The sequence below is a fragment of the Crassostrea angulata genome, chromosome 1 (assembly GCF_025612915.1).
Source record: "Crassostrea angulata isolate pt1a10 chromosome 1, ASM2561291v2, whole genome shotgun sequence".
In the NCBI taxonomy this organism is placed as follows: Eukaryota; Metazoa; Mollusca; class Bivalvia; order Ostreida; family Ostreidae; genus Magallana; species Magallana angulata.
In genome coordinates, this window is record NC_069111.1 from 21,072,414 (window position 1) to 21,216,592 (window position 144,179).

Sequence of the window (144,179 nt, forward strand, 5' to 3'; positions counted from 1 at the left end):
CGTTGGCATCTCAGGGTTTTGTCCAAACCACAACTTTTAAAGAAAACGGAAGTTAAAAGCGCGGACCAGGACAAAAATATATAAACGGCGTCGAAGAGTCCCTTGTATTTAATGTGGATAGGAGATGGAATACATGTATTTTAAACGTTTCAGACTACATAACTGTTATTCCTTTAATTATTCTTATCGAGATAGACGACCATTTGTTGTTTGAAATTAGATATATTTACAGGAAAAAAGCACAAGTACTTTCATTTACAAAAATATATGATTTACTTCATGTGAGATATACCAGTTGCAATCTTTCCTTAATGCTGGCTTTGTATTTTTCTTCAGATCTAGAGTCTGTTGAATGATGGATTCGACACAACATTAATGGTCAATCATCCAACTATATGATAAGTACAAATGCAGCTGTTTCCTTGTTTTATTGAGCGTGAGGGTAAACACTTTTGACTCATTGTAATTGATGACAATATAAAGATATAAATTTATGTTCTCTACGGCCAATTATCAAAGACCCACTCGACAACCAATATTTTTTATAGTATAGTATACTGTTCATGTAGTTAATTAGCTCAGAACCGCCTGGTGTATGGACATGTCATAATTACATGTAAATGCATAATCAGAGTAAACAAATTTACTAATACATATACACATCTGCCACGATAAGTTATTGCAACAAATGTACAATGTAATAATCGAATAAATATGTATATATGATACATTTATTATCACATCTCGCCCCACCGTCACAGAGTTTTCTCAAGTGAATACTCAGCCTCAAGTCTGAGTTTTGATCTCAAATATATGCAAATTTGTTTTGAGTATTTGAGTTGAGGACTGAGTAAAGGGATTAGAAAAGTTTGTGAGGGTTGCGCTAGGTCGAAGTTCAATCCGATTAAAATAAGATCTTTGATCCGCTCCGACAAATTCGATGTCGCTAGACAAAGTAGCGACATCGAATTTGTCGGAGCGGATCAAAGATGCGACATCGAAATTGTCGGAGCGGATCAAAGATCTTACTTTAATCAGATTGGGTCGAAGGTAAACATATTGATTAAAACAAATTATTTCTAGACTCTCATTGTGGCTTTCTGAAATAAAATGCAGTTTTTTTTTTACTTGTTTGTTATTTCTCGAACTAAGCGACTGAACAAGCTCAAAACAAGAAGGTCCTGACCAGGAATACTTTTTAACATCAATGCACCATAAATGACTGTATTTTGGACATTCTAAGATGAAGTGAAATTCATCTCCAATTCTATTAAGAGCACAAAGTCTACAAATGCGAAATGAACGTATACAATATAGTTCGATAACTTTCGAAAAATGTCAGCGACGTAAATTGACGAAGTGTCTTTTCGTGATTTTCATAAAATATACGCATTCCTATTTTTATCTAAACAGTATTTAATAATGTACAAACAAAATAGGATTGTGCATCAGGAAATATATAAGCCCCTCTCATTCCTATGGAAGACATACATAGTTGTATCTGAAAAGGTATTTTCTGTTGATTACACATATTAACTGATATTACATGTAGTTACTACTACCGTCGAATTTCCTCGCGGCTGTAGTATCAAAGAAGAATGTCCAGAATATGAGTAAAGCAAATTCGTTGTTAATTGTTTTATTTATTCATTTTAAAATACACAATGCTTTATTTAATCCAATGCCTAATCAATATATTAATTTTGATATACATACCATGTTTCATATATGCATACTCACTCAATTATTCTACCAATTTACACTCACTATATATGATATCTGGGGATAATTTAAGATCAGTTGGAGAATATTAGGGCTTAGACGGAAGCAAATAGGGGCTTTATACCTGATGTACATATGTATTATAACATATAGTGTTATACTTTTTATCGTCTTATCAACTAACATGAATTGTTTCTATTATTTAAAAAAAAATCGTATTGCATTGAAGTGAGTTCACGTTAACTTATGTGAATTTACCATGATTTGGGTGTCACGGTCCAACCTCGCCTAACAAGCGAGGGACAACATGGGGTAATATCTTGTAATTACTGGTATGCAACATGCATAACCCTAAATGTTATATACATGGCGATCAGACGTCAAATATAAAACTAGAAGACTAGGCGTTTGCTTTACAAAGTGAACCTGCAAATAACAAACCGGAGAGGAGATGGTATGTATTTCTTTCTTTTTTTATATTTCACACATTCTGCAGACATGTAATGCATAATTATGATGCTTTAAATATGATAATTCAGAAGTGCAAATTTTATTTAAAAGAGTTGGGGAGAGGGAGAGATAGAGAGAAGGAGATAGAGAGAAGGAGAAAGAGAGAGAGAGGGAAGGAAAAAAGTAAAAATTGGATTCCAGATGTTCCAATGAGTATCAAAAATCTCATTTCACCATTTATATAAGAAATAAATTTCAGTGTTTCATAGAAGAGCTTTAAAGACGACATCGCATAAGAAACACTCACTGTTTCTCAGTACACCTTGCTGTGTAAATAAAGTACTTTAACCAACGAAAAATATGATATTAAGGATATCATTGAAGAGCTTTTCTTAGTTTTGATAAGTTTTTTGATATTCATACAGATGTAAAGGTCAACTTTTTAGAATATGCAAGTATAATCCATGCTGTAAAGACATACATTAGAAAATTGGGCGAAAACCAAACATAAAGAAAATGAGCAAACCCGCTAATTAGAAAAACATATATAAAGTTATGAAATGTAAAAATCAAAGTTTTTTTTATGATATTTTAAACAGTAATACCTTTATGACAACAGGTAAAAGAAGATGGAATAATTTATTAGATATAGAGGACATGCATGGAGTGGAAAATAATCCATATACTACCTTTTTATAATAACAAAAAGCTGTAAACTTCATTTGTTCCAATACAGAATAATAAACAAAATTTTAGCAAGAAACACTTTTTTTATTCAAAGAATTGTATTTCTTTTATATGGTAGTTGACGAAGGTCACTTGTATATGAATACATAGCCGTGGAATAGATTTATTCTACTGTTATTTTAACTACAGTTATTGTACTGTTGAATCGATTTCCAATCCACATGTCCCCTTTTCCATCGCAACAAAGAGACAGAGGTCCTTCAACCCCAAAATCCTTTGTTTTAACTAAAGCCAACATTTGACCATTTTTATTAAGAATGTGAATTGCGTCGCCCCATCCATCACAGACAAAAATTCTACCTACGTCATCATTAAGAATGCCGCGAGGATAAAACCTAGATCCGCTCCCCGAATATGAAAACCTGTGGCATCCTTCCCTGTCAGATACAATCAAACTCTCCCGGTTCCAGTCGGACACACAGATATCCCCGTTTATGTTTTCAGATAAATAACAAGGGGTGTGGTACACCTGATTTCCCTTGTTTTGGGGATTTTCAAATAACGGGTTTCCTTTATTGTTATATCGTACAACCTTGACATTGTGCTTAAAGAACATTCCAACCAATATGTCTCCATTACGTTGTGAACAGCAAAGGGCCGTTGCCGTCCATGCCCCTAACTTGATGACTGGAAGAATTTTTTGTTCTTTTGTTAACTTGCAGATCTGGTGTTTGCTAAGGTCTGTGATTAACAAATCTCTTTCTTGTGTTACTGCATGGCATCCGTAGCCACTGGTGAGCATTTCAAACTTTTCTTTTGCTACCTCACCTCGCTTGTTTGCAAATACCAGTTTGGAATTATTGTCACTGAAAAGTGCAATCCCATCATTCACGTACGAAATGTGGCTTGTGTGAGCAATACCAGATATCTCAAAGCTCATTATTTTTTCCACGATTGGCGGGAATTTTATTTGGATTAAAGTTTTCTTGTTTGTGCTTTCTTTGATTAGCTTGAGTTCGTGGACACCTTTGGCTTGGATAGATAGATAACCAAACATTTCGCCAGCCTCCTCCAAAGTTAAAGACTTGGAAAAGTACGTAATGTCAGAGGCTATAGGTGTACTTTTCTGGACAGGATGGCTTTTGGGAAAAGAGTAGCAGTTGATGAGTTCAGCTAATCTATTTGAAGTATTTGAATCATCATATTGCCGAACAATATTTTGCAAATTTGAAAGCGTATCGCGAATGCCCGATTCCTTATGAAAACTATCTGTAATTACCAGGTTTTCAATTTCATCCATCACTTTCAAACCACTCTCTAGATTCTGATCAATCAACTTCTTTGCCAGTTCTGCGTCTGAAACTAGATCAGACCGTGCCTTTCGGATAGCCTCGGTCATATCCAGTCGCCCCTGTATAGCCTGTGTAAGTGTCGTCTGGGTCAGTGGAATCTCACGTGACTTTATGTCGGAAACATATTTTGTCATGTCCTCTTTCAAAATGTTGTAGAGCTCCAAAGTTTCAATAAACACGTGACCGTTGTGTCTTTCTTTGATACACGTTATGCATACAGGTACTTTGCACTCTTTGCAGCACATTCCATAGAACATAGCAGGATGTATGGCGCACCTCTCCGATATTTCATGTGCTTCACTAGAAATGTCATCCTTGTGCTCGTCAAATATGATTTCCTCGATTAGATCTTCTGTTTTCGGTGTAACTTGTTCAATATCCCGGCACTTGTATTTCTCGCTGTATATGGCGACTTGATGAGGGTTCTTCGTCCCCGCCTCTTCAACGTGTTTCAAGGCACAGTCTTCACAAAGGTTTTCATGGCAGTATTTGCAATAGAATTTCACACTTTGCTCGCATAAGGCGCATCCTAGATAATGTTGGGCGGACGCCATTTCATTTCATTGATATCACAACATCTTCAAACAATTCAATATTTACCAGCACATCATCACCAGAACTCCGTTTCCGGCGATTTCCTTCCTGGTTTTTAAGTATCTACATACTATTTACAATGTGTTTTGTTACTCAGCACACGACAAGAGAGAATACAAGTATAAGTGGGGGGAATGTAACTATCGTTGTAGATTGTCCTTTACAAAGATTGTTCTTGGGTTTAACATCTAATTTTAAATAGATTGAAGAAATCCCGTCTTGGAATGACTTAAAGGTGGAATGCTACAACAAAGTTTCATTTTATAGATAGTTAAAGTCCCTGCAGTGAAAATCATTGCGCAATTTAATTATGTCATTTATTTTGCACTGTTTACATACACAATCTTTTTTGTTGCAACTACATGTACACATGCTTTCGTTGTTATCAAAATAAACTGATGTTTATTTATCCATGAGGAGTGGGGGGTCAGAGTAATAACTGTGTTAAACAGGGGTGGAAGAATTGGGGTCCGAGGTTTATTTTTGGTAGTTTTACTCTATAAATCATTTTTTCAAGGGGGGGGGGGTGATTCCTCACACCACCCCTCTCTTAATCTGTGCACGCAATGACGTTGGCAGACTTTCTATGTTAAGGTTATTGATTAAAAAATTCACATGAAACAGTTCAACCCCAAATTGTATATAAAGGGCCGCTATCATTATGGAATGGAATCTCATCCTTTATGAAAAATATGATTTTAAAAAGTACCGGAAATTGCATGTGGGCTTCTTCTTTTTTTTTTTTTTTTTACTAAAAGTGGTACAAAAGACTGTTATTTTAAGGGGCAAACACTTGGTGCGGATATTGCTGTCTAATGACTGCATCTCGTTATTATTTCACTATTTGGTCTATAACAAGTTTATTTTAATCATATTTAAAGTGTGTTGAGTTCGAAAACATATGCTGGCCATCATGAAAATAGCGTTAAGTAGGTCAAAATGGCGATTGAAAATGGCGGACGGCTAAACATTATAACTTTTTTTAAAGTCTCTTCATTAATGACAAACAATAATTATTATGCATTGGTCGAGCATACTATTTTATCATTTGAGACAAACAATTATAATTCAGTCCAGCAAAAGTGTTGGTTGCTGGTCAGGTTGTTACGAAAAAGAGGTAGAGACGAAAATGAAACATATTCCTCCAAGGACATTTTGTACCGTTGTGAGAATCCAGAAAAACGGACCTTAGAAACAATTGAACCGAAAGACACTTTAATCCCGGCAAAGCGGAAAACTAGAAGCCCGTAAAAGTGGTCTACAGGCCGGGACGATGTGTACCGAACAAGCACGACAATTAAGAGAAAAAAGACGAAGAATGTCCATAGGCCGTAAAGGTCGGACCCGGAGCTGGCACGCAAATACTGTTGTTTTATCACTATTCGTTGAATGCAAGTTTTCGTGGATTTCGTTGCTAAGTTTATCCACGAAATTAATGTGCATTGATATGCAATTTCTACTAATTTTAACATTTTGTATTGATATTGTCATAGGCCACGAATTAACACAATGCCATCCTTAAAGGGACTTAGACACGATTTGAGCTTAAAATTCAATTTTTTTTCTTTCCGTTTTCAATATTTAAAATGGTTGATATGGGTATTTTTAATGCTTTGTCAAAATTTAAAAGTCAAATATTGAGTTAAAAGCAAAATAAATAGTTAAATATTCGTTGTTCTGTATATAAAGCTCAAGCCTTGTTATTGTTTACATATGTGTTTTATTGGTGTGAGTTTCATTAAAAAAACCACTTGAGATATCAGTAAGAAAATTGCAAATAAATATGACTGCATTACACCTGACATGAAAGCAATGCCTTTTCATTAATATTGACGAAGAAAGGGCGAAACCGACATCATTGCGCATGTCCGCGGGAATTTCTTTTTAGCAAATTCAATTTAATTTTTTAATTAATTTTAACTTTCTTTTACATTTTTGTACAAAAAATGCAAAATATGAGATGCTCGCCAAGAAAAGAGAGAGAGATAGAGACAGACAGACACACAGCGGGTGTATGTATATCCTAAAATGAACTGCCAAACAATCCATAAGGGTATGTAGGGTGGTGCCATTTCGACCATCGGTTTAAAGGGACTTTGACAGGATTCTAGATCAACATTGGATTTTTTAACTTTTATGTATAAAATTGTTTACTTGCGCATTTTGAATGATCGATTGAAAGAAACATTTGATGGAAACTTTTATAATATAATAACTGTCACATGTAAACAATTACAAGGCTAAAATGTTCTAAGCAAGATAGAGAGTTCCAAATTCTTTGTTTTGTAAACAAAGCTCAGTTGAGCAACAGAGAGTTTGAAATTCTTTGTTTTGTAAACAAAGCTCGACTGAGCTTTGTTTACAAAACAAAGAATTTCGAACTCTCTATCTTGCTTATAACTCAATATTTGACTTTCATTTAAAAAAAATGAGCTCAAATCGTGTCCCTTTAATTCTGACTAAAATCAGTACAATACGGTTTTACCGGTCATAACACTTTGACCCCTTTCAAATACAACACTTTATCCATTCGTAACTTTTCGGAACACGCTGCTCACTTATTCTTAATATAATTATCCAGGTACTTTCATGATGTTTGCAATTTAATTTTTTATAAATTCGTTGTGAAATATATGACATTGAAGGTACATTTAGGAATTTCGAGGTCAAAATTTTTTTTAGCCAAATTTTTGAACTTCCAAAACAAACTACCAAAAATGCATGTTGTACCCAACATTTACAAATGTACTAGTATACAATTTAACTTACTTTTTACTAAAACGGCAATAGTGAATTCAGGAATATATCAACAATATTTAGGTCCCTGCAAAATTCAGAACATTTTTCTGTATATTTTAGAGGCAAGAACGAAACTTAATACGTTTTACAAATTTACAGGTTTTAAAACTGATTTTGTGGACCTATAAGTTAAGAATAGCGGATATGTCATTTTTTGTAAAGAATCATTTAAGACGAACAAAATTTGGTTCTTTTAGGCATTTTAAAATGTAAAACGTATCCTTAATCATAAAATTGCCATTTATGGTATAGCGAAGTTAACGCATATCTCCCTTGAACTCTGTATGACTTAATTTTACTTTAACAAACAAAAGTCCATAGGCGTCGGAACGGGGGGGGGGGGCTTGCTTAGCCCCCCCCCCCCCCCCCCCACACACACACTTTTTTTGGCAAAGGTAGACCTAACCATTAGGCACTTAGCATCAGAGAGGGTTCAGCCCCACACTTTTTCTTGCTGCAAACTAATTGTTCCTAAATTTACCTTGAAAAGATTGATAGTTGGAGTGATAGGTATATATATACCCCCCCCCCCCCCCCCCCACCACCACCACGGATTAGGAATATAATGATAGGGGAAAAAATTTGGTTTGGCAGGTAAGAATTTTTGGAACATTAGGTATAGTCCCCCCCATTAGGATTTTCATGATTTTGGGAATTACAGCTGTAGGTTTCTTTCTTTTTTCTTGTCAAGATTTCTGAGGATTAGTCTAGCCCTCCCCCCCCCCCTCTTTCAATTTGCTTCCGACGCCACTGAAGTGTGAATGATACTCTCAAAGATTCGAGTTCATTATTCACTGGCTTACAACCTCTTTATACATGTTTAATACTGTATACGGGGCTATTTTCGCCCCATGTAATTTTCGCCCTTCTACAATTTCAAACAATTTCGCCTCGCCTTAAATTCGCCTAGACACAGTATGTTTAAAGAGAAATAAATTGAAACATTGAAATTCGCCCAGTCTTACATTCACCCGCAGACAAAAAGGGCGAAAATAAAACAGGGGCGAATATTTCCCTGTATACAGCAGCCTATATCTTCGAGTCTATGAAAAAAAAAGACACAAGTTACAGATTGTGGAAAACAGCTTTAATATATGTGAACATTTTGTCATGGAATACAAAGCAAGGGATGGGAGATTGGGGCCAGGATCCTGATACATGTAGACCAAATACAACAGCAAACTACAGGTGTTAAGGTGTTAAGTATCTGGGGGCAACAACAACTCTCTACTTTCGGTCTTTTTATGTCTACAAGATTTACTGTGCACTTGGCTACTACTGTACAGGATTCTAGCTGAGTTAGCACATCACTCTAAGCAATTAAGAACATCAAGAGCTATAATTGTATTGGTGACTTTTTTTTCCTTTGAAGAATCACATGTCAGTTCATTCAAAATAGTTTCATTTCTCACACAATGATATTAATCCCTACGATTTCTGTGCATTTCTACAACTGTACGTCAAAAAAACACAAAAAAATATTCTACTTTTTGTTTTATAAATAAAAAATATACAATTAAAATATAGTTAATCTCTTCAAACCAGTAATGAAAGACATGAATGGTGGTTGCACATTATCAACAAAATAATTTAAATATATTAAAAATTTAATCTGTATAATAATAAATACATACACAAAAAAACACAGTTTATGAGAATAACAATCCACATTTATCAACTCTTATTCATCTGCCTGTGAACTTCTGATGCAAAGCCATCAGGTATGATTAGTTTGAAAATCTCCAATGCAACACAAAACAAGCCAAGTTTTCGTAAAGGGCTGCTGCAGCCGATATTTGCAAAATCGTGTCGGTGTTGAATTGTCTATAAACTGGTTCCCCAGCATAGGACAGTAAACTAGTTCATACATGGATGGTCACCATGAAATCAAGTGGACAAGACTTAAATTAGTTGTGATGATGGCTATATAGATCTTCATTGCTGTAAAACAACCAAAAATAATCAATGAAAAAAAAGTTTTATGATTCATTGATAATTTTTTTTTTAAATCTTGCACAATTTTTTAAAAGTACATGTATATATATATATAAAATTATATATATCTATCAACATTTCAGGAATTATCAAATACTTTTTCTTCAAAATAAGATTCTCAATCTTTCTCCAAAAACATGAAACAAATGTTACAAGTATACTTACTTACTGCGGTTATATTTCACACTGACAATTTCACAATAAGTTCATGCAAAGACAAGAGGTTAAAGGTCAGACAGACTATATTACGTTGGCACTAATTTATATAAAGCTCTTAATGAATACAATGTAATTTAATACAATAAATAGTGTGTTTTCATTTTTCCCTTATAATTTCAAATATACAATGCAATGTGAAGTATAAATATATAAATACACGGTCTAATCTACTATACATGTTCAACTGTCAACCAAAGGCAGATATAACTAGTAGGAATTGACAAATTAGTTGCAAATAAAATGAATATAATTCAGAAATATCAGCACATAGGATTGCAATATATATTAGCATCATTTTCTTTTTTTAAATTAAAGGATCTACCTAGAGCAATGACTGTAAATAAACTAAGCTATGTTTTCGTTAGACAGTGGTTTTAAGGCTTTCAATATTGAGTATATATAGACAGACCATTCCTCATCACATCAAATTAAAAACTGAGTCAAACTTCTCAAAATTAATGAACCCTCAATACTTATCTAATAAACCTTTTCATAATTTTGGAAGGATGTGATGAAGAAATGGTTTATATCTATACACCAGTGACCTTGAAACCACAGGTTACAAAGCTACCTGTCTGTGACCCTTGACCTCTCACCTGCATGGACTTGATCAGCTGTAGCACGTCAATATCTGCACAGGGAGAGGAACTTACTCGCACATCGAGTGTGAACTGCCACTCTGCCTTCCCCTTGCTGCTTGTAGCCTTGGCGCAGTAGACACCCGAGTCTGTGGCCAGAGCTGCAGGAATCTCAAAAGTGAAAGAGTTGCCATCTTGACTGAAGTTGAATCTGCCAGTGTCTTCAATTTCCCGACCATCCTTGGTCCACATGACTGGAATAAGTTATTAAAATTTTGTTCAGTTTCAATTATGACTGATTCATCAAGATATTATTTCATGAAAAATCCATAATTTCAATTTTTTTGTTGTTATGATAAAAATATTGATTAAAGTGAAATATTCCTGAGCAAAATGTAACAAAGCTAATAGTAAAATTAGAAATGATGCAAATGAAATAAACCAAAAAAGTGTTCTCCTAAAATCCTAATACGGGGAGATAATAAGACAAGCATAGAAGTAAAAGAGTAAAAAGATGTATGACCTACCTGTTTCAACATCATCTAAAGCACAGGTAGCTTTGAAGGGAGATCCTTCATCTACGGTTCTAGATTGGGGAAATTTGTTAAACTGGGGACTCTGGGGTTCTTCAGGCACTGAAATGTAAATCAAAAGTTTAAAAAATGTTAAAGTCAAAGTAAAAAAACATTTGTTAAGATTGCAAATTATAAGAAACAAATGTGTCAATCATTCGGAATGCACATGTACATATAAATCTGTCATGTTCAAATTTATCCCAAGACATTAACAACAATGCTTGTATGGCAGTAAGACAAAACACTGCTCCCAATTTCCAACAATTTTACATAGAACAATTAGCTTTTTGTTTTTGAGTTGCATATCTTTTCATATTATTTTTGCAGAGGTTTTTACCATGCCCCCCTTGAACATACATTTATAATGAATATCTACAACTGCTGATGCCAAATTCATTCTCGTATTCTACATGATGAAAAACAAACAAGACATTTCACAAATAGAGGGGGAGTCACTTCATTCACAGGAGGTGGTGGTGGGGTGTTCAAATATTTCCAATTTACACAGACTATAGGGTTTGTTTGAAAATCAAAATTCTTTTTTACTATAATCATTCATCCTAGCTGAAATTTCTGCTACATGCTTCCTTTAAACAATTTTCAACAAGTAGATGGTCTACTAATTTATGAATTATTTTAGGAGGGTTGGGGGAACAAAATTGTCACAGATATTGTGTTGAAAACCATAGATCATTTTTCTTTTTCTAAGAAGAGAGAAAACTTTGAAAACACTTGCAAATAGCAAAAGAGTAGGTGCATATATAGGTATGAATAGTGTTGATCAAACATCACAGCACCCAGCCATGTATATTACCTGACTTCCCTGTAGGAGAAAGGGAGAGAAAGGCAAATATTACAGAAAGGTCAAAAAGGGTCATTTGAGACCTATTTACTTAGCATTGTCATCAAATAAAAATAAAATGTCGTAATATTAGAAAATATATAACATTTACTGTAGGTATTGATTTGTAACATTTAAATTTAGGCACATTATATATAGCATATACATGTACATGTATATTTAAGAACTTCCCTCAATACATATTAAAAATAGAATACATGTACCATAGGACCAAAAAAAGGGGGGATATTCAAGGTATATTGCATGCACAAGGCCAAAAATAAGGATATAAACAGAAAATATTGTGCGATATTCCCATTTGTCACCTGTAGAAAAATGTTACAAGATATATCTTTTTCTCCCTGTTGATAAATTACACAGCACCTCGACAATCTTTTCCTCCCTCAGACAAATTACATGGCAATACAACTACATCTTCGCTATAGTACCTTCTACGAAAACAGTGAAGCTGCTGGAGGCGGTACCAGCCTCGTTTTCAGCCACACATTTGTACATCCCACTGTCCTCGGGGAAGACCTCGGCGATCACCAGTCTGTACGTGTCTCCGTCATTCTCGTAACGGAAGTCCTCGCTATCGGTGATCTGTTCTCTACCTTTGTACCACTTGACCTCAGGCGAGCCTAAAAACGGTCCACACTTACCACTGAGTAATATAATATTTAGACTGCTACCATTTTCCTCACCATTTTGAGTACCTAATTTCCTTGCCTGAATTCCTGATTGACCCAGATGGGTTGTTTTAAATTTTTAAAAGGGAAACCACTTTGAATTAAAAACACGGAAAATTAGGACTGGAACATAGTTGGGACTCAAAACAGGAAAGGAAAACAGATTTTCAAAGGTGGGGCTTCATAACAATTCAGTTAAAATAATGTTGATTAAAAAAATATCAAAGGATTGGTCAGAATAAAGGTAGGATAACACATGAAACATATTTTTGTAAACTGTTAATTATACATGTACTTTGTAAGAGGACAAATTACAACTTATATATTTGATATTATATTTTTTATAAACAATATTGAATTTTTCACCTAAAATGTTCTGACAGTCTGAATATAGAGTAATTGAATTGTGATCAAAAATTTCTTCAAAGCGGGAATTTGTGTGGGATTTAAAGAATACATCAGCCAATTTTGAAAGATCCGTTATTCTACCTTTCTTCATGAGAACTTTTGTGATCTTAGATTTGTGGTGTACCTGAAATCTGACATTCTAACGTGGCAGCGTCACCATCATTTAACCTAAGACCTAGGGGGTGGGTAATAAAGCGGGGAGGGTCGGCAAGCTTCTGTTGTGGCTTGGCTGGAAGTAAAATTCAAAGGTAATTCACGTACAATAAAACTGGATTATGGTTCAATCAACACCAGGCCTGATTCATGGTGGAATTGGATCAGTCATCAACAAGAGAGGACTCAGAAGGTATAGAAGGGAGAATGCAGTACTCACCAGTGACTTGTACACTAGTTTTAGTAGATGCTACACCAGCGGAGTTAATAGCTTTACATGTGTAGGAACCGTCGTCGTCAACAGTGACTTCGCTGATCTCCAGGGAGCAGCTACCGGCAATGCATCGGATTTTGACATGGCTGTCACTCTTCAACAACTGGATAAAAGTATCAAAAGTATAAAATTACTTTTATGTTTAATCATTTTTGTCCAATATTAAAATTGTTTTTTACTAAACAGAGGAATAGACCCAACATTGGAAACATATTTATAATGACTCTTACAGATGACTTTTATAGCACACATTCGTACCTGTCCGTTGAAGTACCATTCTACATCAGGGTCGGGGGTTCCTTTGACAGAGCAGGTCAGTTTCAGACGATCCCCCTCCCTCAGGATTTCTGGGGACAGGTTCTGTGTGAATTCTGGGGCAACTTCCTGTGGCTCCTCTCTCTCTGTTTAATTGTTAAAAAAAATTAATAAATTTACTGAAACGTCAAACTTACTATGTACTATCTGGGTAACTAATACAATGAGTACATAAAGAATACATTAATACTGCTGTAAACATATAAAAGTTCAATTTTTGCATACGTTTTAAGACAAACACAATTAATTTTCCTAATATAGAAAAACTTTAAATTATTGTTAACTTATGTTTTGATTAAATTACTATTATGAATACACTATCTGTTTTATATAACTTTTGAAATATTTTAAAGTTTCAAAAGTATATGGAATAACAAAATGTGAAAAAGTACCAAAAACTTTATTCTTTTTCTCAAGATCTGGTTGCAAAAATCATTGCTTCCATCATATATATCTCGTTGCAAAATTCATTAAGGCATTAACTTCCAAAAAATGTAAATTTTTCGTTGCTTACTCTTTCTATCTGAGCGCCTGGAGGAGTAGGAGCTCTCCTCGACTGTCTCCTCGGTGTACTTCCTAGAGGAGCGACTGGTTTTGGAGGAGGAGGAGTAGGAAGATTCGTTGTAGCTGGAGTCCTCGTACCGACTGCTGTACCCAGATTTAGTCTGGCGTACACTGCGGGATTTAGCACTCTTTCTCAAGTCAACTCCTTCGTGAGCTCGATCTGAATGCAACAGTTTGCAATTAACCAACACCTCATACATACATGCACTATAAAAATGTATTATTGTATGAATAAACAAATACTTATAAGACAAACAGAAACATATTCATAGTAAATAACATTTGAATATAACATTAAATAACATACAGCACACCACACACACAGTCTTAATTCATGTATTACATGTAACTTTAAATCCACATCTACTCTTCTGTCCTCTACTTCTCTACATAAAACATGGACAATATCTTATATAGAACTTGTTAATGGTTCTGTCACAGCACAAAAACATAAAATATATTTCTAGAGATATAAATACATGTATTAATTGGTTTTTTTTAATCATAGTACAAAGGACTAAGCCTACATATGTATCTCATCTACCTGTGAATAACTATAAGTGTAGTTTGATGTATTACTGTGACTATTGAAGTCATTATAATGGTTGGATTTATATTCAGGTAATATAAATATACAAAGGTACTAAAGTGCTACATTGTATAACTAGTGTTGATGAATTCCACTACAAAGACTACCATCTGTGAATATAATACTGTCAAAATACCTTTTTTGTCCGATCCTGTTGAATGAAAATAACCCTTTAACTATACTAATTCTAAAGTCTGTAATGTATTCTCTTATTATTTTTTTTTTTTACACAAAATGATATGAATGATATAGCATTATGTTTAAAACAGCATCCATGGTACTGAAGATTCCTTATTTTACAAGAGTTCTTAATTCCGCAATCCAGCCGTTTTGTGTGAAATAATGAGAACATAAAATCGCAAGCACTTAAACTTTTGTTATAAATATGCAATATAGTATCCAACTACAAAGATTTTAGAATCTGCAAGGGTAGCTTTTGCAATTTTATGCTGATATGAATTCCTTGCAATTTATCATGAAGGAATCTACAGTTTTTCTGTTTTTCCCAATTATCAAAACACAATAGTAAACAGAGACAACTTTACAGTTTGAGAAATGGAGTCACTTATCTAATTTGTGTATTGTGCCTTATTCATACCTTCTACAACAACGTAGCTGGATGTTTCCTCTGTTCCGAGCTCGTTGACAGCAATACATGTGTAAGTGCCTGTGTCGGACACCTGTGCACTCTGCACCTCCATGGTACACACACCACTGGAATACTGGCACATGTAGTGCTCGTTGTGAGTAATGTCACGGCCATCTTTAGTCCAGGTGACCTAAAAATCATAAAATGTTTATTTACAGCAAAAACTTGGAAATATTTAAAACATTTATATGGCATGGATTTTACTTTTGTTGCAACTGACCCCATTTTAAAGCATGACTTTTGAAGCTTTATACTTAAATTTACAAAATCTTTTCTAGTGAATGAATGAAGAAAATAACTATGAAAGAGAATTATACTGATAAATCATCTCACTCAACATAGAAAGATACTCAAAACCTTAGTATTAACTACACATATATCACCCCTGTCTTTCCCTACCTTGGGTGTTGGGGTACACTGGACACAGCAGATGAGTTTGAATTCCTGTCCGGCTTGGATCAGACGAGGACGCAGACCAAAGTTGAAATCTGGGCGCTCCTCCTTGGGTTTCTCTATTTCTCTCATCACGGAGGGTGGTCTAGATCTGTAACACAAGGTCATGAACTTATCATCCATGAAAGAAGCATGCTTTGACACAAGTTTTAATGTATCATCATAATCAATAAGTAAACTTCTACTGATAGAATTTATTATCAGATAGATACCGGCGCATTGGTGTTGTTTCCCTGCTCAGTGTAATGTCTCTCTTAGGAGCAGCTGCAAAGTAAAATAAAAATGAAATAACAAGAAAATAACACTAAATATTCAAAGTACACATAACACCGGTATCTCAACAAACAATCAACCTCGGTCTACAGAAAAACCCAGCTTTTTGATGCAAAAAATTTCTTACGTTCCACTTTGAGGGAAGCCTTTTCTTCACGCTTTCCAAATGAGTTCTCGGCGATGACGAGATAAGTGCCGGCATCCTCCTTCTTACAGCGACTGACCTTCAGTTCGTACTCACTTCCACTGTATTTCTGCATGTACTTGACACTCTGAGTAAGGACACCTCCATCAAAGTGCCTGAAAATCAAATCAAAACTCCATAGAATTACATATTGTCATATACAACTGGACATAACTGTAACTTTCCAATATGCAATGGGACCCTAAGATTAGTAAAGTTCAGAACTGCAGGCCTTTGGTCAATAAAACTTAATTATGTACTTCATTTTTGTTACTCATATTTTCACAGTACATGTATATTCATATCGCAAAAATGAGACTGAGATATTCTGTAGTTTCTCTTTTACTCAAGAGAAATGATATTAAGGTACCGGTAAACCAAATATAAAATCCAACTTTCATGGTCCTAAAGCGTTATGCTTCTTGGTCCCTGAACATTTTTTTTTTTAAATTAACTAAGAGTATACAAGGAACTAGCCATGGTTTCTTCTTAGGATAACACTTACCATGTGACAATAGGAGCAGAGGCAGCAATGATTCTGCAGTCAAACTTGGCAATGTTGCCTTCTCCGACCAAGACATTTCTCGGACGTCTGATAAACCTTGGAGCAGCCTCCTTACGGTCTGTTAGATAAAAATAATATCATCAGACATATATACCATTTAATATGTAAACTATACATTAAGTATTGAATCCTATAAAAAAAATCATCGATATCCACTCCTTATCCAAGAAATCTATTATCTTGCTATTTAGTATTTGCTTAATAGAATATAATTTCTCTTATACATGTATTTGTAACTAAATAGATTCCCAGTATTGATGTTGGTTCAAATTAATAAATTTCATCTATTTGAAGTCTGAGAACTGTAAAAAAAAAATTCTACGTCATTAACACAGTAAATAAGATTACCAAAGTAAGCGTCGTAGATGGAGTACTCCTTTGGACGGTGTTTCCTGAGAGAGCTGAAGTTGGCCAGGCGACCGATGGCAGGCTGTGGCTGTGGCCAGTCACCCTGTAAAGTATTATAGAGATATGTTGTAAATCAGTACTAGGTGCAGTATGGTAAAAACCCCATGTATAATCATTTCTAACGATGCATTGTAAATCAGGAATCATTTAAATATGAAGAAAACTCTGTTCATAATAATTTCCAAAGGAACGTTTATCATAATTTATCTGATTTCGCCAATATGTATTGTTACTTACATATCGTTCCTTGATTCTGGCTCGGATCTTGTCATAGCGACTGGATGGGATCCTGGTAGTCCTGCTGCTCAGATCACCCTGTAATACAACATGACAGTGAACAATGCATTTTTAAGATGATAAGTACTGGACATGAGTTAAGTAATTCTACAAAGCGAACAAAAAAAAATATAGAAGGATCTTTTGTACCTTCAGCCAGGCATGATCCAAACAATCATGAACTGTCATTCTCTCCCTGTTGAAAAACAAATAAAAATTATGGCATCAAGTAATAAAGCTTTCAAAATTTTAATGAAACTTTAAAAGCAAATTTACACCAACATCATTTACTCTGTAGACTTACTGAGGTCTCCTGATCAGGAGTCGTCTGATGAAGTCCTTGGCCTCGGGAGAGACCTGAGAGAACGCCTCCTCAGCGAACTCCCAGTCACAGCGGGCGACGTTCTGTAGGGTCTCCAGGTCATCTTCTCCAGCGAAGGGGGACAGCCCACTCAACCTGTACAACAAAACATTGAAATTGCAATCACTGTTCAATAAATAATGCCATACAATGAAATTGCAATCACTATTCGATAAATAGTGCGGTACATTGAAATTGCAATCACTATTCAATCAATAGTGCCATACATTAAAATTGAAGTCACTATTCAATAAATAGTGTATTGAAATTACTATTCGATCAATTGTGCCATACATTGAAATTGAAATCACTTTTCGATAAATAGTGCCATACATTGAAATTGAAATCTTTGTTTCCATGAAGATCACTTCAACACTGCGGATGGTATTAAAGGTTTAGTTTTGCATCACACATTCTTTAAAGGCTGATATAATATAAGATACTCACAAAACGTAGGCCAGGACTCCGACCGCCCACATGTCTGTGTAGAATCCAATGGGTTCCGAGTCCACGATCTCGGGGGCAGCAAACTCTGCAGTGGCTGTTGTCACCTTGACGATCTCATCAGGGTTCAGTTTGGTGGCCAGACCAAAGTCTATCATCTTGACGTTTGTAGATTTCTTGGTTTCACACATCACATTTTCAGGCTACAATAAGAAAGAGTAATGTACTTTAAAAATGCTCTTCTTTTTCGGTAGATAATATTGAAATATGTATTAAATTACCGAATTTTTTTTACTCTTCGTAAGACATTTTCAGAACATGGAGAGCAGTTTATATACCTGTGTACATTAATTTTGTGACCAGTAACCTTGTTACTTAGATTGTGTGACCTAAGTCTTACCTTGACATCGAGATGGACGATGCTGTGTTCGTGCATGTGTTTCAGTCCTTCGCACACTTGTCTCAGGTAGTTAATCACCTCAGCCTCTGTCATCTTGTAATCCTCAGCAGCTATCCTATCAAACAACTCTCCTCCGGACAAACTGAAATCAAACACATTAAAAGTAAAGAATCATCTCATAATTAACATAATGTAACATAATCTAGGCAGGGTAGAATAAATCCGGATATTTGAACACCATAGAATCTACACTATAAGTTTTGAAAAAATGTTGTAAACATAGCCTGTTTAAAGTTTTACAGAAATTGATTTTTCAATAAGATTCAGCAGATTTCTAAATGTGTTTATCAAGTCGATATATATGTTTCTATTAATAAAGTTTCATAAAGATATACATGTATACTGTGTACAGGACATATTTCTGCCTATACACTAGTAAAACACATATCCAAATGTACAAAGTTTACACTTTCACTCACAATTCTAAGACCAGGATCATCTCGTGGCGGTCCTCAAAAGCGTCCTTGAGTTGGAGGAGTTTTGGATGATGGAGCTGGTTCATGATGTTGATCTCGTTCTTGACTGTGGCCTTGTCCAGGGGGTAGGGAGTGTTGATGAACTTGGCTACAAACACCCGGCCGGTAGCCTTCTCCACACAGCGATGGACTACTCCAAAGGCACCACTGTAACATCAGACAATATGAAATTCTACGTACAATACTTTCTTATCTCCAGCTTGATGGGACACTTTATGCTATCCACGAATTCAAGATAAAGAAATAAGTAAACATGAAGAGACAGTTGTTTAGACTTCTAACTCATTTCACATATCCATGATGTTCAAGATATTAAGGTTTGAAATCTGTAGTTAACTATGATCAAAGATCAAAGTGAACTGATAGGATCAGGCAACAAAAGCAGCTAAAAAGTCTACGTAATTCTAACATTACACAATAAATATTTATGTTCTAGTGCTCTTAAAGATTTCCAGCATTTACTATGGATACCATCACTAATACATTGTACAGGTTTCATTCACATATAGTACATCATTTGAGCATTACCTGCCAAGTTCCTCCAAAATGTCATAATAGTCGTAGATGTTGTCAGTTCTGACTTGGACTGGCTGAGGCACATACTTCTTCCACAAGTCCTCATCTACATAAAACACAAGATAATCAGTGAACCCTCTATCCACTCTTTCACAAACTTTAACTTTCAATCACACCCAAAACTTTACTCACAGAATTTATCATAGTCATTGATCTTGGGGCCATCATATGTTCCTCGGACTTTTCTCCCTGATTCATCTACAAAAAAAAGTAGAGATTTCACATAATTTTTTTTAAACTACTAAAACTACTTCTCACATTGTTCAAAATTCAAAACTATTAACTATCTTGCCTTCAGACTTAATAAATGTCAAGAGAAAAAATCTATAATTAGGACCCCTCTATACTCTAGAGATTCCATGCATACTGTAGCTTATGCGTTATATGGTAGAGAATAGAAATAAAACTTACCAAAAAATATACATGTACTAAAATTACTGATTTTATAGCTGTACATTTACTGGTTCACTGGCTATTTTTTGACTGGTTCCCTACCTTCACGCTTCTTCCTCTTGCTGGCCTCGGACTCCTCAGTCTGTATGGTGGAGGTTGGTTCACAGGGATCACTCTTCCCATAGAAGTTCTCAGCGATGACTCTAAACTGGTACTCCTTGCCAGAGGACAAACTCTGAATGTTGTGGAAGGTCATTCTATACAAAAAAAGATTATAATATTTTATTACACAAAATAAGAATAACTGATTCAATAGTATGTATTGTGTATAAGAAAGATGCAGAAAAAGAGATGAAAGGGCTAAGCACTCTTATATTGAAATTTTTCTTGTTAATTATTTATACTTTCTCAATTTCTTATTAGTGAAATAATTGAATAAACTAAAGTTATTTGACACTTTGTTTTACATTTCAATCATATACAAATCACCGGAGACCTACCTAGTGTTGGCCACACGGACCCATTTGGTTGCTGGTGGTTCACACTTCTCAATATCATAACCAGTGATGAAGCTACCACCGTCGTTAAGTGGTGCCTTCCAGGAGAGAACCACAGAATCATTTCTGATGTTCTCCACCACAGGGAATCTTGGAGGATCAGGACGATCTACAACACAAAACACTCATAATAATACATATCTTGATAATTCAATGGTTTATTATTGAAGAGGAAAAATTCCTATTTCTATTCTATCAATACTTAAGTCAACATCTTAGATCTTTCGGACAAGCAGAAAAAATAACCTAAAACATAATAAATAGGTGTTTATGACAAACCCCCTTTATATAAGAAAGGCCCAGTAAGATGCAATGCTCACCATTGATTTGGATCTTGATGACAGCGGAGTCAGTTCCGAGTTCATTCTCCAGAGTCAGCCTGTATGGACCATCATCTTCTTTAGTAGCCTCCTTAATGGTCAGGATGGCATGGCGATCGGTCACTTCCTGGACGTAGTTACGTCCCTTGATCTCCACGCCATCTCTGACCCACTTAACAGTCGGTTTGGGGTTACCAGTGAATGGAATCTTGATGACCACAGGTTCTCCCTTCTCAAAGGTACTGACTTCCTTGAATCTAGATGGTACATTGATTTTGGGTGGAGCTGTAAAGAAGATGTAAGAGAACAATTAGTTTTTGCAATGGAACCTCTTTTTCGTATAATTGATATTCAAAATCATGTATCCTTACCCCTGATGTTCAGATTTGCTCTGGAAACCTTGGATCCTCCCCTGTTGAAGACTTTAGCAGAGTATTCGTCAGCATCTTCTCCAAACACATCCTTGATAATCAGTATATGGCGATTACCTTCCTCGATGATCTCAAACTTGTGGTCATCAAAAATTTCTCTGGAACCCTTGTACCTAAAACAAATGATTTTTGTTTATGTTCAAAGAAAAAATATAAATTCTATTCTATATTATTATTTATTCTGCATTACTTCAAAACATAGTATTTTAGGGTGTACTTGAACTAGAAAACAAAAAACTGTCTATACCAGTAATAAGATCACTACTAAATCAAGTACATTTACATTATACAATCATTATGCCAAAAGGATAAAAAAAAAAAATTCTGATTTAATTTCAATTATCTAATTCTTTATGAGAATAAGATTGCTAAGTGGTTAAATTGACTGAATAAATTCAATGCAATTCTGAGTATGTTTGACCTACCATTGCACCTCAGGTTTGGGATTGCCAGAGACCTCCAACTCAAAGGTAGCCGTCTTACCAGCAACGGTCTGGATGTCTCGCAGTCCCTGAGAGATCTCAGGCACCACAGCAGCTGCAAAGGATGTTTAATGACATCACAACAAATACCCAATAATGCAGCACTATTAAACATCCTTTAAATCATTAATGATGTACCATAAAATAAATAATGCAGGAATGTTTCAAGTTATATAAATGGTGTACCAAAAAATAAATTAGTTTTGACATCCCTATGAAAATAAATGAATAACAAAACAGCTAGGGAACAAGAACTTCTCTTTCTTGTTTAGAAGTATACATGTAGGAAATAGGTATCAAATTTTTTTTACTAGTACTGTTGCCTACCATTTGGATCTTTGACCTTCACGCTGTTAGAAGCAAGAGATGGTTTGCTCATTCCAGCCTCGTTTTCAGCAAACACTCTGAATTCATATCTGCGATCCTCGATAAGGTTGGGAATATTGATCATGTTTGTCAGGCAGGGTGTCAAGTTGACGCGGTGCCAGTTTTCTGTTGCATGCTCACGTTTATCCACCCAGTAGGACTTGATCCTTCCACCACCATCAGATTTGGGTTTGTCCCATTTCAGGCTGACAAAGTCCCCACCCACCTCAGTAACCTCGGGCAAGCCTGGAGTGTCGGGGGCATCTGAAAATAGGATTCATAATGCAGGTCGTTGAATCGAAAGATGACCAATGTCTACATGTACCTTAAAAACTGTTCTTGTTTTCTGACAAAAAAAATTTAAATTTTGAGTTTTGTTGAACTCACCAAATGGCATTTTGGCTACAATTGGATTCTCAGCTTGCAGGGGTTCAGACTGTCCATGTTCATTTACAGCCATGACTCTGAACAAGTATTTTTGGTTCTCAAACAGGCCTTGAACATCTTGGTGAGTATCCTATAATGGAGTATAATACAGAATATTGAAGATCAATATCATGGTATATTATTCATCTTTTTTTTGAGTTTTGAATGTTTACATTGTTTGGCTTAGAAATTTTTTGCTATCCAATAGGATGATAAGGATATAAGATATATTTTAAATAATAAATATTATACAGCAAAATATGCCATTAGTAGTTCATGAGATATCAACCTCAAAACATCCAAAATTAATCCCAGTTTGTAATAACATGTAATATCTGGCCTAATACTTTGATTTCATTATGCCAGTTTAATGGAATCCTCTGATGAGTTGATCCATGAAATTCAATATTTAATGAATTGCAATTTCAAATAAAATATTATATTCAAAGAATCATTGGCCAAAGTATGAAACCAAAATAACATAACAATCTAATATCTTGGTTGACGTTGACCTTGCATTGAGAGGACACGGTGACCCAGTAAGGCTTGCCGACTTCCTGGCGCTCAATGACATAGCTGGAGATCTTTGCACCGCCGGTCTCCTTAGGTGGTTTCCACGACAACCTACATGAGTTCTTTGTGATGTCACTGATGCCCAGTGGACCAGTGGGTGGTGAAGGTGCACCTGTTTAAAGAAAGTCAAACCAGTAAACATCTAGAAATCTGCAATAAGAAAAGAATTGCCTTCTTGAAGCACTAACATATTAATAACCTTTCCAACCCCTACACCTCTAAGCAATCTCAGAGAGCTTCAAGCATTATCTGACAAAATGACTCTAGAAACCTGCAATTTAAACAAAATCCCAACAATACTTGAAAAAACTCCCCTCCCTTTCCCCTTCCAAGAAATGTTTAGATTCTAAATACTTACTGACAACATTAACTCCAAATCCTAGCTTGGCACTGCCGCAGGCATTACTGGCCTCCAACTGATATCTACCTGTGTCATCTGCGGTACAGTCTACAAAAGCAATGGAGAAAATTTTTTTTAAATTCTGATTTTTGCATGTGTCAACTACGCATTAGAAATTGTACGTGTGCTGTAAATAAAGCATGATTCTGATATCTTTGATTCATCAACAAAAAATACATCTTCCTCATTTATACATGAAAGGCTCTTACAGAAAGAAATAAATGTTGGTGTACAATTAACAACCCAAGAGAACTGCTAATTCAAACCTTAATCAGAAAAGGGCACAGAACCTCACATAAACACATCTATCTACATGTATTTACAGACTCAGCTCATCTATACCTTTTCCTTGAAACACTTTATTGCTTTATGTACAAGGAATAATAATTACCTTTGATAACCAAAATCAAGTAGTCATCAAATGGCGTGATCTTGATGCGGTTGCTCTCTGGCACGTCGCGGTTATCCTTCTTGAGTTTGACGTCGAACGGCCCACTTCCTGAGTACGGGATCTTTATCTTAAGCTGCTCTCCCACCTCGACTTTCTGGTCCTTGATGTCCTTCTCGAATTTAGGTGGATCTGGAGGAAGGGAAAATGAATGATAAAAAGAGAGAATTTTTTGGGCATTGTACAATGATACATAATTCATCCCTTTAAATTAAAACAAGTCCAATATACTGGTGGCTAGTCTATGGGATAGGCTAAGAATATCAAATCAGTAGCACTTTCAAGATTAATTCATTGAATATAACTGGTTAGTTATGCCACAAGTACCATAAAAGTTCAGAACTCAACAATATATTGGCATTTAATATGTAGATCATCAGCTGTTATTGCATTGACTCATATTTTATCATAGACAGACACTGATGATCACTTACTCTGTAGCAGCAAGCGACATGTGGCTTTCTCGGTTCCCAGTGTATTAGAAATTTCACAGGTAAATTCTCCCTCGTCTTTATCATAAATTTCATTAATGACGAAAATAAAGACGTCATCCTCCTTGATCACTCTCATGCGGCCACCACTGCCAACTGGAACTCCATTCTTGTACCTGGATATTAAAAAAAAAAGATGTTAATAAAATTGAATTAAAAATCTGAAAACGTCTCTTAATCTGTTTTACGAAATGAAAAATAACAAGAATTTCTCATCCTATGTATCTATAGAAAGAAATTTTGAAATATGATGTTAATTCAAATGTTCGATAATAGACAATTTGGGTACAATTCAGATGCTTTTCAATAACCATCAAATATAATTAAAACAGGGAGTACTAAGACTTTCATTTGAATTCAACAGCGACATAAACCGGTAAATAACCTCACCATTGACAGGTAGGGAAAGGAGTGCCATGGACCTCCGCAGTGAACGAAACCTCTCCTCCCAGTGGTGCCTTGGTGTCCGCTGGCTTCTTGATGAACTCTGGGGCAGAGCCAACTATGGCAAGAAGTATAGAATTATATTTGAATCAATTTTAAAAAATCGACGCAGAATAAAGAATCAGTTATTGTGTGTATGACCATGTACCGATTTTCTCCTTGATCTTGTAGGATGGTGAACACAAGCTAGGTTCACTGTTTCCGGCAGCGTTGACAGCCATGACTCGGAACTCCCACTCGGAGTTCTCAGGAAGGTTGGTGACAGTGAAGAGAGGATCGGTGCAGGGATAATCATTGACCCGAGACCAGGTCTCTCCTCCCTTGGGTCTCTTCTCCACAACGTATCCTGCAAAGTAAACAAAATGTCATTATCATTTACACAATCATCATCTCCAGCATTTCTTCATCACCATCATCATCATTGAGATCAACACTTTCATCACCATCATCTTTTTTATTATCATTTAATTTATTTCATCATCATCATCATCATCATCATCATCATCATCACCATCACCATCACCATCACCACCACCACCACCACATTGATAGTGGCTTTAATCATATTTATCATGATCATGATCATCATCATTTAATCTGTTTTTTACTTTCTCTTGTTACCTGTGATTTTAGCTCCTCCGTCATGCTTGGGTGGCTCCCACTTTAGATCAGCGTACGTCTTTCCAATGTTGACAGCCTCTGGTACGCCAGGTGGACTTGACTTAGCTGAAACAGTAATCATTTATTTGTAAGCCTAGAAACTAACAATTTTAATCAAAGGCCAACATTTATACTTTTTCAGAGAATGAAATCATCATTTCCTACTTACTGTATTTTGGTTTAGGTGTAATAGGACCAACCACCTCACTTGGTTCACTCAGACCTGCCATGTTTTTGGCTCTCACTCGGAAATCATATGGCTTGTCCTTCTTCAAGCCTTTCACTGTAAAACCATGGCAATTTGATCAAACAACTTAATAAGAATGATAACTGAAAATAAAAATGTCACAGGATATTTCAATAATCATTAATTATTTGGAAATCTTTTTTTAATTGAAAGTAGATTTCTGTAAGAAACATGACCTACAAGGTATATTAATGCTGAAATCTTAATTACCTATGGAAAACTGGCATCACGAAGTTTATCAGTGTTGCATTTTAACATTGAATAGAGTCTTACCCTGATAAACACACTCATCAATAGGGAAGTCGTTGGCCTCCTTCCAGCGTCCCGTGGTGGGATCCTTGTACTCCACCACATACCCCACAATCTTCTTACCGCCGTCATTCCGCGGCTTAGACCAGGACAGGGTGACGGCCGATTCATCGATGTCCATAACGCTGACATGGCCAGGGGCATCGGGTTGAGCTGTAATGCATTAATTTGAATACTTAGATGTTTACTTGTAATTACTCAGTAAGACTGCTTCAAATATTGTATCAGTAAGATCTTGGCCAAAAAAACCCTATTGGAATCGAATGGCATTTTGACAAAATCTGATCGTACAAACCATTGAGAGAATTTGGGAAACAAATTTTCACTTACTGTAAGGATGCTGTGCAACGATTGGAAGGTAAGTCTCCAGCGGTTCACTCCTTCCAAACTGGTTCTCTGCGGAGACTCTAAACTTGTACTCATGGCCCTCAGCCAGGCCCATCACCTCGTAGTTGGTGCCCCGCACAAACTTGCTGACTGGTTCCCAGGCACCTGTGCGGGTGTCCATCTTCTCCACAACATAGTTGGAAATTGGGCTTCCACCATCCTCCTGTCACAAACATCACAAATACTTAACATGCTAGTTTAAGAAAAGCAGAGTTAATGAACTGTACAACCAGTGAATTATTCTTAATAAAAAAAATATAAAGTTTTTAGTGCTTATCAAATGTGAATCAAAATTTTTTTCCTGTGGTTTTTCCTGTGTTTTTTTTCAGATAAATTTTTCCCAATTGCAACACTGTGAAACATTAACATTGCAAAATAAAGCATGACACTGACTTTGGGAGCGTTCCAGGTAAGAACACAGGAGTCGGGGGTGATGTTTCCTACTTCCAGAGGTCCCTCCGGCTTGTCAGGAGAGTCTGTGATTGAAATCAGATACAAATCAGTACATGTATCAAAGAGTAAAATAAAAAAAAGTCACCAAATTCTATGACAACCACGATCTTATTAGCACAAAACACTACATAGAAAGAAACAACTTACCAACAACATTGACATTGATGGTGGCAGTGTCGTTGCCCTTTTCATTGGACAAATGTACACTGTATTTGCCTGAATCAGACTTTTCTGCTGCCTTGTTGAACAGCTTGATTTCTGTGGGGGTGTTCTCAAAACTCACACGACCACCCTGTGACAGAGGTCTTCCACCCTATTGAAATAAAAGTTGTGACGTTAATACAAGTAATAGCTTCAGTCTCTCTTCAGTTGTTACTTTTTCAAAGGTACATATTCCCTGAAAATCAATGTCTGAAGCATGACTTACCACAGTCCAGTCTGCTTTAGGTATGGGATTGCCATCATAAGGAATAACAATCTTGAACTCTTCCCCTTTCTTGACAGTGATGTCTCTTGGAATGAAGTTGGGACTGACTTTAGGAGCAACTGCAAAAGTACAATACATGTACATGTACATTAGTTCGAAACAACAGAAATCCTTAGAACATATTGTTCAAATCATTGTTATTAAGCTATGGACCTAACTATCAAAATAAAACATTGAATATGTTGCCCAATGAATCGGAGATTACAGTTAATAACACTATTTTAATTAACACCATGTCTCCTTAAACAGAACCTATTTCAAACAGATTGAAATATCTTTCCAGGCACCTGATTTATTGTGAGGATTCATAGCAGGTCACTTACCCCTCCATTAACACTTACCTGGAGGTTGCTGTGCTTTAATGGCCTCTGAAGTTTCTGCAAATTCTCCCAACCCCGCGTTATTAATGGCTGCCACTCGGAACTCGTATTCCTTGCCCTCAGTTAGACCTTTGACTGTGAACTCATTGTCAAAAATATCAGCAAAGTTGGCCCTGAAAAAAGAATCAATGCAGATTTTGGGATACATTTTAAAGAATTCTGCAACCCATAATATCTATCCCAGCCTGTGAATTTTTTCCTGTAATTTTATTTTGTATCAAACATTAAGCCATTTCAAACTGACAGTTGCATTAATAATTATGAATCATAAGTGATAATTTCAATGATTTATATAATGAATTACTTGGTCCATTTAGTCTCTCCCGCTTCTCTCTTCTCCACCTGGTAACCTTTGATGGGGTTGCCTCCATCTTTTTTGGGCGGAGTCCACTCCAGGGTGATAGAATCGGGAGTGTAGGCTGAGCATTTCGGGGTGCCGGGTGCACCAGGTTTGTCTGTTGATAAAAACCCATCAGTATTACAGACTCCTATGCTTTTTGTTCGACATAACATTACAGTTCAACTTCAGTATCCCAAACAATCGATATCTACACTAATGATAAGTCAATGGGAATTCAAAACCACTGTCTCTTCTGATATACATGTAAATATTTTATCCTCATATCTCAAATACTCTGATATATCCATGCCATGAAATTAAATTGTTTAAACATATAATTCATTTCTATTAAATATATGTTTTCCCCACAAAATTCAATATTATCTCAATTAATGGACGACTATTACACACCATAAGGTAGTTTAGCCAGCACGGGTTCGGAGGACTCCAGAGCATCACTGACTCCCAATGAGTTTTCGGCCATCACTCTAAACTCGTACTCTGTTCCAGGCTCCAGATTTTTCACCAGACACTCCGGAGTGTTAACAAAGCTGGACACCTTCTGCCATTTCTTGGTTCCAGCCTTGCGCTTCTCTACAATGTAGTTGTTGATCTTTTCTCCGCCGTTGTCTTCGGGGGCGATCCACTTGAGTGTCAGTTCCTCACCCATAATGTCTACAGCAGTCAGAGGTCCTTTGGGGGATCCTGGGCGATCTGTTGGTGTGTACACAAAAAAGCTTTAAAGCAATGACGTTTTCAAAATCTTACAATCTTATTACTAATAAAGTTGAGTTACAGTAAAACACGCTTATAATGAAGTGCCATCGATGGGTCATTTTGCTTCGTTAAAAGTGTAATTCATTGTTTTACTGTACTGTCAACACTGGTTAATTGTTTTTGTAGATTAATTATAGTTAAATTTTATTGCAGTCTCAGAGGAACTGGAGATTCCACAGAAATATTAAAGTCCAACAGTTGTAAAACCTTAAAAATATTACTCCATCTATATAAAATTTTATTACAACAATCAAGGGACAAGCAATTTTTTTTTTCACAGTAATGAATTAGAGTAAAAATAAGTTCTACAAATGTAATTTACCCAACACATTGACATTGAGAGATCCGGAGTCCTGTCCGGATGCGTTTTTGAGGGTGAGTCTGTATCGGCCTGCGTCTCCTCTCTCGGCTTTGGTGTTTGTAAGGAGCACATGATCCTCAGCCACTTTCAGATGGACACGAGTGTCATCCTCGATCTCTTTGACTCCATTCATCCAGACAGCTGTTGGCTTAGGGAATCCGCTAAATGGAACCTGGATCTGGAAGTTTTGTCCAGCTTTGACATTGATGTCTTTTACATTGGACATGTTCAGGTTTGGACGTGCTAAAAAATAGATAAATTTTATGAGCAATACCGATATTTATTTGTAAAACCAAAATACCAAGGTTAATTCAAAACTAAATTAAAAGGAATTTTGAAAATAGAAAAAGAAAATAAATTTTGGAGACTGCTCCAGAAACTTAATTAATATAAGACTCATGCATTACTTTATAAGATATTAAACAAGTGTTCCAATCAGGTCCTTTCCTTCTTCTCAAAATAAATCAAAGTCTAAAAACAACTAGTCAACTAGACATTCTTCAACAAACTAGATGTTCTTTAGCAGAGTCTACCTGGTTGTTCCTCCACAGTGATCATGCTGGTAGGTCTGCTTGGTTCACCGGGACCAGCATCGTTGACTGCGATGACACGGAACTGCACTTCGTCCTTCTCCTTCAGGTTAGGAATAGTGCACATCAGCTCATTTCCGGAAACCTCTTTACACTGCTCCCAGTTGCCTCCCTTGGATTTCTTTTCGATGATGTAAGCAGACGGTTTCTTGCCGCCATCTTTGACTGGTTTCTGCCAGGAAAGGTCCACAGAATCCTTGGTGATCTTTTCCACATTCGGCTGTCCTGGGGCTCCAGCAGGGACTATGAATAATCGTTCATTGATCATGAAATATTTCACCAAATATCTAAATAATTGCTAATATTTAACGCAATGTACATGTACTGGTATGCTTAAAATAATTTCTTGTTTCAAATCTATAGTGAGATATAAATTCATTCAGTTGTAGCAAGACTTTATCTGTTTATACATTTTAAGTCTAAAAAACATTACGGACAATTAGAATTGAGTAAATTGTATCAGATATTTGCTTACAGACTTGGTCCCTGACTTGGTGTGGGGGTGTTGCCTTGCTGAATTTGCCTGGTCCTCCGTCATTGACTGCTGCCACTCTGAACTCTACAACTGTCCCCTCCTGAAGACCCATTACAGTGAAGTTGGTGTCTTTGACTGGGAAGCTGTTCACAGGAACCCAGTCACCTCCCCTGCTTCTCTTCTCCACAACATAGCCTGCAAAATATCAGACGAACATGAATATGAACTCGACAAGAAGAAAACAGCATAGAACCCTGGAAACATTTCTTATTTTTAGCTGTAAACCATTGTGTCTTGTTGAGATCAGACTTTTGTTACCAAAGATCAAATTCAAATAATATTCTGGTTGTTTTTTCAAGCTGAATAACACTGTCTTCTTTTGATCAAATTTTCCTAACCTGAGATGGGATTTCCTCCATCGAAGTCCGGCTTGTCCCATGTTAAGTCACAAGATCTCTTGTCGTATTTTGGAATCTGGAGGTTCTTAGGAGCATCAGGAGAGTCTGTGTATATAACAACATTCATGAGAGACCCAAATAAATGTCAATTTATTCTATAAAAAAACTTTTTAATAATCTTTTAAAATAATCCCCAAAACTTGCATTGAAACATACAAGGCGCACAAAATTATGAATATATCAAATAATTAATTAACCAAACGGATTTGGTTTAGCAAATCTGATCTGTATATTCAATAAGATTACAAACAGAAATATCTTACCAAATGGATTCTTAGCCAGAGTAGGTTTGGATGTTTCCAGAGGTTCTCCGGCTCCGTAAATGTTTTCGGCCTTGACCCTGAACTTGTACTTCTTGCCCTCCTTCAGGCCCTTGACTGGCATGGTGGTTCCTGATCCGATTCCGGTCACCTTCTCCCACAAAGACGATCCTTCTTCTTGTTTCTCAACCACATATCCTGTACAAGGAAAACAATACTTTCATAAATTCAAATGAATCAATCAGATAGCATAGATTTTTCATAGCTGCAGGTTTGTAGCTCCCAGTCTGAAAAAAATTCAGATGGATGACCTAGGAGCTACAGCGCCTCTCATAGTAAAAAATGCGCTAGTTTTGAACTGAAACTTGTAAATCTTGGAATATCCATCCAAAATTTGCTCCTAGCATTGAAATGGTACAATAATCACAGATTTAACAGAGACATGCAATTAAAAGAACTATATTCGTTCACCTGTTACTTCAGCTCCACCATTGTCCACAGGTGGCTTCCAAGAGAGTTTGCAAGAATCGGCCATCACATCGGACACCTCGAGTGGTCCCTCTGGGGCGCCAGGCTTATCTGTATGGTAGCAAAAGTATCAGTACCAGGTACTAGTATGTAGTTGGACCAAAAACACAGTGAAATTCAATCAACCAATAGTCTTAACAAAGCCATTTATTTGCTTAAACTATCTTACCCAGAACAACCACTGGGATGTCGGCAGTCTCAGTGCCGTAAGCATTGGACACAGTGATGGTGTATTTGCCTGTGTCCTTCCTCTCACATTTTGGAATGAAGAGTTTGGCATCTTCTTCTGTGCTGGTGCATTGTGCCTATTTAAAATCAAGAGAAAAGTTGATCCTTGGCTGTACTACAACCATGATTCAAGCTCTCTCTCTCCTCTCTTAAATTTTTTTAATCAAAAATATTAAAGTCTGAATTTTTGTCAAAATCATAAAGCAATAAAGTTGTGAAAGATCCATTTAGAAACTTAATTTGCCAAATATTCCTGAAAAATTTAATTTAATGATAACTTAAATATTCCTGACAAAAAATCTAATCTTAAATTTGGTCTATGGAGTAACTGACCCTGCTGTCAACAGGGGATCCATTTTTGTTCCAGGTACAGGTAGGAGTGGGAGCTCCAGATATCCCAATGGGAATAGTCAGAGGTTCTCCAGCCTTCACCCGGATCTCCTTGGCTCCAAACAAAGCATCCAGATTGACCTTAGGTGGCTCTGTAGTTAGAGAATGATGTATTAATCAAAGAGTGTTTAAAATATTCTTTTATATCACTCATTCTCCATTTTGAATTTTTATTTTTCGCAAATGTGCATGTATAATTCAAAGATTTCCTGATTACAGGTAAATCAATGTTACCTTTGGTAGGCTTGGCAGTGATTGGTTTACAGGGAACACTGGGTTCGGAATTTCCGGCCTCGTTGACAGCCAGGACTCTGTATTCATACTCCTTTCCTTCTGTAACCTTCTCATCCTCAAACTGACAATCCTGTCAAAAAGATTGAGCAATACTAACTTTAAATAATTCTCTTTTAATACATTAAAATGTTTGTTACATTGAATATCTTTAAGGACAATTAATTATTCATTACACATTTCCTTTTCCTAATGCTTTGACTCATATTACAACATACGCTATACCAGTGAAATGTGATTGTCATAAGGGTGATATCAAGCAAATGTGATATGCATGCAGACATCTGATACAGTATATATTTGCATATCAGAGAATTTTGTATGAAGATATCACACCTTTACAAGTCCCCTGTTGATTGGAGTCCATCTGTTGGATTTTGGCTCCTTCCTCTCTACGATATAGCCCTGGACAGGATTTCCTCCGTCATTCTCCGGAGGTTCCCAGCCAATAATGATGTGATCCCTGTCTTGCTCAATACACTTAGGCATGCTGGGTGGGAAAGGCTCATCTGTGGAGAGAAAGTAAAATGTTACTCAAAAAGTTCTCCAAACAATAGCATTTGCTTGTTAAAACCCTGCATTGCAAAGCATAAAAATTTGATAAATGGAAAATACTTTAAAGAATTACCGAATGGATTCTTGGCTGTGACAGGAGAGTCAGTTTCAAGGAAGTCGGATTCTCCGTTGTCGTTTACGGCAGCCACTCTGAAGTGATAGTCACGTCCCTCGGTGAGTTTGGGGACTGTAAACTCGCTTCCCTTGATGTTATCCTTGACCGGTTCCCATCTTCCTTTCTGTGTATCCTTCTTCTCCACTCGGTATCCACTGAAATTATTTGGAATACTTAAAAATACTTCAAAATTAATGCACTGGTATCTTCTTCATCATAAACCTTTTACGTTCCACATAAAAAATGTACATGTATCTTTCAGAATATGCAAGACTTTGACATCTTTTAAAAGTCACCAAATATGAAGTCTCAAACTATCTCAGGTAGTTCAATAGCTGGGACAAGGTCAAAATTGAACACAGGAAGACAGAAAGCAAGTGCTCTGAAACTTTTCTAAAATCAGAAACTTAACTCCTTGTATAAATTAACACAAACCTGACAGGGTTTCCGCCATTGTCTTTGGGCTCCTTCCATTTCAGGGTGGCCTGGTCCTTTGTAACATTCTCCACGACCAAAGGTCCCTCCGGCTTTGTTGGAGGACCTACAAACACACCAGGGTCAGAATTACTAACAAATTCTCCTTTGTTCTTTCTTGAACTCCAAAATCTATAAATTATGCATGGTCTAGGTGGATACTATAATACCAAACTTACCCAGTACCACCACTTCAATGTTAGCATCGTCGGAGCCGTGTTTGTTGGCTACGACCACGGTGTATTCACCCGTGTCCTTGCGTTCACCTGACAGGTATTTCAATTTGCTTTTCTTTGGCGTGCTGTTGTCAATTGAGACGTTGGAATCTGGAGTGACTTCCTCTTCCTTGCCATCCTAAAAATTTCCAGGAAGAAAGCAAGATGTTTCATTATTTAAAGAAAATGCAGAAAAACGTTTTTCCACCTTGTCATGCAAGAAACCTTAGTGGGTGTTAAGTTTGCTCAAATCTGTTAAAATTCTCAACATGAGCTTTTTAGCTTTAGTGCAATCCAGTTTCAATTTTAAAGCATCAAAATTTAAAAACCTGATGCTGTATATACAGTCATAGAATAAAATTGCTTTGTAGCTGTTGCGCATTGTAGCATTAGCGTCTGCTTTCTTATTTGCTAGCATTTTTAAAATATTCATATATATATGTTACTGCATGGTTATAATCTGTTATTTCATTCAGCTGTTTTACAGATATGCTCATGAATACTTTTGTAATTCTCTTTGTTTATATCTATAAAGATTGGAGAAATTTGAAAGGAGAGAAAATAAACACAGGACATGAAATTTCAGATTGAATAAGGAGAAAGTTGTACACATTAAGAAAATTCAATACAGAGTATACATTTATGTGTAAAAGAGATAACATTACATAGATAAGAAATTGGTGATGGTGGTAAAATGAAAACATGGTTGACACATTTGGTCTTGTTAGAAAAAATATACAAGCAGAGAAAATCGGAGTCAGATGATGGCAGAAAAGCGCAGGAACACTTTTAGCTTACCCTATGACCTACGACCTGAAACAGGGTCACAGAAATCCACATTGTAAGATTATTATAATATAATGGAAAATAAAAAATCACTATATATACTCAAACTATATCAAAATGAAGCATCCATGGTGTTTTTTTTCAGTTTTATGACTTATCAAAGAATAGAGAATTCTGTATTCAACCTTCTTGATTTTTATTAGCATTTTTTTTTACAAACTGCTGTAAAAACATTTTTTCAATTCTTTCTCTTGTATCCACTGCCATTATGGATCACAAGCACTTGCTCTGTTTAGCGCAGATATCGCTGATATCAAGATTCGCATGCGACATATAAGTAACATGTACAGTGTATCATGGTCATGATACACTATACTTTATGTACATATATACATTTATACAGAGATTCTATACTACAATATACACATGGTTATAATGTCTATCTAAGTAAATTGCGGCTGTTCAACTAATTATATATAAAGTCTACGAAACCCCCACAAAATAGAACATATCAGAAAAGAATTAGATTGATTATCTTATATGGAAAATTTAGTAAATTCTATTCTAAAACACCTGAAAATATATAGATTTATATAAAGACCATAAGTTGCCACTCTCTTTTTCTACACTACTAATACAAGTTTATGAAGTAATACAATATAGATATAGATTTACATATGTATAAATACAATAGTATATGATAGATATCAGAGAGAGAAATTCTGTATTTCTACTAGAAATAACCGTGCAGAGCTTTATTGACCAAAGAGAAACCTTAAAGTCTAGTTCTGTCTCTGAATCTGAGTCTAAATCCTGCAAAAAATTCAAAAAATTGCTCAGTGTTCATGATATCTCCTCAACATGAATTAATTCTGATTTCAATTGCAACTTGCAATTTCAAGTGCTATAGCAAATCATACAATTATTACATCTGAATAATTTTTATTGCTAACTTGCAATGCACCAAATAAATATGCTTCTACACTTCCCTTATAATAAATGTTAAACAAATATATATGTGCTAACACACTTCATAGGGCGCACTTGGGCTAAATTATTTTAGATAACTGAACAAACATCTACATTTTTTTCTAAACAGAACTTGAGCTTCATACTCTGGCCAGTATCCAAGATGTGACAAAATACTGTAAACCAACTATTATTTGCGACAACTTTATTTCACGATTTACTAGAGATAAACTGGTTCGCGACGACTGATTTTCGCAACGAAGCCTTGTCCAAAACTCATGTTTGTATATCAGTCAAACGACAAGGATTGTTCGCAGCGAGAAATATTCGCAACAACAAGGCTCTCACGAACCTCACTGAAATTTCTTGCTTGCGAATTAAAGTTGGTTTACACTAATGACTACTGGTAAAATCTCAAGTATGTGGCTAAATAATGACTACACTGAGTTATAAGCCTACCAGAGTCTTCCTCTTCCATGTGACAGTTGGGGCTGGCTCTCCAACAAAGCTGATATCTATGTTGAATGGCTGACCCCTCTTGATTCGGATTGGTAACAATTTGTTTTTGTCCATAATTCGTGGTTTAACTATTTAAGACAATAAAAAACAAGAACTAAAAGATTGTTTTTAAAAAGTAAACTCCAAAAAAAGTTGCTGATAACATATAAATCCAACTGTTGTACAATCATTTTGATAAAATGTATATTTTGGTTTGGACATCCAAAAAATGGTTCCTGAGGAGGTTTTTTCATGAAGAAACAATTTTTTTTTATAAATACATCATCCAAGGGTAAACTGAATGTAAATACTTGTTGAAATGTGAATGTATCCATATATCAAAAAAATTCCAGTGCCTCAACAGTGAATTATTTGCAATATCTCTCTATGGCCTAAAGTTTATCTGCGTACAAGTTCGACGGCTTACCTCTGCGAGCCTTGGTAACTACGGGTGGTGACACACTGCTGGGCTGGGAGAGACCCGCCCGGTTCTTGGCGAGGACTCGGAACTCGTACTCTTTGCCCTCAGTCAACCCCTCCACAGTTCCTGTGGTGTCACTGCCTTCAACCTCCACACCCTAAAATCAACACAAGGAAATATAGTAGCAAGATGTTTTTCAAGTTTTCTTTTAACCTTTCATAGTTATTCACATTCCCATAGCAATAAGAGAAGGAAATTTTTGTCCTATTTAGCAAAATAATGGACCAAATGTGAGTTTTGTTTCTACATTTCAACACAGAAAAGATGGACATCATCATCATCTGTATAATAAAGCTAGCTTTGTTTGCCTTTAATCCTACCTTTTCCCACTTGTCTGATCCCTTCTCCTTCTTTTCGATGATGTACTTCTCAATAGGAGCTCCTCCATCGTTCTTTGGAGGTTTCCAGGAGATCTCCACGTAGTCCTTATCATAGTCAATAATCTCTGGTTTCTCTGGTGGATCAGAGGGATCTAAACAACAAATTACATACATAAAATCATCTTTCAAAGAAACAAACTGCAAAGTTCATTATTTATCTGACCTCATGCAACTTCATGTCACACAATAGTTTGGAAACTAAATATAAATATAAAATATATATAAGCATTCTTTGGACAGATATACATGTAAACTTGGTGTAGGTCACTTACCCCAGGGATCTTTGGCAATGATTTCGCCATCAGCCACAAGTGGGTCACTGACCCCCTGGGCGTTAACAGCCTTGACCTGGAACTGGTAGCGGTGTCCCTCCTTCAGTCCCGTCACGTCAATCTCCAGATCCTCAGTGGTGCATACCTCCTCCCAGGTATCCTTGGCGGCGTCATTCTTCTCCACAGTGTAGTGTTTGATGGGGCTGCCACCGTCGTCCTTGGGTCTGTCCCACAGGAGAGAGCAGCGGTCACTGTACACATCCACCACGTCCAATGGACCCTCCGGTCTGCCTGGCCGATCTGTAACACCCAACCAATAGATTGTTGTACAGACTATCAATTAAATTTCCACAATGCTGTGGAATCATTAATATTCATGGGGGATCAATTTTTGCTGGTTTTGTGGGTACCCCTTACATAATGATGAACATTCCCAAAGAATTCTTCAGTCATTAACCATATACACAGAAACGAACCCATCAAAATATAACCTGACCCCAAGATATTTAGACAATTTCCCAAGACTGTTATGATTTAAGACCTGCATATTTGAATTGATGTTGAAAATAATACATAAATTATATGAGGAATTCAGTAGAAGATATCTAAAATGTCACACTTCAAAGAACTTTTTAATCCTTCTCTTCCCTTTCCCAAAAATCTGAATACAAATGGAAATGCTGCTTACCTAGAACTCTGACAGGGATGGGAATGATTTCAGTTCCCACTTCGTTAGTGAGAGTGAGTTCGTACTCTCCTGTGTCCGTACGCTGAGCATCGGGAATCCTGATCTTGGCCGCACGGTCAGTCGTCTGTAAGTCTGTGTCAGCTTCACTCAGAGCGGTTCCATCCTTCTTCCACAAAGCCACAGGCTGCGGTGTGCCTATAAAACACATGTATTAAATACACATAGTCTTATAATTGTAATCCTATCCATATGAATAATCAAATCAGCTGTTTAAATGATCAAAGTACTGTACATGTATATATTCATGCATCTATAATCACCAATTTCTGAACTGCAAAATTTGCAATGATTAAATCACCTTTTATGTTTTATTTTACTTAAGAAATTGTAATCAGCCATAAAAAAGTATTCTTGTTTAGAGTTGTATCAAAATTATTTCTGTCGGATTAAAAGATATCTAAATGGAAAGAAATAACTGAAGAAAAAGCTCCTACCAACAAATGGAATTTCAAGTTCAATGCATTCTCCTTTCTTGACAACAATTTCTTCCGGGATATATTTGGGATCAACTTTGGGAGGTTTAGGCACTGTGAACAAAAAAAAAGTTATCAACACATTCTTACTCTGTATCTAAGAACCCTCTAATCTACATGTAATATACAATATGATTTAAATTCAAAATTTGAAATGATTCTATAGTACCCAGTAATGTGACAAATATTTTTTTGGCTCTTCATTGTTAATTTTCATGCTGATGCTAATGACCAATAAAAAACTGTCTTACATTCATCCACAATGACGTCGGATCTGGTTGGTCGCTCTCCGACCTGACATGTGTATTGACCCGCATCGTCACGATTCAGATTGGTGATCACAAGCTTGTGCATCTCTCCCTTCCTGGTAATCTCAAGTCTCCTATAAACATGGGATGACAGTTGTATTAAAATCTTATATATTATTGTTGAAATTATAAATCTGGATAGGTGTTTTTTACTATGAACATTTTTCTTAATAGTACCATGTATTGAATTTTGCATGCCAAACTTTTTGTGTCAAACTCTGGAGGCATGCTAATAGATATGGATTCTGGGGATTTTTACTTTCAAGATAGAGAAACATGTATCAACTTTAAATTTTTTACTCAATGACAAAAAAAAATAGGAGACTCCTGCCTAAACTGGGTACATCAATACAGTATGTTTCTTGTGTACACACACAATTGTTCACAAAGCCTATGAGATGCATCCCTAAAATCCATTAAGTCCTATCCCAAACAATACTATATACAGTATTATGTATTCCAGGATTCCCAAGTCTACTCCATGTAGGCCGTTACATATTCACTGATCATGAAATGACATATGTAACTTGAAAATTCCTAAACTTACGGGTCATCCCTGTTGATGGGCATGCCGTCTTTAAACCACTTGACCGGCTGGTTGTGTGGATTGGAGGCTTTACACTCCAGCACCAATGTCCCTGTCTCGCGCTCTCTCTTGTTCTCCAGTTTCTTAAAGAACTTGATATCAGCTGTAACAAATACACAAAATTTAAAGCTTGCACTGTAATATTCTACCAATTTCCTTAACCATTGAGACAACCCTCAAAATTCCTTTGATGTTATATGAAGCGCAGTTTTATGCATGACAAAATTAAAGCTAGTCCGTTAAAAGCATAACAATGTCAAACAGGACTTACGCTCTACAAAGAGGCTAGCCTTGGTGGACTTGTCCAGAACTTTACAAGTGTACTCCCCATCATCCTTCATGTGGCAGTTCTTCACAACCAGTCTGCGTTTGAAGTTGTCCTTGATGATTTCATACTTTCCACCTCCAGACAATTCCTGATTAATAAAACAGAGACTTGATTTTCAAGCATCAGCATCTGTGCTTTGATAAAAACTGTGCTGGTGCAACATGAATTTTTTTTCACATGGTCAGGGCAATCTTTTTTTGGCCCCACTGACCTTATCTCCTCTCCACCATGTGACCTCTGCCTCAGGGTCGTTGACGTCGCATTCAAACACGGCCTTGTCACGCTCCACTCCTTCCACATCCTCCAACAGCTTCATGAAGTCCCACTCAGGCTCTGATATAAGGAACTCAACCATTCAATGTTTATGATATCATAATGAAGAATGAAATAATAGTGTACAAGATTAGCTGTTTATTAAAAGTGTCATTTAAAAAAAAAATTCAATCTTATTTCTATTCTAATGAGAAAGACTACTGCGCAGTCCCATAGAAACACAACTTGAGCCAAAACCCTATAAACCTAAAATGTATATAATCTAATTTTGTTCATTGTCGAAATGTCCTAAATATAATTAAAGAAATAGAATAATAGAGCTCCTTTAATAACATTGACCACCCCCCCCCCCCCCACATTCTTTAAAAACTGTCAAAATTTACTGAGTTTGACTGACCTGTGACCGACAGTTTACAGGTGGTGCTGGCGGCTCCACACTCACACTTGAACTCGGCCTCATCCTCGGGGCGAGCATCCTTAATTCTCAGGATACAGCGGTTCTCTCGTCTTTGGATCTCCAACTTCCCAGGTGTGTACTGTATAGTACGGAAATATAGGGAATAACTTGTGCTCCATCATCATCATTAAACATTATCTACGTCATGCAGATACATAATTAGTCTGAAATAGCTGACGTTGTCCTGGTTTTTCAAATGATTTTGATATTTTAAATGCCAGGAAAACCTGCCGAGTAAAATATCAAAATCGCTAAAAAAAAAAAAGCCAGAAAACGTCAGATATTTCAGACTATTACCTGATTTGACCTTCTATGATGATTGACACATTTGTACAACACGTTTCAATGTACACTATCATGATATTAAGTATTAAGACAATAAACATCTCCATGATATATCATGGAAAAAGTATGATGATGACTTCTTACTAATATGCATCCTTTTAAATAAGCATGTAATTTTGTTTTCTAATTAAAGGTTAATTAATATTTTCAATTGATTTACATAACATAGTCTAGACTAATGGTCTTTTTTTACCACACTAATCTTAAATATCTAATGTCATTGATAAGAATTGTTTTTAAACTTTAAATAATTGGGAGTTTAAATTTAAAGTGTTCATTTCAATCATTTAAAAAAAGTTAAGAGTGACAGCAAACAAAAACAAAGAAAAATTACTGGAGCATAAATCATTATTTTAAAAACTGTCAAACCACAGAGACGCAAGAGCTTACACAAGATAAGATTACATGGGGATTTATCTGAACATCTAGAGGTAATTATATTTTGATTTATTACTGTTGTTTAGACCATTTATAAATAAAATACTGACATCAATGGATTTGTACAATTTCTGACTTTCCAAACATTGCAATATAGAGTCAAAAGCTACACATTTGGTTGGGTGATAAATTATCAGTAAGTTAAAGCTTTAAATTGAATTTCTATGTAAAAACAAACGTGAAAACAGTGAAAAGCAATTTAAGCAAATGAACCATCCAGGTGTTATAAATTTGAGTATTATCTGATCTACAACAGACTGTGATCCTGGTATTCTGGACAAAGATTTCGGAGAACATGGACCAATATAAAGACAGCAGACCTCAGATACAGAATGACAGTGTTTTACCAAGCATAAAAACTAAGGTAATTTAAAAAATATAATTCGATAATTTCAAGTATTTTTTGTCATTTAAAAAATCATATTGAAGAATTTACTCTTTCACCAAGATTTCATCTGATGACCTAAGTACATTTTAACATAAAAAATTTGAAACAATTGATACATGTTATATTTCTCTTTTAAAAGGGAGTGCCCATACAAATACAGCCCCAAGAACTGAGTGGATTCACCAGGGACCCTGAGGAGGAGGACAACCAGAGTGATTTCTCCTCCTCCTCCTCCTCCTCCCTCTCTAGTGATTCATCTGATAACGAACTCATCTATCCAGTTCTGAACTCTAAGGGTCCCAAAGCCCAGACCATAGCTGTCTGGTGTTTCCTCAAGCCACGCAGCATCGTGATCTTTCCTCCTGGAGAATCTGACCTCACGTCCAGAATTGTGAAATATTCCGAGAATTATCTTGGCTACGAGAGAAACCAGCATAAACTGAAGATGCTAACACTGGGACAGTTATCTCCCTTGGACATAAAGAGTGCGCACAGTGTCAGACCTGGGTCAGTTGTGATGATTTTCCCCAGGACCAAAAATCAAGTAAACATAGAAATTTCTCAACTCAATGTAAGCTTTTCCCTCTCTGTTGATATCTCAATGACTGTTCACAGTCTTAAAAACTGTGTCAGGAAGAAGCAAGGGATTCCTATTGGCAGACAGGAACTGTTATTTATGGAACAAGCCTTGGAGAACAACCGTCGTTTGCTTGAATACAAGGTAAAGAATAGGTCCATTTTGCACCTCATGATTCAAGCTCACTTTGATCTGCTGCTAAAAGTGGATACATTCTGGGGAATCAGCTACAGATTTTATGTTGACCCATGCAGCACAGGAACTGATGTGGTTCATAATGTGCTCCACAGAACTTTCAGCCCAAAAGGTCTGAAAGAATACAATAGCATTCATGAGTTCCTAATTCCACTCCATACTCTAATGTTGAGTCACCGATCCAGGCTTGTGCAATGGGACCACTGTCTTGCAGGAATGGGCATCAAATGTGGCGACACACTTCTACTGACCACTGTTGTACAACAAAACAATAGGAAATTCCAGAATATCTCCATCACCACAGAGAGTGGAGAGAATTATGAGGTCAAAGCCTCGAGGTATGACAGATGGTCAGTGGTAGCATTTCTGTTGCATGGTTTGACTCACATTCCAGTAGATTTCATTAAACTTTATAAAGACAACCAGTCTCTCGACTTGTTAAGACCGATTGGTGAAGTTGCAAAAGGTAACTCAATTGTAATGAACATTGTGATGACACATGTAGATGGGGACCTCATGTTTGGGGTACCTCTACGAATAAGTCTAGGTAACGGAATCATTGAAAATGTGAAAATTGCTGCTAATAAGTCTGTTAGAAGTATAAAGAAAAGACTTGAACACTTGGGAGTTCCTAATGCTTTGCAATATCAACTGCTTACTGATGAAAACAAAAAACTTCCAAACAGTAGCATAATCCAGAATGTTGTGTATGATTTGAAAACACCTTTCTCCTTAAAACTGGAAGATTTTCCTGTGTTTGTTCATACTCCCGATGGAGTCATTTACAAAACTTATACCTCAGTGATGCAGAGTATTGGCCATTTTAAGCAAAAGATGCAGATGAAGTCTGGATTCAATATGGACAGATGTCGTCTGATTATTGCAGGAGAGGAACTCCACGAACATGACTCAGCAATTCTCTATGATGCTGGTGTAAGCTTAAGAACCTCAATATTTGTCAAACTAGACAGTCAGTATGAGCTCTTCAATGTTCTAGGGAGTTCTTCTGCCAGCAGTATTAGTATTCCATTCAAACCCACAACTTCTGACATTGAGAGAAACTTGAAGAACAATAAGAACATTCCAGAAGGCAGCTACAACTGTCTTCTGACCTTCGTGTACTGGTTCTTTGTGCACAGAATAGTGGACAAAAACAAGGTTTCTCATCGAAAGCAAACAAAGAAACGTTTGCCAAAAGCAAAGGGGAAGTTGTTTCCATTTACTTCCACAGCTGGTAACCTTCAAGACATTTATCCAAATGGTGCTCAAACTTTGTCTCCAATTTACTTTCCTGACATTAGTAGTCCAAAAGCATTACCCAGAGTCCATCATCACATTAGGTCCAAAAAATCTCCTTCCTTTGAACCTACTCAGTTCTTGGCTGCTGCAACAGCTCAAGGTTTGCAACCGAGCTCCTCAGATCCAGTGGCCTTGAGTTGGCACCACTCCCAGGTGGTTCCATTTCCTGACATTCACCACCTTCCTAACAAACCAAAAGCAACATCCATTGCATGGGTCCAGGACTAAAAAGAAGGCTCAACCTAATTTGATCCAGACAAAAAACAGTTGACTTATCTTTATTCTGATGGTGATACATAAATGGAGACCCCTAATAAAGAAACAGTGGCTTAGACCCTTACCCTTACACTAATAAACATTTCATTTTATGTTGTCTTACTCAACCGAGTCTATTGATGTTTTAACTACTACATACAAAAAAATGTTAACAAAAATATTGCAGAAACAATTGCAATTTTCAGACAAAGTTGGGAGTACTTCTTCATCAAAATCAAAATGTTGCATTTTATTTGGCACAAAAAGCATGTTTTGCAAGCAATTTGTTGCAGACAAAAAAAAAGTTCATAAATGTACTGAGGAAACTTGATACAGTTTGACTACATCAATATAGGGATAAAGGACAAGGACTGCCCCTGTGCATTTAAGAAGAAAAAGTGTTAGAAATGAAACAATAATTTAATCTTAAACTGTGTGATCAGGATGAGGGGTTCAGAAAATTGAAGATTAAAGGACTGAAAAAAAAATGTTATTAACAACAAGAAAGAATCTGGAATCATAGAGTGCTCTGAGACATTAAGAATAAATTACATTGAAGGTTATAATGGCAGGTGATGGCAATCCAAATATTCGATGCTTTGCGGACACAATTACCGTTACTTATAATCTTCAGTTGAACTGATAAATGATGGCTAAATATTCTTTACAATATAAATATTATTAAGTTGATAACAAAAGCATCAATATAATCAGATTGGTGCTCCGGTAGAGTGGGAAACTGTTACTGGAATTAATTTCTTTATTTTTAAAGAAAAGGGTGCAGTGTTCCCAGGGACCTATATACTGCTGAATATACAGGTCCCTGCCTGTGTGTTGAACTGAATGAGGACGAACCCCCCAGCTTCTCCTCCAGGGAGAGGGGGGTGGTGCATTTGGTGACTGACCCTTACCTTATCTGGGTTCTCTCGAATAATTTTTCTCTGGATTTACACAATAAAAGCACATTGAAACTCAATGAACAGAACCGAACTCCTTAATTTTAGATAAAAAGATTCAAATCAAATTTGATGAAATGAAAGTAAGTTATTGTTGAAATTTTTTCTATGTTTTACCTGAAACCTATTGAAGCTTTGAGAAAACAGAAAATGAAATAGATGAATCGGCATATTTACCGGTAAAAGAACTTTTTCTTATCTTTATCGAAATTTAAAAATAATTTGACCTTCACTTACATCAATGGGTTCGCCATTGCGATACCACTTGACCTTTGCCCTAGGATCAGACACAAAGCACTCCATAACAGCTTCCTTTCTTCTCGTGACAGAGTATTTCTCTGGGAGTTTTTGTGTGAAGAAGTATTCAGGCTCTTTGGCTGAAAAATAGTTATACTTATGTGAGAAAAATATTTGGAAATACACATCTCAGAAAATTTGTCTTGTAGATTTGAAAGTTGCGTTTAAAAATGATTCCATTAATAATTAATAAAACAATTTCAAATCCCCCCCCCCCCAAAAAAAAAAAAAAATTGTTCTCAAACTTTTCCAAATGCAACTTGAAAACTACAAAAAAAAATTCTGCAGTACGATTGCTTTCAGTGGTATCTTTCAAATAATTCTTCTTGCTGAATACTTTTACTTTTTAACAGAACAAGGCGAACTTAGTACTTCAAGCAAGTTTATCAAAAAAAAACGCTGCTAAAATATGCCCTCAATACTAGCGCTGCTAAAGAAACCTATGCATTCATAAAATACATAAATCTCTCTAAAACATCGCATGCAGAGATCAAGTGTCATGCAGTATATATATTAATAATATAAATATTTGCATAATATGATAATAAAAATCAACCAGAAAAAAGGAAAGAGTGTAGAAAAGAAAGAGAAGTTCTGGTCAAATTAATACCTGAAATTTCCTAAGAGACCTTCTTTTTATTGCATGGGGTTTAGGAGTTTGGGAGCAAGGGCGCAGGGGCAAGTGGACAAAATTGAGCGCTGATGGGTGTAATGCAATGGTTATTTTGATTTCCTGATTGCTGCCTTAACTAAGACTTCTTTCAAATTTATATCAGTATATATTTTCCTCCAAAACCCCAAATCAACTGGTAACCTACCTTCAACATACAACCAAGCAGACGTTTTGACACCATTGCACTCCAAAGTGTACTTTCCGCCATCTTCCAATTTGACATTGTGTAAAATGAGTTTGTAAATGTTGCCCTCATTTTTGAAATGATACTTGTGACCATTGAAGATCTCCAGTTTGTTCTTGAACCACTTGAGTTTGGCATTGGGTTTGACAAATTCACAGGAGAAGACGGCTTCTTTGGTGCCCTCTTTGATTTTCATGTCCTGCAGATCTTGCAAGAACTTGTCCGGTTCCTGTGAATGGAGTCAGCATTAGTCAATGTAAACAAAAACACCATAGGTACTGGTAATATAAAATAATTAAAAATTTCCATTTGCTTCATTTTATTTCACTCTCAATCAGCTGAAATATCTTTATTTATTAATAAAGATAAAAAGTTTTGATTGTTTTATTTATAACGAAACGATAAATATAAACATTGTATATTAAAATTGTTTCTTACAATGCAGATCTGGCAATTACAAGTACTTACCAAAGTTATATTTCAAATACATAAGAAATTAAAGTAATTAAATAACATTTAAACACTGCAAAGTCTAAAAACATTTAACTAAAAGAAAAATTGCAAGCCATGCTGCTAACCTAAAGAAAAATATGTTCACCTTGCAAAGTGCCTGAAATTCTATATTTGAGGAATTTTAGAAAGTAAATACTGTACAGAAAATGAAGAAAAAAAACTCTCTATACCTAAAGGTATATGCATATAATTCAATATTTGGTCTATTGGAGGTATATTTATTGTTGAAATAAAAATTTTGTGCTGGTTGTCAAGCTATAAGCATGTGTTGGTATCATTCAAACAAAAATGGAGTATTTTTCTTAAAAAAGAAAAAAAAAGATTTGTAGGAGGATTTATCTTATAAGATCGTACAAAGAAACAAAAGAAAAGTGGAAGGACAGTTTAAATATAAAATGACATTGTAAAATTTGCTATTGCAAGCAAAATGGGAAAAGATGGTTTCAATGATCATTCTTTTTGATTAAGGCAGAAGTGAAGGAAAAGAATTCAAGTGAAGTGTGTAGAAAAGTTATCAAGTGTGTTAAAAGCATATAGAAGCTAGAAAGGAGTGATCAGTGGTTAGGGCTATACTCTTTATATGTCCTATACCTCTTTTTTGACCTCCCTGTGTTGGAGAGTTGGCCAGTCTGGAATGAGCTCTACCAAAGACGCCCTGCGCTGCTGCATGGAGGACCTACGATTTTGCTCTATTGCCTCCAGCTTGTCAACTGATGGTTTTTTAATTGGAATATCAAGCGTTTCAACCGACTGTCTTCTACTGCCTCTATCCTGATGAAAACACACACACAGACAAACTTAACTTTCTAGTCTATAGCTAGCTATAGCTACTAGGGGTGTAAGCCAAGTATAATCTACAGCTAATGAATCCTCTGATTTGCCTTTCAAGTTGTTTTTCAAAATTTAAATTTAGTGGAAAACTGTTCACAAAAGTTTAATAAAAATTCTTTGGAAAAAAATTAACTAAAATAAAACAAATATAAAGGAAAAAAAATCAGAGGATTTATCAATTAAAAGAAAAAGCACATATACATGTAAATACATGAACATAAAATGATAAATGTTCCATTATCGAAGCATAGGTTGTCAGACAGACTAAAGCACCCAACATTGATTGGTAAGTAAGACACTGTCCAGTGGTCTAAAGTCCACACCTCTAATTGAACCTCACTGCAAAAAAGAAAACCTCTAAGAGGCAGTTCTCATGTAAAAACATCATTATTTTAGTCCTATCAGTTCTCCACGGCTATATCACACCACAAACTGACAATAATACAACCAATGCAGGCACGCTGGACCTGCCTTATCAACAGTTTTTCTGTGCTTCAGAACCACATGGAAGGGGTCCCCCTGCGAATCTGTCGAGGCATTGGACCATCGACGCTGAGACAGGTCTTTGCGAGACGGATAATAGGGTTGAGGTTGATCGTCCGAGATCAGTGAACCTCGCCTTGAGGGACCCACACTTGGGCACTTGTAAATTCAATCAATCATGAAGAAATCAATTCATCAATCATCGATAACTATTCTACATAGCAATAATGACATAAACTAAATAATGAATGTACACAAAAAAAATACTCAGCATTCTGCAACTCTTTTTATTACAGGGCTGTTGATATAGATACAGGAAGAATTAAAGATGCTAGAAAAAAAAATGGTTAATATTAATGTGATGAATTAAAGGACTGCTGAGATATATTAGTGAAGTTTCTAAAGTGCAAAGGCAACTTTCAAGTTGTTAACAATGTAAAAGAAAAAAAATAGTAATTAAAGGTTACTGCTAAGAGATGAACAACAAAATAAGTTCTGCATATTCAATCAAGTCTGTGCAGCCTCTGCAATACGATCAAAAATAAGAATTGACTGGAAGATCTGGCTTGTTACTCTAGAGTGTGCGCTTCAGTGGTCAGAGTGAAGAGGAAGCTTCTAGGAGTAATTTAATTCAGATTAAATGGATTAATTGTATTTTTTATATGTTAGGGTCAGACTCTCTATAATACCTCTTCTTCCTCATAAATAATGGCTTGGCCACTAGATGAACGGAGCTGCAACAAAATGGAATCAAGTACACACATGTACTACACTCTGGTTTATAATGAGCTGTCATATATGCTTCTCGTAGGCGAGTCTACAGCTAGCAATCTACTATGAAACTTTTCGAGATTATCCCACATTCATTTGCAATATTTCATGTGATCCCATTTATATTTTTTCCCTTTTTCAAAGCACTTCTGTATGATTTAAGCCTAACTTTCTTCGTTGAAGCGTCGATCAAAATTTTGACGAAAAACGCATTTTTAAAGTTGCAGACTGAATAACCGACACTATTCTACATGCGAACCTGAGTTCTTACCTTTTCATCTTCACTGTCACTTCCTGGAACTTTCTTCAGTTGTTTCTTCATCATCTCGATCTCCGAAGGACGTCTGCCTTTCTTGTCCACTGCGGAAAAAGATTTCATAAATACAAATTAATCTGACCGTACAAAAATTTGAAGGAAAATTTAATCTTCATTCTCTAACAATATGCTCCTAATTCTGTGCTTTTTACTTTGAAATGAAAAAGGGATTTTGTCATATAAGGAGGCTGCTATATAACTAAACAACAAAGGACTTTGTTTGTGAGATGAGGAAAGTCTGTGATTTAATTAATTACGACGCCACTGTGAAATGAGTGCTCACTGCTCTTTAAACATAAACAATGAAAATTTACTTTCTACATAAATAAATTTGAGGGAGAAAAATTTTATTAAACAGAATATTAAGGTTTATTTTCTATCTAATACTCAAGAAATGCTAGGTGTACAAAAATATTAACGAATATAACACAAAAAGACATTTCTATGACTGAACTACAAAACATATTTGACAACAGTATGGGTTTGAATCTGTTTTAGTAATTTGAAGAAATCTAAATCTCAGAATGTTCCCCTTTTAAAGTGTTGTTGTCAAAAATGTTGTGAGAAATAAAATTTTACTTTTACTAGTACTAATCTACTAGAGATTTGATAAAATCATCACTGCAAAACTAAGATAGAAATAAATGAGGAAGAGATTCATGGCTAAATATTCCAAAGAGTTTCTTTCAAACTGCCAAGGCTAAAGAGATATATGAATAAAAGCTGTTTGCTCTGTGCTAAAGCGCTACAATGCAAATGAGAAGTCTCTATCTAATATAAACATTATATGTAGTGTAGAAGCATTTCATTTTCAAAAGGAGAAATTTTAGTTTCAATTTTATTTCTGCATTTATAGATGCAGTATAACAATTTGTGCAATACATATATTAACTATCAAAAATATGCAGTTGAAATTTGAATACTTAACTTTTCAAAAAAAATATAATTTGATTATTTTTTTCAAGAATCAAAGTTACTTAACTTCTCCATAAAATATCATACTTCTACAATAGCATCAGAGCCACCCTGTTTCAAATGAAATAAAACCCAAAAGTCTACAAAAATATTCACACTGAATTTTCTGTGAATGAGCTTGAATTTTCCTAGTATACATTTTTTTAAAAGACTGCACATCAATTCTGTAATACATGTAGACTAAAATTTGCCATCATGCTACATAGGGCTATATTATTAACCCTCTCAATGAAGTCTAAGTTTTGTTCGACAAGTCATTGATGGATAATGAATATCAGACTATAATACACATGTATGTAAATTAATTTCATCTATGCACATTGAATTTATGCACACAGAATTCCGAGAGTATATAATTGTTCTTTTCTTCTCTACATAATATATTTCTCCTTACCAATGGAAAAAATTGAGTTTCTTGTATAAGATTTATGATTTATAACATCTGAAAGAAATATCAAGTCTGTATATTTTAGAAAACACATGTTACAGGTACAAAAGAAATTCAAGCTCATATTTTTCCAAAAAAAAAATCTACTCCTGCACCAAACCAGATAAAATGACATAGTCCTTCTGGTTTATAATTCAAACCACAGGATTCATCAAACAATGAAAGAAAAATTCACACAAGATATCGTTGTTCAGATACAAACCCATGGATTGGGGTTTAGACTGAAGAGATGGGTTTTGTTGGTTACTGCCTGAATAAGCAAAGAACAAAAGTAGAGATCGAGAGTCTACTTATTGCAACAACAAATACATTAAATTGGCAATTCCTCAAGGCATCAAATTTACTACTTTTTAGCATCTTTTAAAATGACTTTTCTTGCAATTTATAATAATATCCATAATTTTATTTGTTGCATTTTTTACTTAATATTATTTTACTATTCTAATCCCTAAATCTACATATCAAACACACCGTTTCTGCATACCTAAATTGTTTCTGCAAGTTTCTTTAACTTCAAAACCAATCTCAAAACTTTTTTCTCTCTATTATTTTTGCCCATGAATTTACATATATTTAAAATTGAACTCTATCTAATAATTATGGCAAAAACTCAATCATATCAAACTGCAAAAATCTGCTGTTTTAATAAAGAGTTATTAATAATCTTGAGAGATTAGAGTGAAAAGTTGCTATATTAAGTTACCATTAAGAAAGTTATCACTATGAAATAAGAGTGAGAGTGAAAAATGTCAGAGCACTTCAGATCATACCCAAAATCCCTTACCTTTTACTATCATTCTAAATAATTAAGGTTGAAAGTTCCTTTGTTAAGGGAGACAACTCTTGCAGGGATAAATCACTATTATTCCTGTTTTAAATATTGTCACCTCTAACACTAATTTCTAACAAAAAAATATGCTAATTATGTAGATTTCTAATAAGACTGAGGAGTTTTCAGGAAAAATTGATATCCAAAACACAAATTTGACTTGAGGCAATGCTTAATCTTCAAACTGTGAAATGACAGCTTTAAAATAAATAACTACCAGTCTTTATAAATATATATACAGAGTATATCTAAAGATATTGTGATATTGAATTTGGGAATATTTGAAGTGCTCTGTGCAGCAAAATCGCAGACATGACAACAGCGCACAATGACTACAAATAGGCTACAAAGTATGTTGCTAGGCACCCGTTTATAATACGGAAGACTAAATAATTGCTAGCGCACAAAAATTGAACTGCCGTACATTACAGCGCAATGCATATGGATAACCGCACTTATTTCTGCATAAAACATACTTGGCAAATCTGAAATTGAAATTAATTACATGACACATGGCAAGTGAAGATTTGCAGAAAGTTGGCATCAGTATATTGAATTGGCTTGTTATATAATGCGCAGTAAGCAAAACGTGGTTTTTTTATGATTTCTTAAGGATCCATTTCGAATTAGTCAATATATCACAACAAAAATCAGCCTTTTCATTATGTCTGTAACCCATCCAGAAAATAATTGGCTCAACAGTAATATTCACGGATATTTCATCTTTCAAGGGGAATACATTGAGCTCGCTTTAAAAAAAAGGAAGAAATCTGTTGTAATGACTGTACCTGGTTTAAGTGATCCCCAGTCAATATCCTCATCATCTTTCTCATTTTTCTTGTGATCTCTAAAATAGTTTATGAAATAAGAGTAAATTGAAGCATACGCCAGGAATAGATCAAGGAAAGACTTGTCAATTACTTTCTATAAATAAAATGAAATCTATTATAGATTTGTTTAAAGAATATATTTGTTTTTTGATATCATTATAAGAATAATAAACCTGTGTTTCAGTAGATTCCTGTAATCCAGTTGCGAGTCCTTGGGATCTGAAATAATGAATAACAATGTCATTGCATCTACCATCCATAAACAGGAATTGATTTAACAACACAGAAAATTCAAACATTAAACTAAATACCACTTCTGGAGACTGAAAAAAATACTGTTTACAGGGAAATATTCGCCCCCGTTTTATTTTCATCCCTTTCGCCCTCGCCCGTGGGCAAATTTAAGACTGGGCGAATTCCAATTTTCTAAGCTACTTCTTTAGTACACAAGCATATCTAGGCAAATTTAAGACAGGGTGAAACCATTTGCAAGCGTAGAGGGTGAAAATAACACATTGGCGAAAATAATCCTGTAGACAGTATCAAGAAAAGAGAAAGTTACCTTTCACAAACACACTCCATGTTGCCTCATCCACCTGGACACCATCTTGTTCCAAGATGGCGGTGTATTTAGCCTCGTCTGTAAATCGTGAACGTCTGATCATCATGGTACTCTTATTTCCCTGGGTGGTGATTTTGGTACGACTGTCGTTCTTTAGTTCTCGGCCACCGCGTAAGTATTTTACAGCGGGGGCGGGTGCATCAGGCTGCACTTCGATGTCCAACTTGCACGAAATGTCATTTCCTGTCATCATACAGTCAATTTTATCAGTAATAACAAAAAATGCCCATCATTCTTTTAAACTTAAAAAATTCACAATCAAACATACATGTACAATATTCAATATATATGTGACATGCCCGGTATTATTTTTTAATTAAAAAAAATCAAAAATTCAAAAATTCAAAATAATTAAGTTTTGTATAACAATGTACACTGAAAAAACTCTGATTCCTTAAAGTACACTTTTAAGGATTTTTATTACCGGTAGTAATTTTTTATTTAGATAATCGTTTTCACTCCCAATACCTTCATCCACACTCTGATTGGACGGTTTTCCCTTGAATTTATGGGTAGGACCGTCGAGTTTCTTGGGAGCATCTGCAGCTGATTGTTTCTTCTTAACAACAATTCTCTTAGGCCCCTGTGTTTCATATTCTCCGTTCTATCAATATTCAAAATTAATGAATGACTTAAATTGATTATTAGAAACTTGTTTATCAGATTCATTGGATTGTAATTTTTGAGAGAATTTGGATGAATTATTGAGTATTATACCTGCATTCAACACTTATTATGAGCAATAAAATAAACATACCTTTTCAGGTGTACCTTCTACAAAGGAAATAATTTAAAAAATCAAGTTTAAACTAAGAATATGTAATACTATCTAAAGCATAATATAAAACTGTTCAAAGGAATATGACAAAATAATCACATCTGGATAACATATAAATTTGATATACAAAGAAATGGGGAAAAATCAATATTGATTATAAATAAAATGGTATGGGTTTTCATAAATAATATTGTTCATGCAACAACATAAATAAATGCAGGTATATATAGGGGAGCTACATGTATATGTAATCTATGCTATATAAGGGATATAACATATTGCTGTACTATTATATGATATATAGCAAATAAATGTATAAAAACTTATTTCCATGTATTTTATCAGTTTATAAACAATACATACCTGATTTCTGAGGGTAGGTAAGACAGTAATTCTTCGTTATAATCATAATTTTTTTTTGAAAAATTAATTTTTTTTTATTTGATGAACAAATGTAAATATATAGCTTGGTTCCAAATAAAACATCATTATTGTGCTTATATATCATCAAATGATAAAAATGAAGCAGTTTACATGAACCAAAGTTTTTTCACAACATAGTCACTATACTGTTAGAGCCGACATAGTAACTATATCATTACAGCCGACATAGTCACTATATCGTGAGAGCCTTTCACAACACCAAGCCCTGCTATGTTTCCGGATTATATATCTATACCTACCGTTGTTCGCTATGATTAGTGGAATGTCGGGTTTATCATCGTCAGCCTCGTATCCATCTTCCGAATTGATAATAGCATGGATCTCGTCTTTTGGAACCAAAGTTATTTAATTATCAGCTAGTTTATGATCATAACATAATTGTACATACAGAAGTGCTGTTATATCAATATAGTCAAAAGCATGAAGTTCATTTATCCTGCAGCTACCCCTTGCATTGTCAGAATAAAGGGAACACAATAAATCAAAGCTATATATTAGGTCAATGCCCCAATATAGCCTTGTGCATTTATCTGAAGTAATATATAGTGACATCATCTTTTTTGCTTCGTTTACACCATGGCATCGTGGTTTCAACTGCGGATATGCACCAAAAAATTGTCAAAAACAACTTGTTTAAAGCATGTATCGTGATATTGGTTACAGGATAAACAAAAAACATGTTAATTGTCTTGAAATCTAAGCAATATTTGGATGAGGGTAAGACAACGTGATTGAGGGCTAGGCTTGCAGAGCCAGGTCGAAAACGTTTTCTTACCCTTGCCAAAATATCGCTTGTATATTTCAAGACGTCTATTTAATAGGTTGGGATGTATATATCTGAAACACATTGGTCACTTTTAAGGATAAATAGTTTCATTTTGTGCATTTACACAAAGGTTTTGTAAAAGGGCATCAATGCAGATATAACAGCAGAAATATTCTGCCTAGAAATGTGTCATCTATATACATGTAAATATACACTTAACTGATCTATATACTAATTTTTCATTTCATAACGTACACATATATCTTAAAAAACACATTGGATAAAAGTGCAAAGTTTTGAAAGATATATCATAGCATCTAGTCTATAAAATAATGCAAAAAAAAAATTGATTATAAATTTTTCTATAAAAGAAAACTGATATTTTGTATGATCTAAGGAAAATTAGTACCAACATCAATAATTATGTGCAAGGAAATAAGGTACATTGCTTTAGACAAAAGAGAGCTTTAAGAATTCATAATGTACATATTCATATATATTATAAATACAAATGTTAGAAATAGAAGATAAAAAGGAAGTAATTTACATATCGTAACAAAAGAAGCCTACAGACAATGTACACATGTACAGGTTAGAAATAATCATCCATTACATAGACATTTTGCCCACCAACTGCTGAAGTGCGTACGTACAGTGAATCATGCACCAGAACTGTGCAAGTTATTTCCCTTAGTACAGTCTACAACATGAGTATCTTCTACAGGATAGTTCCCCTATATTGATATAACAAGCAGTGTATACACAAGTGTTATGATAGAATTTACAGCTTTACTGTACATATCTCATGCTGTCAACAGGGTGATCATTTTTTCAATTCTTTTTTTTTTCTCTCCATTTTTTTTTTAAAATAAGTACGAAACAACTTTTATACCGTTAGTACATATGGTAACAAATGGAATATAATGATGTACCAAGTCAAAACAGTAATTTCATAAGAGGTGCTTAATCAAATTTCATGCCTAAAAAATTTATTTAAAATCTTGATGTTAACATTATCTATGGAAGATCAAAACTAGCTGTAACTTCTGTAGAAGTATTTTTGTGCATTTCAAACATTTCACCACGTATATATTTATCTCTCTCAGTACATCACTGCTTACAACATCTACACAAGACTTTTCACCCTGTTGACGTTCAGAGCCAGACTCTCTTACCCTCTTCCAATATGGTGGTAGGTTTCTTCTGATATGGTTTTAATTGCCTTGGTGAATTCTTATTGGCTGTTGACAAATGACATTATTTACAAGAAAAATATTAACATTGTTTACGACTGACGTACGGACCACAACATGTAGGGAGGGGGGCACCTTACCCATATAAGATGACAACAGAGAGGGGGGAGTATGGAGTGACCGTAGTGTGGGAATTTCTATCGACCAACATTTACCTTCATCATCTATAACAATTTTAGGGGCCTCTGGTTTGGGCTCCTCTTTGGGTTTTTCTGGAGCCTTAGGCTGTTCTTTAGGCTTTTCAGGAGCCTTAGGCTCTTCTTTGGGTTTTTCTGGAGCCTTAGGCTCTTCTTTAGGTTTTTCAGGAGCCTTAGGCTCTTCCTTAGGTTTTTCTGGAGCCTTAGGCTCTTCCTTGGGCTTTTCTGGAGCCTTAGGCTCTTCTTTAGGCTTTTCAGGAGCCTTAGGTGTTTCAACTAATGTTGTTTAACAGGTAAGGTGTACGAAGAAAGAAAGAGGAAAAGACAAGGAAATAAAAATCAAAATCAAAAGAAACACTGTGAATCAACTAAATTAAAACTATATAGATCAAATATAAGGGAGAGAGAAAATAAATCAAAATTAAAGAAAAGATTTTTTTGAAACTAACATGCCGGTAAAATGTTAATATATATGTAAAAAATTTAAAAATAAAAGAAAATAATTACTGAAGACAGTGGCAGGCACGATAGATTTCCACACACATATCAAAATAATAACCCAAGCAGTCTATGCAGTTCTATTTAGAAATTTCAATCAATACAGATGACATAACTGTCCTATAGCTCAGAGTCTATATATACAAACTAAAGTTATAACCTAGCTGCAGCATAAACTTAACAAAATTTTTTTGTTTAGAGGAAACTTTGTTTCTCAAATTATTTCAGTTGATCTCTTATAATCTTCATCTACATCAATTAATTTTTTAAAGAATTTTTTTCAACTTTAAAATCTTTTTTTGAATTTTGTCGCATTTAAGAAAAGCTTCAATGTTTTTTCCCATTAATATAAAATTTGACCTTTAATATACATGTTCACTTTTTTAGTTTTTATTGTCTTATAAACAATTATTATCATTGCCAAAGACAAGTGAATCTCGTATCTTTCTTTATTTCATATTAATCATTGGCTTTTGTTATCTTAAAAACAATTTTTATCATTGTCAAAGACAATCTGGTATTTTTTTCTTAATTCATATTTATCAATTAAATAGCTGTTCCAAATCTTGAGCCTACCTTTTTGTTGAACTTCCTCTTTCTTCTGCAAAGACCAAAAACAGTCATTTACAAAAAAGTTTTTTTCATTAAAAAAACTAGTTAAATTCATTAATCAGCACAATAGACAGTTTTAAATCTTTACCTCAGGTTTCTTTTCTTCCGGTTTCTTTTCCTCCGGTTTCTTTTCCTCTGGTTTCTTTTCCTCTGGTTTCTTTGGTGCAGCTGTAAATTGTAATAAATCAATCACTATATACTTTATACTCATCTTTCCATATTTTACCGTATATTCATTTGTTCCCGTCAAAATTTTAAATAGCTTAAAAAGATTCAAATACAAAACAACATATTCCTTTGACATGGCACTATAAACTGCAATAGCTCTGCTGGCCAATATATTCATGAGGCTAGTTAGCCATTGAGGAATATGCAAACAAAGCAATACACCATATTACCTAGAAACCCTTTTATCAAAATTTACATTGCTTGGTACACATCAAGAACACATGCTATATGATGGCCACTCAATGAGATTTCTATCCTTTTGAGACACTTCACTAACCTTTGACCCCAAGACTTGCAGAGCAGAAGGCAGATCCAAACTGGTTCTTGACTTCCACCTTGAATTCTCCTGAATCTGCAGGTTTGGCATCGGCTATGTACAGACGACAGGTTCCCTTGTCATAGGAAATCTTGTAGCCATCGGAATCCTTGATTGGCTTGCGGTCCTTTGACCAAGTGGCCGTGATTGGCTCAGTTCCTGTTACCTTGGCGATCAGGTCCAGAGCCTCTCCTTCAGTTACTGATTTTGGTGACAGCTTCTGGGAGAAATTGGCAGGTTCAACCTTAACCTGGGGCATAAGAGCTGCAATCAAATTAGAAAAGTAGTCAATTTTTATATCCATTAACAAATTAAGGAGATTGAAACTTTTCTATTTGCAACATTGCACACTCTTGACATGACATTTCTGAGGAATAACTGTGCATGAAATTCTTTGATGGAATAATGGTTCAACAGAATAGCTGGACATGACAGCTTACAGATTCAATTAGAAGTGTATTATAGTTGTGATCTATACCTTTCATGTTGATTTTTGCAGTGGTAGTAATTTCCCCTGTTGGGTTTTTGATGATACATTTATAATCCCCAGAGTCAGAATCCATTGGCTACAATACAGAGAAGATACAATCATATTGAATTTTCTTTCAGAAAACAATTTATTTTCACAGTTCCTTACGAACTGAATGATTATCAGTGCAATTTTATATCTTTTTAAATTCTTTTTGGTCCAGTCACCCAGAATAGATGAAAACTAACATTTGCAATTTCAAGGAAGATGAGAAAAACTCCAGGGCTTTCTTCTTTAACGTCCATCCTATAGCGCCCTCCTAATTTTAGTAAGGAGTTTCCAAAATACCACATGGTAGTTGGCCTGGATTTGGAGTTGATTCTCATATCACAGACCAGCTTTTTACCGTTATCCACCAAGCGGACATTTGGCATGTCCTTCATGGAGGGCGGACTCTCTTTTGGTCTGCAAATATTAAATATAAAGTCCAAGTCCATATGAGGATAGTTAAAACAATAGTAATTAAGATGCTCAACTTTATTTAAAAATCAAGAAAAACTCCAAATACAATGAAACATGGATAAAGTGGACTTGCTTATAATGTATTTTTGATTACAGTGAAGTAATTTTAACCATCCCACCCACCCCCAACCCCCAGTTTTAATACAGTTGTATTAAAAGCTTATTGGATATAAGGAATTGCAATGTGATAAAACAGTTCAAAACTGTTCCTGACAAATCATTATAAGACTTGTGTGTTTTTTTCTGTACATATAAGTGTGTTTTACTGTAAATGCACACTAAGGACTTAAACAAACAGTAAAAATTAATATTCCGATTAAAATAGTCTCATCAGGTTTGGGTTACAGAAAAATTATTAATTATCTTATTATCAGGTTTCATTATAGACTTGTAGTATGACCATCAAGCAAATAATTACTGTACATTATAGAGAAAAAGAATATATTCAATCATTATTTGGTAATTGTGATGATAATTTATAAAGGACCTTTAAATAAGAGCTGAATTAAGCTAATAGGTCATCCTGTCTGTTAGTGAAAATACATACACTTAATAAAAAACAAACTCTTGGGAAAGAGAAAAAAAAATTAAGAAAATTTAATCCCATTTAACTGGCTTATCTTCTAGTAAGTTCCTGTGAGCTAGGATGGTACAGCAGGCAGAATTTCCATTCATGTTGAAACAAAGTAGCAATTAAAAAGACATAAATAGCTCTTACGATAGCCTCCCGCAAACAGCCTTGACCCCACAGAGCAACAAGGTAACAAATTTATATTGTCTTATCTTTATAAGCTTCTGTGCAGGACAACAAATTGCATTTATTGAGCTTCCACACATCTGTGCCCCATGTGGCGTTAGGTATTGCTGGTGAAAACTTCATCAAATACATCAAAAATCTGGGATTCCAGAAAATCGGCTTTGAAAAGAACTCAATTAATTTACTGACAGCTAAATGTGGAAATATCAGTCACCGATTGCATCTCTTTATCTAGGTTACCCGAGTTTAACTGCATACGATTGCACTCATTTAGCACGCACTTTTGATTTATGACTTTGTAAGTGTTTCTTCCTGGAAGCTTAATTAACCTTGCTTTTACTGCAACAACATCAAACTTTAGATAACAACTAATGAAATATAAGTAAAAGGGGAGGTAACTCCATGCATATAAAGACAATTAATAGCCTTCATGGCTTGGAAAATGCAACAAATATAATTACATAATTTTCCTTTTCATTCACGTAAATGTTTCATACAATTAGTTTTGAAAAATTGTCTTAAGTCTTTATTCGATAAATTCAGTTAATTTAATCAACATTTTTCTCTAATGGGAAGATGAGGACTTCAAAGCATTAAGGAGCTACATCTTGAATGGTCAATTTACCAATCTAATTAAAAGTTATTGTAAGTTTCAATGAAAATTCACACTTGTAACTCAAACATATCGCTAAGATTAGAGTTCTTAACAAGGTCAATTGAAGGATGCTGTATAAAATAAAGACTGTACTTACGGTTCTAGATTGATGTTAATGGTGGCTGTGCCCTCTCCAGCATCGTTCTTAGCAACGACTTTGTAGTTACCACTGTCAGCCGCAGAAAAATTCTAAAACATAAATTAATAATGTAATTTCATAAAAAATCAATCAAATTAAGATTGCATGAATTAAATTGCTTATCATGACATTCAAAATCATGCTTATTTCATTCCATATTATTGCTTGAATCTACATGTATATTTTTAAAACTAATATATTCCATTAAACTTGGTATCTCCAACATGAATACAGTGTATAAAATACTATGGATGTCGTGAAAGAGGTTTTGGAAAAACAGACCACCATTTCAAGGTACAATTGAACCCTGCAGCTAATATCTCAAATTTTGGGATATCTCAGAGATATTAAAGGAATCCCTGGACAATTCAAGCTATTAAAGTTCAACAATACAGAGTAGGCATAGGGATAATTTCTAGCTAAATATCTTCCCTACTCACCAAAATATCAAGGTAAAAAGTGTAGTCGTTTCCTTTGTCGGTGGACCGCATCTTGTAGCGGGGCCCCTGCATCAGGACCTTGGAGTCCTTGTACCAGGTCAAGGTCGGTTTAGGAGAGGCATTACAACTACACTCCACCACCAGGTTCTTGTCCTGCTGGTTGACCTTGGGCTTCTCTTTGAAGGTCGGTGGAGTTCCTTTTGGCTTATCCAACCCTGTGGATAGTCATTTATCATGGATTCAATGGATTCATTCATATAACTTTTTTCATATGTATACCAATAAAACTTTCTTGAAAATCAGAGAGGTTACACATGACAACATGCAATTTAAACAAGGTCTTAATTCATAAGAAAGAAAATCTTTTATTTTTATAATTTTTTTTTCTATTTAACAAATCATAAAACAGTATACTAATTAAAATTGCTCATAAAAAAAGAAAGTTTGGGTAATATTGAAAGGAAATCCCTGTGAATATCAGGACTGCAAACTGGAATAAAGAGTTGGAAGTATTGAATCTAAGATGGGCTGAAGTTGTATAAACATATGTCATAACAATAGTTTTAAAACTGGACAATTTGAAGTGGGAAATTCTTGTGGATGGAGGGCTGGAAACTGGAAAAAAAAATTTGGAAGTAAACAAAGGTGATATGACGTTTTGTATAAGATATCCACTAGAAAAATGATATCAAAACTGGGCAGTTTGGAGGAGGAAATTCCTGTGGATGAAGGACTGAAAACTGGAAAAAACTGTTGGAAGTAAACAAAGGTGATCCAAGTTTGTGTATACAAAACATACATCATGACAACATGAATATTAAAGTACAACATTGATTGTACATGTACTATATTATGTTCTATATATACAACATTGCATGGAGGATGTGGAAAACTCCACCTCACTCCAGGTATTCAGACACATGGATTAGCCAGATCATATGGATGAATCCAATGTAGAAGATATGGATGGTATTGGACATACAGATATGGATGAGGATAAACAGATGGTGCTGCGGAATCATTAAAACTTATGTGGATTGTCAATTTTTCACAGAATCATAGGGACAAAATAGCATGGATTTACTTGCATTATGTACGTGCTTCATAATTCATTGAATATGAAAGTTCTTGGGTTAGAGGGACCCATCAAGTCCATAAAAATTGAGCCACCATGAATTCTAATGTTTCCACAGTTTTGGATATATATGAGTATTAATGAAGCTGGATGGTGTACAAATACATGTGTATGGGGCGGATTATGGATAACGGATCATGTGTGGATACACTGAGGGGCGTGGTCACACTCGTGTAGTGACAACATCAAGGACAATATTATCTCACCAATAATCATTGCTACCGCTAGGCCATGGCGAACTGAAAGTGTAGTCAGGATGTTATAGATGAAATAATCAGAATCATAACCTTGATTATGATGGATTAAATGTGTGAAAAACATCATTCCTAACCTTACATGACAGATTTCTATAATGAAAATAGCAGGGGGTCAAAGCAAATCAGTAGTCTTGAAAAATATTATTGATCATTTAACATGTAAAATTTCTTATCAATGAGAAATATTCTCAACTTTTTTTAAAAACACTCTGTTTAACAAAAATAATAGGCACAAAATCGTGCACCAGAATACTTGAATGACCAATATCTGACAATTTGACAATATTCTAAAAAATTATCAATCTGTCTTGAGCTCCACATTGCTAAACTGCAAATTAAATTGGCTCTTTTTAAAATCTTAAATGAATTTTTAAAACTGTAAATCCATTTTGATATCTGCCTGCAATTATTCAATGACACCTGTGTACAAAATACTACAGACAGGGTTTTTCCCGTTGAGTCTTGACAAGGGTATCATTTCTTTATGGGAATATTCCTCTGTATGTCTTCTGGCTGATAAGACGAGGAAAAAATATGAAAAATCTTGGCTGAATTCACTGAGCAGCTGCCTACATTATAAGATCCTCTCGTAAATCTATCAATTGTGCTTCATTAATGTAAACATGTCCCAATAAACTTCAATTTCCTGACACCTTACATCTAGTGAATACAAAAGAAACTTACTCCTTTTTATGTTATGTTTTGAAACACTTTTAAAACACTCTGTGTGAATTTATACGAGTCTTAATTTCAAAGATCACTTAGAATTACCCAGTGAGTCTAATGAACAGAAGATTCCGACATCCAAGTTTTTTTTTATTTTTTCCAAATTTAATCAAAGCAGACAACCTGCTTCTGAACGTGTGATAATATCAGTCCTAAATGTTTGTTGAACATAAAAATTAAGAAATGATTTAAGTTTATAATCTTTCATCGGGCTCAAATAATTCAAGGAATCTAGCTTAAAGGCTTCCTAATAGACTTGTCTCAGAGATAAGAGAGAAAGAAATTCAACACCCCGCATCACATGAGTAAATATCTCGCTTCATTGAAAGAGTTTTAAAAAAAATGATTGATAAATGCACCGAAAAGAGGCAAAACTTACTGCACAATTACAAACTTTTATAAGACCAAAACAACCATCTTGCCAAGTGATTTTTTGTGTTGATGTTTGGAGAAAGAGAGATTATGTGATTTCTAATGGTTGTGTCAGCTATGGGATATTTTACCTTGGAAGTTAAGGGTAATCGTTGCGTTTGATTCCCCAAGTTCGTTGACAGCTGTAGCTTTGTACTGGCCTCCATCGTCTGCTTTCGGGTCCTAAAATATACAAATAAAATAGCAATGGAAACCAATTCATGCAAATTTACCATAACGTTTAAAAACTATGTCATACTAAGACACGGTCAAGTACAAAAGTAACAAAAAGTAGTCAAACTAGTGGGTGTCAGATTACAGATTACCCAGATTACTGGTTCACAGTTTACATTTCACTTACTGTAACAGTACTACAGTCGACTAAATGATCATATAGTTTACATTTACTTTGTTGTGACAGTCACCAATAATTGATCCTTGTTTACATTTACATGTATCTAGCTATCACAGTACAGCTAACAGTTCACCAATTCATAAATCCTAGTTTACATTTACTTAATTATGATAGTTACCAGTAACTGCATGATCCTTGTTTACATTTACATGTATCTAGCTGTTACAGTACAGCTAACAGTTCACCAATTCACTGATCTGGCTAGTTTACACTTACTTAGTTGTAACAGTACAATTGACAATTTATAGTTAATACAGTTACCGGTTACAGGTTACCTCATCTGTCAGTTTAACTTAGCTAACTTTGAACAGTTTACATTTACTTACATGTAGCTATAACTGTACAGTTTACCTGGTTACTTAGCTACCAATGTCCAATCTATATTTACTTAACTGTACAGATTTCAGTACTTCCAATATTCCCAACTATTAATGACATACCTATCTGTTACAGTTTACGAAGCTGTCAGTAGTTCAGTGTTTACATAATATGTGATGGATTATGTAGTGTTCCATCCAGTGAAAATACTGGTACAAACAAGGCACACCCATCAAGTGATGGAATCACTTCAAAATCATTTTGTCTGAATGTTATATCAACAGAGATATAAACATATCTCTTTGTGTAAAAATTTTAATGTGTATCATAGAGTGACTCAAAATTAGAATAAATTTCTTTTTAAAAAGGATTTTCAATAATCTTATATTGAAAAAAAAATGGATTATAAATGTTGCAAAAAAAAAAAGGTATTGCCACACAAGTAGTGAATTATTCTTTAAATTTACGGATGTGAATGGCATTTGAGATTTATAGGATGAAAAGCAGTTTTTTAACAAGAAATCTGCATTATTTAACAATATAAATGCATTCTTTATAAAAGAATTTCCTCCTTCCACTGGTTTGAACATGGAAACCATCTTTAAGACTTGACGCCTATAACAAATTGAATGCATGTCAGATGGTTTCTTTCACCACAGAATTATCTACTGGGCAAATGCATATCCTTGCCATGTTGGCTATCTCAATTGCATAGGAAGGGTTCAATTCAAGTGTAAAAAAAATTTCAATGTGTAAACAATGGGATATATCTGCTGGTAACTGATTCCTGTAACTACATGTACAATACATGAGTTTGGCAGGTACCTTGAGGTTTTTTACTTATACAATCACAGGTAGTGCATACCAATTTTTTTTTCGCCCGATTTCCCTACACCCTCCATGGGCTAATAATTCAAACTCCATGGTTGAACAAAACAGTATTTGAAAACAGACCTTTGAAATAAAGCAAAGATGTTTTTCAGAACGATCGAAGTGGCAAAAATAATTTGTGGGGAATTTAAACACACATTTGGTATGTAAGGCATTTTTTCTCGCTTTCTACATGTACATGTATCTTAATCTACTCTTACAAAGAAACAATGGACATACAATCCAGCTTGTCATCTTGAACTCTACAGGACCGAGACAAACTTTGAGATATTTCAGGATCTGAGATAGGGAGGTTACAGTCACTGTCTCACTTTGACTTAATCTTGATATTTGAGATAATGATGTTTGAGATAACAAATTTTAACTTTATTTTAAGACAGTATAAACAGATTGCTAAGCTTTGATATCCAGTGTTTAAGATTACATCAATTTACAGACTATGTTTTATATGTAAACAACAAATATTGACTGAGACGCAGACTCCATTTTTTTTAAACTGGGAATGTATGTACATGTATTAGGTTCATTAAAAATTAGTTGGAATATATAAAACACTGATTAATCATTGCTTCAAAAATTATACTTTAATACCTATATTTTCAATATAAACCTTTTTAAAGTGTATATTGTATGAATTTGTAAAAAAAAAAAAAAACATGAGAGTAAAGTGTGCATTTTTTTTGCATTTTGGCCATAAAATTGATTAAAGATGATTTTAGGCCAAAATTTTTGGGAAGGGGAACATAAATCACTTATGTAAAAATTCTTAACACAGAGGGAAAAAAGATCTTATATTATAACACTGTAATGCAATTTAACCTCTATAGAGCTAAGTGCATGGACAATACATAATGTACCAGATGTTGATGCCAAAAAGCAAAGCCCCAAAGCAAACCCAGACCAAGGACAATATGCCCTGTCCACCATCCTCGTTAACCCACGTGGGGGTTCATTTTGTCTGCGATCTTGCCAATAGGTAAGGCTCTTTGAGCCACAGAGTACAGAATGCCTAGAATGTAGACGGGATGTGTTGAAGGAATGCAGTCAGTCATCAGAGGATGATCAAATTCAAGACAAATAAACTGGAACTTGTCCGAGTTGACGGGCTGAAGGAGGTGCTTATACAACATTGCTGAGCATGTTTCCTCTGTATCAGCTTTGCCAACCACCCAGCTCACACAAACAAACAGCTCTTTTGGGGTTTTTTCATTCTCGAAAAACAAATTCTTCAATAAACAAAATAGCTGCAAACAAATTTTAACAAACACCCAGGAGACTTATATCAATTGGAGATCAGTCAAGAATTCTCCCATTGACGAGAATAGAAAAGTTTTCCTATTTATAAAAGATGGTCTTCAAATTGCCTTTGCGCAAACTCGATCTAGCTTATAAGTGAATTTGGCTAGAGGTCTCTAGGGTGATTTTTTTACTGCTCTTCACTGCACCACAGAAACATAATTTAAAATAAAAACCCATCCCATCTCGATCTTTTGCTTACATATATATTTATATGAATAGGATTTTATGGATTTTGATATGAACATATATCTCCTCCTCTTTTATTTTACCACTGTAGCAACTGCTGAGAAAACGTTTAACAGGGAAACATTACGCAACGCAATAAAGATTGAGAACACAAGATCCTAATAACATCTATACCATAAATCTGTAATTTGTAAAAGAAGTTAATTGATTAAGCAAAATCATCTTAGAAATGAATGATCTTGTTTACTTTGATAAAAAAAAAATATTTTTAGATGTTTTTTCGCCATCTTTTTTTTTTTTAATATGATGTATAATGATAGCATTATAACTTAAAGTCGTCTCTAATTGCATTTGCATTTCTTCATTCGATACCTGACAGCAAATAATATAAATATAAAAGTTTGAAAGCATTTTCTTTGCATTGATTATTCAACCCTTGCCTTCGTTGCAGTAGCTTGGTGTGGGATTACACAAACACTGTGCAGAGAAAACTCACCACTAAGCAATGTTTTCTCTCTTAGAGCTGATACTGTTTTCCTTAAATGTCTGTGCTCTTCCTCCCTCTACCGTTTGGCAAACATTCTCCTGTCTTGAGACATGTATGCGAGTTGATAATCTCTATTGTGTGGGGAAGATAGTATACACCTAGCTGCTTCATTGTTCTATTCTGAGCAATTTATGACAAATAGAGAGATGAATTTCTCACTTTTTCAACCCAAATCTCTCTCTCTCTCTCTCTCTCTCTCTCTCTCGAAAATAAAGTTTACTCACTCTTTCAAAAATAAAACAAAAAATGTCTCCCCCTCATTTTTTCTTTCAAAACTATTAACCAAATTCCAGTGGATTATGAAGTCTTTAACATTGCATCTGATACAAGTATATAGGGAATAAAAAAACCATACAGACTACAAATTATCAGAGTTTAAATTGTCAAAACTTAATCTGTTGATGCAAATAACATGTCTTAAGTTCAAATCAAACGAGAAATCTTTTTAGATCTGACATGTGAATTTGAAGCCATTGAATTTGACTCTACCTTATCTTGTAAATCAATTAATAGTTTTCTTTTGAAAAAAAAACCATTTACATTCCACTGGTTTTTGAGCACTTATTAAAATAAATGAAAGACCCATTCTGAAGAATCATTCAGGGCTATCTTTAACTTGTTTCAAGTGTTGCTTTCTAGAAAATTCTTACCGACTCATTAAGAATTTGTAACAAATTCACTTAATCTTTATTAGTATTATGCTGCCAAAACTCAGAGTATTTTGAGCAAGTCACAAAAAGACCCACAATTCAGCGATTGAGTATTAGGCTACTAGCTTGCAATGGGGGAGAATAATTCATGTACATTGTATTCAATCAAGCTAGAAAACAGATTTTCTTTCGGTTATTTTTTTTTAACATTTAGGTAGAGAAAGAGAGCAAACAAACTGAGAAAAATTGAGAGAGAGAGAGAGAGAGAGAGAGAGAGACTCTGAGATGGTAGGGATATTTATAAGTCATTTAGTAATGAAATATACCGGCATGTCTTTATCAGAGGCAAAGAGAAAACAAAGGGACGATGTCACCGTCATCATAATGAACAGTATGGCACTATGAGTACATGACTGATTGCAATACATGTCTGACTTCCAACTGAACTTCTTGCCAAACTTTGCCAGAAATCCAGTGAATGCTTAGATACCATTATACTTTCTATTACAGGCCCAGAGACAAACATCTTTATGACTTCTTGTACACAAGCAGATTTGGCTTTCCAATTTCTAGTATGTAATTTTCTGCTGAGGCAGCACAAATTTTGGCTTCAGCAGCTGAAGGAATTCATCTACCGAAGTATCAAAATAAAAAACCCCAACAAAAATCATTGAATTTTTGTTAGCTGTGCATTAATACAGATACTTGGAGGAGAGGGGATCTCCTATCTCTCTGCAGTGTTTATACTTGTTGCACCTGAGAGTAATCAGAAAAACCTACTTGGTAGTTATTGAGACTCAATAATACTGGGAATGTTTATCTGTTATGAGGTAATACATTAGCATGTACTCAACGATCACAGAACACAGATGTTCTGAGATACTGCATCTCTATACTGACCAGCAAGTCATCATGGGCATTGCCAACTCATGTATTTATAAAACATGTGTCTCTCCCTTCTCTATAAAGAACCAGCCTACTCATATTTAATAAATTACTCTGGCCTTCAGGCCATCAAACCTTTCATACATATCAAAACGAGGGAACATAAAAAACTTCAAACAGAAAAAAAATAATTCAGTTGGTGCATCTTCCACTCCTGACCCTGATTGCAGGTGTTTCATGGAACTCTGTGAAACACCATTTGATTTGAATGTAACTCAATTGCTATTGCGTAGAGTGCGTAGATCTCTATCGCCTATATCTAGCTAATGAAATAGAGCATGGAAAAAAACCGATAAACATATTTCTCTTGAAAAATTTCTGAATTCCTTAACAACGCTTTCCTAATCCTTAACAAATTCTTGTTCCTTGACTTGATAAAGCTTGGGTGAGTGAACTTCATGCTGATATGATAACCTCCAACTTCAACAAACTCCATCCTCCTCCCCCCCCCCCCCCCCAAAAAAAAAAATCAACTCCAATGACTATAAAAATGTAGACCATAAAATTCAAATTAAATCTAAAAATCTCACTTGGCTCCCTATCATTGTCCTAATCAAAATCTAGATTAACATTCATAAAAAAGCAATCATTTTTTATCAAACTGAAACAAACCTTCTCATAAATCTCCAGGTACTTAGCTTGGAGTGTTTTACACAAGTGGGCAAAAAAAAATTCAAGGGCATCTTGGCCTTTTTGTTGATCAGAGAAGAACTTCGAAGAACTTCTTCGTAAAAGTTTCTGTCTTTGTAACGATCAAACTATGACAAAATTAAATTCAGGGCTTCAACATACAGCCATATCCTTAAGCCATGGTAATGAATTTTGGTGGTGTAATTAACCGATCATTTTTTATCGACTAATGTCTTAAAATTGCTTACCCCATCAACTACAGAATACGTGGGTGTACAGATGTTTATTTCTCTAAATATACCTGACATAACCTCAGGAGCATTTGACGTAATTAGTTCCTATACCTAAAACTTTCAGTGGTAAACTATGAAATCTCTATACACTACTGTTGATTGATATTGGGAGCACCGCTTTAGACATTAACATCACTTAGGATTTTAACAATCGCACTTTTTTAAAGGTTTAATTATTGACAAGAGCATGCCAAAATTAATTTTTTAGCCCCACTGAGTTTAACACATCTGCAAAACATCTGGGAAATTCATGGATACTTGCATGAAATCAAATGATGTTATAAAAAGTTCCAATATTTCCTATTACCTTTATTGGGAAGTTTATCATACTTGCATGTTATCAAATGATGCTATTAAAAATTCCAATATTTCTTATTACATGTACCTTAATTGGGAAGTTTATAATACTTGCATGTAATCAAATGATGTTATAAAGAGTTTCAATATTTCTTATTACTACATGTATGAATTATAGTCATTGCACATACATGTAATTACATTTATAGTGCATACTTGATGAGAATACCAGTAAAGACTCAAAAAGTTCAAAATTGAAAATCAGATTTTGGATTGGATTCATCCAATGGAGTTATGCTTGTAGTTTTATTCATCATACATAACATTAAACTGACTATAAAAAATACCTGAGTTGTTACATATAAAATCATTGAATGGGAGTATCAGTATGTATGTCATATGTTTGTATGTATATCTTAAATAAAACTTTCAATAGCTTAGCTAGACCTTCAGAATCCATATATGGTTTCTCTGGAACTTACACTACGCTTTGATATTAACAGGTCTACACAAGATACTAGGCTTCTGGAAATATCTTCTACTATTTTTTTTTCTACTCAGGAATGCATTCTCAGACAACCTTCATCTCTTTCCTGTGGAGAAAGAGCTATGCAGTGCTGCTATCATCTCTCAGAGCAAATGCTCCCTCACTAACTTGCAGGCTAGAGCATTAATTATAGCATATGATTACAGTTGTCAGCAAACCAAGAAATTGCATAATTGTCAAGATTTGAATGGCCTTTTGTGGTTTCCAAGGTAACAGAGTGATCACTTTGAAAGAACAGCACCTTTTATCAAAGTTTTCCACTAATGCTTTGTGTTTTCATTGAAGCATTTTTTCTGTTCATGGAAATGATGCTTATGTATAATGAAAAAGAGTTTGAACAAAGTCTGTAAAAATGATTGATTCTACCACAATGCCATTCCAAGGACTTTAAAAAATACTAGTGACCCTACAATGTATATATTTACAGGGTTAACACCTCTTCTATCTGTCTGAAATCAAGTAAAATGGCACCACACAGAATATAACGAGATAGATCTTGTGTTTACTCAACACCATGTTACCCCGATAAACATGTATTATCACTTGTTAAAATGCAAAAAACCAGGGGGAGACCCTTCATGTTAAAAGTTCTTTTGCAATAAAATCCATGTAGCTACAGCAACTATTGCTGAACTTATTATTTTATCAGCTGTACCATAGGAGATGAAAAGATACAGCCCCAGGTACCTGGTCATTTAAAATGCCCACTGAGCAAAAGGCATCCAAAAAATGTGAGGAATTCCATGTCCAGAACAAGAGTAACATAGTCTACTATTAAGTGCCAATTTTTTTCTCTAGAGGTTCACGTTTATTTTCAGTGTGAATGTAAATTTTGCCTATTCTGTTAGGGTTTAAAATCAATGAGACCAAGGAAAAAAAAATTCAACATATATAAATATTTGAGATATCAAGGTCCAAAAATTTGCAAGGTCTTAAAGCATTAACTCTGATCACTTAAACATATCCATAGTTTTTGAGAAACCAACTGTATTTCAATTATTTCAAAACATCATGTGCTAGCTGTACTCCTTATACTATTGAGGCCAGGTTGAGCCATCTAAATTGCCTAGTCTGTTAAAGCATGTACCTTGATGGTAAGAGTTGCTACATAACGGTCTGGGGCTGAGGCGTCCTTTTTCACCAGCATAGTATATCGTCCTCCATTTGTGATTTCGGTGTTGTCCCGAAACCAGGATAGTTTGGGTTCGGGCTTTCCCTCCAGATTGCATGTCATCAAAAGCTGCATTCTCTCTTGCTTGATGGTCGGTTTTGTCAAGAAATGAGGTGCTTTGCCTTGCCTAGAAAATTATCAAATTACACTTGGTATAAGTTTGAAGTAATATGTTACAAGTATATATTAAGATACTTGCCTGTTTCTCATAGATTATTTTGAAAAGCTTGAGAGAATTCTTTTAAAAGAAAATTAATAAAAATTGGATAAAATTATAGGACTCTTATGCAAATGCCTTAAGAACATGTAATAAAAAGGCTTTTAACTAAGTAATATAAGTAATTACTAAACAAGAAACAGACATGCCATTACAATGGGTACCACACTACGTTCATTGTGATCAATGATTTGTTGCAGTAATTACACATATTGTTCACAAGGAAACATATTCTTGGCTGTACAGCTGCCAAAACTTGTGGAGGAATCACTTATGTGCTTCTCCTGTGCTTTTAAACCTTTCAAACATATGATTAATGTAATGTTTCTTGTTGTAGCTTGAAGAGAGCCTTGTAAAACTCCACAGTTTCCATAGATACTTGATGAGATGTAAACTTATGCAACAATCCTACTATAGTCTTACAGGTGTTGCCATTCAAGATTTCTACAAATACTCACGGAGGTTTCTTTCCTGAAAGAAAAAAATGTAATTTTTATAAAAAGAGTTTTACAGTCATACACTTGTATGAAATAAGCTTGAATGCCAATATATTATGTCATCACTTGTCACGTCTTTCATGCAATTACTTGTAACATCTTTCATGTAATAACTTGTGACATATTTCATGTAATAAGTTGCAACATTTTTAAAGTAATTACTAAAGTAATTACATCTTTAAAATAATCAAATGTATACTCTTTTGTGTGATTACTTGTAAAACCTTCCTTGTAAATGCATGCATATCTTTACTGCTTCTTTCACTCATGTCTATGCCTGTAAAAATCTACAAACCTTCAAAGTTCAGAGTGATGGTTGCCGTGGATTCACCAAAGCTGTTCTTGGCGACAGCCTTGTACTCCCCTCCATCTTGCATCCCTCCGCCAGCGATCTCCATGGAAACGGTGTGGTTGGCCTTGTCAGAGGTCATCTTCATCTTGTAACGCCCCCCTTCCTTCAGAACCTCGGTCCCCTTGTACCAGGTGATGGTGGGTTTGGGATCAGCGGTCAGTTTACAGTCAAAGATGATCTTGTCCCCTTCCTGTCGAATCATTGGTTTGGTGGTGAACTTTGGTGGCTGTCCCTGTTGCTTCTTTGATTCATCACCTAAAGTTAAAAAAAAGAAAAATAACTTTAATATTTTTTTTAAGACCCTGGCAAAAATTAGTACAAGTTAATACATTTCAAACAAAAAGATAAATTTGGGTTTTAATTTTTTTTAAATGATTCTAAATTTTGCCATTTGGCTGTTACTGCAAATTTAAATTTGGTAAAACTTGTGTAATTGGCTTGCTAAGCAATCTGGGATGCTATGCGTTTCGTAAAAATCTTCTACATTGACATGACTGCAAAATACAGTGATTGATATGTGACTTCATCTCATGTACTAAATCAGTTTAGATAATATGTTCTAAATTCAAAAGAACTTACTGTCAAAGTTAAGCCTAATGGTGGCATTGCTTTCTCCTAATGCATTCTTTGCTGTGACTCTGTAATTTCCTGCATCTTTAGCATTTACATCACTGATTTCTAATACTAAGAAGAATTTCTTATTTGGTTGTGGATCTGATCGGATCTTGATGCGACCTAAAAGAAATTAATTACGCAATAAATCAGTATTCTCTCCACATACCAGTAGTACCCAACATTAAACATATTGTTTCCAAAAACTGTTAATCTAACTTAAAGTGGTATGTGGGACACCTCCATGTTGTGACTTATTTTTTATCAAAATAAACAATAAATCAAGTACAATTTTATAAATAGTTTCTTTCCCCAAATTGTCATTAACAGCATATGTAGTGCAGTGGGTTAAAGGGTTCACTGCGGATCTGAAAGTCGTGAGACTGAATACCGCTGGGGTTTTTTAACATTTTTACAGTTCCAAAAATTTTTTAAACAAATTTTTTGGTTAAATATTGAAAATTTTTAGAATTCTAAACCAGTGAAAGTATCTTAATCATAATGTACTTTAATCCACATTAATATTGACAGATGCCCATACCACCTTAATTCATGAAAATATTTTTGCCTAATTACCATACAAATGTATATTTGTACTCTAATGTACATGCATACCCACAATAAGTTTTCATTCAAGGCAGAAATAGTTAATATTTTTTGACAAATTTTTAATAAGTATGACTGTATCCATTATTAGGACCAATAAAAATAATTGTTACAAACTATGAAAGATTAACCATTAAGAATAAGCATTAAAAATTATATCCATCTATTTGACCAATCAGAATAAGCAATACAAACTCTTTTGTTCTTCTGATTGCATGAATCAATCTATTTGAATAATTAGTGTTACAAACCCCCAGGTGTGATTTGCTGCTCGTCCTTGAACCAGGTGATCTGTGGAGCTGGATCGGCTGTGAGTTGACATTCAAACAGCAGTTTTTTACCATTGTCTGCTTGTTTTGTGACGGGTTTCTGTATAAAGTTTGGAGCAATTCCATCTTGTCTGAATATAGTATATAAATATATTAGAACATGTCATTTTACATGATCATTTCATTTCTATAGTTCTTAAACATCAAAGTGTATGTTTTTTTAAATAAAATGTTATTAGTGTTTGATTGATTGATTGATTGATTGATATTCATTAGTTCAATGAAATATTGCATTCAAATCCCCCCACCCATCCCAAAAAGGTGTGTAAACTGAGGACCAGTATATGTCAGGAAAAAAAAACTTCACAGTTTCTGCAATTAACAATAAATAAAAATTGGCAGTAAACAAAAATCAGCTTGTTGAAACAGTAATACCTTTTTTTGTCAGGATTACATAATATTTGTAAAAACCATTTATCAGAGTTAACAAGGTATTAAATAAAAGCGACAGTTGGAGAAAAATCAGTTTGTTAAAACATAAGTAAATTGTACGTCATGATTACACAATTCTCAAAGTTTACAAGGATTGATCGGTTCCCCTCCTACTTTCATTGCTATAATGTGTCAAATGTCAGACATAGAGCCAAAGACATGCAGCACTCCATATACTCTATCTACCAACTGAAACGATGCACTTTAAAATTGATTATTGCAATGTTATTTCAATCACACTGGGAAATTGAAAATAAATTGGAAGTGGCAGAGAAATGCAGGTGGACAAGAATAGATAAAATATTTCCACCCATCAGAATGTATAATAGTCGCAGGGTTCGGAACTGCTGGCAAAATGAATGGAATCCTCAGTGATGGTATATATCCACAGCTGTTTTGATATGGAAACTATTGCAGGAACAAAATGCAGCAGGTGTCGAATTCAGTAGATCACGATTTGAACTATAAACAATATGTGAGGTAGCCTTTCATTTAAGCTCTCATTTCACTGTGGGAGTTCTGATAATGCGAAGAAAATTATCAAAACTCACACTTTGAAACTCCCTGAGTTTGGACTCTCTAATTTATACAAACAGATATTTTTATCTGAAAAAATCCAGAGTTTGACAAACAAGATGATGAAACATGCATGTTGTTTCCTAACAGTGCAATTTTACTGCTGAGATAATCAACCTACTTGTCTAAAATAACTGTACATGTCTGTGTAACATATTTAGAATGAAGATCACATTTCATAACACATATGGATAAACTGTGAACCACATGCGTTGTCCAATTGTACAATACATACGCTTAGTTAGTAGAGATCATATATCAGTTACTTGCAATGTACTGTATACCTTAAAATACAATTGTTTTACATGATACATGTGTACCTATCTGCATTACATTAACAAGATATAATTTAAGGCAAATCAATGATTTGCAGATTTTATTTGACACAATGAGAGGTATAAACAGCGTTTACATGAAAATGCAAACATGATTTTACTTCAGCTAGGTTTAAGAAAACTTCATACTTCCATTACTCATTAGGTCTGAGAGTACACCATGTCTTGAGATACAAGACCATAGTTATTTTATTGAATTGAAAGTAAAAGAATTCACTTTAACGATAAACTAAATTCTGCATCTAAGTGTTATCACACGAGTTCCTTATAAGTCACACAATAACAGTTAGGTAAGCAGAGAAGAGATCATCAATACTAGTATTGAACATTTACTGGCGTGCGACCAGGTCTCGCCAAGTACCATTTCTCGTCAGTACATCATGACGTCATTTTTCGTATGTAATTTTATGTGTTGATAAAATGACGTCAAAATGTACTGGCGAGAAATGGTACTCGACGAGAACTGGTCGCACGCCAGTAGTGTTTTAAGTCCCATAATACTGCAAAGTTAGTAAAATTTGGTATGTATCAAGGAAAATCTTCATTTAGGCATAACATGCTCCATTCTTTGAAAATACTTACTGTTTTTGACTACCTGTAAATTTAAAGTTTGGAGTCAATTATTTTTCTGACACAAGTTTTTAAAGAACAAACCCCATAATTTTGTTTTCTTATCCAGACCAGCCAAATTGAAAAAAAAATATTCTGGGTTTGCGTTACATATTCCGATTATAATTTTGCCTAAACGTTTTTTTTTCTTAATTAGTCTTCATATCTATAGATTAAACTACACAGTTATTAAGAAATATATTTTACTACCCCTGCTCGTCTGTCTGTTTCGTAATTTTCAGGTAAACAAAGTACCTGCTAAAACCGGAAGTAGTGATATCGTTGTATAGTACCCGTGTAAAAACAAAGCAGTTTGAACAAATCCGGCTGATATATGTTGACAATTACACATTGTATAATAATTTGATAGTATATTCATATAGTGATCAAAAAGTAAGAAGACGAAAAAGGTCAAAACGAGACTGTTAAATTTCTGTGACTGAGATTCTTCATTTAGAAACTCTGATATAGCCAGCATGCTTGTTTGAACTTTCAAAAACGGCGAAAATTAAAGCCAAATATAAAAAGTATTGTGCATGACAATTGTAGTTCGAAAATAACCTTACAACGGATAAAACTCCAATTTAGTAACTATTTTCTCGTAATATATCGAATAAACTGACACAAGAATTCGCCAAATTGGAATACAAAAACCAACTTTTCCCATCGAGATCAAAAGAAGTAAAATCTAGTTTGTGAACGCTTTCTGCATCAGGTTGAGGCGAATTTCTAATAATATGCCTAAAGAATGCGAACTCTGACGTCAACCTCCGAACAACTGCCTTAATGCACTGGTAATATTCTTTCTTTTTTCTTTTCTTTTTTAAATTGCCATATATCAGGTAATGTATTTGCATTGTAAATTGAATTAGGGATATCATTAACGTTATTTTTAAGCTATGAATTTGCTTTTTTTTTTTAAATAAAAAGAAATTATAGGCCCTTTTTTATATCCAACCTTTTTTTTTAATTTTCTGACTGATCGATGAAAAGGAAGTATAGGCACTTCAGGATAAGTTATTCTGACTGTTTATTTAAAATGACATCATTTGGAATAGTTTAATAGTTCCCTAGCTAGTTTAGTTGTTCACTTTTTATGAAGCTGTCAAAAAGAAAGACTGGTATACTAGTACTCTAATTTTTCAGTTGGTTATTCAGACAGAAAACAGGTACATGTAAGTCTCGAAGTTTTAATTTCGACAATCCTCTAGACTTCATCCAATCCAATGTCACACATTGCTTTTGGGCGACCATTAAATTGTGTATTTAATTAAAAATCCTGGATCCTTACCACTAAAATTAAGGTTGATTGAGGCGGAGACTTCCCCAAGCTTGTTTTTGGCCACCACTTTGTACGTGCCAGCGTCGGCAGCGGTGACCCCAATAATGTCCATCATTACATTGTATTTGTTGCCCCCAGCGGGCTCCACGCGCATCTTAATGCGGTTGGACTGTGAGATGGGCGTTGTCCCTTGGAACCACTGAATGTCCGGCTTTGGGGACGCCTCCAAAGTACACTGAAACACCAGCTTGGCGCCATTATCCTCTTGTTTTAGAACTGGTTTCTGGGTGAAACGTGGTGCGATGTCGTCACCAACCCCCATTGTTACCCACGTTTAGCTAAAAGCAAAAAGAGAAACTTTATAGAAAATACTCTGTTAAAAGATATAGTGCTGACACCATACATGCAATAAATCAACAAAAATATGCGCAAATAACGAAAATACTGTAAAACTGTAAAAAATACTGAAAATACTGTAAATCAAGAACACTAAATGCTATTTATAGACCAAATATTCAGCAATACATATATTAATATATATGTATATCAATCCATCCAATAATTATTCAACAGAATTCCAATGTCATACACTTTTTTCTGCAAGATCTTTAAGTTATTCCACAGATGAGCAATATGGTATTCACAGTCTGAATTCTAAGAGACTACTAACAATCAATAATACGCGTGTAAGCAGTGGGGGACCGCGGCACCCCCGGAGTTACCCGACCATACGTGCACCACAGATGTACCGTAATCAGCCACACGTGCATGTTAATTAGGAGAGATAAGTAATTGCAGTTGACATGCTACGTTACCAGACCAGGAACGCAATCAAGTGTTATCGCCTTAACATGAGTGGGTTCCGAAATGATAATTATGTTTTCTTGTAGATGTCTATAACATTCCATGTTAAACAAAAATCCGGGTCAAAACAAATCATACTAAAACAGCCATATGTAAGAAAATATGAGCAAACACACCTCGCGATTTCAAAGGTGAGTGATCTGTTTAATTTCTATTGTCGTTCTAAAGAATTACCTAAGTCTAAGCTATCTGCAAAACAGACAGACATATTTAACGCCTTCCTTTAACGTTGGGTGCTATTGAAACAATGCAGTCAGACATTGATGGGATATAAAATACTTTTCAAATTCCTGTTTTAAGGATCTCGTTGCTTGCCCCCAAACAAACCATTTAGAACCAAACTGTACAAGAAGAGTTGAAAAAGCAAATAAAAGTTCATCTTCTAGATAAAGCCTTGACAAGGTTGCAAATGCCGCGCTCATTACCAGTATTTACGTTCTGTATAATGCACAGTGCAACCAGGATATCTCGTAAGATGCTGTGTAATCCGGAGTTTGTGACAATTTTTGAATACGCCCTAGTTATCGGACATCATTAACGTCAACTTATCGTTTTATAAAGACAAAAACATTTCAATGTAATGAAATTAGTTTGGAAAAGTTCAGAAGAATTAATATCCAATTGTAAGAACTCCACATAAATGCAGTGTATATGACCCCACCCCCCCCCCACCCCACCAATCAAAGGTATCTATTAAGTAATGTAACTACAAATACACGCGTATTTGTGCGTGCATCTTCAACAAGCTCAGGCTTTCAAAATCCGTGTTGTACTAAATACCAGAGTTGTTTTAATAGCCCCATCTCCAGCTAAAAGGAATGTATAATTATACAAAGTAAGTGGTACGAGGATTTGACTCTGCAAGTCCGCTATTTTTTCCCGTTCATTTTCTCAATACTGCAGATGTTAGTGGGAAGACCCAATAGAACGTAAAACGGCCGATCTCTGTCTTAACGTGCACTCAATTCCAATCAGCGTTAACATAAACATCTACAATATTAAATTGCTAAAAATCTAAATTAGCGCTGTTTTATCTATAGGGGAGCATGCTTTCGGCTCGCCAGCTAGAGACTGATAAATAATTTGATCTCTCACTGCAAATTGGATACCGCCTGCCCTCTGCTGTTTGTTTTTCAGCTAATTTCCTTTAATTTGTAAACATTCAAACTCCAATTGTGTTTTCGAAACAGCTGAGATTGAATGTTATCATGGGATTTCAATAAATGGTCTTTAAACGTTGAAGATATATTCCATCTGAAGGTCAATTTGCTTCAGAACGGTGAATTGTATGTATAACAAATGCATTTACTTCAGATACAATAAAAAAAAAGAAATAAAAACTTTGAATAGTTGAATAGATAGTTGCTTTGATTACAGCCGTGCGTTACAATTTACATTTGCTTCCAAAATAACTAAATATTTATAAATGTGCAAAGATCAGCTGATTTTGCGATACTTACAAAATTCTGACCTCGTTTTAGTTAAAATTTATCATTCTAGACTCAGGGACAAATATTTTTAGATTATTTAATCTATATCCAAGTGTTTATAATAAAACTAAAACGTCTTGTTAAATAATCCTGCTAGCTATGCACATAGCTGCGCAAGTCTGTCAATCTTCGCTATGCTCCGTTTATATTTATGCTATTATATTTCGTTGTAAGATCTTTTCTTGGCTCCTACAGATATCAACCATCTTGCCGGCCTAGCATTGCTAAAAACGAAAGCTAGATTGATGGTACACGTTTTGGTCGTCTGCCAAGCATATGCAGAAGTCTGTCATTGTTTCTTTAACATATTCTTTTTTTTTTTTACTTGCGAAGAAAAGAAATGAACAAAACAAAATCGTATTTGGTAATTAACTTCTTGAACTTGAGAGAACGAGAGATTCTGTTCAAAAATAAGACAACAAAAATGAAATTGCAAAATTCTTCAACTCGACTCAAACGATGTTTTGGAAGCCGCTATCAAATGTCCCCCACTAGGAAGGCATTACCTTCAGAGAGTACTGCACCACAATGAACTCGCGCTGCACATCGAACTTTTAATTATCAAACAGTTCACATTTACAGTGATAAGAACATAAGTCCCTCAGAAACCGATCGCATACAGCTTCTTTATTAAATTTACAGAAAAAACGGACAATTTAATTCAAATCCTTCGTATCAACGTTAAAGATCAAAGAGCAGGCTAATGGAGAAGGAAAAAGCTGAAAATTAATAATTGGCAAATTGTCCAAACCATCTGTTTACAAAGTTCCACGGTATAAAAAAGCATATACATGTATAGGATTTTTTATTCTTAAGTCAGCAGAAAAAGCCTACAATACCTGCTCAGAACAAGTTGATGGAGAAACAAGTCGAAAGTGCTCAAAGGTATCCCATAGAGACATCAGTCACTGTCGGGTTTAATTAACAACAGAGATAGCAGTTTTTGTTGTCTCAGGGATATTCTGTGTGTGAAGAGAGAGAGAGAGAGAGAGAGAGAGAGAGAGAGAGAGAGAGAGAGAGAGAGAGAGAGAGGATGTTGATAGGTTATAATAGCAAACACCTTGCAAAGGAGACTACACCGTTTTCTCCTGTTCTTCTGACAAGATGATAAGAATCGCCGAAAATTCCACTCAAGAAAAACACAACTCACGACCTCGCAGACATTTGCAACAGACAGATAAATAAACAAAATCAAGAAAAATTAAAAGATTATACAAACGGACCCCTCCCCCGATAGGAGAGAGGGTCTCGTCGACAGTGCTACAGTGGCAGTGTTTACTCCAGCGTTGTAAACTTTGGCGGAAATTCAATTACCAAAAAATCTTGATAAATACGCATATGAATTAAAGACGAAGTTTACCAAACACATATATACACATGGAGAGAGAGAGAGAGAGAGAGAGAGAGAGAGAGAGAGAAGAAAAATGATCCTAAACAAGTCCTGGCGCACCTTTCAAGAGGAACTTCGAGTAACATCAAAGCAATCCTGCCCAGATTGTCTGATAGTTCCAGAATAACATATATATACATTTAATAATACATGTAACCGCGTACTGATTAGAACTGAAGTACGATTCCGTAAATCAATGTAATGGCTCGTTAAGGTTCTGAGCAAAGCAATATAACAGTTGATTCATCCAGAGCACTAAAAATGAACAGTTCTCAACAATGAGGAATTAAAAGATCCCATGGTATACATCTTCGACGTGAGCTCAATCCTGATATGGTAAACAACACTCTTTTTTTCAACAATGCAGTAACACAAGCAGCAGAGTACATGATGGCATGCACGAATCTTAGCGCAAAAATTACGTAATATGTATACTGGCACTTAATTAAATGCTTCAATATCAACTCAGTTTGAAATTGCATTAACAGAGGAAATTCAGGTGCGTCTGTTTATCTGCCTTCGATTGCAGACTTTAACTTGAAATATTAAAAACAAAAGATAAAAACATGATTGTTTGTGTGCATTCCATATCGATGTCTAACGTACAACTCAGCAGGGGAAAAGATATTTTAGAGGTTTTTTTGTAGAAACAGCTTCTCATAACAAGAAGTTGCTATCGCTTTACGTAGAAATAAAACTTCTTGAAAATGCGATGATAAATAAATGCTACTTATATTTTAAAAACGATGTGAAATTTAATAGAGGAGGCAGCTGCATGAGCATACTGTTAACAAGTCTGATGAATAAACATGGCAAATCAATCGTTATTGCTGGAATCAAATCAGATTCCACTGATGTGTAAAGCAATTTGCTGATGAGGCTGCTGTGTTTTACCTGGTTGCTGTGTTTATCTATCGCTTCCGCTCTGAAAGTGAACAGAAGAAGCAGACGATACCTCTGTTTCCTGTTCTCACGTATAAGGTACTTGGACACAAGTGATTGGATAACGCTGCATTCACTGATTAATACACTCGAATCGTTATACTTTACAAAATAGACGTTTCACAATCGAGAATTCTTCTCTTATATTGACTTACCGAATATCCAATTAATGAAATTGCATATATTCCATAGACTTTTAAAAGAAACCCGAATGAAACGGAGAACTAAAGAACCGGCAGAAGTCGTAATATCAGACGGCAGCCATGAGGCTTTCGGAGTGGAAGTAGATATTACAAGTATGCAAAAAATCCCATTTTTTCGCGAAGAAATCTAATATCACCAGCAACGGTTCCCATATTTGTATTAGCCAATCAGAACGAGTGTCACTTCTAATCATGGCACGCGTGAGGGTTGGGTTTAGCCAAGTCTTACAGTTTGCGTAATGAGTAACTGGCATTACATTGATATTATCTTGTAAATAGGCTGGAGGGATAATCTAGAGAAGCTCGGAAATACTTGTGTATCCCATGATTACGTGTATAGTCAGTCTTTTGCGCAACAATACCAGTGCATATATATAAAATTCAGATTTTTTAAATGTTGTGTTACAAACTTAAAAAAAAACTCTTGTGGTGATGGGGTTTTTCTTCTTAATATCTTGCATGTTTATGTTTTTTAATGTAGATATTGCATAATTAAAGAACACTGATTACCAAGAATAATGGTTTCAATTACTGCTTTTTGTTATCTCTAAAGAAAGAGGTAAAAACTGACCACATGTGCAAAACTATCTACTGTTCTTGTATAATAACACGTCCTCCCAATGCGAAAGTTTGTTTAGAACAAAAAGATGGTAAGTCTGTGGATAGTAAATAAAAATGATTGTTCTCAATTGTTTCAAATCAAACCAGGTTAAAAGATTTGACTTTTCCAGAAGCTTGATAATTTGTATCAACAATGGCAAATTGGTTTATGATCAGATACTGGCGGTGTACCACCTCTGCCTCTGGGGTCCATCTTGTACCGTTTATAAGAAGATTAGCGTTGTTTAAATGAATAACGTGATTATAACCAATTGGGAACCCCTTACCATCGCCACCACACACACACACACACACACACACACACACACACACACACACACACGTGTCCTCTCTTTATTTATCAATCATGTCATGTTGGGTCAAGATTCTTGCAAAATCACTTGCAATGATCTACATTTGTTTCCTTTTTAAAACATATGTATACATATTACTGTCGAGACAACATGGATCACGAGCCCTGATGTAGAGTGAAGCGAATTTTATTTATTATCATCATTTTTGCCTAATAAACAAAAAGTGCATGAAATCAATATATGCTTAAGATGCTTAAGATGTCTAAAACTTGCTCCAAGAAAATTAATGTTATCGACCGTGAAAAGAGCAGAAAAGCAAATGGCTAATGTTTAGCTCTTTGACCTTGAAAATTACGACATTGAAACCTAGGCATGCCATTGCCAGTTAACGTCTTTGCCGTTCAAAATGAATTTATGATTATTTATGATATTTTACCTTTATACACGTGTGCATACATATGTACATGCAGTTTGTTATTGCTTAGTAAAATAAGTTCTAATTTGCATTTAATTATGAATGATCTATACAAGAACAGTAGGTGTGGTTTTTAACCCGTACAACCTCAACTTGCCAAAATACCAATTCTTTTGGGGATTTTTCAGGCATTGATTTGATTTTTTCTTTGAAAGTCTCTTTCGTTGATAAAAATGAAATTAATATATCAATATCGTTTGTGTTTCAATGATAAACTTTATAAACGGGGTCATTAGTAAATCCACGATAATTTTGCATTCTTCAGAAAAATTTTAGAAGATTAAGAAAAGTATCCATTATAGAAATTTTTTCTCCTATTGGGTTGGGTTGTTATGACATAACTTAAGCTGGTATAAACAGCAAAAATTTAACTTTAAAAAAAATACAAATTGATAAAATTTAAGCTTCTTGTTAGAAAAAGATAACAGTACGCAGTGTTATCTCCAATCATTTCCAGAATTTTACCATGTAACACAATAAATCTCATTGTTTTACTTTATGACACGTGCCAGAATATATTTTATATACATGATAGAAATATTTTAAGTGAATGTCATTGAAAACGTGCAATTTTTTGCCTTTCTTACAAAATATTTCCGTTATCCCTTTCATTAACTCAATCAAAGCATACCGACTTTGCACTTCGAAATAGATAATTATGCTTTTCTGTATTGTCGGTATATCATAGGATTAAACGAAAAAAAAGAGCTATATTTATTTATTTAAAAGCAAAGAAAAAAAAACTATACACGTACAACATTAAGGATTGCTTCATTTATCAAATAGTATTTAATTTAAACTTCCGGTTTTGAAAAATTCTGTACAATGATGTCATTTCCGGAAAATAAAAATCGTTTACGTCCACTTTTACCTGAAAAAGGCTGGCTTAATGTTGAAAAATTAAGGATACACATTATAAGTCATCGCGGTCCCCAATCACAAATCTAAGTCTGATTTGTTTTGTCATCTACGGAGTAGTGTGTCTTCACAGAGCCAGTATTAACGAGAAACACTGTCTGTTTCCTCTTGTTCGCCGTCGTTTTTGGCCCAGGCTTCTTGATCATTCTTATCAACCGCACAAAATCCTGTCATCTTCAGACGCAAGCGCATCCTCCGTGATATAATGGCGATGATACACTACGGTGTAGCATGTACTAGTTATCGGCGAACTACATGTAGCATGAAAAGATACCGACAAAAATCAAGCTCAAAATCAATGTCGTTCGTGCGCTCATGACGGCAGATGTTCGATTGGAAATCTTTAAAACATCTTTTAAGTTTATTAAATCATTTTAATTAGAATAGAAAATAATAATTTTGAATACAGGCTACTGAAACTTGTATTTTCCTCAATACGACTGAAATCGAAAAACAACATGAATATTTACACAAGAAAATGTTTTTAGACAACCACTGTTTCAGGTTTTAAAACCAGCAATTTATAGGTTAATAAAAGAAAATGTATGAATATTTCATATAGTCTATATAATATGATATATCTATAATATATTTATATAACAAGTACATTGATAGATATAAAACAAGTTCCTTTTTAAATTTGCATTTTGGTACATTGGCAGACAGACAGATGGATAGACAGAGTTGAAACTCCTACAATATTTTTCAGCTAAATCAGCTTTTCCTGTGATCGAACAAATATTAATAGTATGCACAGAAATGAATTTGCAATCAATCCCAATGCATATGTTAAGATCAAGAAGAACAAATGAAAAACTGCTGTGTAGCTATATTCATTAGTCTTCAGACAATAAAAGGTATAATATAAATTCAGACTACAGTTCCAATTCCAAACACACGGAAATGGCAGCTTTTCCACAATTTTCTCGTAATTGACTATAAAAAGTTAACACTCTAAGAATAAAGAGAGTGGACCTATTTGCACTAGTAAGATTGCCAAATTATACTAGATGCGCTGTCTCTTAGATGTCGTCATCTTACCATGGCAATCAGACACAGTGATGATACCACGTGGGCTGAAATATACAGTGATAAAGACAGGAGGAGGTAATTAATACGTAATACATATAGTCTGGTGCTCTTGTACTCTGCAGGAGGCAATGCTGAATCGGGGAGGGGGGTTGAGTGGGGTGTCAAATAACTCTTACCCCGATTGTTGTGTGTGACCTAATCCCATCTAATATAAGAACACATGTAAGTAGATATATATAAACAGGTACATACATTTGTCGTTCTTCCTCTCATCATATTGAGCATCTTGTTAATAGGGTACTAACCAGTACTACATTGTGCTGAAACAACTTTATTTTTCTTTATTTTTCTCTCATACACACAAACAAAGCTACCATTTCTATCATAATCTATTCATCAATTTTTTTCAATCATTTGAAATTAGAACAAATTCAGATCAACATACTAACTCCGTATTTGATGAGAATGTTACTGTAATCCATCGACAGAATTTTGAGAGACTTGACAGACGTAAAGTTTGCAAAATTCCTTAAAAAATACGTATACGTACGTATGCAACCCTTCAATTTTATTACTTGTACGAGAAAATGTGATCAGAGCTAATGACAATCAATCCCAGATGGAAAAAGAATATAAGATAGTAAAGTAAACTAAACAAATGAAACTATTTAGCAAGCGTCTTGTACAAATACAATTAGCAAGAGAGACTTAGACAATATATAACTTTGTTTCAAATATTGTACAATGAGGTTAAACGAACATCTTTAGAATACCCTATTGTCCTTTCTGATATATGATTTATTTTCACAAATAAAATATAAATAAAACATGACTATATCTGACAGGACGCTATGTACATAACTTAAGTCGATAATTTCAAAATGCTGCATTCTCTTCACCGAAAAATACTTTTGCTAGGTAAAGTAAGTATGGTTCAAATTAATCAACGATGGACATCCATTGGTTAGAAAATTTTTACAGATATCGGTTGAATCAAATGAGGTAAATATACGTATATACATGTACATGTAGTAATGAAGCAAATACTAGTATACGTGTAGATTTATTGTATGCTTTTATTCGTAATATTCCAGTAAACATACAGTAACAACTATACAGAAACGATGTAACAAACTTAAGTACATTGATGAAGGGTCGACAATTCAAAGTCTCCCTACTCAACTTTTTTTTACCATACTACAAAAAAATTAAAGTCCTTTTGTATCTTTTCTGCCGTAGGACTTTTTTGAAAGATAAATATATATTCATTGTAAAAATCAAAAAAGTGCAATCTCTGTTGTCCAATGCCAGACTAGTAAAATACATACGGCATCATAAGTCATCACCTATTGATTTACAGGTCATTACAAACCGAGTTGTTTTGGACATTGGTTTAGTGTCATGTGATTGCGATTTATGTCTAAAAATAGTTACAATGGGATTAACACACTGAAAAAAGAATTTAAATTTGAAGCTATTCGATGACTGTGGTAAAAAATATGCATTTAGAGAATGCACCTTAATGAATATATAGTTCTTGAAGATATCACGTTTCAATGAGAGGTTACCGGCTCATGATGTATGCCACGCTGCAGTATTTACATTCTCCTGCGCTTGCGTGGCTATGAAGCGGGAGGAAAACTTAGTATGTTTGTGTCGGCCCAACGCGTAATTTTCTTTTTCTTTTTAATTTTATTTATTTTTTGAGCACCGTAATTTTTCAAAGGTTCATCTTTTCATACCATATATAAAATAATTGGAAATCGTGTAAAAATTTGATATTTGTGCGTCACCACGTCTCTTCAAGGTTTAACTTATATAACGCGCCAAACTCCTGACAGTGTGGTTGTTCATCATATACTCCTGGTTTCGTTTTTTTTTTAATTGATAGATTCGATTTGATTTGCTTAATAATAAGATTAAAGTTGTACTTTGATGAATTCTTACATTTTACTAAAGGTTTTGAATTTAATTTGTATGCTAAAGATATGAAAAAACAAATATGTTCGAGATTATGCTATAATAAGAATGGTTTTTATAGGGAAACCTTCGTTATAAATTAGTGTTAAATAGTGGTTCAACAATACTAAATAAACCCGGTATAAACTATTCTAATAAAAAGGGGGATAACGTGATAAACCACCCATATACACCAAACGACCTTGTCAAATGACCTTTTCAAAAAGTTCATTTGGCCTTCAACTCTATCGAACGACTCAGGATAACTGACCTAACTTATAGGCAAATTTTGAATCTTGGAAAAACATTTAAAAAGGACACGTAAATAGGACATACGGGGGAAAACCCCTGGAAACAAAGCCCTTCTCTGTTGTTAAATTACAGCAGCCAAGAAACGCATGTGAGTAAACAACATCATGTTACCTGTTAAACAAGTAATTGCATTTTATTTTACAAATGCGTCATTTGCATCTATTACGAGGTGTAACATCTGTTGAAAATAAACACATGTACATGTACTGTCAGCAAAAAGGGGTTCGTGATGTTAGGTCTCCAAACTAGGAAGATATGTTATTAATTGAATTACTGTCTGTATTTAACTTAAATACAATCTTTGATGTGAAAAAAGTAGACCCTATGCAGAAATTATGATAGCACATTTCTATTAACAAAAAGAATTCAGGGAAAGAGTTAAAGATAAAATACTACCTGGAGGCAACGTTGATCCGTTTCGATATATATTTTTAAACGAAATAAATTATTCTTTATATAAAATGGTAAAATAGTCATAGTTCTGATAAACTGACAACAATTGTTGCATGATCTAGCTATATAAAAAAGAAGAGGGGATAGACTCGATGGTTTTTCTTCTTTCAAGGAGACTATTGAGGAAATTAAGAGTTTTTCCTCAGCAGTACTGGTAACAACGATGGTAGAAGCTTCCAGACCACTGTTAAGATTTAATCCACCAATTATGACGTAAGATGAAAAGTCAAAGCACCAAGAGCTTAAAAAGGTACTACAGTCTCTCGTTGGCATATATATTGTCATTTTACTACAGTTCTTTCAATTTGGCGTCGCTTTAGAAGAATTCGCTGGCGGGGGCAATTCGTAGAACACTGTAATAAAACAAAGAAGAAATAAAAAAATATACAGATAAATATCATAATCTATTTGATTTAAAAGAATTGTTTTTATAAACGCACCCGGTAAAGCTGGCGCGATGCCTCGTTCTCCAAATTCCCAGAAATTCCTACAAGTAAAGAAAGACAACCTCCGTATGTAATGGAATTTTTATAAAAACTTTTTTTTTCTTGAAATTCCTACGTGATTGTAGAAAACACCTTAATATATTACATTGCACAGCAGTAATACGCCCCTACATACAATTCAATTTAATTCGATCAATGCCAAGTTTTCCGATTTTTATTACTGAACTGTGGGGAAAAGCCATGCTTCACTTTTTATATCAAGTTATAGGAATGCTTTCCAAAGTTAAGTTCAAATTCTAAATACAAAACGGAAAGTTACATTTACTGAAAAGCCATGTTTCCACATTTTATATTAAGTTATAATGCTTGCAAAGTTGTAATGCTTTCCAAAGTTTACTCTACTACACGAACATTTACATTCTAAATACAAAACGTACAGTTACAAGGGGGCGGTTTTACATGTATTTAAATAAAAACAATTTACAAAGAAATTATTTTATTCCTAACATAAATACAAATACTCTTAGTATTTTTAAAAGTGAAATGTTAACTAACTGTCTAACGATCTGTCCTGTTAGTTATAAAGATAATCCAATTGAGCGAGTATCCAACGCTATAGTATATAGTCATAATGTATTATAATCTTATTAAAACTTGTCAAATGCTTGGTAAAGCCTTAAACTTACCGACAGTATGTAAATCTTTGTAGTATTTTTCAGCAGCTTTATTTCTGGAAAACTACAACAAAGAATAAACTTTAATAAAAAAAAAAATCCCTGTCAGTTAAAAATAAGCATTGTTAAGCGGTGAAATAATATAAAGGGTGTTATATTCAGATAAATACATGCACGCTTAATCGAGATTTGTTTTATATCATCTCTAACAAGAGGCCCATGGGCCTATCGCAACCTAATTTAACAACATAACCAACTTGATCTAAGTAACTACATGTACCTGGCAAATATATGTCTGAATGTACAAAATGCAATGTAATGAAGTCAGTAAAACATTTAATAATTTTCCGTACATGCTTACTACATATATGACCAGTTTTACCAAATAAACCTTGGATTCTGCAGAGATATTTTTATGTATCTCGTAATTTTTTTCTATGTATGATTGGGATTCATTAGAGGATTTTTAAATAATTTAATCTTTTTCTTATTCTTCCCTAAAAATCTCTTCTTGTAAGTCATGTGTTACTTTAAACAAAACCACGTAGAAAAAAAACTTTACCCAAGAATGGTTTATGCCAAAGTTTAGTTGAAATTGGATCAGTGGCTCTAGAGAAGGAGATGACTTTATGACAAGTTAACGAAGACAACTAGAGCTACCGGTAATTAATTGTGACTTCCGTTAAGTTGAGCAAAAACCATTTTAATATGAAAAAATCAAATTGACTCCTTGACTCATGTACGTTCTTTTTTATCTATGATTTTTTTTTCGCTTACTTATTTAATGGTCTCAATTGTCACCTTTGAAACATATTAAATCTATATTATTAGAAGCCATGTTTCAAAACATAAAGAAGTCTTAAAATTGTTCATTTTGTTCTGTACTCACATAGTCTCATATACATGTAGTGTATGAATATACTATAGAATTTACAAGTCCAAAGAACATAATTGCCCTCTTCAAATGGTATATACATGTATTTTTTTTTTTTTTTGCAATGTAAAATGAAAATTGCCTTGTCCAGTGAAGTAAAACATAATGAAAGATGTAAAAAGACTTTTACATTTTTAATGGTATCGTTTCAGTACATGAAGTTAAAAGAAAGAATTCAATCTTAAACATGTTATCTAAAACTTAAGGTAGAGTAGCAAAACCAAGGTCTGAAAATTACGACACAGTTGAATATCTCTCACAAGAACTTGATATACGTATCTTTGTGCGAAGTTAGAGGAAGGAATCTTGAACAATATTCTTGCATTGGAGGAAAAAATTGAAATGACGAAAAGTGAAGTCAAAGTGAATGATAAGGTCAGACAACGAAGTTGAATTGTAGTCACCGATTTAAATCGTAAATGCAGTTTCACGAAAGTGACGTACATTGATTTTTTTTTTCAAACTAGGCTTACCGCGCAGAATGTGACGGACGGACAGAAGATTGGAAGGACCTGATGGAAGAACAGACATGAAAAACACTATGTGCACTGTTCATACTAGTATACAAGGTTACGGGACATGATAAAAATGCCAATAGATAAAGGAAGATAAACAGCTTAGGAGGACTCAAGAAAATTTGTAAATAATCTACTGACTTTAATTCAGTCATTTGAGATAAAAACACAAGATGTTGGATCTTTCAGAAGCAAATATTTGAATGTTCGGACCCTCACTGACAATGTTATATACTTTCTTTGCACAGGTGAAGACTTTGTTTGTGATCATAAGGAGATATCTGGACACCCGTGTCATTCAAAATTTAAATAATCTGCTAAACCAATAACTCATGATAAATTATTCATGTCTTCTTCTAATCTCTTCTATTCTATATCAAATTAAAAACAAGATATATTTCAAAGCAGAATTCTGATCGTTTATTAAATGTTTCAGGCGGAATTGCACCATTTCACCTGAGAAAATATCGGTTACTGTAACCTAAACGAAGAATCATTTATTGAGTTTTACTTTCATATATTCGTGAGTTGTTAAGAACTAAAATCGGTTTCATCTTTTTTCTATTTGAATATGATAAATCAGTTCATTGTCAAAAATATTTCGTAATAATCGTTACAATTTAATTAGCATCTTGTACATGTATATGAAGTATATCAATATTGAATGTTATGGTGACCCCCCCCCAAATCCCCCCCCCACCCCAAAAAAAAAAACCAACAACAACAACACAACACACAAAAAATATCCAATATGCTCTAGTTCTTCCATATATCTTTTTTTCCCTTAATTGTTGAATGCAATATGCGTACATGACATACCTCTTTGTTACAACCAAAGAAGTACACAATCTCCCGATGAAGCTGCTTTTTCACTGCGGGAATTTCCTGTCGTCTGGCAAAGGGATGTAGAAACGTTGATGATGATGACATCATTTCCGGTGAGTGCGCTGAATGAACTCGAGAACTCGGTCGAGACTCGAACACAAACGGTAGAGTTGTCACTCTTTCGTTCGGTTCGAGTTTACAAGGAACCCGAATTTCCTTGATGTAGTTTTCCACTGGATTCATAAATGTGAACATGGCTCCGGACACCACGAACGAACAACGAAGTTCTGTTAAAAATCACATCCTTCAATATTGCTAAAAAGAAGTTTCCCGACGATATGTTGAAAAAAACATCGCCATTAAATTCCAAAGTTTGCTGAGAAAATAGTTGCTTAGATGGGGCGTGTGCTTAAAAGAGGCCTCTTAGATTTCGGAATAAACCTGGTAAATAAAAAGAAGTGTACAAGTAAATAAATGACCTGAACAAAAACATCACTCAAGACGTCTCTTCGAACAGTGTAAATTAAACATCTGTAGACTTTATTTGTACAGTTTGATTTGTAAATAAATTCACATCGAACATTTATCCTGTTCTCTTTAATAAATAAGCACATGTCAACAAAATGAATTTACGAGCAAATATTGAAGTAAGGAAACGTAATTACTTACCAAGTCTTTTTCTTTCAATAAAAATCGGATTAAAATTTTTGAAGTTATTTTCAAAAGTTCGACCTACGACGTGAAATACGCAAGTTAGAATGAATCGGACAAACAAAAAAATTGCCCAGGGAATATTGAGAATTACAACTACAAAATTAAACCTCCAGAGAGTTTTTCGGAAAGTTGAAAGTAATGATTTCAATAAAATACGATTCTTCTAAATCCATTTGTTCAAATATTTGATCGGGGTATCTGGGAAGAAATTCAAAATGTACATCACCTCTAGGGAGCCGAACCTCGCCAGGACACCCATGTATCGATTTATTTTTAAATAAAACTTTCACTAAAGTTTCGTTGGATATGAAACGCTTGATCAGATGAATAAATCACTTCACCGAAACCTGGTATCCGTGCGAACTCTTTGTCAACGAGAAAGAAAGACCCTACCCGTGCTAGCTAGATTTGAGTGCCTCTTAACAAAGTACATATGATGTGGATATACTCAACTTTGTGAGCTTCTCATAAACTCTTACAGTCTGTATCTAACGATAAGGATTTTCTACCCTCAAATAAAAAGTAATCGATTTTATTTTAATAGCCCCATATTCCTAAAGAAGCAACTCAAGGTAGAGTTAATTAAGAACACATACCTGGAATTCGTTGAACAGGTACAACAAACGCTTGGTCCCTTTTAGAAATAAATGCACTTTTCATTTCTCGTCTATCATCAAAAGGATCTCTTTTTCTTAATTGTCGCATTAACGAAATCTTTTTTGTTAAAAAGTTTTTAATGTTCATATGACGAACCGAATGTATTACAGCATTTAATAACGATTTTTAAAACTCTTACCTTTAAAAAACAGTTGAAGCATTAACAACGATTGTTATGAAGTGTCTTATCTGGAAACACAGACATATGTATGAAGAGTTGTAAAATAAGTGTTTTTAAAATGCACATAATCCTTTGTTTTGTCTACAGCTGAATGATATCCCATTTACAGATTGTCGTTATATTTAAAAAAAAATTGAGGGGGTGTCAATTTTTTACAAGTCGGACGTGGCTTTGATCTACATTTCCCGCACTAAGACTAAAGTCCTCATATAAACCTGTAAAAGTATTTTTGTTTATAAATATCATTTTAACTAGTTTAAAATGACTCAAAAGTATGGAAAGCCACAGGCAAAATTGTTCAATATCTCTTCATTATATTAAATACGTTAACGAATCATGATCTTTGAAATCCAATTGGAGTCCCATTGAACAACCCCCTCCCCCGCATCCAACCTCCGGGGGTCCGGGGGGGGGTTATAGTTCTTAGGTAGAACAAACTTAAATTAATCATATATGAGAAAGCTTATATGTATATGTATAACATTTTTTTATAACATTAACATTTGGATTCATGAGAGACTTTCGAGATCAACTTTTATTTTCAATACACGTGTATTCCCTTTTCATCTCCCCTGGGGTTATCAAATCGCCCAACCATAGGAAGTGTTGCCAAGTTTAATTGAATTTAGCCCATCGGTTCTGGATATAATGACAAAAAGGTGAAAAAATCGACAATAGACAAACAATTTGGTTACAAAATTATATTTTGTAAGTGTATGGTTAAACCACAAGCACCTGACGTTAACTTATTAATTTTTCTCGTATTGAAAAAAATGTATACTTCATCATAATGATAAAAGGGTATTATGAGGTGGGGGTATATCTTTTAATACAAGATTTAAATCCTACCCGATGGGAACCAACAACTAAAAATAAGTCGCTAATGATTAAAAATACTAGAATAATTTAGACGACTACAGTGACATTTTTGAGCGCGTTTGGCATTTTTTAGACAAGATGCGACGAAGGCGGTCCACATGCATCATACTGAACGTAAAAAGGAGAAAAGATGTCAAAGTCGTTTAAGTACTCATACAATATTTAGGGTTGCTTTAAAACTCCCAATATGCTCAGATATCTAATTTTCTTTCCTCGATAAATGGACAAAGAAGTTTATTTCGCGCAACAGTCTTTAAGATTTCATAAACTAGTGACATTCATATCCAATTTGTCCGCCATATTACAGTAGCAATGTGCAAAAAAGAACAACGTTTTAAGATTCTACATTGACAGAAACCGGAATGAAACTGATACTGGCTGATTCCAAAACGTCACAATTAACACCGCTATGACGCATTTCGTTTCTCGCTCCATTGAGGGGACTCTTCACATCTCCACAATATTGTGTAATTTCAGATCAGCATGTAGAGCGGATTTATGGAGTTGATGATGAGAATTTATTTACAATCACGCATGCCTTTATTATGAAACACAATGAGATGTCTAACGAGAACCCAAAATCCCAATAACATTGCCAAAGGAAAAAAAAAGTGTTCGTCGATTTTCAAGGCCAACGAGTTGTATTGTATCATTCGTTTGTATAGAGATATAGAGAAAAAAATATATCCGCAAACCAAGATGAGGCCAAGAAAAATAACTGTCATAAACAATTAATCTGTATTCTTTAAGGATATCCGTTTAACAGTGGCGTAGCTACATTGAAGCACTGTAATTAAGTGCTTGCAAATTTTTTCTGAATCTAAAAAAAAAAAGACTGTTATTTTTTCATTGCAAATCCTGACAACCTCATGCGTTTGTATTGGAACTTTTCCTGAAGCATCCCGACTTCTTCTTATAATACATTTTGTAATTAACACACTTTTCGAAACATTGACTCAGTCGAGAGTTCAAAATTTAGATCCATATGGTACAAAATGACAAATCAGCATTTCATTACAATCGATTGATCAGCGCTTCAATTCATATCAAAATAAAAAGAAGCAAAACTGTTATCTTTCAGAACAAAGTTTGGGTAAGCATCAAACCTCAAATTTTGGATTACAAAATTAACCTCCAAATAACGGACCTAGTAAAGGGGATAGATAATTGTCATAGCAGTATAAAATTTCAAAACACTCATTCATCATACGGTAATCGAAAATTACAAATTTTATTTCCTTATTATACCAACATACATGTACCAGGTATAAAATTGTCAGTCTAGGTTGCGTCAGATGTGTTTTTTTATTCATTGGCATCTGTTAAAAGTTTAGTTTTTATACCTATAAAACATCAAAAAGGTCAAGGCTTAAAACATTCATTCATACATGGCTTAAAGGTTACAAAGGTTAAATAGAACATGCATATTACATGACTAACTTGCAGTATCAAGGCAATCGATGCAGACACAGAATCGCCAAATATGACAATTTGATAGTAACTTGTTTTCAATTTGGATTTCACTGTGCCCGCACTCCGTACCCGATTACATAGCATCATTTAAGACTACTGCATAGTGCGACAAGAGTCACATACCAGTAGTTCATTTTATCAGTCATCATTACAACAATTAATTGCACAGTACATAAGTATCAAGATATACATAAGACTTTTGTATGAATTGTTAGTATGACTAATTATGATACTTATGTCATAAGTATCATGATTAGTCACACTAACCATTTTAGGTCATAGCATGGCAATCTGATACATACGTAAAAAAGAGGACCAAATGTATATCTAATAGAGAGTTTTCTGTAAGTACAGTTACCATACCATGGCTGAGACATTGTACTAGATTAGAATTACTGCTGCCGTAATTAAAAAATATGCTCAGCTTCTGAGGGTTTGCACCCCTAACCCCCTGTTTAAAAATATTTTATTCCTAGGTACGCCGCTGCCTCATGTAATCCTGTTATCAAAATGTAAAATATTAACAGGTAATGTCGCAGAATGATCGAGCATAATATATAATAATTATAATTAGTATGAAATCAGCGTGTGAATTTTGCTTCTCGATAGAATTCAAGGACCTAAAAGCTCAAACGGAAAATCATTTGGATATGAAATCAAACAAATCTGTTATTGCTAGCTTGTTCCTGGCAGTAAAATCTGCAGTATGCCTAACTAACAAACATTTCTGATTTCTATAAATGAAATAATTCTTCCACTGAATTTTTAATTTTAAAAAAGTTCATACAAATGAATTCATTTTGTTTTAAAAACAGGTTCATAAAGCGTATGCTCTTTCAGGTTTAATTCAAAAAAGTTACAACTATCTTGAGATAAAATGTTGATTTTTTTGTTTTTTTTACGACCACCATATCGAAACTATTTAGACCATCATACAAGCCAATATCATCAATAACGAAGACAGATATCGTATATGAATGTATATAAATTAAAAACAACACAATTTTTAATGAATTTAATGTATAACATTTGCTATCCTGGTACAGGTCTACACTCAATGTCCACCACTAAATGATCAATATGTGGTGCGTACGACTTCACGTGTTCGATGTGTAGAACCTTCGTTTGCCAAATGTGAGGGGTATGAAGTCTCTCAAGAATAACTCTGATCTTTGATGAGACCCCCAAAGACCAATCCCTCCATATCTCCTTTGTCGAGTTTGGCTGAGTTTTTGCTGCTAAATCTGAACAGTTCAAACAATTGCTCAAACATGTATCAGTAGAGTTTGTGAGATTTCTTTCTGAGACTTTCATTGAATCTATTCCGTTTTCAGTGCTGTTTGAGCATTTTACAATCTCAGATTCATCACAGTTGCTACTGGATTTCGGTGTGGTTTTCCCGCTTTCCACATTGCCGTGTATGTGGAGAATTCCACCCGAACACCTCTTTAATGCCGCACACGCAGTTTCCCAGCCAGGCTCCGAGGATGGAATAAGCCCAAGGTTCACTCGATCAGCAACGTCTTTTGGACAGAGCTGTAGAATTAATAAATAATAGGATTAAAATATCTAATTAAAGAGGCTGAGTAGTCAACAAAGTAGCCATTAGATCTTCCTTAAATTTGTAATTATACATGCATGATTTTTTAAGCAATAAACTATTATTTAGTCAAGAAAAAGTCCATATATTTTAGCGTTAGAATTTCCAACATATTCCTTTTATCTTTACACAGGAATCTTCTATATAGGAGATCAATATAGTCTAAAAATGGCCACAACCATCTAGCCGTCTTAAGAAAGGCACTTGTTTGAGATATTTTGTTTGATGATGATATCGGTAAATCCAGAAAAAAGTCACAGTGGTCGGATAAAATATTGAGAAATTATATGAATAAAAACATAAAGTCAGAGTAAAATATTGTTTTAATCTGAGATTTTGTTTTATTGATTTAAGTTGTTGTTTTACTTTGACTTTGTGTTTTTATTCATTTAAGCTCTCTCTCTCTCTCTCTCTCTCTCTCTCTCTCTCTCTCTCTCTCTTCATGTATATATAACACAGGTATTATGCAATAACCGTTTATAATATTACGTAAAACTAAGTGTTCAAGATATATTCTGTGCAGAAGGAAGCAATTCCATTCCATTTACTTCCTTTTATTAACAAATGTGCCTCCCACCCTATAGCGTTTAAATAATGCTTTTAAACTCCTAAAATTGTCCAATACATCATTTGAGTACCAAAACAAAACAGGGAAGCAAATTGTGCGAAGGTGGTTTTTTTTTTACAACCCAGACATAACAAATGACTGATCAGTTGAAAACAGCAAAAACTACTTGTAAGAGTGCATGAGGCCTTCTCTCAACGATAAATAAGCGACGATTTTCGTTATGAACTGCATATAGCTTTGCTAATGCACATCATGTATCATGCCAAGAAAGCATCTTCAGTTTGTAATGCTGTCAAACACAAACAAAAAACTTGTCCAAATTCAAATACTAGTATATTGATATCACGAAAGTGCATTTATACAGTTATAAATGCAGCTGGTGATTATGAGGTATATATATAGCAAGGGTGTCGTAGGTACGCAATCTTTAACAAACACGGAACGTCGATGCTGTGTCTTAATTCTCATCTGATATTCTGTGAATTTATTAGAATCACGGTGGCTGAAATTTCATAGGTCAAATTAACATTCCCATCAAATACAAAGCGTTAGTTATTATTTTATATCCATACAAATAATCCAAAACTTAAATAAATAAATTAATAACAATCCACGAAAATTTCCCCCCTCCTCCAACGTACTTAAATTATTTCACAGTACATATTACCTGTCTATTGTCTCCGAAGTGGACCACGCACCTGTCTTCCACCCCGTTCAGACGAAGGTTCTTTCTCAGCGCCTCCACAGCATCCGGGTTCCACTCGCAGGCGTGGAGACGGTCGGCTCTGGCGTGGACTAGATAAGGCAGGGTGAAATATCCAATACCTGCCATATACAGAAAATTCTTGTTAGACAATCCAAATGCGCCAAGAACTCATTCAAAACTTTTGGTTAAATCGTACAGTTTAACAAAAACAAAAATACATATAAAACATACCATAGAAATGTATATATTAAAAAGGAAGCTGGTATGCATTATTCACTTTACTTTATCAAGTTAAATCTTGTTTTTATTAATGATGGATAAAATGGTGAACCATGATTCCAACCAGAAGAGTTTAATTAGGCCCAAATTAATAGATACTTCCGCATTGTAGCTTAAAGCAGTAACATAATTCAAGAGGACGAAATAAGCTGACTAGAAAACACAAATTATTACAAGTACTTAAAATGCATTTTGGCATGTAAAATATCTGAATTATTGGAAAAGCATCTCAAACAATCACGAACTGGTATGTTGTTTTTGTACATGTATGTGTAAACATTTTAAAAAAATTAAATTTAAATAAACAAAAAAGAACTCGAGATATATAGGTAGGTTAAGTCCGATGCCTTTATATTTATAATTTGTCTTCGTTTGGTCTCGTACATGTGCTGTCAGCTTAATAGATGTTGTAGTATGCAGAGGCACCGTAAGGTCACCAAACCCTAGGACAATTCAGATTAAACTTTCTTAACATGAAAACTGATTTTTCTTTTTAAAAATTTGAGTGTGCATTTTAGTTATACTTAAGATTAAGATTTAGATTTAATCTAAAATATTTATTATCACAATAGCAATGGCAAAATTGGTGGCAATAAGCGATATGCTTGCCCACCAGTCACTTACCAGCATAGAGATCAACAACGGTTTCGTTCTCACAGTGAAAGCGGGATACTCGAAGCTTCTCCGTAACATTTCCCGCGGAGAACATGCACTTAGTTACATCATACGTATACCTGTGTATAAAATCACATCATACAATGTATGTCATACATGTATCTCTCTTTAAATCCGTTACATTATCAAGGTTTTTCACATTTATAAGTAAAAAACCCTTTAAACAACTGAAATCAATCTTAATATCAGAACAAACTTTGATGAAACATCCCCCCTTTCACACAGACCTTATTCCATTGTCCACGTGTTCCACCCAGCCGTCCTGACCCAGAAGCAGACGGACACTTGGGGTCCGGTAGCCATTAGAAGCAATGCTCCCTTTCTGCGCCAATCTGTCACAGGAGAGAACCTCGGCAATCAGGCGCCAGATATCGTCACCTGTAAATATCAAACACGTGAATGTCAAAGATATTTGCAGCAGGCGTCTGTATACAGATACCTGTAGTTGCCAGAACATTCATCTCCTATTCTCAACAATGATATCAACCCGTCTTTTGACAAAGACACCTGCAAAAGAATCGTCAAAGCAGCCGATCCATCTACCTATGTATGAAAACGATGCCTATAATGGATGTCTATTTATAGTTATCAGAGTATCCGACTTTTGTTGAAGATGTACCTGAATACTTTTATATTTTTGCTTAGAATCTCGTCGGATTTTCTAGTTAAAAAGCCTTTGAGTGGTTATTTATGAATGAGTTTGCATGATCTTAGAGCTAATTAAGGAGTATGAAAATTGAATTTGCGTCATACTCATAGCGTCTTTAAACGCTAATCACGTTTATACACTCTTTAGTCTCGCCTTTCTATCAACTTACGAGTATACATTCAGTGTGTCTAAATTCCTGTTTCAAAAATAAATAAAGACTTCCTATTTTTCTCTGATACGTAAAAATGACTTTTTAATGCCCTCATCAAGTTCATAATGAGGATGAAGATCAATACACTATCAGAATTAGGGATGTCACCCTAATTATAATCCGAGAGATGCAACCAGTCATAAAAGTCTGCGCCGAGAGCCTGCTCAAGAATGAAATCGCCGGTAATGTGCCTCCATTACGGGAAAGAAGCGCCCCAGAGGAGGTTTATTGGGTTGTGAAAGAGAAACAATGGAAAAGCATTACCCCCTGATGACAGAAGTTAGGGTCGTCAGCCTATACGTACACTCTTTGCATGCCGTTCATCTACTTCCTGAGTTCTCTCCAGCATTCTGACTTTTATTACGCGTTAACCAATTTGTCTTTGCGTTAACTTAACATGCAGTTTTTGTTGGGATTTTGTTTTTGTTTTGACAAGATTACCTAACCACGTCTTATTCAATTTATCAGCCTTCTCTCTAACAGTATATTTTTTGTATTTTCATTTTCTTTGGCATCTTTATGAAATAAATAAACCTAACGTACTTTAACGACATTATGCAACATGCGCCTTTGAAGTTCCTCTTTGGAAAGCGTTTTGTTTTCAAAAAAGCTTTTAAGTTGTTTAAATTTATCCCCCTATAATTGATACTTGCGAATTTAATTTTTCTATTTACAGATTTCTGCAATCAATTTAAAAAAAAAATTTGATGTCGAATATCTAATTGCAATGTACATGTCGTGACTCAAGTGTTAAGTGTTAAACACAATCAGAGCTTTACACTGTTACGATACATTGCATAATATTCTAACACTATATTTTGTACTTTTACATGCTAACATGTACGCACAAATTCTTCCCGCTCGTTCACATTAATAAGATTTTTTTTTCATCAAATTTCATCCCAGAGAGAAAAACAATTCGTTTTTTTTTTAAAAGATGAATCTTTTTACGGAACTCGAATACCTTTAAGAATTAAAAACCAAATCAGAAAATTAGTCCTTTAGATTCATTGGTTGCTGGAGGGAGGTTTGAAGTTTAAGATTATCATAATAAGTAAAAATTTGCAAAATATGCATCAACTTAGATTGCTGTAAACAAATTAACGTAGTTGCAGCCAGCCAAAGTAATCTCAGTTATGATCTTTTGTTCTAAAGAGGTTAAAAATTGAATAGCCATGTTCTATTCAGAACGTCAGGTTCACTGAAATTTTGACAAAGGAACTTGCGACTTATGACAAAGCTTGAAAAAAGCTAAGTATGCATCAGATAGATCTATTAATCAACTAAAACCCTCAAAAATAATCTTCAGACATTGAAATACTAAGGAATATATAATGCGTTTAGAAATTTGCATTCAAATTAATTCCATCGGACGGAAACCAATTTCGAATTAGCCGGATGTTCTGGAGAGTTGACCGAGTAGACAAACAAGCTAACCGTACTGTCTCCAGAAGGGGTTCTGAAAGCAGGCGTCAATCATGACCAAGTCACCATGGCGCTCCCAGCGCCTCGGTATGTCTGATCTCAGATCCTCCATCAGTTCTGCCCCGCCATGATCTCGGAGAAACTTGTCTATGGCTGAAACTATTTGTTGGTAAGGGGAGATGATTTGATTCTTCTTAGAAGCGGGTAGTTGTATTTGGACGATTTTCCAATCTACGGGATTCTCTAGTAACATTGCATCCCTTAGTTTTTGTTCCAGGTTTTGTCCGAGGTCCAAGACTGGAAGTACGACATGGCCATCTTCTGCACTTTTGGAACGTCTGCTTGAGTCGTAGAGACCACTGCTTTGCAAACTCTTCCTGAAAAGTATTTTTAATGTTTAGATTTATAATTCTGAAAGACAACACCTTTATTAGGCGAATAAGGCCAAAGAAAAATTGTTTTGAAAACCATTTCTTGATATTGGATAAAATTACGATAAAAATTTAATTCATTTATGCCGGTACTTGATTGATTGCACTAACAAATGAAGTTCTACAAAAATTACACTTTGCGTACATGTACACAGTAATAAAAAATCTATACATTCGAACTAAAATGGAATGAGGAAACACTTTGCAAAAATATATGATGACGCGATTGATTAATGAAAAAAATATATACTGTTTGTGATCTTTTTTTGTTTTCTTCTTTTTATTCCTGGTTAAAATCTATTCACCTTAAAATCCTTTTGAAAATTGTTAGGATTTGCTTATTTTGCTTTTTTTTGAAAGGTTTCAATGATAAAAATCTAAACGAAGAATAAGGAAGTTCTACGCAAATAACCCTATGTTTGTAAATACAATATTTGTGAAAATGAATTACTAAAATCCTGCAGGGAAATTGTAAAAACAATGTTTTTGGACAGCTAAGCCGATCGAGAGGGAAATGCACTACATGTAGTCATAATGTGGGGCCATAGTTTCTCAAACAAGGAACACCAAGCTGGGGATAAGGAAACGCGGTCCGATCAGACCCAGTCAATCTGCAGCGCATTGTAATGTGTACTTAGATCAGCTTATACTAAGAACTGTGTCCACACAAGATTATACGCTTTTTGGTCAAGACAAAGTACAAAAATCAAAGTCTAAGCTACATGCAGGGGGATGTCTATCCCGTTCTATCATAATATACAAATGATTCACTTCCGCTGAGAAAGCCGGATATTGCTCTCCCCATTACACACAGAGTTCACGCACAGGCAGCGACCGACGCCTTACTAGAGCATCATTCATCAGGTATGTGTACAGTTCTACTTCAGTATCAGTTTTTTAATTTTTTTTTTTGACAAAATGTTATTTGTAAGCTATTACATCTAAAAAAAAAAAAAATAATAAGATTATATATTTATTGATAATGAATATGTTTGATGTCGGAGTTCTTCGTCTAGGATAAGACAGAACCCTGGCAATTTTCTCTGCACTTTTTGGAGACTGGTTAAAGAAATCTTTAAAAACAACAACCCAAATTACCTACAATAGAGTGTTCATGCTTGATGTCTACATCTATTAACCTGCGTTTATTATAAAAAAAATAAATAAAAATATTCTCAAAATTGTTTTGTCATGATGCTAAAAAAAATTACAATATTAACAGCACTTACAATATTTTGAAGGGGAATAACGACTATACGTTAAGCCAAAATCTGCACACACGTACAGAAGCTGGTATTTTTTTTTCAACCGAGAGTCAATTTAGATATACTTCTCGCCAAGTGGTTAAGCAATATTTGCACTTGTAATTAGAGCATCAAACACTGGTTGAAATATTTCAATTCCCAAGATGGGGCGCGTTATATATACTACTATTCCATCGTAGCCACATATTGTGGACACTGGAGTAATGAGCACCATTTCAATTTTCTTCGAGGTTGTCGTTTTGGGTTGGGTTGGGTTCAGAAAATATTTCCCTACTTTTCGCACAATTAGGGGACTTTTCAGTTATTTATTTCACCTTTTACTTACAATTTTTTATTGCACCCCCCTTCCGCCTCTTATAACCAAACTCTCAAAGACGAAACTTTGTATGGAACATGAATATAAAATGAGGTATATCACCGAAAAAAAAAGATTATTTTTTTTACATAAAGATTAAAAAAATATATATGGTTCCAAATGACGTATTCTGATTGCACACATAAGATAAAATATAGGGTGCTAGTTAAAAGCATGCAGACTAAGCAAAAAACAAAAATCATAAATAACCCAGCCAGGCTCAGAATTATTATCTTCCTCTTGACAATAACGGATTTTTCATACCATATGTTCAATTTTGTTAAAAAGAGGAGGGGATGCTTAGAAGACACGGTGAAAGGCGGGAAGACACAACGATAGTGCAAAAAAAAAAAGATGCTAATCATAGAAAGTTCATACATATTCTCTTTCATGTCGTAAAAACTTCGATCTCGGCGCTCTTGTCTAATGACGTATGTTTATCTGATGTAGACATTGATACAGAAAATCAAAAAAAAAATGGCAATGATATCAGTTTTCAACAGGCTTTCCAGAACCAAAAATAATTAACTGCGAGTTCGCATGAATTGTACGAGACTTCAAAAAATATCCATGACATGAAAGTTGAAACGAAAAAAGAAAGTACCATATCTCTATCAGTTTGCACTCTTAAATTTAAAAGTATTTTATTTTAAATTTTAATTCTTGAGTGGTATGTAACAAGCCGTTATCATATGCCGACCATTGTTTAAAATTCAAATACGTCAACGTTAATGAAGAAACCATTAAAGCGATGGCTTTAATTCGGATAAATGGCGCTTCCATTCCTTTTTCTTTTATAAAAATAAAGAGGAAATAAAGAATTAGCCATTAAATCCCGAAAGTAGTGTGGGCTAAGTATGAATAAACATGGGGCATAGCAATCAGTGATAATGATGTTTAACAAGTTTCCTAGCAAGGTCTAATGGAATGGAAGGAAGGACAGTAAAGCAACTTGTCCTGATAAAATGGATGCATTTGGATGATTAATCAACCTTTTTTTTCTTACTCTTTTTTCGGTTACGTGTGTCTTAATTCTTTGTCTTCCCGTTGTTGTGCTTTCGTCAAATGGTAGCTGTCTCTTAATATATCTTCATGATCGATTTTCTTTAATTTGTGTCTGCAACATTGTAAAATTCATACGGAATTGTGCCTGTTGGCAGACGCGGCGTTCAAATTACAAGGCGATCTAATTTTACAATATCTGCGTTATATGCCGTGGCTTTGGGGGGAAATCCCGTGATTATTGGTGATTGAGTGAAACAGGTAGCCACGTCATATTCATCCATATCTCTTTACAGCCTTCTTCTCCTCATCGCCGTGGACCAGCTCGCTGCACTACTGCACATGCGCAGAGTTTGACCACTAAGGACCCCACGCAACAGTCGTACATATCAACCAGCTATAAAAAGTGTTAAATATTGTATAGCAGGGGTGAAAATTTTTTTAAAACATCGCCATCACTCTGGTCGGGAAATTTGTTTTTCTACCTTGGATGTTGAATTGAATTCGACCCAGTTACAATATGCCGATTAACCAAGTCCAAAACTTGCAGAAACAGTTAGCCCAACTCAAGGAAGAGGCCAAAGTCAACAGGATACCCGTATCTGAAGCCGTCAAAGAGTAAGTATACCTCACAGCATTCAGTTACTTCATTATCTGATGCCGCAGATCACTTCGTATATAGGGACTTCATTTACCATTAGCGGACATATTTACTAATGTCGGTATATATATATACACATTTCTCTGCGTATTCGGACAATAATATTTGAACATGTCGATCCGAAACACGCATTTGATTCTTTCCTGAGACCAAAATCTTGTACATGTTATTATTACACGGACTTATAATCAAGAGCATTAATTAGGAGACAATGTTATTTTAGGAGGTTTCGTTTAGAAAACGGAAGACAATACAATTGGTTTCTTAGCGACATTCCAAGCAGTCTCTCCAATTGAAAGTTTAACTTGATTGGCGTCCAGAAAGCATGATTAATTAGAGCATTTCACTGTCGTCTCCTAATCCGAGCTATTTTGTTGACGAACAGATGGAAGGTTGCAGTTTCCCAGGATTCAGTTGATCGGCTTATAACTGATTCAGTGCCCCGCAATTACGTGCTTGACATGCCGACACGTATACTAGTATATACATACATATACGTCATCTGATACAATGAGTTGTGCAATGCAATGCGTAATATCAATCGATCAGTTAAACTGTCCTTTTAAGACAAATTATACATATGGCTCATTTTGTAAAGAAAAAAAAAGGTCGCACGCACTAATAAAAAAGCTCTGATCTGCTTTATTTGCCTCATACGTGCACAATTTGGCGGTAGAAATTAAAAGGATACAAAATGTGAGATATTCAATTTTACAAAAAAATTACAACCCGAAAAGTTCTGTTTCTGTAACACTGCAATATGATAAAATTATGAATATTATTGTATGGATCTGCTGCTAATCTCTTGGAAGAAGCTCTGATTCAGCATTAAAAAGCCATGCAGGGAGTTCCTGTGTTTACAGTTTATTTTTTAAATTTAAATATGTGTTCTTAAAGAATATTCAACTTCTAAAGCAGAATAATTCCAAATCTGCTATCAGCTTTAAAGTCTAAGAGGTTGAAGCATGGTATGACGTCAATGCAAAGATAAAAATGGTGTCAAAAGCAGTCGCTGGAACGGTTTGATCTGTTATCTTCCAGCATTCAAATCAAATACAGACATCACAAGTGCTAAGATTAATTCTGAAAAAAGCATGTCGTACATTTAAAATAAAATATCGTCCACTTTATAACTGATTGCACTTTCAGATTCGTTTCTGTTTTCTTTTTTTTTTCAGCCTTCTAAGCTACATCAGCCAAAATATACACGAAGATTCCCTCGTAAATGGCATTAACCAATCCAATAATCCGTTCATTCCCAAAAGTCCATGCAGCATCATGTGAACGGTAAGACCATGGCATTGTTTTTGCATGTAGCGCCATTTTTTTCTTTAGAGGAAATGGCGCGAACTCCTCTTTCTCTTATATGAAGCATCAAAAGTGTAAAGATCAAGTTATAAAAGATGACTGTGTATAGAGAGTCAGCTAAAAGTACCAAATAATGTAAAAATAAGACCAAGATACCGGTGTGTTTCTGGCTAGGAACGAGTAAAGGTAATGGAATTTACATGAAGACATACGTAATGATAAATTACATTTCCATGTAGTACCATGTTAATATGTACTACGGCATCGTACTTCTGTGTAGGAACATGCAAGACATGTGTTATTATAATATATTCCCTAGTAAGCAACTTGTCCTATGTAGTCTTTCAAATAATAAGAAGACGTATGAAACAGAGGGCTTAACACGCCGGCGAACATTGAATGCATTAAATAAGTCACGAACATGCCGAAGTACGTTGGTACATGTTCAGGTATTATAGGCTACTGTAAGCTGAATGCGCACTAAAATTGGACGGTTTTTTAAAACACATTTAAAATAAAGGATAAAGAGATTCTGTGTCAGTACGATAAAGCTTAACTAAAAATGATGATTCTGGGTCGAAAAAAAAAACTTCGCTTTCACATTGTATCTGATATCGACGTTCGTTTTAATAACACGTCTCTCATAATTTCAACGTCAGTTTTGATAAGTAAACGTTATACATGCGTTCCACTTCAGTCAAACACCCCGAAATACACTGTGTACAATCTGTCATAAGCATGAAGACATTATGTATGCGCTAGAGGAAAGTTTATGATATGTAACAGATAAGCTTACAATATGTTAATTGTTCGTTGAAAGCCTTAATGTGGCTTCTTTTCATTTTTCAAAACAGAACTTCAGCGCATGCTAGCGCGTTTGATTAAATATTTCAAACGTTGGTATGGAATGCATGTTATAAGTTGTCTAAAATATTTGGACCTTAGAAAACTTCAATTTTAGACAACGATGTGGTGGGACACGGGAGGGGGGGGGGGGGGGGCTTGAGGGGGAAATGGTCTCTTCTAAGAAGTTAAGTGTCTTCTCCAAGACAAACTTTAAAAAAAAATTAACATGAGCTGCAGATACAGTACATATTGTCCATCAGTAAAATATTCTGGTTCTAATGCACCAAAAGATTTTCATTGTTTTCTTACGGATGTATAAAATTACATTTTTGACAAATAATTATTTGAATTAATCTCATTGCAATAAAAGTTTTAAACAAAAAATTCTAGTCATGTATTCTAACATTTTTGCATAAATTACCCCCTCCCTTCCCCTTCTTTGCATAAATACAGGAATATTTTGCTTTGGATTTGATTAAAAGATTTCCTACAGCAGGAAACAAATAAAACTTTAGGAAATTTTAACAAATAATTTATCTCCTTAAATGCAAAAAAATCAACTGAAGTATTTCCTAGAATTATCTGAACTTGGCCACTCGAACTCACTTGACCTAATTTCACTCATAAAACAAATTGTAGGTGTGATAAACGTTCTTGATGCTGTACTTTTTTTAATGTAAGAGAGGTGCAAGTTTATTTTGCTCTCTGAATTTGTAGGAAAGAATAAAAAATAGAAGCAGCATACTTAACTGGGCTGCTAGCAAGTAGAAGAAACATAAAAATGATCATTAAAGTCTTGAAGAAATAATCAAACTTCAAATGCTACAAGAATACCTGCATTAGAGATAGCAAATAGATTTCAGATGTCATAGTTCTCTTCATAAATGATTCTGTTCTATCATTCTGTATAAAAATGCAACAGGATGTAATACATCGGTTAATCGTCAAAGGGTAACATGTATATATGTAAATACACAAAAAAATCCCATTACAGATTATGTAATACACAAGTAAAGAAAACTTCAAATGACAATACTTCTTTGATGAACATGATTTGCAACTCTGGACCTCATGATAAAGTGATTTGATGATGTACAATCCAGTTACCGTGACTCATTAGTCAAATAGACAAACTTTAATATCTGAATATCTGAAAGGACTCTAATCAGTAATGATGAAGCAACTTTTTAAAGAATATCTTATTGGTCTCCTAATTAGTCAGTATGCACAATTATCAATTTAAATCATCTTTCCAAACCAAACCAAACTCTCTCTCTCTCTCTCTCTCTCTCTCTCTCTCTCTCTCTCAAATCTGGTTGTGTATTTTCCTACTGACCACATTACATGCAAAATGATATATTTTCTACAATTTGGAAAATGGGAAGCTATGAGAAAAATGTTCAGAAGATCATCTAGTGTATATTAGCTGTTACTGTACTTAAAGTTACAGACAAGATGTTTTATAGATGTATAGGACTTCAAAAGCAATCATGTACATTGCTACTTGATACAGGATCTATGCACTTGAATACATTTAATCACATCCTTGTTTTGAATTAGTAGCTTATGATGAACACAGCCAATATGTTATGTTTTCTTTTATTCAATATACAACTACTGTGTTAGTTCTTCTTATAAAACTATATTTTTCAGATGCATGTACAATTTTAATTTATGTATGAAGAATGTGTGTCCAGGAATAAATTTAGAGAAACAATTATCCAGACATTATTAGTAAAATCTGGTACCATGCATATCAATAAGTTTTCAGTTTCAGTAATTTTCTCAGAAGTTTCAGACACTTCCACACAGACAGAAACTCTACCATTCAGTCATTTGAAGGGTGACTGAAAGGTAACAAAAAGGTGACTGAATCGCATATCTCTGCATATTCAGTCATCTTTCCAAATCCTCCAGTCAACAATCAGCTGACCGAATGCCATTTGGCATGGCTTCATCTTAAGTTGTAAACAAAAAATCAAAATCAGATTGTCCAGAAAGATTCAATATTCATTTTTATACATGTACAAGCATAATGGTGTATTTGTTTGCTACCTCCAGACCTGGTCCAGGATATCTCCAGCGTCTACTTGCAATTTGGAAAGTAGACAATGGAGATCTGAGATCTCCATTCATACTGCAAATGAGCAAACTAGGATTACTCTTGCAGCTCTCCAATCAACCAAACGAATACACAAAGTTTGAGAATTGGTCCATAGAAAGTTTTAAATAAACGTTTTGTCTATTTCAGATGACAGGTTACCATTTCCTTCCATCCACACACAGAACCATGAGGAGCCACCATTGTGATTTCAGTAGACCTCCACAAGTCTCTGTGATTCATGTCTTTGTTTTGTATAGATATAGGAATACACTTTTTTCTTGTTCTCTTTGGTCCTAGATTTAAATAAACAGTATGAATGACTTTTCTGTTGTTGTACAGTAGTTATGCCCCTTACTTCCCCACACATCTGCAATATAGTGTATTTGAATCCATGTATATTGGGTTCATCCCTATTGCAGGGGTAAAATTTACATACAGTTAAATTAAGAACAGAGAAAATGGTGTAAAATATGTTCTGTTCTATTGTCCTTAATAAAATATTTAATCTTGGAAAATTGTTTTTTCTTCTTGACTTATGCTACATGTATCAACCAAGTCAGTTTTCTACACACAGTGCATACAATGCAGGAAAATATTTTGAATTACTGGTATAAAAGGGTAACAAAACCCTCAACTGCTTATACGGATACCACTGGTAAAATCCCATGGTCAATCTTGGAAATACTTATTAACTGTAGACTATTGCTTAATTATTGAATGTTTCTGGTTTTCATGAATATATTCATTATTGTCAGTACATGTACAGTGCATCATGTTATTAAATAAATGAAGCTGTTTTGTATAAATTTTTATCTGTCTACATATATGTAATATGTCATTAGTGATGTCTTTTTTTTTCTTTTTTTTTTTTTTACTAAAGTTGTCAAAAGTTAACATCACTCTTGTTACGGTAAACCACTATAGTGTATGGAGTTTGGTGATCCACGAGCTGTCAATCAATCTACTGTAAGTTTAGTTATTGGTAGGGCAACTTGAAAGGTGTACCAACAGAGCAATTTCTGCCACCGGAGAGACACACAAATTTTAAGCAATACAGCAATGTATGCACCTTTTTTTCTTTTAAGGGTCTTACTCCACCAAGGACTTATATTTTTACATATAACTTACTTTTATCCATTTTAATAAACTTAGTCAAAGGTAAATAACTCTTGATATGATTTCCTTTCTATGCAAGTCTAAAATAAAATACTATGATTTCTCTGACATCCTCAGTTGAATTTAAAAATTGTAGTTTTTTTTAAACAGTCTGAACAATGAAATTATATAACATATCAACAAGTTTTGTTAACAGATGCTTTTAGACAAAAGTGATTTTTGATGCTGAAAAACTGTTTCCATATACCTGGTACATTTTATCCTTATATTAATAACATAAAAGTAATTGAGTTATTGCAGCGCTCTTTTTCGACCTTGATCAGAGAATTGTGCAGGTATGGAAATAATTTGCAATTTACAGCATACAAAAAATTGTGTATGTTGTAGACTGATCAAACTTATTTACACACAGATTCCAAGAAATAAATTAGTACCATTTAATTTTTTAGGCAATTTAATACCGATATCATCACTTTATTTGCCCCAGAGTTTCTATTATATGCAATAACCGACCTCGGAAAATGAAGTATGTAAAATTCACGTGCACATTTTTTCAACTGCATCACTCCACTTTACAAGGCTGCAACTTTTTCACCAATACTTAACTGTAGATTCGTTTATTCAAATTTTTACAGACCAGAAGCTACAGACCTGCATCTTGGAGTTACCTTAAAATAAATTTTCAATTTTATCATAGTTCCAAATTGGGAAAATGATTGATGAACTTCAAGGACGACAAATATATTGAAAAAATGACTAAAATCAGTAATAGACAATAAATAATGTCTGTGAGGACTTAAATAATACATTATCTAGGTACATGTACCATACCTGCATATTAATAGGTACATATGAAGTACTCTTTAGGCACAGATAAAGTATGCCTATATGTACTTTTTTTTGGTATGGGCATGTATATGCATACATTCAGTCAGATTATCTCTGACACTATCTATATTTGCAAACAGTTTTGCCCTGGCCGTTTTGGATTCGCCCAGACACAGTTGTGTGTAAAGAAAGAGACATTGGAATTCATCCAGTAATAAATTTGCCTGCTGGCAAGGAGGGCAAAAGGGGCGAAAAAATAAAATGGGGATGAATATCTCCCTGTATACAGTACAGAGAGTGTAATACTTTCATAAAAACACGACCAATTGGAGGAGGACATGCAAATGACCTGCTGCTGAAGGAAGTTAGAATAAATTTTTTTTTAGATCATTAATAGTGTGGGTTCTAAGTTATGACGTATTGGAATGATAACCCCAGCCAAAGAGCACCTATAATGTAACTAGATATACAAGGTTGTTTTCTGGTCTGACCATAATTATTTTTTCTCCTATACTAGTTATTTACGATTTACAACAAACCAGAAGGTGGCATAGGGATTATTATGGAAGAAGATTATACATGTATTGACTAGCTCCTGTATTTGATGGTAAAATCCTGCCATTATAAGGATTACTCAAAACCTTGGTTGTGTTGTCTTGAAGGTTATAAACATTTAAGGTGGGAGGAGTGTAGTAGGTATGGCTCTACAGACCATGGATATTGACCTGGATAGCTCAGCAATAGACAGGAAATATAGAGGCCCAGGTTCAATTCCTACTGAGTCCAGACACAACCGTTCTCTGGCCTCAGCTACTACACTACAGGAGTTGGCAGTTTATTATTATAGTCTGTCCCAAGATATCTTTGCCGCATATTTCCTTAAATTATTCGATATTTATAAATACCTCTTGATTCAGACGATGTTCATCCAATAGTATGAAAAAATCCCAAGATTTCCCAAATGAAACGCCCCTTCTAGCTTGTCGAGTATCAATACACGGCTAAAAATAAAAAGTCTACTGGGTTTTTCCATTGCCAAAGAGATGAAGACACCCGGATGATAACGTTGAAAAATTGCGCAAGGTGTCCTGAGTACTTCCGAATAGAGAACAGATGTCAACATTCCCCATTATATATCTCCATTGGAAATCTGTTTTCGTTCCTGTGAATTTTTACGAGGGAAAAATGCTAATATGTGAATGAAGTTATCTTGGGAATTTTCCCTTTCATTGATTTTAATTGCATTCTGTCACAGGTATGTGTATTTTTATTGAAAATTGTTCAAATATACAGAGTAAATATCTTGGGACAGACTATAGTAATGGTTTGCAAAGTATATAACATCTATGATATCACGACGATCTTACATGTTATTTGCCTTGCAGAATCTGACTAAAAAGGCAGCAGACTCCTGTGATGCTCTATATAGCTATACTTGTACTCTACACTTTTTAATCTCTCACATATTCTATACTCAGTCTAGCGAATTTACGAAAATGATATTACAACATGTGAAGGCGATACATATATGATTAGTATATACGTCCTTGGTATTGGTTGAGTCATTCTTTAATGCTTGTTTTTTTCTTTGCAAGATAAAGACAGAGGAAATTCTAGATTACCTATTGTATACATTACATTTAATGAACATTTGATAGAATGGAAACATCATTGGCCATTATGCAATATTGAAAGTTTGATCATGGTCATTTTCCATATCATAGTTTTGTGAATATAAAATGCATGAACTTACCTAACCTGCTGTCCATGTTTTGCTGGTACACTCAACGCCAATTTCTTTCCTTCTCTGTTCATGGGCGCGGCCATCTTGCGTCTCGCGAGAACGAGATTTTCACAAAGAGAATCCATCATCGTCCCTTTGGAGGCTGTTCTGGCATTTCGATTTTAGAGAAACCCTTATCTTTAAAGATGTCTTCTCAGGTCCAGAGTTTGCAGAAACAATTAACACAACTTCGACAAGAAGCAGGTGTAAACAGAATTCCTGTGTCGGAGGCCATTCAAGAGTAAGTCGTCTGGATTTTTGTTTTATGAATCAAATCCACATGATCAATATATCATGGTGGTTTACAAAGTTAGTGCAGTCGTTTGACCAAGTTCCAAATAGGGTACAGATTTGGCGGTGTTGTTAATATTCACTGGTGTTATTTTGATATCTATTTTTTGCCGAAGTACACTATAGCCCTGCTGATATTAATTAATGCAATATTGCTGTATTTAATTTTTTTTCTAACAAATTACATGGGAAGCCATTTTACCAGTTTCAAATTAGCCAATGAGTTCTGAATAGCATAGCTGTTTCCATCAAAATCAAATGTGGATAGAAAAGTTCCGGCCATAAACACCGTCGATTGACCCTGTTGAGTAACAGGTTTGATATATACCACCCAGTTATTGGTAATTTTTTTATCATGTGCAGTTTGATTTGCACAGAAATAATAAACAAAATCATAGCATAATTTTGACTAGTTTTTAACATCCTATTACCTCCTAATAAAGTTGCAGCACCTCCACTTATCGTTGTTGTGGTAAAATATGATTTATTCAAGACTTAGAAAGTAGAAAGACTTTTAATAAATTTCAGAACTATTTGTTATAATCCATTCTTTCATTTAATGATAAATCTTAAAACAGAGGAAAACAAATTGATTATCTGTAACTCGTAAAATGTCGGCTCCATAAAATTATGCATCTACTTGCGTTTTTTTTTACATTAAATCCTGCATGCTTTTTGGGGTATGTTAAAATACATACCATATCACTTTTAATAAAAGATTTTAGAAATCTTGTTACAAGTGAAAATTTAAGGTGCCGACAGAAGATTTTATGCGCATATAAGTGTTGCAATAACCTTGATTTATTGCATAGCAAAAGTAGGTAGACTAATCTAAGACTAATATCGAATACATATATGACCACAAAAATGAAACCGCTACAGAATTTAAACAAGCATTTATAATAAGTGTTTATATTTGAGGTATTGATGTTTTTCTTTATCTTTTATTTTTATTAATTATTTTTTATTTACAAAGTAACTTAATATGAACAATTCAGAACTGGTCAAAATTTGGAACTGGTCAAATGACTGTATGTTCTAATGTAGTGATGCAAAATAAGATATAAAGTTTTTATGTCACAAAGTTTGTTTTTTGATTTATTTATAACAGTATTTTATTTGGATTGCATAATGCCTGCACAGTAGTCATCTGAGAAAAGATATGTAATATACATGTAGATCTACATACAAACAATTTACTAATTCATCATAGGTCCTGACTTCACGGACATTATCAGAGCTCTTATATAGCTGCAGAACTGTGGCTCTATGGGAAATTTGGCTTGACAGACTGTAGAGCTACTGTTCCATCAATAACTGAACACTTACTGTGCACAAAAAGTTGTGCATGGTTTTGGACTTATTATATTAATTATGGAATATATATTGTAAGAATTTTCATACTGAAAAATTCTTGAGATATAACTACTTGTTCATCAGTTTACCATAGCATCAAACATTTTCATAAACACCCTAACCAACCTCTGAAAGTGAAACATGTAAAATTCACCTCAGGATCTAGAGTCGCCAATATTTTACCTGCAAACAATCTACACTATTTTACTTTATGGGGCTGATGAGGGTGTTTAAAATAAAAGATATTCAGAGGCAAGCAAGGTCATCACATGTCTCAGGAATTTTGTGGTATCAAAATTTTCACAGAATATATTTCTAAAGACTTATGTCAGGTTAAAAAGTCTAAAACCATGTGCAACTTTTTTGTGTGCAATAAATATACGGTTCAGTTTTTTTAATGGTTGGAACTGTGTTCTGTTAATTGTTCAGATATCCAGATTTACTTTATCGATTCCCATGAATAGGTAGATTTGGTTTTTAGCATTAATTTATTTTTATTTAACATAAAGCTCATATCTGTTTTAATGCATTCAATTTTAATGCAGTGACAATATAAAAATTTGTAAGGTCTCACTATTATCATACAATACTAAATTTTCTCTCTTATCTATCTAGAGAATAACAAAATGTTTAATTTCCTTCTGTTGTTGGGTGTGCAAGTTTTGTGCAAGATTACTATTAGGTTATGTTTTTCGACCACTTCACTTCTGAAGATACTTGAAAATTTTGTAATAATTCACATTTCGAAGTTTACAAGGAAAATGATTGAAAAATTAGAGGTGAACTCCAGCCTATCATTGATTTAACTAAGTATTAAAATAAGAATCATTGTCTTTCATTTATGAAGTATGGGAGATATACCAGAGTGGTACCTGTGGGCTGTTTTACTAGGTAAAATGTCACATTTAGAATGTGAAGGAAGTTTAATACCCTACTTGTATGACATACAAGGAAGCTCAACCCAGCACAGCATGACTGAAAGTCGACAATACATCCTTAAGTGTTACAATGCCACAGATACGTAAAAACTCCTTTTGTACTTTTAACCTTTCAAAACAGAGAAGTTGTAATTTATAAGTACAAAAGTCTATGGACAATTTAAAAACTTAACATCAACAACACTTCTAACCCCCATCTCCAAAATTAATGGATCAAACTACTTTTATTGAGCCAGAAATGTTTTCTTAGATGTAAAAAACCAATTTTTATGATTTTCCATTTCAGCATCCTAAGCTATACCAACCAACATGCTCAGGATGATGCTTTAGTGATTGGAGTGAACCAGTCAGAAAATCCCTTCAGGGAGCCCAAACCATGCTCCATATTGTAGAGGTAATAGACTGTACACACATAAAATGTTAAGGTAGCAACATGTATAATACATCCAGTGCAAACCTACTCACTGACAGATTGAAATATTTATCAAAAGGAAGTTATAAATTAGAAATTTTGTATGTTTAAAGGCAGTAACCTTTTACAGAGAAATTTGAAAGTTGATGCTAAAATTAAATTGTACCTTTTGGGGTTTTTAAGCCTGCAATAAATGCTCAAGATCTCTCTTTATCAAATGTTCAAATAAACAGTTTACACAAATATTCAACATTGAAACCCAAATAGGCCACCCTAAGTCGTTTTGTGAAACCTTGAGCACATTCTAAACTATTTCTCACTAAGAATTAAAGCCATGCACAGGTACATGCTGGTGTTTATAATTCATAGGTATGATATTGGTTTTGTTAAACTTGTGAAGACAACATAATATTTTTGTTGCAGGTGATTAACACAACTGGCATGTATTTCAAATATTGATTTATCTTACAGAAGGCTATATGAAATATTAATGAAATCTGTCGGAAAAAAAATATACGAAATCAGGTTTCACAACTTTGACTCAGATGTGAAAGCCAACTCTGCTAATATGTGTGGAAGCCCTTAATAATTGATAGGAAAGCAGGACCAAAATACTATATTTGATACTACAGGTGTTGTAGTATTATGTCAGAAGTGACAGGCTAGGTTAAATTATGGTAAAAAAAAAAAATCATTATCTGATTTTTTTTTTGTCCATACTTCATGTATGGTACTTGACTTACTCATAGTCATGTTTTATGAGTTAGATATATTCGCCTGTTTAACAATTTGTCAATTTTTTAAAAATAATTGTATAATCATCTTTCTTTTTTTTTTTTTTACAGATGCTGTTGGCATAGATACAGGGACCAAGCGTCTCACTTTTTATTCTGAGCAACTTTGGGCGATGTGCAACCTCCTGTGAATGTCTTTGTATTCCTCCGCAGATTTCCTATTAGAACTTCCTTGTCAGTGTTGTAATTACATGTACTAGTACTTAATATTGATGCCATCTAGATTCTCTGCTTTTCTTTTTTTACTGTTGCAGATGTCCTTTATGAGTTATATAAGAAAAAATATATGTTAGTTTTAAGACTGTTTTCCTAACCAAAAAATATTTGTGAATCAAGTGGTGAAAAATATCAAGGGGCATCTTTGTACTTACAATGAGAGATTCAGGTGTACTTGTTTATTTTCTCCTTTGCATCAAGATGTACCATTTTAGAGAAATTTTTCTTTCTTTTTTTTTTTATTTGAAAACCAGTATTGGATCTAGTCAACAATGAAAAGGAAAAACTTCTATTGGTATTAGCCAGTAAGACTCTGTAGGCATAGCAATGCTTATTGTTTTTTGTGCAATATTTCATGTTTTTTTTAACCATTTCATACCACAACAGAACATTACTTAGTTTAAGAAGACCAGTGCACAATTTTTTGAAGCTTGTTAATTTAGTGGACATCCACTGCAATTTATGATATTGTATTATTGAAAGAAGAATCTCAAATTGGTTGATTGGAACACCAGGAACTCTCAAATAAAACTCTATATATAGCTTTAAATAATCCATTAACAATTTTTTACATGCAAAGTCTGTTTTATGTTTTTCATTTTATATACATGTAGTTGTGCAATTTTTAATACATTAAATAAAGTACCAAACATGCAATTATCTAACAAAGAGGATTTGTTCTTTTTTTAAATTTTTATTTGTATTTTTTTGAGTTACAAATGAATATGTAGTTAGCAGTCATAAGGTAAATATCTTTGAATACAAAACAGTCTTTTTATGAATCATTGGGTTTTGTAAAATTAAGAAATGTTCCTTGGTTTGGCTTTAAACATTTATACTTTCAAACAAAGAATTATCTTTAATGATAAATGAACTCTATGAAGTATGAAAAGTGACATGGAAATTCTCCTCATGCATTGATAGGGGATCTGGTCCGAGTATATACAGTCAAATTCCGTTACCTCGAACTAGCTTAGGTGGGACTGGTTAAAAACTTCGACGTATCCGAGAATTCGAGATACCAGGAGTAAAATACTTAGTTTAAATGTTTGGGACTTAAAAATCACTTCAACATATCCATTGTATTCAAGGTATAGGTGTTCGTGATACCGAAGTTCAACTGTATATATATATTGTACGGACCTCCTAGGCTGTTATGTAAGAAAAATTAATCAAAGCTCTTGGTTTGATTAGATAATATATTTTAAAAGAAGCTTTCACATATTATTCTTGAAAAAAGCATTATTCCAAGAGTTTGACTTTGAACGTTAAAATGGTAATTATATCCTATCCATTAATCATGATGATACCGGCTTTTAAAATTCTGTAACAAAATGGTTGAATGATAATGTTTACATTTTCTAATGTCTTTGTGATAACGTTACCCATCCAAGTAGTCTGGAATATATTTCATCAATGATGCAAATGACGTAGTGTGGGGCGCAAAGCGGGGTTTGCATAATTAAACGAAATGAATTTAACGTTATGTCAGTACTGTATTTGAAATATTTAATCGTACAATTGCTAAAAATTATATCAATAAAAGCAATAAGGAATCATTTTTAAAATATTATGAGGTGATAATTAAAGTCGGGCTGTATTGGATATAATCACCTCCCGACTAAAATTATCACATCATGATACTCAAAGAATGTGTATCCTTGGAACTGGAAATAAATTCCATATCAACTTCGGATCGTTGTGAAAATATACATTTACATTTCCCCCAACGCTTTAATTCTTAAAAAAACCCATGTATATGTCCACAAAAAAGAAAGAAAAACATTAATTAAGTCTCTCTCTCTCTTTCTCTCTCACTCTGTGTTATTTTTCAATTCGATCCATTTGTCCAGCGCATGTAGTGTCTACTCAAAATGATAACTGGGCCCGGAAATTGCACTGAAAGACACTGTCCACCCCGATGGTTGACTCCTGTAGTTTGGCTAAAGCCTTCTTGACACGAACCATGATGCTGGTGAGATCGTACCTGATGGAGACATATTGTTATGATGGTTAGTGACAATATATTATAAACGATATTATTAATGTTGTTATAAAAACCGTTATCCCTAGGCGTTCAAAATAAGGCCCGAATGCTCAGTCACTAAAAACAACCAACGGTTGGTAAACTGCTAGTACCCAGTTATAAAGAACTATCTATTAAAACAATGCCGAAACAAAATATGATAAAGAAGTACATGTATATTTAATAAAATCTTTTTTTTTTAACTATTTGATATATAATATAAAAAATAAACTGAAATCAAGCTTTGATCCTCCCAAACCTTTTCCTCCGCCAAAGTTCATAATTTTCTTCAACGAGTAATTAAACTATAACTGACTTGTGTTCGATTTAAAAGGCTCTGATAGATTTTAAGGTGTAATTTGTAATCATAATTCTTTTAGGTGAATATTGTTGCTTGATTTTACTGTTCCTATATCACCACAAACTCAACATTCTGAAAACAATACCATTCTAAATGTTCTGCCATATTTTTCAAATAGTGAAATGAACTTCCTAGAGATTCAATGCTTTTGAGAGTGTACCTGTGTGAATATTTCCTAATGTATCTCAAGAGAGTTTTGTACAGGAGGCTCTCGCTCTGCCGCACCGGATACTCCGTACAATTTCTTACCATGGAGTAAGCGATGAGGAAGTCGCAGGTCAGCGGGATGTAGCTGTGTTCTCTAGGAATATTCCTCGGACCGCTCAGAACATCTGTGTTTTGAATGTAAAGGAACAAATTGTCGTGAATGTTTCATTCATAGATCTAATAGTTCATTCATATAATTAAGTTATCCAGGTCCACCACTTTACCCAAGTGGAGAAGTTTGTAAATCTAACATTGCAAAAAGAATGTACAAAATACTGGTCAGCCACAATTTGTTTTTTTCTCAGTATCAAGAGTATTTTTGACAAGAAGGCATAAAAAATATGAGCTTCGGTTAGATTACATCTTTAATAATCTTTTTGAGAATAAGTACCTTTTAGACTGAAATGGTCTCCACAGCAGCCCTGAATAAAGAAGCATTTTGGTTTACCCGACAAGGAGACGCATCGACTGCCTGTAAACAAACCCGTGATTTCATGAACTTTTATTTCGCGACAGTCGCTTCCAAAGAGTGTCCCTTTCCGACCGTGACTGGCGATACAGCAGACAAAGGCATCGAATTGGGCGTGGTTGTCATCGCTGACGTCACTCAGAATCTTGACCATGTCTCGCGCTGGTACGTTTGCGTATCCCTTGACAATGAAATGTAATTCGTTCCTGAAGAAGCAACCCAGTTTGTCTGCAAAGAAACCAAAATAAAAAACGATTTTTTTACACTTCAAGCAATTTTTTTTTATCAATATTTAATTGTCCTTTATTTTCGACCACAATTTTCTTCAGTACGTTTGTTATGTTTATTTTCAACCTTCTTTAGAATTATAAAACAATTTATTGAAGCCAAATTAAGCTCCCGCCGGTGTGCAAAGATGACAAGATCACAAAAATGAACTAACTACATGGCTTGCTAGGATAAGAATCATATATACACATTAAAGAATTTGTACCTGTGTCCTCTATGGATCCATCTCGCCTCAATCCTTTCTGTATCACTCTCAGAGTCTGTGGTCCACTATTGGTAATTGCTATCATTTCTTTGTAGAATTCGTAGTTGTTGATTATTATAGCAATACCTAAAATGACATTATTATTTTTCTATAATATAATAAACGTGTATCAACAGATTGCAAATGTCTAATAGTTTACTTAATCAAAATGCCAAACCTCTGGGTTTTTTGTTCATGGTGTAGAATCTTGAATCAGATGCATCGTCAGAATTCCTCAGTCGAGGCGACGTAAATTGCTTTTCAAAATTTACACCTTGACTCGAGTACCCATTAAACTGGCTCTGGGGTTTCAAGTTAGGTAGAGAATGTCTGTGTTTATCATTATGGCCACGGTCGTGTTTCTTATGGCTATGTACGTCGAAAGTGTCGATGACGTCAGCACCAATACGGTCGTCTGCTGCACATGTTATGCTTGGCAATGTGACGTCATTATGGTAAACTCGATCTATGGACTGGACAGCTACTGGAGCAGAGATGTAAGAATATTTTGACTTTCAGTAATAACATTTAAGGATAATTTTGATACAGTTATGTTACATAGAACCATTTTAACAGGAGCTTGGACTTTGGGTAGTTGTGTCAAACAGCAATGTGACGTGGGCGTGTCTATTTCATTGCTAGCCACTCAGCCATGGCTCAATGAAATCAACAAGATTTTTCTGGCTTTTGAGATAAGACTACGCAATCGATGCATATTTCGCTTGAAACTGAGTCATTTTAAACTTGTTTTGACGCAAGGAATAGATAGCTACACCCTACTTAAAGTCCAAGGTCTTTTTAAAATGGTTCTAAATCTATAGATTTGTACTCACGCTGCCTGGAACTTGGGTAGAACGACTTTTCAAGCCGTTGCCGCGGCGATTTATTGATACCCATCTGCACGTGGTAATGGGGATGAAGTCGTCTGCTTTTGAACCGAGACAGCAGTTCTTTCTCTAATGACTTTGTGTCCAGTTCTGATTGACATAAAAACAAATGTAAGATTAAAGATTTTTAAAATACAAAACTAACTTTGGTCCGATTACACGCATTGCATGATTGTTTGTATACACGTAGAGGGAAAAGTTAAGGTCAATTGATCGTTCGGAACGATCCCTTATTGTATCTTTATAGCTAAGTTGATAGATGTACAACGAATCATGTCCTTTAATTTCTACCAACTGAAGATGTCTCATTGTGAGAGTGAACTTTAAAAAATATTGAAAAATTTGAATTCGAAAATAATAACCTGGTCTTTTGAAGACACTGGTGTGTTTTATTCATTTCTTTTTTTTGTAGGGGGGGGGGGGGGGGTGTCGATCACCCATAACTGTAAACCTGTCGTTTGATTTGATCAGTAGGGTATGCTAGTAATTTGTGTATTTGTAATAGGTGTAATGACGAGAGAGAGAGAGAGAGAGAGAGAGAGAGAGAGAGAGAGAGAGAGAGAGAGGGAGAGGGAGAGGGAGAGAGAGAGAAGCAGAGAGAGAGAATGGTAAAGAGCCTCTTTACTTACTTCTAGAAGAACTCATGAACATCGGCATTTCTCTTTTAAAAGGGAAAGATTTACTTCTATTCCCCACCTTGAATTCAGCCATTTCTGTGTATATTAAAGTACGTATATATAAACGGCGATTTTAAAGATACACGTTATCCTATATAAACGAATATTGTTATTTGGGGTTTCTTTATACTGTGCAATATCTACACCCATTAATCTCGTAAACAATTGTAGAATGACAGCGAAGCGCCAGATTAATTGCCAAATATAAGGTCTTGTTGTCTGTTGCCTGTTTTCTGACACTATTTTTCATTAATTAATTGATTCAATAATTTACCAATCCTTTGGGATATTTCATCGTCGCAGAATATAAGCAATAAGTTTATGTACTGTGTGTATTTGCCATTATATGATAAAAAGAATTCAAAATGGCAATTCTCACGTAGATTTACATTTCGTATCTATTACTGTGAAGAGAGAGAGAGAGAGAGAGAGAGAGAGAGAGAGAGAGAGAGAGAGAGGGGGGTGTCAGTGTGCGTGATTTTACCAGTTACTAGTAATTTTAACAGAATAACTATGAAACTTACATAGAATAACTTATGATTATGATGTACTAACCCATTACTCAGAAAATCGACATCAAATTCAATACACAATAATATTCCACTTTATCTGGCTTTGTATACTAACCTTGGTTTGTAGCGAAATTCTTGATATTATAGGTGTAAAAGACGAAATTCAATCACACAAGTTTGGAAATTTGAGGTCTTACCCATTGAATAAAATGTATTGCTCCCTGAGTTGGAACAGTGAAACCAGCTATTAGTCAGTGATCTATTGAAAGAGCTGTCCTTACATTTAAAGTTAAAGTTAAGAAAATTTAAATTCTATGTACTTTGTTTCATAATGCATGTTTTTTACGATACATATCTTAAAAGCATGCGCAGTTTTAATTCTTTCCTTTATTACAGCTTAACTCTGTTAATAATTTCTAGTAACTGGTAAAATTACGCACACTGACACCCCCCCCCTCTCTCTCTCTCTCTCTCTCTCTCTCTCTCTCTCTCTCTCTCTCTCTCTCTCTCTCTCTAATGCAGTAATGTGTCACAATCCCGCACCCAGACTTTTTCCAATTGGGAGAATTTTTTTTTTTAACCATACATGCACATGTATTAGAACTTTTTTGGAAAGAAGCATGTGAGTCCAAACCCTGTCCTCTTTATCTTCGTACGATTGTGAATATGTCATACATGTATATACTCACTTACAGGTAAAGTACCGGTTGAATTTTTGAGAAAATATAGTCCCCGGTAATATGCCACTTGGTTTTTTTGTTTGTTTGTTTTTGGGGTTTTTTTTTTATTAATTTTGTGTTTTGTGGTTGATATGCCATCTTCGCTAACGAAGATGTTGCTATTGCCTTCTTGACAAAAGACGCCAACTATTTTATATACGAGATATAATCGAAAAAGCTATAAAAACCCTTCAAAAAATAACGAATACGTGTGCTTGTAAAATTTATTAATGATATTCATGTATTAGTATATATTGAAACTTGTGCGACTACTTCCCAATTTGTCTTATTTTCTGGTACATCACTTGTAAAAGTTTGTAAAGATGATAGGTTCTCATTCTATAAAGCTAAAAATTTGTCGTTTAAAAACAAACCATGGTATCGTATTTTGTGCCAGGAAGAACAACTCATTATTTCAGTGTTTTATTATCTCAAGTACATTGTATTGATCTTGTGTAAACCATTAAAAGATTATTGACTGGGTCCACTCCTTCAATTAAAGTTTTTTAATTTTGTTGACTTTAATTAGTAGTATTCTTAATCTTAACAATGAAAATACATGTATGAATTAGTTATTTGACTTCTTTCAGTTAATGTGCTTTTCATTTCCATTCCACTATTTATTTCCTTATTTTCTACTCAATTTTTACATGGTCACAGAAAAGTGGGGGGGGGGGGGGGGGCAACTCCATGTAAATTAATTTTTTTGTATGTAAATTTAAAGTGGGGGGGGGGCTGGGCAGCCCCCCCCCCCCCCCCGATGCTCTGTGCCTGAAAATAAAGTCGACAACTTTTTTGTATGCTTGAAATGCTTATAGTATTAATCTTCTGGCCCCGGGGCCATAAAACTTAGACGAGCTCACTTTTGATCTCAGTCTCACTTTTCCACTATATGTTTCTTTTGTAAAAGTGAGACTTAGATCACAACTAAGCTCATCTAAGTTTTATGGCCCCGGTGCCTGTTCTTATTGATATGTGTTTATAAAACAGAATAGCTAGAATTTGGCAAATTGGCCTGCACATAGTGTCTCTTCAAAATGTATGTTTGAAGGACAGTATGATATTGAAACCTTGACATCAATTAGACATAATAAAAATCTTTGATGCAATTTGATTGGGCGATGAACAGATTAAGTGGTTATATTAAAAAAAAGTTTAGAAGGGGGGGGGGTCAAAGCGAGGTAACTCTAAGCTGAAGCGTGTCGTGTGCAAAGAGTTGACAACAAATTGGCGGAAGTATTTTAAATTATCAGCGAAGTCGAACGCGGTAAACATTAAAGTGTGTTTGAACGCCGGAAGAGGTAGACAAATAAAGGTAGGTAATAGTAATAAACAATCGAAATTGGGTGGACGTACTTTCGTTTTCACCCACACGTGTATTTTCGCTACTTACAATTTACAGTACACATTGGATGAGTGGCATGTTAAGAAAATCAGTGCCCAATAGAGGTTTAATGTCGCCGATACTAGGCATCCATGTCCAAATTTAAACAGCTGTTCACCGGTAGCTATAAATAATGCTGCCTTATACGGCAAAATCCTTATCCGGAATGTAAAGAATCTCAGGTATGTCTTACTATAGAGGACATGTAAGGCGACTAAGAGACGTCATACCGTCATGAAATAAACAAGGATTTAAATGCACACCCTTCTTCTATTAATAATAACCGTCAATATAAAAATTTAAACTTCTATTTAGTAGCTTTAAACCTACAATCGATTTGTATCAATGCACATCGATCTGGTAAACACTGGGTTATTGAGCACGCTGTTATTGTATTTTTTTGTGGTATTCTCTACATAGATAAAGCAGACACACACAGGTGAGTTGTATAGTAGCGTCATCAAACTAAAAAAAAAAACAATACAATAACTGGCAGGCAGATTTTTCAAGGTGATTCCAGCTGAGTTAGGGAGTTGTCCATAAATTATCATAATTGTACTGTGGGAGATAGTAGCTGAAACATTTATGCCCTGTGAGACTTATACAGGTAAATACCAGTATACACCTACAGGTAATTTGTGTGTTTTATTTTTTTTGGCATGTGGTGAGGTCTCTACCAAAAAAACATACATTCTTGGGATTTCTTCAGGTAATATTGAGGCTTTACTGTAATTTTTTTATGGTCGTTCATGCCATATGTACCGTAACTTATTTATGCAGGTAATGTAAGTTTATATCTAATTTACATGTGAAATAATCGTGACAATAGCTAAAGACTTCTTTACCAAACTGACAGTCTGGAATAACCATTCTCTTAGTAATGAAATGAAAAGAGATTTGCTGTGACTTTTAGATGATAGACATAGATAAAATCTTATACACTGTTAATGACAAATTGTTTCTAAATCTATATTGTCTTATCATATACATGTAAGTGTTTGTACATGTATGCTTTTGTACTAAGGTTTGTGGATGAGATTCTTTATCTTATCAATGATTTTTGTATAAGGCTAGCTATGGGCAATGATATGCCACAATCATTAAAACTCATCTCATTGGTTCTTGTAATATGAACTGGAATTTATGACGGCTAGTGTATTATGCAGTGTAATGATATTTGCTGTTAATTAAATTATTCATAAGGAAAAACCATGAGGGTTAGATTTCCCTCTGCTTCTAGTGGATGAATACATATCAAATTATATTTTCCTTATTTTGAAAAAAAAAATATATGAATTCAATGAATGGCACTTCTATAGGTATTGTAAATTCACAAAAAACCAAGATTTGTTCAGGAAACAAATCAAGAATATCTGTATGTATAAGGTTCTTTTTGGATTGAAATAAATCAGGTGATGGATATGTATACTTGTACAGTGTATCAATTTTCCTTCCCACTGAAGGATGACTGCACTCTTGATCGCAGGGTCCTATATATATGAAAATATCTTCTTCTAATCTGAAGAACTCCACCTTGTGGTGATAAGTAGCAGATCATTTGTGCAAGCTCTGCAGTTTTTCATTTCACTCAAGTTGTAAGCATGCAGATAAAAGCGAAATGCCAAAAACCGAACCAGTATTAAGAGGTCGCTATAATCAATCTTCGATTCGTTATAGGCAGACTAAATCTAATACCCTGAATAAAGATTCTGTCAGCTTTATTTTTAAATTGATTGCAAAGATTTGTTTTTCTTATTGATTTATGATTAATGATAATCAGATTTGATATTTTAATTAAGCCATTGAATAAACTCTGGTCTTTTCCTGACATAAGGTGACATAATCATCTTAAATCCCCCGAAACAGCTCCACTATAAAACCTTAGTGTAAAAAAAGTTAATTAAGTTCAATTTGATCTTCAAAGTAAAAAACACCCAGCTATGTTGATCATTTAGTGTTTATAAATAACATTTTCACGTAACATCAATTACTGGAAAGCCCAATTTTAAAACAAACAGTTAACAGTTTGGGGAAGCTGCAAAGCTTGGGGAACCAAGGGCTGACTCATGCCCACTTCGAAGAACCAGATACCTTGAGTAATGCAAGAGATTGGGGTTCTTGGATGAAACATCCTCTTTGTGTGCTGGTTTTTTTTTACTTTGAAGTCTTGATAAGGATAAAATTTGACAGTTTATAGGAGTGAGCAAACTCGGGGAAAGGCTGCACAAAGAAGGAACTGAGGGCATTCGCTTCCTTCTTTTACCAAAGAGTTTTTAGAGTGTTTCGTGGAAAGAGTCCTTAGAAAAATTTTTCAATATGTTGACAGATTGGTATTATTATCCTAGGCGACCATCCTTTGATAACAGGAAAATGGCAGAACGGTGTCCAAGATGTTCAAATATGGTGTATTTTGCAGAGGAAATAAAGGCTTTGGGAAAGAAATGGCACAAACTGTGTTTCAAATGTGGTGAGTATTTAATTTGACACATGGCAGTCTTATCTGAGAGTTATTTGCAATCTCTAAGATTGAATAAGGAGAGAGAGAGTGATTAAGGAGAGAGAGAGAGAGAGGAGAGAGAGAATGAATATTATTACTGAAAGTTGATATCAAAATGCCCAGGTAATGTAATCATGTTATAGTACACTGTTATATGGAGGAGGGAGAGAGAGAGAGAGAGAGAGAGAGAGAGAGAGAGAGAGAGAGAGAGAGAGAGAGAGAGAGGCTACTATGTTATAATAAAAAGAATCAATATTCAAACTGAAAGTTGATATAAAAATGGCCAAATAATGTAATCAAGTTATAGATCACTGATATATGGAAAAGCTAAATAGTTGTATCCATTAGAAGTTGTATATTGTTAGCTGAAGAAACAGATGCTTAAAAAAAAACTTTTTTCTGTAGAAAACGGCTGTAAGAAAAGTTTAAAATGGGGTTTTAAAACCTCGAAAACCACAGGCCCAATCCATTAGGAAATGTCTGGCATTAGGGGAAATAAACATTTACAAACAAAAGCCTGATGGCAATATGCAATGCAAATGTAGATAAGATGGTGTCTGAATTAATTTAGTAGGACTTGGAGCTTAGTCTCTCTGTATATCTCTTGTTTTTGACAGGTGTAAACCCTATGGTTTCTGTACACTTGCAGCAAGAAAATTAAGATTTATCATGCACACATTAAATTTCCTGCCAGAATCAACCTGTCAGATAGTACTATCAAACCCAAGTGTTTACAATTAATATCACTGAATATTTGGGGGTCTGTTCTTTCGGTGTTTGCATCGCTTCTGGCATTTTTGTGTTCATGGCTGAGTAATTTTATTACGTAGTTAAAACTCATTATCACTCCATTCAGTGTCTTGTTGTGGCCTTGTTTCCGCAGATTAATTAAATAAATATCAAAACTGTTAAAAAAGGCCTCCCTCTTGACTGATTTTCTTTAATCTCCTTGACACGAGTTTATCATGATCTGAAATTGGTTTACTTGCTTTCAATACCTCTAATCCTTTTTTTTTTGTTTTATCAGGAAACTGTAACAAGCTGTTGGATAGCACTACATGCACAGAACATGACGGAGACGCATTCTGCAAGTCTTGCTACGGGAAGCTCTTCGGACCCAAGGGCTATGGATTTGCCGGAGGATCCTCCGGTTTATCTATGGACACAGGCAACCCCCATCAGCAAACCCGCAGGTGATGAATCATTCCTTGATACATAAGATACACCTGTGAGAGATTTTTATCTACAGTGATGTATATCCATCATCCTACACAGCAATATTTTTTTAAATACATGTATCTTTTTTTATGCTTTATAACGTTTTCATAATGGTTGATCGTAATCAAAAGATAAAAAAAAAATGTGCCTTCCCTACCCCTTTGTTGCATTAGTATTCTATTTAATTTTTTTGAGAAATTTTCAAACTAATGTTTTTTGAGATGTCTGATGGATTCTGTTTAGAACTGGATCAGTTGGCTTTGAGCCAGAGTAGGAAATGTCAGTCTGAAGACTGATTGACAGATCAGATGTTTGTCAGCTGATTAGGAAGGTCCATGTACGTTAATTGGACTTCAAAGAAATTCCCGAAATGTTGGTCCTTTTTTCTAGAATGTTACTGTCAGAAGATATTCTAATGTACATCATGAGATGAACTACATCCTCCTCCCTTTAAAAAAAAAAAAAGAAAGACAAAAAGAAATTGCACATGATTGTCTTAGTCATTTAGTTAATTAGACTTAGTCATTTACATGTTGTTAGAACATTGTAAAAGGTACTGTTATTTGTACAAAACAAACATAAAATATAGTTTATCATATGTTTGAAATTCGAATTGCGTGTTTCCATAAATTCCACTGAACCCCTGTGTGCATGTTATTTCAGCATGCAATAGCTCTAGATCTAATTATACAGAAATGAAGCTTATCTGTAATGTGTCTGAAATTTTCCAAAAATAACTCAGTGGCAAATAGACAGCTGTTGACAGACAAACATTTCATGAAACCTCACTTTGTGCCTTCACTGCTAGCTTACACTAAAAGCCTGCCTCCCTGCACACTCAAAGATAAGAATCTTCCATTTTACAACCATGTTTACCAAACACAGTGCTTTTTTATTTCTCCCCACTCTCCAAAATAACTTGATTGTGTCCAAGATTGCAGGTAATCTTACATTATTAACAAGAACAGAATTCTTTTTGATTTTTTGTAGTAATGTTTCGCATTACTCAGAGGCTCAAGGTGCCCCCCTGATAAACCAGGGCAAACCAAAGTGGGGCGGAACTGACGGTTGCCCCAGGTGTGGAAAAGCGGTCTACTTTGCGGAAGAAGTGAGAGCCCTCGGAAAGAAGTTTCACAAACTCTGCTTAGCTTGTGGTACGATTCATTTTTTGTTGTGGAGATTTACCATAATTTTTTTATATATGTTTTTTTTGTTGTGGAGATTTACCTACAAGTTTTTATATATAATTTTTTAGCCATTACTATTATCTCTTGAAAAAAAAAGTCAAAACATGTTAAACTTATAGGTCTGAATATTTTCACACCCACCTCTTTATATACAGCTTTTCTTCTAAAGGAGGTAAATGTAGTCTAAAAATGGCCATGACTATCCAAGCCCTCTTAACTATAATTTCAAAGACTAGAGGGACAGCTTAATATGTAAATTTTAATATAAGGAAAAAAGAGACTATAGAGTATGTCCGCTTCATACACATGAACTGCTTTGAAGTGAAATTCATCATGTACAAATAAAAAAAAAGGCAAACAACATGAAGTTTTCGTATTGACTGTCAAGCATTATCAATGACACGATGGAAGGAAACAAATTAAAAATGCCTACACTACAGGATTTCCTCTATGACAAATAGCTTTCACCTGTTTCCTCATCTCATTCTCTTGTTTACTGACTTTTCTCTTTTAACTACAGAGAGTTAACTGTACATGTAGCCTTTCTGGCTTTATATTACATGTACTTGTACAAATATATTGTCAGTTTAATAAAAACATGATTTTTCATTGTGTTTAAAAAAAAAGCCATAGCTGTTACACCCTTTCAAACAAATTAAGCTATTGTTATGAAGAATCATTGACAGAATTTACTATATTCTGAATTTCATAAACCTGTAGGCATCTTTCATTCACTACATCTTGACCTTAATGATAATTAAAATTTGTTTCTTTTGACAGCCAACTGTAACAAGCTACTTGATAGCACAACTTGCAACGACCACAACAATGAGATTTTCTGCAAGGCCTGCTACACCAAGAACTTTGGACCCAAGGGTTACGGGTTCGCTGGGGGTGCTTCTGGTCTCTCTATGGACACAGGCCGCCGGCATGAGGTCACCACTGAGTAAGTTTTATTTAACAGTGCTCTCAGACAATGGTTCCTTTTCAATCAATGCTGCATGTTCAAATGATTTTGTTCTATGGAATTAGAAGTTTTTTTTGAAATTGAAAATATGGTCAATAGTGTTAGTTTCATTGAGATCTTTTATTTTTCAAAAACAATTTTTTAAAGTTTATTTTTTATTTGAAAATTTCATATTTTGTTCATTTAGGTGGAACAAATTGAAAAATATAGCAATATTTAGTAGACGCATCAGGTGAAGATCTCATTAAACATTTGCCAAGAATTATTGGTAGTTTATGTACTTGGAATATTTGCTTATAAATCATCATATTTATGAGTATAAATGTTAGGCAATGTGTTTTGTTTATTTTATTTTGTTTTCATAAACATTTTATCATATTAGTAGCCAAGACAGTTGATGAATATTTCACAAACGAGAAATCAATTGAAAAATTCATACTCAGGGAATATTGTTCCATGAATAACCAATAAATAATAAGAAGGGTGATTAAAGCATGTTGAGGAATATCAATATCCTGGAGATTGAAAAATGAATGTATATGGTCACTTTCATCTAAACAGTATTCTTAAAAACATGCAAATGCATATTTAATACATGTGTACAAAATCATTAATGACACTTGCAAGCAGTATAGTATAGATATTCAGTTCATACACAATTATCAGTATTATATGACATTTAATTGCTTATTAAAAAGTTTGATCTTATATGAAATTTTAAAGGTTTTTATTTCAAAAAGTAAGGCAATAAAAATTTTTAAAAATGTTAAATTGTAATGGATATATATTTTTTTCTTTTAAATTTTTTTTTTTTTTTAAACTAAGATTTTTGACTTTTAGAAATGTTTCTCACCTGGCCCAGGCCCAGGCTGCTCCACTGATGAATGGCAGGGGTGGATCAGGACGATTTGGGGGTGGGGACCAGTGCCCCAGGTGTGGAAAACAGGTGTACTTTGCGGAAGAAGTCAGGGCTCTGGGAAAGAAGTACCATAAACTCTGTCTCAGATGTGGTAAGAAAAACTTGTGTATTTATGCGTGGTAAAGATTCCTTAAGAGGGCTCAATGGTTGTGGCCATTTTTAGACTGTATTGATCTTCTTTGGAAGAAGAATCATACATAAAAATGTTTGGAAAAATCCTAATTCCAAAGATAGAGTATATGGATTTTTTTCTGTACTAAATAATAGACTAAAGCGACACAAATCATCATTAAAAATTTTCTTGATTTGATGGTTAATTTGTTGACTATCCAGCCTCCTTAATGATGAGGAGTTGAAAGCAAATTGGGTTTTAAAAATGGCTTGCATGGTTTACCAGAATACCTTAAAAAATTGTGTTGTTTTATACAGTAAGAATTTAATTTTACAGCAAATTGTGTTAAAATTTGTTGTTTACAGTAAGAATTTTGATTTGATGGCAAGCTGTAATGTGTTGTTTACAGTAAGAATTTTGAATTTTACAGCAAGCTGTAACAAAGGACTTGACAGCACCAACTGCACCGACCACCATGACAATGTCTACTGCAAGAACTGCCATGGTAAACTGTTCGGACCAAAAGGATACGGCTTTGCAGCTGGAGCCTCCGGACTCTCCATGGACACAGGGAACCCTAACGAAGTGACCAAACAGTAAGTGCATGAGTCTAAAGTGAATAAAATGAAAAATACTCAGATATATGGCATCTTGCCAAGTTTTAGATTAAAATTGTGTACACTATTCAATGGTATGAGTAATTTTCAGATTATATTGTACAGTAAATTAATTAGTTGGATTTTTTTCAAAGAAAAATTGAGGTTATATTTATACTGTTTAAGAATTTACCTACAAATTTAAAAAAATGTTTTCTTTAGAAAAGTAACATTTAAGTAAATTTTGCATTACTTTAGCATGTACCATCATATTTTTATGCACATTGATGTTGCTAAGGTCAAAGGCCTTTATTGAAATGATAGAGAGTATTCCTATGAATCGATTAATGTCTGTAGGAATGTCTTGTGAAATGATAGAAATTATTCCTATGATTTGATTATTTTCTGTAGGAATGTCTCGTGAAATGATAGAAAGTATTCCTATGATTCAATTACTGTCTGTAGGAATGTCTCGTCTTACGCTGTGGCTCAGGCGGCACCATTGCTGGAGCAGGACAACAGGAGGCCGGGTAACTACGGCTCCTCGGACATGTGTGGCAGATGTGGCAAAGCGGTGTTCTTTGCAGAGAAGGTCATGGGAGGAGGTGGTGTGAGTATTCTTTTGGAACAGCTCTGTGTGTGTAATCAAATTCAGTGTATGCGTACATTTTTAGGGCAAACTTATGTTTAATTTGTATCATATCTTCACTACAATGAATGTCTTCATATTGTAGATATACCACAAAGCTTGTTTTAACTGCACTGCATGTGGGAAGAAATTGGACTCCACTACAGTGACTCAGGCAGAGGGCGATATCTTCTGTAAATGTAAGTACAACTGAGGTCATTTACATACTGGAGAAAGTGCAAATGTCTGCTGTAAATGTTTGTATTGAGATCATACTTTGAAGAAAGGGCAATAGCTCTCGTAATGTTAACACCACTTAAGGAGGCTGGTTTGGGGTGTGTTTTTTTTGCATAAAAACTACCTTTTTTAACCATATTAATTTTCATCAACCCTATACCGGTATTTATATATTTGTGAAGTCTTAAAAATATCAACCATCAGGTTCTTTTTAAGGACCATCTCAAAATACAGGTATATTTACTATAGGAATATATAGGATATTGTTATTTTCTGCACTTCGAAGCAGATTAAAAAAATACATGTACTACAAAAGAAATTTTTCTCAAATTGTAATATGTGATTTGTAATATCATTGTCTACCATATATATAAAAAATACTAATTTCTTTCTGTCTGGTTTTTAGTGAGGGTCATATCTCAAAATAGCCATTCTTTTATTGAAATTTGTTTCAATGTTGTGGAAATAAATTTACCAATTTTTCTCACAGCTTGTTATGGTAAACACTTTGGACCAAAAGGTTTTGGATTTGGACAAGCTTTGCAACACACTGGTTGAGACGTTTAGACCTTATTGAGAGGATAGCAGTCCATGGACCAAATTATAAATTCATTTGGTGTGTGCACCTCCAGGCATGGAGCGTGGATATCTGTGTTTGTGTCGCCATGTTGTGTATCTGGTGTTGATGTCAAAATTTTCCAACTGTTGTTCAACACAGAATCTGACCTCAGACAATTTTTTTTTTACCCCAGAGGATTATGAGCTGACATTTAATCTAAAGATGCATTACCATCAATTTTTATTTAATTTGATTAACATAGGTCTGAGTTTACTTGAGTACATTTTATATTATTGACAATTTTTTTTTTTGCAATTTTTCTCTTACATGTACATGAAATAGTTTTATTTATTTTAAACAGATTTTAATAATGCTTATTTTTAGATAGATGATTTGTTTTCTTCTAATATCTTGGGTTTTTTTTTAAATGTTTTCATTTATTTTTACACTTGAGGACCACACATATAGGATGCAATTTTATTTCAAATCTTGTTTTATCATGGTATGTTATCCTTATAATTTTTGTTTTATAGTCACAAACTACATGTTTCCTCTAATAAAATGAAGTAAAATGAAATTTGGATGCTCATGAAAGGATTAAAAGGCTGTTATTGCAGATTGTAGTCCTAGTTTCACATAATGACAATTAATGAAAATATATTGGGTACTTGGATGAGTGGAGATATTTATTTTAGAGTCATCTTGTGTATTAGAAGCAGATGTGTAATATAATTGAAGAGGTTGAGAATCATTGACATCCAAAATTGTATTGGCTTAATTAAAGAGGTTGGTTAATCAACTAAATATCCATCATGTCCACTAAAACATTAAATATGATTTCTAAGCCATAAATATACTTCAGTAAAGGAAAAAACCCATATGTTTTGACTATAAAATTTGTATATTGAGATTTTCTTTATGACCTTGTCCATCCAGCTCTTTTTAATACAAATTCAAATATATCTATCTCATTTTTTCCCCCCTGTGATTCATTCTAATGTATTTATTAGTGTTCGTTCAATTTTGTGCGTTGTAGAAGATGTATAGATTGAAAACTAGTGCAATGTACAGATCATTGTTGAAGCTTATATAAAGCTTCAGGAAATATTATATTACTTAAAAAATAAAATATTTCATACCTATTCATGAAAGACAGCATAAATGTGTTAATTCAGGAAAACTAGTGAAACAGGACAAAATCTGTAGCTATTTTGTATGCAATGTTAGTTGTCCATCAAAGTTTCTTTGTTCAAGCTTGTTAAGTGTTGTTATGACTGTTTATATCAATTTGATGTAGCCCCATCTAAAATACAGAAGTGATTTCACTACTTGTACTTGTATGCCCCCCCCCCCCCCCCCCACACAGTGCCCAGGACATCAATCATTCTACTACATGTACTATAGGGTAACCATTGGATATCTACATGCACTCTGTCAGAAAATGTATTTTTTAAAAATTGTCTTATCTCCGGGTTTTTTTTTTCTCATTCCTGGGTGTAGGAAAAGGATGTTGGTTTTTTTTTTACTCTCTTGTATTTCTTTTTAATCAGAAGGGAAAGTGGTCCATAGGGACAAGATGTAATATTTTATTTTTTTTTTTAAATCAAATTTTCCACCATGTTTGGAATTACAGTCATTTCTCAGTGTATTTTGGTGTTGTAAACGAATATCTTATGTACTGCATGTTCGGTTTTGTAAAAGTCATAAAAAGTGGACCATAGATTTTTGTTTAAAGCAAGAACAAAAAAAAACTTATAAAGAGAGAAATGTATTGCCAGTTTGTTCAATAAATAGCATTGCTTTCATTCTCTTTACAAAGAGTTAGTCTTATTTTCATATCCATGTGCTTTCAAGGTTCCAGATAGTACCATATTTTGCTTGGCAGGTCTAAATATGCCAAAAAGCCCAATTTTCAAAGATCTTTTTTACTCCCACACTTGTGAGGAAAAAACTGATTGCATGGTAAGAATGTCCATTAATCCCTCTACATAAATCGTGAAATTCATGGCCCCTGGGTCAGGGGTTCAGGCTCTTGGGTGGGGCTGATATAGCTATATAGTAAAAATGTATTTACTCTTAGAAATTCATCCTCTCTACTCCCATATACATTTGAGAAAAACTAAATGCATGGCAATGATGGCCATTAAGTTCTCAATCTAAATTGTGAATTTCATGACTCCTGGGTCGGGGATTTAGGCTCTAGGGCGGGGCCAATATAGCCATATAGTGAAAATGTATTAAATCTTAGAAAATCTTCTTTACTCTTACATATGTGGTAAAAAGAATTGAATGCATGATTATGATGTCCACAAACACCTCGACCTAAATGATGAAACCCTGGGTCAGGGGCTCAGGCCATAAGATTTGTAGATCAGGAAGCCATCTACCAAAATTATAAATTTCATGTCACCTGAAGTAGGGGTTCTGACTCTAGGGAGAGGGGGGGGGGGGCAAAATAACCATGTAGTGTTAATTAAATGTTTAGAAAATCGTCTTTTTTACTTCTACTAATACTGATTGTTATACTTTCATGTTAAATACTGAAATCTGATTGGTTAAGACGCAGTTAATAATATTTACTATTACCCTCAGCGTTAGCAACGCACTTGGCAACGGGTAACATTAAAAAATGTTACATGCGCGAATATTGTGCGCGTACGGTTCGCTGTAGAATTCACGTTATTCCTATATAAAAGCAGTAAAATTTTCTTAAAAATTTTAAAAAAGACATTCAGTATAACAAAATAAATAGTGCCTGTTTGGGAGGATAACAGTTGAAATTGACACCCCGAGAAAACCATTGTCAACCTCCGCTTCGCGTCGGTTGACAATGGTTTTCTCGGGGTGTCAATTTCAACTGTTACCCTCCCAAACAGGCACTATTTATATAATGTCACTTACATGTACATGTAAGGCTTATACTTTTATGGTGAAAAAAGGTGGAACAGAAAAAGTGAGTAACACTTTATAGCTGTTTTTTTCCATTGAAATGCATACAGGGAGAATTTCAGTTTGCCCCTTGGGATGGGAGATGGGAGGTTGTTTTGTTTACTAGCCACCTTGTTTTAGTAACATATACACATTAAACCTATCTTGATAGTTAACAAATACAGGAAATTATTTCGATCAGAGTCTTGCACCTTTTCAATATCAGGCCTTGCACTCTATTATGATCTTTTAAGTTTTTCGCTAGTTTTTAGGTTTCTTCGTCCTTGTTTTAAAGATTTTGAGCAGGGAGGTGCATGATCATCATTACATCGCATAGCCCCCTAACTCCGTCACTACCCTAACTCCGTCACTTTAGGGAAACTCCTCGCCGTTTGAATTCAAGTAAGATTATGACGTCATTTTTTACATGTCAAAAATCTTTAATCAAATGTCAACAATTTGCAACGGTTAAATTTAAGAATGTGTCAAAAAATAACAGAATTAAACCTTGTTCATTTTATGCACCATTAATTGTGTGAAATCAGCTAAAACTTTTTCACGGGTGCACTAAAATATCGATATTTCTGACATGCGGGCCCATTCGACCATTTAAGGTGGTCAGCCATTTTTAGAGAGGTCAAGATGAAACATTTCACATGTAATGCATTTTTGATTAAGGTAATTAATACATTTTTTTCAGTCCGCAATTGCCTTTATGCACTACTCTTGATGATAACGTCAAATCGCTCATGCCGATACTTTTGCCTTATACAGGGTATAGATATCTCCGGTATTTCGCTATTTAGAATATGCTACATTTCTAAAAATGTAAAAAATAAATAATATAATAAGTAATATATGAATTAATGATATAAAATATTTGAAATATGTAAGGATATAAATCAAACGACATCCATACATTCTGAAAAGGCCATTGTGATTGTTGTTACATGGACCCATTTTTTATTCTGGCGATCATTTCATTTCGATGAAATTAAATACAATTTAAATTGTATGCACCTTTTTTACTTATTATAACTTGGTCTAGATACAAATGGAGTTTTAACTAAATTGTTAATGAGTCTTCATTCCCTGCCATATCATAGAGCATGTGGGTGACGGAGTTAGGTTCATAAGATATAATAAGCACGCGTGATAAACGTCGTATTCAGAGAGCTTATTTGAATAAAAATAAAAATAATTTTGTTAATAATTTTATAAATTATATTGTTTCAGATTATATTTAGTGATTGCAAATGATAAAAACCACAAAAAATAATTTACAGAGAAACGCGGGAGGTTTTCTGCTTATGGTGACGGAGTTTGGGTACTCGGGGACAATATTATAAGATTTTTACTCCAGAATGAAACTTGATTGAATGCATATATGAGAGTCATCGACAATTTTGTGTATGGGCTATGGTACTCGGGTGACCGTTAAGACCCACTGGCCTCTTGACTTTTTACTTATGTGTTGCAAATCTTTATTATTCAATTCAAAAACAAATATTTTGAGAAAATTATTATAAAACCTCATGACAATTGATTACGCTAATTTGACGTTATGTATGGGCGTCTTTTGACGTCATAAGCGTAATGTTACGTATCGTACAGTATCGTGCGCGACGAGGGTTGTTTGTTGCGATGAGCTTGCGGTTACTCCGGATCACTGGGCGTTAGTCCTGCTCAAATTTGTCAGCCTACCAAGCACCAGGATTGATCTAATGATGTCAATGACTGGAAAATTTTCACGTAAATAAATGGTATTCTAGTTTACTTAATGGTGAAATTCAATGGTTTATCTTTTTCTCAATGGAGTAAAAGTAAATGTCTCAATAATTTCTGAACAGCCTTGATTTAATATTAAATTAAATCTAAATTCAGGATATCTTGGGACAGACTATAAACAATAAAATGCTTTCTTGGTGACTCATGCGGGATATGAAGGAGGCGACATTGCAGAAAAAATTCATAACCAGCGTTAGAATCATCAAAGAAAGCATTTTTTTTTTATATATCCACATCTTTCTTTTAACAAACTAATGAATTGATCGTAAAAAGTAAGAAAAACTAGTGGGTATTACTTATTTTTCATTATTATTTTTAAAAACAAGTCCCCCCTTGGTTTGTAAAATGGGTCAAATTCAATAAATTAAGTAGTATGATGGTTGTTAGTCTAAATGCCATATCGGGGTATTCAGGTTAAGACAAAATCTTTTTTAAAATTTTATTTTGAAAATCCGAAAAATAGGCTAGGATTAATACTTTAGTAGGGTTTAGCTATGATAATAAATGATTACAATCAATAATTTATAATTAAGAAATAATTTTTAAAAAAAACCGACAAATTTAAGATTTAGTATTGAGGAAAAACCATCTCAATACATTTTAATACCGTGCGACTTTACATGATATCGTACACAAAGTAAAGAGTTTTTGCCATGGGATATTGAGGTCAGGTGCTCGTTCATGGGAAAGTACTCGTACCTCTTACGTTATTTCCTTACAAAGAACGTGGGGGAATAAGCCGAGGCATAAACCCACCTAAGTTCATCTGAAAAACCTACAATTTTTTTTCTTACAAATACTACTTTTGTTACATTTATTAAGCATATGTAATCATTTGCATTCAGTATTGCCAAAACCTTCAAAAATTGACTTTAAATCTAATTGATATTAAGACATCAAAATATGTATCTGCTAATTGAGCAACAAAATGCTAATGAAATCGGATATTCAGACTATAGCTTTTTATAGAGTGGTTCATCATACCATTTTTTAAAGAACGTATACTGATAAAACATGTAAATGTCTATCTTTTTCAATTTTCAAAAAAATGGAACCAAGACCCACTCTATGGTAAAAAGCAAGTTTTCTTCCCTCAATTTTCAAGATGATCATCAAATGGCAAAGACCGAATTATGCTTGCGCAATACTACACTGAGTATGTTATTTCAATGGAGTAAAATAAGTTAGTCCACAGGGGCATCGTATCCGCTCTACACTCTATGACATATATATAATAATACACAAGGGAAGAATCGAAAGTAGGACACGATTTGTAAACAATGTCAAAAAACAACTTACTTCACAAAAGTTACGCAAGTCCTCGCACACAATGTTGCAAATGTTGTCAAAAAACACGTTCACACTCAAATATTCCTAATAAACTCGGTAAAAATCGTTTTTATCCCATTAAAACCGCTGTCTGCTGCAGAAACCCAATCTCTTCGCCCAAGAAAAGATAACTCTGTACTTTCTCTCTATATATATGTTCAGTAATGATAGTAGAAATTTCGGCGGTAAACTTTAAAATGTCTGGGGAAATTTTAAATATTTTTTTCTTCTCTAAAATGTTAATGGAAAACTACGTTGGTGTTCCAATAAAAAAAAATTATATTATTTTTTTATTCAATAATTAAAATACTCTTAATTCATTTTTTGTCTTTGCAACCCATTAAACCTTCAAAATTAATTGTCGTTGCAGCAGAATTTCAGCATCGTTTTAATTGTCAATATCAACCCCTACTTTAAAAAAAAAAATAGCCTAGTATATTTACGTTTCTACAAAAGATTAAATGATAGGAAATATATTTAATTTGTTTTTAAACAATTGCATATTAAATTACGCTAATTAAAGTACATGCCAAATATATCGGAACGAATGTTAACTTATTATGCTAACGGTAGTAACATAATGATATGACGAAAATTTCTCCAGACATTTTACAGTTTACGGCCGAAATTTCTACTATCATTACTGAACATATAGAGAGAGAAAGTACAGAGTTATCTTTTCTTGGGCGAAGAGATTGGGTTTCTGCAGCAGACAGCGGTTTTAATGGGATAAAAACGCTTTTTACCGAGTTTATTAGGAATATTTGAGTGTGAACGTGTTTTTTGACAACATTTGCAACATTATGTGCGAGGACTTGCGTAACTTTTGTGAAGTAAGTTGTTTTTTGACATTGTTTACAAATCGTGTCCTACTTTCGATTCTTCCCTTGTGTATTATTATATATATGTCATAGAGTGTAGAGCGGATACGATGCCCCTGTGGTTAGTCCCTGGTGTAGCGGTTAGCGAGGAGGTCCAGGAACATAAGTATGCAGAAGCAGGTGTTCGTGTTGTAAATTTTTTTTTATGTCTTTGTTTGAATTCGAAAAACTCATTTGACGTAAAGAAGGCAAAAATTGTGTTATTATGAATTAAACACATGCACTTCATCATTTTTTAGTTTTTAGCTCACCTGAGCCAAAGGCTCAAGTGAGCTTTTCTGATCACAATTTGTCCGTTGTCTGTCGTCGTTGTCGTCGTCGTTGTAAACTTTTCACATTTTCATCTTCTTCTCAAGAACCATTGGGAAGATTTCAACCAAATTTGGCACAAAGCACCACTAGGTGAAGGGGATTCAAATGAAGGGCCACGCCCTCTTTAAAGGGGAGGTAATTGAGAATTATTGAAAATTTGTTGGTATTTTTCAAAAATCTTCTTCTTAAAAACTATTCGGCCTGAAAAGCTTAAACTTGTGTGGAGGCATCCTCAGGTAGTGTAGATTCAAGTTTGTTCAAATCATGGTCCCCAGGGGTAGAGTGGGGCCACAAGAGGGGGATCGAGTTTTACATAGGAATATATGGAGAAAATCTTTAAAAATCTTCTTCTCAAAAACTATTGGTCCAGAAAAGCTCAAATTAAAATGGGAGTATCCTCAGATAGTGTAGATTCAAGTTTGTTCAAATCATGGTCCCCGGGGGTAGGGTGGGGCCACAATGGGGGAATGGATTTTTACATAGGTCTGGAATATATAGAGAAAATCTTTAAAAACCCTCTTTTCAAAAACTATTAGGCCAGGAAAGCTCAAATTAAAATGAAAGCATCCTCAGGTAGTGTAGATTTAAGTTTGTTCAAATCATGGTCCCTGAGGGTAGGGTGGGGCCACAATAGGGGGATTAAGTTTTACAAAGGAATATATAGAGAAAATCTTTAAAAATCTTCTCAAAAACTATTGGGCCAGGAAAGCTCAAATTTGAGTGGAAGCATCCTCTGATAGTTAAGATTCAAGTTTGTTCAAATTATGGTCCCCGGGGATAGGGTGGGGCCACAAGGGGGGGGGGGATCAAGTTTTACATAGGAATATATAGGGAAAATCTTTAAAAATCTTCTTCTCAAAAACGTTTGGGCCAGGAAAGCTCAAATTTGAGTGGAAGCATCCTCAGATAGTGTAGATTCAAGTTTGTTCAAATCATGGTCCCCGGGGGTAGGGTGGTGCCACAATTAGGGGATAAATTTTTATACAGGAATATATAGAGAAAATCTTTTAAAAAATTTCTTTTAAAAACTATTTGGCCAAGAAAGCTCAAATTGGCGTTTAACCATCCTCAGGTAATGTAGATTCAAGTTTGTTCAAATCATGGTCCCTGGGGGTTGGGCAGGGCCACAATGGGGGATAAATATTTATATATAGAGAACATCTTTAAAAATCTTCTTTTTAAAGACTATTTGGCCAGAAAAGCTTAAACTTGTGTAGAGGCATCCTCGGTTAGTGTAAATTCAAGTTTGCAAAATCACAGTCCCTAGTGATAGGGGGGGGGGGGGGGGGGCTGTGATGGCGGTTTGAATTTTTTCATAGGAATATATAGAGAAAATCTTTAAAAATATTCTGGGAAGGTTTTCGGTCCAAAATGAGTCCTTAGTGTGAAAGCACAGGTTATGCAGATTTAAGTTTGATGAAACCATGATTCCCTAGAGAAAAGTGGGGCCACGAAATGGGGGGGGGGTATATAGGAATAGAGAACAATCTTCTTACAGGTACAACAACAAAAGGGGCTTGGTATTCACCCAAAAAAAAGAGGTGGATAAAAATTGGCAGATTTTCATTTTTTTTAGCAAGATCTACTGTACTTAGTTGTCAAGATATTTTGATACTGTAATGCTAATTTGATCAGAATTAAGGCAATTGTTGCTCAGGTGAGCGATGTGGCCCCTGGGCCGCTTGTTTAGTTAACTGCTTAATAAGGTACAATAATTTTTAGTATATTATTTTTTTAAAATAAACATGTTACTTTGTTGAGGGGGTACAAATTATAGACTTTAAGACGAAAGACTGGAATTATTCTATTTACACGCACATAATAAATTCTCCGGAGAAATGTAAGCACAGGAATAAAAATATTTGAAGTTAATACACATATTATTCTAAACGCGTGATTGTCATTTGAAACATTCTAGTAATAGGGTTGTGGCCACTTGTGGGCATATGCCTCGGCTTATTCCCCCAGGTTCTTTTTAACATTGTATTAGCGGCCATCGACCTAGCTGTATCAAACTGAATATGAAGGAGGTTTACTATAATGAAAAACTATTAAAATGGCCACGTCATTGTGCACATTTTCATTTCGTCATGTTTGAGATGGCTGCATTTTAAATTTCAAATTATTAATTTTAATTCTAAATTAATAATTGGAAAATGAAAATTCCATTTTGATTTTGATTACTGAACGTAAAACCTAGGCCTGATAATGATATCTATAAGGCTCGGATTGTGATTATGGACAACAGAAACCCTTTCAATTCAATTGAAGTATTTTGCAGGAATGAATTTTTATCAAGTTTGTTAAAAAGGATTAAAAAACCAAAAGAGCATACAATATAGCTTGAAGAGAATTATACAAGATTTGCACATTGATACCCGTATAATCAGTGGTGAAACTGCACCCCACTCGGCCGAACATTATGTATTCATGTCACATCTTAAATCCGCTTTGAACGAATTTCACAGACATTTTTTTCCATCGAAAATATCTGCAAGAAAAAAACTGCACTTTAAATTGGTGGATAAAAGTCAATATCCTCATAACTTTATTAAAAACGTTCATGGAAAAGGAA

General features: G+C 34.4%; 6 protein-coding genes and 1 long non-coding RNA gene across 35 annotated transcripts; 3 read left to right on the forward strand and 4 right to left on the reverse strand.

Moving 5' to 3' along the window:
• Positions 1-8,674: 8,674 nt before the first annotated feature.
• Positions 8,675-82,597, reverse strand: LOC128182264 (twitchin-like). 15 transcript variants are annotated; one of them, XM_052851674.1, is made up of 101 exons: positions 82,445-82,597; positions 77,613-77,941; positions 76,295-76,307; positions 74,292-74,440; positions 73,402-73,557; positions 72,766-73,077; positions 72,432-72,444; positions 71,673-71,883; positions 63,660-63,750; positions 62,380-62,412; positions 61,039-61,253; positions 60,557-60,648; positions 58,774-58,990; positions 58,535-58,622; positions 58,018-58,320; positions 57,601-57,680; positions 57,477-57,501; positions 56,188-56,253; positions 54,486-54,572; positions 53,782-53,798; positions 53,493-53,628; positions 52,965-53,207; positions 52,576-52,621; positions 52,361-52,419; positions 50,946-50,993; positions 49,276-49,364; positions 48,923-48,967; positions 47,511-47,690; positions 46,368-46,635; positions 45,490-45,629; positions 45,208-45,237; positions 40,740-40,878; positions 40,281-40,402; positions 40,013-40,157; positions 39,703-39,844; positions 39,099-39,229; positions 38,809-38,901; positions 38,315-38,509; positions 37,627-37,926; positions 37,295-37,446; positions 36,921-37,071; positions 36,455-36,582; positions 35,801-35,839; positions 34,205-34,379; positions 33,987-34,092; positions 33,510-33,706; positions 33,218-33,390; positions 32,825-32,954; positions 32,534-32,682; positions 32,142-32,277; positions 31,916-32,023; positions 31,448-31,642; positions 31,125-31,229; positions 30,727-30,921; positions 30,195-30,494; positions 29,623-29,904; positions 28,935-29,237; positions 28,488-28,638; positions 28,145-28,296; positions 27,744-27,862; positions 27,464-27,629; positions 27,257-27,339; positions 26,807-27,026; positions 26,441-26,629; positions 26,090-26,203; positions 25,882-25,986; positions 25,409-25,606; positions 25,207-25,318; positions 24,760-24,932; positions 24,269-24,457; positions 23,836-23,925; positions 23,417-23,589; positions 22,866-22,995; positions 22,440-22,742; positions 22,056-22,167; positions 21,571-21,743; positions 21,200-21,484; positions 20,823-20,988; positions 20,425-20,579; positions 20,062-20,127; positions 19,882-19,975; positions 19,297-19,500; positions 18,818-18,959; positions 18,421-18,620; positions 17,917-18,069; positions 17,763-17,808; positions 17,574-17,651; positions 17,277-17,379; positions 16,869-16,986; positions 16,307-16,479; positions 16,119-16,170; positions 15,853-15,997; positions 15,403-15,583; positions 14,166-14,375; positions 13,595-13,737; positions 13,283-13,439; positions 13,034-13,138; positions 12,262-12,453; positions 10,924-11,031; positions 10,415-10,650; positions 8,675-9,545 (listed from the first exon to the last, which is right to left on the reverse strand). In XM_052851674.1, the coding sequence occupies exons 2-101, from the start codon at positions 77,923-77,925 to the stop codon at positions 9,540-9,542; spliced, it is 14,526 nt and encodes a 4,841-aa protein (XP_052707634.1). In that variant the 5' UTR covers positions 77,926-77,941; positions 82,445-82,597; the 3' UTR covers positions 8,675-9,539. The 15 variants fall into 15 exon arrangements, with proteins under 15 accessions (XP_052707634.1, XP_052707052.1, XP_052707493.1 ...); XM_052851092.1 differs by lacking the exons at positions 35,801-35,839; positions 54,486-54,572; positions 56,188-56,253 and adding exons at positions 35,039-35,053; positions 56,421-56,678; XM_052851533.1 differs by lacking the exons at positions 54,486-54,572; positions 56,188-56,253 and adding an exon at positions 56,421-56,678 and having other exon boundaries at positions 10,472-10,650.
• On the forward strand, positions 40,885-45,085 carry LOC128183103 (uncharacterized). Of its 2 annotated transcripts, XM_052852086.1 has the most exons (3): positions 40,885-41,575; positions 41,839-41,946; positions 42,110-45,085. In XM_052852086.1, the coding sequence occupies exons 2-3, from the start codon at positions 41,878-41,880 to the stop codon at positions 44,267-44,269; spliced, it is 2,229 nt and encodes a 742-aa protein (XP_052708046.1). In that variant the 5' UTR covers positions 40,885-41,575; positions 41,839-41,877; the 3' UTR covers positions 44,270-45,085. The 2 variants fall into 2 exon arrangements, with proteins under 2 accessions (XP_052708046.1, XP_052707971.1); XM_052852011.1 differs by having other exon boundaries at positions 40,885-41,946.
• Positions 82,598-86,899: 4,302 nt separating the features above from the next.
• Positions 86,900-93,441, reverse strand: LOC128175363 (uncharacterized). 3 transcript variants are annotated; one of them, XM_052840965.1, is made up of 5 exons: positions 93,260-93,441; positions 91,944-92,390; positions 89,688-89,739; positions 88,996-89,042; positions 86,900-88,908 (listed from the first exon to the last, which is right to left on the reverse strand). In XM_052840965.1, exons 2-5 carry the CDS (start codon positions 92,202-92,204, stop codon positions 88,837-88,839), a joined length of 432 nt encoding a protein of 143 aa, XP_052696925.1. In that variant the 5' UTR covers positions 92,205-92,390; positions 93,260-93,441; the 3' UTR covers positions 86,900-88,836. The 3 variants fall into 3 exon arrangements, with proteins under 3 accessions (XP_052696925.1, XP_052697083.1, XP_052697010.1); XM_052841123.1 differs by lacking the exon at positions 93,260-93,441 and adding an exon at positions 92,890-93,046; XM_052841050.1 differs by lacking the exon at positions 93,260-93,441 and adding an exon at positions 92,619-92,872.
• Positions 93,442-96,853: 3,412 nt separating this feature from the next.
• Positions 96,854-113,900, reverse strand: LOC128167397 (tRNA wybutosine-synthesizing protein 2 homolog). Of its 2 annotated transcripts, none has more exons than XM_052833105.1 (6): positions 113,636-113,900; positions 101,979-102,343; positions 99,909-100,059; positions 99,631-99,740; positions 98,689-98,846; positions 96,854-97,389 (listed from the first exon to the last, which is right to left on the reverse strand). In XM_052833105.1, exons 1-6 carry the CDS (start codon positions 113,752-113,754, stop codon positions 96,886-96,888), a joined length of 1,407 nt encoding a protein of 468 aa, XP_052689065.1. In that variant the 5' UTR covers positions 113,755-113,900; the 3' UTR covers positions 96,854-96,885. The 2 variants fall into 2 exon arrangements, with proteins under 2 accessions (XP_052689065.1, XP_052689071.1); XM_052833111.1 differs by having other exon boundaries at positions 113,641-113,704.
• Positions 103,015-110,259, forward strand: LOC128167518 (uncharacterized). Its single transcript, XR_008241240.1, has 4 exons — positions 103,015-103,261; positions 105,316-105,637; positions 106,859-106,967; positions 110,086-110,259. It is a non-coding gene; the product is annotated as an uncharacterized LOC128167518 (long non-coding RNA).
• A 3,961-nt stretch (positions 113,901-117,861) lies between the features above and the next one.
• Positions 117,862-125,760, reverse strand: LOC128167460 (caspase-8-like). 6 transcript variants are annotated; one of them, XM_052833219.1, is made up of 8 exons: positions 125,456-125,760; positions 122,784-122,867; positions 122,101-122,244; positions 121,446-121,751; positions 121,229-121,354; positions 120,658-120,963; positions 120,220-120,391; positions 117,862-119,659 (listed from the first exon to the last, which is right to left on the reverse strand). In XM_052833219.1, the coding sequence occupies exons 2-8, from the start codon at positions 122,863-122,865 to the stop codon at positions 119,542-119,544; spliced, it is 1,254 nt and encodes a 417-aa protein (XP_052689179.1). In that variant the 5' UTR covers positions 122,866-122,867; positions 125,456-125,760; the 3' UTR covers positions 117,862-119,541. The 6 variants fall into 6 exon arrangements, with proteins under 6 accessions (XP_052689179.1, XP_052689171.1, XP_052689164.1 ...); XM_052833211.1 differs by lacking the exon at positions 125,456-125,760 and adding an exon at positions 123,459-123,598; XM_052833204.1 differs by lacking the exon at positions 125,456-125,760 and adding an exon at positions 123,541-123,594.
• On the forward strand, positions 125,265-135,963 carry LOC128167424 (muscle LIM protein Mlp84B-like). Of its 6 annotated transcripts, none has more exons than XM_052833153.1 (10): positions 125,265-125,377; positions 127,773-127,913; positions 128,971-129,136; positions 130,152-130,315; positions 131,129-131,294; positions 132,156-132,325; positions 132,777-132,942; positions 133,408-133,552; positions 133,677-133,770; positions 134,298-135,963. In XM_052833153.1, the coding sequence occupies exons 2-10, from the start codon at positions 127,817-127,819 to the stop codon at positions 134,363-134,365; spliced, it is 1,236 nt and encodes a 411-aa protein (XP_052689113.1). In that variant the 5' UTR covers positions 125,265-125,377; positions 127,773-127,816; the 3' UTR covers positions 134,366-135,963. The 6 variants fall into 6 exon arrangements, with proteins under 6 accessions (XP_052689113.1, XP_052689121.1, XP_052689146.1 ...); XM_052833161.1 differs by having other exon boundaries at positions 125,266-125,377; positions 127,792-127,913; XM_052833186.1 differs by lacking the exon at positions 125,265-125,377 and adding an exon at positions 125,767-125,885 and having other exon boundaries at positions 127,792-127,913.
• The last annotated feature ends 8,216 nt before the right edge of the window (positions 135,964-144,179 follow it).

Excerpts from the sequence above, each read along its gene's own strand:
- LOC128183103 (XM_052852011.1), top strand. The coding sequence starts at position 41,878 with ATGGACCAATATAAAGACAGCAGACCTCAGATACAGAATGACAGTGTT. Across the intron at positions 41,947-42,109 it reads TACCAAGCATAAAAACTAAG|GGAGTGCCCATACAAATACA; the intron begins GTAATTTAAAAA and ends CTCTTTTAAAAG.
- LOC128182264 (XM_052850880.1), bottom strand. The coding sequence starts at position 77,925 with ATGGGGGTTGGTGACGACATCGCACCACGTTTCACCCAGAAACCAGTT. Across the intron at positions 73,558-74,291 it reads GCAGCAAATCACACCTGGGG|GTCGCATCAAGATCCGATCA; the intron begins GTTTGTAACACT and ends AATTTCTTTTAG. Across the intron at positions 50,994-52,360 it reads CTGGGGATCACTTAAACCAG|GCAGTAACCAACAAAACCCA; the intron begins GTACAGTCATTA and ends TTGCTTATTCAG.
- LOC128175363 (XM_052840965.1), bottom strand. The coding sequence starts at position 92,204 with ATGTTCACATTTATGAATCCAGTGGAAAACTACATCAAGGAAATTCGG. Across the intron at positions 89,740-91,943 it reads TCTTTGGTTGTAACAAAGAG|TTTTCCAGAAATAAAGCTGC; the intron begins GTATGTCATGTA and ends TCTTTGTTGTAG. Across the intron at positions 89,043-89,687 it reads CAAAGATTTACATACTGTCG|GAATTTCTGGGAATTTGGAG; the intron begins GTAAGTTTAAGG and ends CTTTACTTGTAG.
- LOC128167397 (XM_052833105.1), bottom strand. The coding sequence starts at position 113,754 with ATGATGGATTCTCTTTGTGAAAATCTCGTTCTCGCGAGACGCAAGATG. Across the intron at positions 100,060-101,978 it reads CCCCTTCTGGAGACAGTACG|GTGACGATATCTGGCGCCTG; the intron begins GTTAGCTTGTTT and ends TGATATTTACAG. Across the intron at positions 99,741-99,908 it reads CACGTGGACAATGGAATAAG|GTATACGTATGATGTAACTA; the intron begins GTCTGTGTGAAA and ends TTTTATACACAG.
- LOC128167460 (XM_052833204.1), bottom strand. Across the intron at positions 121,355-121,445 it reads CATGAACAAAAAACCCAGAG|GTATTGCTATAATAATCAAC; the intron begins GTTTGGCATTTT and ends ATGTCATTTTAG. Across the intron at positions 120,964-121,228 it reads TGGATCCATAGAGGACACAG|ACAAACTGGGTTGCTTCTTC; the intron begins GTACAAATTCTT and ends GTTTCTTTGCAG.
- LOC128167424 (XM_052833145.1), top strand. The coding sequence starts at position 126,032 with ATGCCCTGTGAGACTTATACAG. Across the intron at positions 131,295-132,155 it reads CGGCATGAGGTCACCACTGA|AAATGTTTCTCACCTGGCCC; the intron begins GTAAGTTTTATT and ends TTTGACTTTTAG. Across the intron at positions 132,943-133,407 it reads CCTAACGAAGTGACCAAACA|GAATGTCTCGTCTTACGCTG; the intron begins GTAAGTGCATGA and ends TACTGTCTGTAG.